The sequence below is a fragment of the Carassius gibelio genome, chromosome A17 (assembly GCF_023724105.1).
Source record: "Carassius gibelio isolate Cgi1373 ecotype wild population from Czech Republic chromosome A17, carGib1.2-hapl.c, whole genome shotgun sequence".
Lineage (NCBI taxonomy): Eukaryota > Metazoa > Chordata > Actinopteri > Cypriniformes > Cyprinidae > Carassius > Carassius gibelio.
The window spans coordinates 965,086-1,109,264 of NC_068387.1; the positions used below are offsets into that span (position 1 = coordinate 965,086).

At 38.6% G+C, this 144,179-nt stretch overlaps 1 protein-coding gene and 1 long non-coding RNA gene across 2 annotated transcripts; one reads left to right on the forward strand and one right to left on the reverse strand.

The window, feature by feature from the left end:
• Nucleotides 1-12,106: 12,106 nt before the first annotated feature.
• On the reverse strand, nt 12,107-115,344 carry LOC128031484 (potassium channel subfamily K member 5). Its single transcript, XM_052619781.1, has 5 exons — nt 114,846-115,344; nt 58,297-58,408; nt 57,796-57,962; nt 57,468-57,636; nt 12,107-13,913 (listed from the first exon to the last, which is right to left on the reverse strand). The coding sequence occupies exons 1-5, from the start codon at nt 115,029-115,031 to the stop codon at nt 12,991-12,993; spliced, it is 1,557 nt and encodes a 518-aa protein (XP_052475741.1). The 5' UTR covers nt 115,032-115,344; the 3' UTR covers nt 12,107-12,990.
• On the forward strand, nt 81,665-97,485 carry LOC128031500 (uncharacterized). The gene is made up of 3 exons (XR_008188102.1): nt 81,665-82,909; nt 94,243-95,453; nt 97,432-97,485. It is a non-coding gene; the product is annotated as an uncharacterized LOC128031500 (long non-coding RNA).
• Nucleotides 115,345-144,179: the final 28,835 nt, after the last annotated feature.

Below are 144,179 nucleotides of genomic sequence, written 5' to 3' on the forward strand. Positions count from 1 at the left end.
CAGATCTCTACTATCACTACCACTGGCAAACCACACATCACGCAATGTAGGCAGCGCAATCTTAACAACTTGCACACTTTGCCTATATCTGCTAATACACTATTTTCTTTTTCTATTGTTCTTTGGAATTGCCAGTCTGCTGTAAACAAAGCCGATTTCATTACTTCTATTATTAGTTATTCAAAGCTCAATATCATGGCCCTAACAGAGACCTGGATCAAACCAGAGGACACTGCTTCACCTGCAGCACTCTACTGATAACTCTGCAGAACAACATCTCATGAAGCACGTTTAGTCCAATGAAGCAATAACGTTATAATATGGATTAAATTCCTTTTTACGTTTCAGTTCTTCAGTGACAGAACTGTTTACGTCCGTTACGGAATAACTCACGGTTGGAAACTGCGTCTTCGTAGTAAAAAGACAGCATGGTTTTGCAGCGTACAGTGTCACAAACAGAATGAGACAATCCACCAGAAAAAAGAATGAATGAAAGATAGTTTATTTGAATTTGCCGCTCCCTCATGACTTGCTCTGACGCACCTGTCAGCTGATGGAGGCGGAATTTACAGCGATCGCCTTTTCCTTTGTTTTATTTTTCAACAGTTCTTATATATGTGAGAGTGTGTTTTATGTTGAATGTGAATGTATTTGCATGATTACCATCTGTTTGCCAAGCAAGATATTTTATTTAACAGAATTCACCTACAAAAAACGACCCGTTTGGAGTACATCCCTCTACATAATTCCTGCAGTAATGACGTCACTAAAACACTTTTTTGACTTACCTCCGCCCAAATGAATTCACAAAAAGGGGGGGTGTGGCCTTGTTGTGCTCCAACGTAGAAGAAGGAAGAGCTGCATTTGTTTTTGTCGCCATGTCGTTGAAACGCTGTTATTTTCATCTCGGAGTCCAATCATCTTTGTTTGGCCTTCCCAGGGACGCTGTACTTGGAGATTTATGGTTACAATTTATGTTTAATTTGGTTCCCGAAAATTATAATCCACATGTAAATCTATGTGCAGCACATTTTGCTGAGGACAGCTTGCTGAGGAGAACTTCCTCAATCTCAATCAGTTTAATGCCGGATTCGCACAAAGATTATTCCTGAAAGATGGAGCAGTTCCCTCTTTGTCTGGAGAAGGCGTTGTTTATGGACCACAACTGGTAAGTGTATTTAATTATTTAAGTTGGTGTGTTTAACGGTTTCTGTAACTTATTACACAAAGGGCAACGCTGTTTAACTTTGTTAACTAGGGCTGTGGAAAAAAACGAATGCGATTTTCATGCACATCTCGTCAGTAATTATTATAAGTACATCTCCCGCACATGCTCCTGCCCACTTGCTTCTCAAAGCTAGTCCAATCGCATTTTGAGGGGGGCCGCGCGCGCTCAGCTGTTGTCGAATCAAAACACAGGAGCCGCTGGCACAATCAGAACTCGTTACGTATTTCTGAAGGAGGGACTTTATAGAACAAAGAAGTCATCAGCTCGTTTTTATGACAGTGAAAACAGCAGTACACATATAGGTGAATTGTGTAAAAAATACTGCGTTTTTTTACACGTGAAACATGAACACATGTTATATTGCACACTGTAAACACAATCAAAGCTTCAAAAAAGTGCGTAAAATGGGACCTACAATCACCTTCTGTTTTTTAAAGTGATAAAATATAACTTAATTCACACCATATTTCTGATATTATCGATCAATCTTATCAGATTAACTTTGATCGTTCACTTTTATTTTATATCCGTGAGTGCAGTACACCTGCAAAGCATTAGCATTAGTTAGCTTGTCATTAGCGTTTTCATTCGAACCTATCGCTGTTTTCTTTTCTCCTCTCCTCTCTCTCGCTCCAGTTTTTTACAAGTTCATCAAACAACCGCAGTAAGAATATTTCATCAAGCACGGTGAGTAATGGCTTCTCCTGCTATTGTTATTTGCACCTCTTGCCACATGTACAGTTTATCTGAGGAAATCACATGTGATAAATGCAGGAAAATAGTTAGGCTGACAGAGAAGATTTCAGAATTAGAGACACGCATCCAAACTTTAATTGAGGACAGTAAGAATGTTAGGGCACTAGATACGTCTTTGGATGCGTCTAGCTCAGGGATTCCTCTACATTGTTCGGCTCCGGAAACAGAGCCCCTGCAGCAGGGCAAGTGGGTGACGGTGAGGCAATGTAGTCGTGGGTCAAAACACCGCTCTTCTGTTACGATCAAAACATTAAACAGGTTGTCCCCACTCTGTGATGCACCCACTGAGAAACCTGATGAAAGTGCTCTAGTTATTGGTGATTCTATTGTACGGAACGTGAATATAGAGACACCAGCCACCATAGTCAAATTTTTACTGGGAGCCAGAGCGCCTGACATCTTGGCAAATTTAAAAGTGCTGGCTAATGCTAAACGTAAATACAGTAAGATTGTTATTCATGCCGGCGCTAATGATGTCGGAGATCACTAAAAATAACATTAAAGAGGTGTGTGAACTTGCAAGCACGATGTCAGAAACTGTAATATGCTCTGGTTCCCTTCCCTGCTTACCGTGGTGACGAGATGCATAGCAGATTGTCATCACTCAATGGCTGGATGTCTAAGTGGTGCCCCCAGAATAACATAGGTTTCACAGACAATTGGATGAGCTTTTGCGACAGACCTGACCTGTTGAAAAGAGATGGTCTTCATCCCTCCTGGGGTGGCGCCACTCATCTCTCTAGAAATATGGCAAATAGTCTTAGTGTTTATACTTGACTAACTGGGGCCCAGGTCAGGAAGCAGACAGACTGGCTAAACCGACCGTCTGTTAGCTGCCTCACATCACAGAGGTCAGTTAATTCTCAGCACATAGAGACTCTCTCAGATCCCTTTCTACGAAGAACACTTTTTGTAAATAATATGATCACTGATCATAATATAGATGTACTCTGTTTGACAGAAACCTGGCTAAAACCTGATGATTACATTATTTTAAATGAGTCCACCCCCCAAGATTACTGTTATAAACATGAGCCGTGTCTAAAAGGCAAAGGGGGAGGAGTTGCTTCAATATATAACAACGTTTTTCAGGATTTCTCAGAGGGCAGGCTTCAAGTATAACTTGTTTGAAGTAATGGTGCTACATATAACATTGTCCAGAGAAACAAATGTTAATGATAAATCCCCTGTTATGTTTGTACTGGCTACTGTATACAGGCCACCAAGGCACGATACAGACTTTATTAAAGAGTTTGGTGATTTTACATCCGAGTTAGTTCTGGCTGTAGATAAAGTTTTAATAATTGGTGATTTTAATATCCATGTCGATAATGAAAAAGATGCATTGGGATCAGCATTTATAGACATTCTGAACTCTATTGGTGTTAGACAACACGTTTCAGGACCTACTCATTTTCGAAATCATACTCTAGATTTAATACTGTCACATGGAATTGATGTTGATAGTGTTGGAATTATTCAGCCAAGTGATGATATCTCAGATCAATATTTAGTTCTGTGCAAACTTCATATAGCCAAAATTGTAAATTGTACTTCTTGTTACAAGTATGGAAGAACCATCACTTCTACCACAAAAGACTGCTTTTTAAGTTATCTTCCTGATGTATCCAAATTCCTTAGCATATCCAAAACCTCAGAACAACTTGATGATGTAACAGAAACTATGGACTCTCTCTTTTCTAGCACTTTAAATAAAGTTGCTCCTTTACGCTTAAGGAATGTTAAGGAAAAGAGTTTGACACCATGGTATAATGAGCATACTCGCACCCTAAAGAGAGCAGCCCGAAAAATGGAGCGCAGCTGGAGGAAAACAAAACTAGAGGTATTTTGTATGGCTTGGCGGGAAAGTAACCTATCCTACAGAAAAGCATTAAAAACTGCTAGATCCGATTACTTTTCTTCTCTTTTAGAATGAAGATGTATCATATCGATCACAAGTGCAGTGTGGAGTACCTCAAGACTCAGTACTAGGGCCGCTACTCTTCACGCTTTATATTTCCATTAATGCCAACAAAGTGTCTATGCAAAAAAATGTTGTGGTCAATAGAGTCAAATGCAGCACTAAGACCCAATAGCACTAATAGAGAGATACAACCACGATCAGATGATAAGAGCAGGTCATTTGTAACTATAAGGAAAGCAGTCTCAGTACTATAATACGGTCTAAATCCTGACTGGAAATCCTCACATATACCATTATTTTCTAAGAAGGAATATAATTGTGAGGATACTACCTTTACTAGTATCTTGGACAGAAAAGGGAGATTCGAGATCGGTCTATAACTAACTAGTTCTTTGGGGTCAAGTTGTGGTTATTTGATTATAGGCTTAATAACAGCCAGTTTGAAGGTTTTGGGAACATATCCTAATGACAATGAGGAATTAAAAACAGTCAGAAGAGGATCTATGACTTCTGGAAGCACCTCTTTTAGGAGCTTAGATGGAATATGGTCTAACATACATGTTGCTGGTTTAGATGATTTAACAAGTTTATACAATTGTTCCTCTCCTATAGTAGAGAAAGAGTGGAACTGTTCCTCAAGGGGTCTAAAGTGCACTCTCTGATGTGATACTGTAGCTGACGACTGAATGGTTACAATTTAATCTCTAATAGTATCAATTTTAGATGTAAAGTAGTTCATAAAGTCATTACTGCAGTGATGTTGGTAAATGTCAACCCTTGTTGAGGCTTTATTTTTCATTAATTTAGCCACTGTATTGAATAAATACCTGGGGTTATGTTTGTTTTCTTCTAAAAGAGAAGAAAAGTAATCGGGTCTAGCAGTTTTTAATGCTTTTCTGTAGGATAGGTTACTTTCCCGCCAAGCTATACGAAATACCTCTAGTTTTGTTATTTTTTGGGCTGTTCTCTTTAGGGTGTGAGTGTGCTCATTATACCATGGTGTCAGACTCTTTTGCTTAACCTTCCCCTAAGCAGCAACTGTATTTAAAATTCTAGAAAAGAGAGAGTTGTACATGTCCAATTTCTAATCCTTTATGTACCCTGGTGGAAGGCCTGAATTGCCTTCTCTTCATTCTCTTTGTGCTGGCCTTCAGGAAGCAGAAACATTTCCCAGACAGCAAAAGAGAGAACAGACCAATGTTAGGATGGCTCAGGTCTTTCATTATCTTGCTGCCCTTGTTCCAGTTTGTAAAAAAAAAGAAAAGAAATACAACACCCAGCCCTAGCTCAGCTGATCGCACCACCCTCTGGAGAGCTCATCTGTCTTTGTGCAGTTCCCAAACCAGGCTGTAATGTTTCCCATCAAGATGCTCTTAGTGGTGCAGGTTTAAAAGTTCCTGAGCACCTTAGAGGGCAGTTTAAAGTCCTTTAAGCATATGTGGTGGAACAAAGACCGATGTGGTTTCTTCACCAGGGTGTTAATGTGACAGGACCATGTCAGGTTATTAACATATTATGATGTGCTAAACATGTAAGCAACAATGTCAGCCTCTTAGCCTGCACCCCAATGCCCTCGTCCTGAACGCCCCTCAACTTACACGTGTCAGTGTTTATGAACAGATTAAATGAAACGGGACAAATTTACTCTTGACAAACTATGTATCATTATAAAGATCTAAGCCTCAAGCAGCGATGACAGATCGCTGTTTTTCAATGGAAAGCTTATAAAGACTGTATTTGCTACATGTGTAAGCAGTACACATTAAAACATGAACATTTGAAACGCAGTACATACCAGATCCGTTGTAATAATGAGTCATAAACACATCCACAGCTGTAAATCCCAGTTTAGTTAGAAAGTTAAGGGTCAACTGAACGACATCTCATGGAGCACGTTTATTCCAACGAAGCAATAAAGTTGTAATATGGATCATAATTCCTTTGTTTACGTTTCAGTAAAATGTACAAATGTTTGGCTCGGTAATGCAAGTGAACTGGTTCAAGAAGGTCCGGTTACATCGATGTGATTAGTTCGCAAACAATACGTCACTCCAGAAAAATGCAGAGCCTCCAAAGCTCTCTCAAGCACCACCAGCTGGTTGTTTTCAGAAGAACACTAGGCATTACGCTAAAAATGCTCTGGTGGACTAAATCATTTGTTGTTAGGCATATAGCCTATTAGTTTCTTACTTGCCAAACCTGAGCATTGAGTCCAACGGATTTCACACTATTGCTAGATAAATAATTTGCGTAGCTGTAGTTCATGGTCGGGGAATGTGCTAATTTGTGAATGCATGTGCATTTACGAATTATTGGAATTCATTAACTTACACTTTTAACTATCAAATCTGACCTTTACAAAGTATTTGTGAATACAGAGGAGAGTTTGTTTTTCATGTAAATTACTCCGAATTTACTCCTGGCCAGTGATGCTGACCTGAACAGTTAACCTTCCTCAGAGAAGAACCAAGATGACTTGGGGGGCCCAGGCAAAATTATTAGATGAAGCCCTTCTAAAAGATTATTTTGTTAATATATATTCGTTAACTAAATATAAATTAACACAACATACAAAAATTTGTTAAAACCTGTTAGCCTGCACCTGGACGCTGGCAAACTACCTCAGTCACTTCAGCTTGGGTGATGTACGAATCTACCTCCAAACCCTTGGCCTCTGCTTCCTCAATGGATGACATGTTGGTGGGGTTGAGGAGATCCTCAAAGTATTCCACCCACCATCAGACGATATCCCCAGATGAGGTCAACAGCTGCCCACCTCCAATGTAAATGATGTTGGCACGCTGGCTGGCTTGTGGGACTCTTGAAGCAGCTGACGGGTACCGGCAGGCCAAGCGGCTTGCAGCCCGGTGGTTATGGAGGCAAAAACTCGAGTCTGGGAGGAGTTTGGTGATACCATGGAGAAAGACTATTGGTTGGCTTCGAAGTACATACATACAGAGGATTGAAATTGTGTTACTCTCAGACCCTTGGTGCATACAGATAACACTAACAATTGGACATTAAATACAGATGATAAAATGAAAAGTACGACTATACAAATATACAAAAAGGTAATGTAAAAAGAAAGATAAGTAAAGCAGCACAAGGCACATGGCAGATGGAGTGAAAACCAGTGAAGTAAACAGTGCAGATAAAATGATTGTAGTGCAATAAAGCGTATTCAGTCTGATTAAAGTGTCAAAAATCTCAGAGAGCAGTTCTTAATTTAGACTGACAGCTGAGGTAGTTGAATGAGGTCAGTTAACTGCTGAATGAGGCAGTGAGCAGACCAATGCTGCAAAAAGTGTCTGGTGGAGGTCCCAGTATGTTAGTGGGAGTTGGGGGGGGGGGTTGTTGGGGGATGAGGTTCAGATTGATGAATGAGACTGTCCTTCAGTCTGCTGGTCCTGATCACCTGTGATGCAGATGGCTTTATGGGTGAGGCAGGCTCCATAAGTGTCCTGGAGGGAGGGGAAAGAGACATCAACAATCTTTTCAGCTGCTCTCTCTATGCATTGAAAGGTCTTCCAGCAGGATGCGTTGCAGCCGCCATACAGTGATGAAGCTAGTCAGGATGCTCTCGATGGTGCCTCTGTAGAAGGTGAACATGATGGTGGCCGGGACTATGGCTCTTCTCACTTTGTGGAGGAAGTAGAGATGCTGCTGTGCTTTCTTGGCCAGTGCCGCAGTATTGTAAGTCCAGGAGATGACCTCTGTGATGTGCACACCCAGGAAATTAATGCTGCACACTCTCTCAACAGTCAGAGGAGCATGCTGAGTGTGCACTCTCCTGAAGTCAACAACAATCTCCTTTGTCTTCTCCACATTCAGAGAGAGATTTCTGTCACTGCACAACACAGGCCAGGTGGCTCACCTCGCTCCTGTAGTTTGTCTCATCTCTGTTGCTCGACTGTTACCACAGTCATGTCATCCACAGACTTAATAAAGAGGTTGGACTTGTGCTAAGGTGTGCAGTCGTGGGTCAACTGAGTGAAGATGAGGGTGCTCAGCACACATCCTTGTGGGTCCCCTGTGTTCAGTGTTATGGTGCTGGATGTGTTGCTGCCGACCCGTACTGCCTGAGGTCTTCCAGTCAGAAAGTGTAACAGCCAGTTGCACAGTGAAGTGTTGAGCCCCAGCTGGACCAATTTGTTAATGAGCTGTTGAGGGAGGTTTGTGTTGAATGGTGAACTGAAGTCTTCTGATGTATGAGTCCTTTTCCTCTAGATGTGTGAGTGCTGAGTGGAGGGTAGTGGCTGTGGCATCATCGTCCTAGTGTTTGGAACTGGAATTAATCCGGGAGGCGGGGGGGGGGGACTTGATGTGGTGCATGACTAGCCATTCAAAGCACTTCATGGAATGGGGTAAGTGCAACAGGACGGTAGTCATTTTGGCAGGAAAGAGACAGCTTCTTCGGGAATGGAAAGGTGGTGGTAGCTTTGAAGCATGTGTGAACAACAGCCTGATTAAGTAAGATGTTGAAAACATCAGTGTAGACATCAGTGAGTTCCAATGCACTGTCTCTCAGTACACACCCAAGAATGCTGTCAGGACCCTGAGCTTTGCGTGTGTTAAACCTGCTGAAGGATCTCTTCACGATGTCTCGGGTCAGCATCATCTCTTGGTCACTGGGAGGAAGTGTGGTCTTCTGTGCAGTGGTGCTGTTTTGTGCATCAAAGCAAGTGAAGAGGGCGTTCAGCTCATTCAGCAGGTAGATGGTGCTGATGGGGCTTAACAAGAACAATATGACATATGTAACCAAATCCCTTGACATGTCTGTATGCCTTGACCCCAACCTCAGTCAATTCCTTGTAAAGTTAATTCAAATTCTTGAATTTATTTTGCTTGACAATCCTCATAACGCTGCAGTTCTCTCTGTGGGTTGTGCATCTTTTTCTTCCACACTTTTTCCTTCTACTCAATTTTCTGTTAACAATCTAGTCAATGATTGTCTTCTGGATAACTGTCAGATCAGCAGTCTTCCCCATGATTGTGTAGCCTAGTGAACCAAACTGAGAGACCATTTTGAAGGCTCAGGAAACATTTTCATGTATTCAGGTGCATGTCACCATATTCTAATTTGTTCAGTGAATTTGTGCATTTTGTTTATTGTGAGCCAAAATCATCACAATTAAAAGAACCAAAAACTTAAACTACTTCAGTCTGTGTGCATTTAAGTTATTTAATACATGAGTTTCACAATTTTAGTTGAATTACTGAAATAAATGACATTTTCTATGAATCTCTAATTTATTGAGATGCACCTGTACAATTGAATTTAGTTTGCTTAATTGCATTCTTGTCTATCAGTGTAAAGCAGCTTTGAAACGATCTGTATTGTATAAAGCTCTAAATAAATAAAGGTGAATTGACTTTGAATCATTGTGAATGATTTATCATTCATCATTTATGCTTTCGGCACAGAATAAAATTTTTCTACTTTCAAATTAAAGGAATTATTTTCCTATTCAAATAAAACAAGCCATATCACCCTGGAGCCCAAGACCGGTTTCCCACTGAAGCTAAGCAGGCCTGAGCCTGGTCAGTACCTGGATGGAAGACCTCCTGAGAAAACTAGGTTGCTGCTGGAAGAGCTGCTTCTGAGGCCAGCAGGGGGTGCTCACCCTGTGGTCTGTTTGGTGGGGACACTATACTGTCAACAAGCACCGTCCTTCGGATGAGACGTTAAACCGAGGTCCAAAAGAGTAGAGGTGTGACCTCGGCATCCTGGCTAAATTCACCCATTGGCCTCTGACCATCATGGCCTCATAACAATCCCCATATCCGCTGATTGGCTTCATCACTCCGTCTACTCTCCACCAGTAAGATGGTGTGTGGTGGGCGTTCTGGCGCACTATATATTCAATACCTAGAAAATAAATAAATATTAAACTTTAAAAGCAATTAGACCTAAACCTGAACACCTACAAAACTTTTAGCCAATTTAATTACCATCTACACAATAGTGGAAAAACAAAACAAAAACAAAAGTACTGTGATTTAAACTAGAACATGTAACTTTTTGCTGTGAATTCTAAACAATAAATACCTGTTATTCTTGTTCTGTAAAATTTTTAAACAAAGGAATATACTGTGTAAAGCTACTTATTAGCACTTATTGCACTTTTAAGGATAGTTGATTTGAGACATCAAATATTTTCAAGTATTGAGAAATGTGTTCTAGTGATTTTAAACTGTGACAAGCTTTCCCCCTGCTGGTGAAATGATAGGGTTGTGTGACATTTGTTCCAATGAGGAATGTAAGCGTGGGTTGTAGGGTAACACTGCATGACTGATGCAGCTTCAGTGCCAACTCCGCAGTGCAAAGATCAATTTTGTTATTGGTTTAATTTGATTGATATTATTCTAACTGGATTTACTCAATAATGTTTGGCATCGATGACATGACAGTACAATTTTACACCTTTAGTTGCACTTTAACATTTCATTGAGGGACAATTTATCATTCCATGTAAAATGGTAACTACTTTTTTTTTTACCACTCTGCTTGTGAACCTTTCTCAAGCAAGGCAGTTTTACAATTCAGCAGAAAAGTTTTATGACCTCATATTACAATGCTGGCATGTTTCTGATGGAACTGGCGTGAGACAATGCAATTATTTGCAGCTTTACCAAAATAACTTGTGTAATTACAAATTTTAACAAAATGAGTTACCAAAAAACTAACTCTTAGTTTTTAGTGAGAAAATAATAGTGTGTTTAAAAGGCTAAAGTTGGTTGAGTGTCACTTGGACTGGATAATTTTAAGCTGTTGTTGTTCTCTTGTTGATCTGATTGCTTCTATTGTTCTCATTTGTAAGTCGCACTGGATAAAAGCGTCTGCTAAATTATTAAATGTAAATGTAAGCAACACTGACCTCTGGGCTCAAAGTGTATTTATAGTGAGCTCACAAGGAGTTAATGTTATTCAATAGGCCTTACGTGAACAAAATACTAGTAGCCTCACACTGTATTCTTGGCATGCAAGCTCTAATCGGAGCCTTTTCAGCAAATGAGTAATGAGATAAAAGAGGCCAGCACTTATCCCGTATTGAAATACAGTGATCGATTCCTTAAGTACTGTATCACATAAATAAATGTGACATCCCTATTGTCCAATCCTTTCCTTATAATCACCATCAAGTCTAAATAAGTGGCCTTTGTGGTTTAGAAATAGAATTCAAACAGAGAACAATTGTGTGCTTGTAATGACATGGAACAAATGTTTATAACTTCAGAAGGCCATAAAAAAAAGAGAGAAGAGAGAAGACTAAGGTTCATCATGCAAAATAGACATGTTTTCAGCATCATTACTGCTTATGTGAAATTAAGAATATATTTAGCTTCAAATAAGGCCAAGTATCTTTCTGAAACCACTGCTCAAAGATGAGAGAGAGCGAGAGAAAAAAACTAATGGCAGGAATCCTACTTGTTTATTTCAAAAGAAAAATGCTTATTCATCCCAACATTCAAGTCCATGCAGTGATCATATGAACAGATTAAAACAACACTATAAAAATACAGCATTACAAAGTACAGGATATTTAAAACGAAGAAAACTATCAAATCCTCTACCTTTCACATAGTTTAGGAAAAATGCTTATGCTTATTTTATGAAAATGGGACGAAAGTTTGCAGCATGAACAAAACACAAAACCACGACATGACAGGTTAACCTAAGGTCAGTTAAGCTTGGCCAGTAATATAAATTCTAGTTTTAATCATTTGAGACATATTAGCTCATAGCTAATTAAACAGAGACTACAGGCGAATACAAAGAAAACAAATACTAATGGTGGCAGTTGATGAAAACCATTTTCAAATGTTCACCTAAGAAACACATTGTTCTCTCAAGAGAATTAAAGCGATCTCAGAAGAAGTGTAATCGGGAGAATGGGGGTGGGCCTTTATTTATTTTATTTTTCAAAGTTTGAGCTTGTGAAAACCCTGTTTGCACGCAATTGAGAATGACACCAAAAGTTAAACTGAAATGTAACATTCAACTAATTGTAGCACAAACCAATAACAGGCTCACAACAAAGAGCCTTATATCTGGTTAAGAGTACACAGGAGAATGATTGAACAAAAGACAACACTAAAGCTCCTTAGATGAAAGGTAAATTGGTGCAAAAAGTATTTACGTGATGCACACACAAATTAATATTAGAGACATCCATTAGCAAATAAGAGTGCACATATAAATTCAATCAACTTTTATTAAAATAAGAAAAAAAGAAATTCCAAAAGATTATTAAGGAATCGCTCTTAAAATACAAAATTACATCTGCAAAACGAAACTGACTCAGGATGCATCTCTACACACAAGGGGCATTCAGTATCATGATGCAAGAGGATCATGTGAGAAAACAAAGCTCAGTGAAGGCAACCACAACTAGGAATTTTATTTTTTAATCCCTTGGGGCATTATAATGGTTATTTTGTATGTTGGTTTTATGTCAACATGGAACCAGCATAATGTCAACACATGAGTCAGACACCAAAACAGTCATTATTATGTTAGGAAAACTAACTGCAATAATTTCCTGTTATCTTGGTTGATTTCCTGTAATCTCGGGTCTATTCAACTACTGTCTTCTTGAATTGACAGGGACACAGAGCAAGGCCCATAGGGTATTTCAGTGTGGATTATCAGTGTGGATGTATTGTCAGTTATAGGAGTTAACACATTTTAGGAACATACAAACAATGCCTGCATCAATAAAAGACTTGGAATTAAAATCAGTGTTAAACAGTCAAACCATGGCATAACTTTTAAAACAAATCCCAAGATAAGACCTAAAAGGTCGACATGGTTACCCAATAGAAAACCTTGGGCTAAAATGGAAGACAATAAAAATAGGTTCAGCATCCAATAAGGATTAAGCTTTGACAGTTTTATTTCCTCTTTCTTATCTAAAAAATATTCCACCAATATGGTGGGGAAAAACATGCAGAGAACATGCATTTTTAGTGATTTAGGTCATATTGACTATTAAACCCTGCAGTTTAGACACATCTGATGTATCATTTCTGGTTTCCATGAAATACATTTTTTTACAGAAGTTTTTGAAAGGAGACAGAATCAAATGTCAGTGTTGTCCTCTTTGGAATACTCTTCCACCAGCTGTTGGTCATGGTCCGATCCTTCTGTGGTGAATACAGAGGTCTCTGATTCCGTGAACTGTCCCTTTTTGAAATCTGTCTCATAAGCAGTTGAGAACTTAGCTATAAAGTCATTATCATTATCCTCCAAGTTGTTTATTAGCAAATTCTCTTCATCAATGAAGGTAATGTTGGGATTGGGAAACATGAGGGTTTGGTAACTTTTGGAGTCCCATGTGATCCGGCCATCATTGCAGCCTCTAGGTTCAAGACCTTTATGGTCCTCTCCTGCCTCCTTGTCCAACTGATTCTCATACAACCTTATACAGTCTAGGTCGGTGTCTTTTTCTCCTTCCCCATGCCTTTCATTCATGAGGCATCGTTCTTCTTGGTAGGCCCTTGGAAGGTAGCTCTTGGATTTGGAGAGAGCTACAGTAACTCTGTCACTGAAGCTATAGTGGCGCTTCTGTCGAGGTGAACGGTCTAGACTGAGAATGGAATTTCCATTAATGCAAAGACTATCACTGCAGCTCTTTGAGCGGTTTATCGTTTTATTCTTGCTGCCAGTGATAAAGCTGACATGTTGAGCTTCTCCTTCCTTCTCTGTACCTATCTGCTTGATTAAGTCATTATAACATTCTTTTCTCTTGGACAAGAAGCTAAATATGTTGGCATCATTAGGAGTTGGTGGCAGATGTAGGGTCTTGTGATTTTCCTTGATGCGCTGCAACTCATCCAGAGAAAGTTTGCGCCTTTTACGGCGCTTCTTTAGAGCCTTGTGAGCCTCCACAACCATGCGCACCTTCCAGTTGAAAAACAAAGAGAGCCATGCAAGACCAAGATAAATCCACACCTCTACAAAGTACCTATACAAAGTAGGGTAGTCAGCACTGGGGTCAACACCTAAAATAAAAAAAATAAAAAATACAAAGAAAATAGTTTACAAATGTATATTTAAAATATACAGTTGACATTTATGATTAACTCTACCATCCCTATATGCCTTTCTCATGATTTCAAAATGACTCCTCTCTACATTTCACTAAAACAACTTAGACTGAATTTCCCAAAAGTAACTAGAACAGGGGTCGGTAACCTTTCCGACATGATGTGCCATTTTTTATTTTTCTGGGAAACCACTTTGCCAACACATTCTTTCTCTCAACATGGCCATATTAGAGAATATATATATATATATATATATATATATATATATATATATATATATATATATATATATATATATTAGTGGTGGGCCATTATCGCGTTAACGTGCCGTGACGAGACTCTTATCGGGCGATAAACAAATATCGCCGTTAATCTATTCTCAAAGTTGGGTTGGGAGCTGGGTCTATACTAAGCAAGCTATGATGACTTTAAGCTTGATATTTTATATAACCGACTGGCTGAGGCCAGCCTAACGGACAGCGACACTGAACCGAGCTCTCTTCTGCGAAGTTCTCCTCGAAGTCCCTCCTGCACCCGAACGAACAAATACAAATCGCAGTTTGAAACAAACAACAAGATGTGAAAGAGCCCGATTCAGTACTCGCGCTGTTCTGGTGTTCAGGGTTCACGCAGAGAAAGGCGTCTCGAGGCGCAAAAAATAAGCGTTTTCAACTGTTTTGATCAAAACACTTGAACATCGAATTTGCTTATTTTTGCTCTAGTGCCGACAAATACATACGAAATATGTCAAAATATCCACTTGGGAAATTATGCTCGAAAAAACAGTCAGTTATTTCTTAAGTGAAAGTAAACAGTTGAGGGAAAAAAATGGGATGTGTATTATATTGGATGCGTTCATCGTCTCTTAAAGGGACCGCGCCTAATTTAGCGACTGGCTGCTGTAATGTTAATCCAAGAAAATGAAAATCACACACTGCTCTTGACTGAATTACTTAGTTTTAACAGTCAAACCAAAAATTATTCAGACACCAGATATATTTTTTTGACATATATAGCAAAACTGTAATAATGTGAGAAATGTTGAAGGTGTCTGAATAAATGTAGGTTTCATTGTATATTTAATTTTTACATTGAAGACTATCCAGTGTTTTTTTTTTACATTTAATTATTTAGTTTCTGTACCTTGACACCTACAAACTGAAAAAAAAAAAACTTAAACATTGTGTAAATAGCACAAATAAATAAAAATAAACGAACATACAAATTAGACAGTTTCAAACAAGGCCCACTGGTACAACCTTCACCGGGTCCCCGCTTGTGCAATGTGGAATTAGTTTACAGCTTTTTCAAGCAGTTTGTGATGCATTTTGGAAACAGGAGATGTACATTTCTAATGCACCATCTAGCTTGATAAACCCCTTCTCAAAGACTTACTGTTTGTCAATTTTATTTGGGTAACACACATATTCTGAATGCCGTCGGCAGAATTCAAATGAGCCATTTCAATATAGATTAATCTAGATTAATTTCAAGATCACAGTGAGATTAATCTAGATTAAAATTGCCCATATATATATATATATATATATATATATATATATATATATATATATATATATATATATATATATATATATATATATATACACACATAATAGTACAGACCAAATGTTTGGAAACATTACTATTTTTAATGTTTTTGAAAGAAGTTTCTTCTGCTAATCAAGCCTGCATTTATTTGATCAAAAATACAGAAAAAAACAGTAATATTGTGAAATATTATTACAACTTAAAATAATAGTTTTCTATTTGAATATACTTAAAAAAAATAATAATAATATTCATGTGATGCAAAGCTGAATTTTCAGCATCATTACTCCAGCCTTCAGTGTCACATGTAACTGAAACAGTCTATCATGTAACAGTCTATCACATGATCATTTAGAAATCATTCTAATATTCTGATTTATTATGAGTGTTGGAACAGTTCTGCTGTCTAATATATTTGATGAATAAAAGGTTAAAAAGAACTGCATTTATTAAAGAAGAAAAAAAAAAAAAAAAAGCAATTGGGAGTTTTCTTTTTGTTTTCTGTAGTTTGTCTTGCTGAAATGTCCACCTTGTTTCATCTTCATCATCCTGGTACTGTAGGTCAGTGGTCCCCAACCCCCGGGCCGCGGGCCGGTACCGGTCCGTGTGTCATTTGGTACCGGGCCGCACAAGAAGGAATAAATAATTTACATTAAAGCTGCAGTTGGTAACTTTTGGCGCTCGTGTCTGGCGGAAGAATATTGTAGCCGGAGCTACTTCTCTCTGTTTACATCTATGGAGTCACGCAGGTACTGTGCTACTCTGCAGCATTGCCGACCCCAACCAGACTAAAATAGTCCTAATATAAACACATATTATAAGGGTACCGTAGTGATTAAGGAAAATCACTTTGGAAAATGGATTCATGATGTACTTACTCATTATATATATTTTTTACATTTTCAACACAAAACAAGACTGTGGCACAGCCCTGCGCTGACTGGACCAAACGAACCGTGAGCGGTGGATTTTTGCAAAACAAATAACAGAAGTGGAGGTAGAAGTGCGCTAAGCCATAACAATCTTTAATTTTGCAAAAAGGCCGGATGCTCTGTGTTATTTTCATGGATTTTATATTCGTTTTTGTGGTGCTCTTATTTTTTAGGCATGTTTAAACGTCACCATAGTGACCATAATCAGTGAAAAAAGTGGGTTAAGGGGCAGAGAGGATGTTATTCATGTTATGTTGTTGGCACGATGTTACGAGGATGCTGCTAATAAAGTTTTATACGAATACACAGTGGATTCATGTTTATTATTATATTTACAATATACCACAGTTTTTATGCCAGTCGTATCATTTTATTTTATATTTATCCATCACACCTTAAAGCCCGGTCCGTGAAACTTTTGTCTGACATTAAACCGGTCCTTGGTGCTAAAAAGGTTGGGGACCACTGCTGTAGGTGATGGGACTGAACCAGTTAATATTAATTCCCATGGGGGCAGGATGGCTTTCTAATTACTGATGGATTTCTGCTGGTGTGTTGGCTTTTTCATGCCTTTTTACACCTCCCTTTCTTCATGTGTTAAATACTTTTTTCATCCTTCCATTCTATTACACATAACTTAATTTCCGAACTTATTGGTTTTGTTTTTCTGTATGGATTACTTGGGTTGTTACTGACATTTGGTGAAAATTTCAAGTCAACAGCACATTTAGAAATATATTTACTGAGAAAAATGGTGATGTGTTTGTAAGGATTGAAAGAACCTTGAGATACTTTGATCTCTTGAGAAACAGACAATACAAACATACACACAGTGTTGGGGAAAGTTACTTTTAAAAGTAATGCATTACAATATTGCGTTACTCCCCAAAAAAGTAACTAATTACGTTACTTAGTTACTTTTTATGGAAAGTAATGCATTACGTTACTTTTGCGTTACTTTTTTATATGAGCAGGGCTTGATTGTTTTTAATATAAGAAGTTCTATTTATAGCAAATGTAAAAGCCCTTTCACACCAAAAAGTGTAAAGAATAAACCTCAGGCTGAAGGAAAAGTAAATTCACGTCTGTACAGTAGCACACAGGAGAAGAAGATTCAACACTCTTCAGCAATAAAAAACAATGAAGCACAATTGTTAGTTTATCTAAAGTCATTTTTGCTTATTAGTATGGTTGTACTGGATCATCAAAAGACAGCAGCAAAGTTAATAAAATGGGATTAGATACATTTGTGTTATTTAACATTTAATTATTGCAGGTTTGTGTCATATTTTAAGTTTGTATTTCACTGTTTTGATTCATTTTGATGAATACTAACTCTAAATTATTTTGTCAGTAGGATGAATTAATACACATTCACATTTAGTCTATAACTATATCATGTTCTCACAGTGCACACAACGCCTCTGTACTTCTGATTTGTCTCAGTATGGGGACTTGTCAGTCAATAAATGGAAAAACAAACAAACTGTTTTTTTTTTGAAAAAGTAACTCAGATATTTTCTTGTAAATTAAAAAGTAATGCGTTACTTTACTAGTTACTTGAAAAAAGTAATCTGATTACGTAACTCGAGTTACTTGTAATGCGTTACCCCCAACACTGCATACACAGGCATCTTCGAGACACCCCACAGAGTGGAGGTGTAGGAGACCCCCTTCCCTTCTGGCCATTTGTTACATTTTAAATCCTTCACCCAAACTTCCTTCTACTCAATCAGCTCAAAATGATTACATGAAAATGTCAATGCAAGTGAACTAACAGTCATGTCTGGTATCATTTGAAATGTCTCAGTGCAACTGGTACAATAGTCTCAATCTTACAAAAGTAGATTAAAAGATTATACAGATCATAAGAGTTAAGAGATATTTTGCCTACTGTAATAGGAGTGCCCCTTCCCAGGGTACTCCATGTAAATTACCCCCTGTTCACATTGAGTTGTAAAATCACCCAGGCTTGGGACCGGTCTCCATCTCAGCGGATGGTTGTCTTGGTCTGAGGTATTTAAACCATTGCAGCAAAAGGATCAGGGCGATTTCTGTAGCCAGAAAGCCCGTAGTGTGTTGTGTGTCTCTTCATTTCATACTATGTATTTTCTAAGGTCAGGTATGCTTATTTTACTTTTAGATTCATCTTTAAGAATTTTATGTTTGGTATTGATATGATTTGATATGATATGTTTGAATTGGATATGTAATCGGCAGAACACATATTTAGTAGATCACGTTGAATCCTTGCCATCGACATGAGCACCTGAATGAATGAGCTGATATAAAATAAAGAGTTTAACTAGAATAATCAAATGTCAAAACGTACTCGGTTACGAACGTAACCTCGGTTCCCTAAGATACAGAACGAGAACTGCGTATGGGGAAAAGCTCCTTTTTTCCTCGATACTGAAGCCTTTTTTCAATAACGCAGTGCAACTGCACTGCCATTGGTTTAATCTGTAAACTTTTTTAAACCAATGACAGCGCTGCGTAGCTGCGCGAGCCTGTGGCGATGCAGCACGCCAAAGCCCGCCAAAATGGGCGGGGCGAATGGCTATATAAGCAGGCAATCGCCAGAGGAAATCAGGTCATACGACTGAAGCGACGACACTGAACCCGCAGCCTCGTGGCACGGCATAAAACGCAGTACTCGTTCCGTATCTCAGGGAACCGAGGTTACATTCGTAACAGAGTACGTTCCCTTTCTATACTTCAGTCATACTGCGTATGGGGAACGAATTCAACCGCGCCGTGCCACGGTAGGGAACGACAAGACTTAACTTGAACACCCTGAGGTCCAGAGAATAAGTGAGAGGGCCGGAGCCATCGAACCCTTGATGCTACACTGCTAAGAGGGAGCTAGCTCCCTGGAGGTGGTATGATGACAGAGTCTGCTAGAGGCCGTCGTATCAAACTGAAAGAACCCGAGCATGCAAGGTCGGGATATCCAAGTTATAGAATCTGACAAAAGTGGATGGCGAGGACCAGCCGGCCGCCTCACAGATGTCCTTGATAGAGACACCACTAGACCAGGCCCATGAAGAGGCCATCCCTCTAGTAGAGTGGGCTCTAACTCCTATGGGGCACTCAAGGCCCATAGAGGAGCAACATAGAGCGATAGCTTCAACTATCCAACGCGAGAGGCGTTGCTTTGAGACCGAAGACCCTTTGGTGCGGCCACCAAAGCAGACAAAAAGCTGGTCAGATTGCCTGAACGGCTGCGACTGCTCAATGTAAATCCTCAAAGCCCTCACTGGGCAGAGTAAATCCAGCTCTCACTCACCTGACAACGGAGGCAAAGCTGAGAGGGAAATTACCTGTGCTCTGAATGGCGTCGAGAGCACTTTAGGTACGTAGCCATGCCTGGGTTTTAAAATGATGAGTCATTGGGCCCAAACTCAAGGCATGCAGGGCTCACCGAGAGGGCCTGCAAATCGCCAACACGCTTGACCGATGCTAGAGCAAGTAGCAGAGCGGTTTTGAGCGTTAGGGGCCGAAGGTCAGCTGACCGCAGCGGTTCAAAGGGAGGTCCTTTGAGTGCTCCAAGGACCATGTGAAGGTCCCAAGTGGGAACGGTGAGAGGACGTGGGGGCTTCAACTGCCTAGCACCTCTCAGGAAACGCACAATGAGGCTGTTTCGACCCACTGATTGGCCAGCAATAGGAGCATGAAATGCTGCAATGGCTGCTACGTAAACCTTGAGTGTGGAAGGGGTGAGACCCTTTTCTAGACGCTCCTGGAGAAATGACAGTATCGAAGATACATCACACTCAACAGGGTCTTTGTTTTGTGCTAAGCACCAGTCAACAAAGACTGACCATTTTTGGGCATAGAGGCGTCTTGTAGACGGGGCTCTTGCCTGAGCAATGGTGTGTAGCACGTCCCCGGGGAGGCTCAGAGGTTCCCATCGAGGGACCATACATGCAGAGCCCAGAGTTCTGGCTGTGGATGCCAGATTGTCCTGTTCGCCTGAGAGAGGAGGTCCCGCCTCAGGGGGATCGGCCATGGGGCTTTCATGGAAAGCCTGAAAAGCTCCGTGGACCAAACTTGGGTCCTCCAGAGTGGGGCCACTAGGAGGACTCTGTGTCTGTCTTCCCTGACTCGTCTGATGACCTGAGGGATCAGAGCGATCGGGGGAAAAGCATAAAGAAGGAGGATGGGCCAGTTGGGCTGCTAGACAGGCCTGGTTGACCCTGAAGCGAAAGCGGCCGTGCCGCCAAGCATGAGGTGGGACCCGGAGTTTCAGCCAGTACTGCAAGGGCCGCATTCGTAAGAGGCCGAGCTGTAAAACTGGGGAGGAGGAAGCCATCAGCCCTAGCATCCTCTGAAAGAACTTCAGAGGGAAACAGGCTTTGTTCTTGACAGAGGCCGCGAGCTGCTGAAGTACCAGAGCGCGCTCTGGTGATATGACCGCCCTCATATTGACTGAGTCGAAAACTGCTCCCAGGAACGTAATACGTTGGTTGGGGAGCAGTGAGCTTTTGGTGAAATTGACCCTGAGTCCTAGGCACTGTAAGTGGCTCAGGAGCACGGATCTGTTGTGGTCTAGCTCGGTTCGAGACTGGGATAGAATGAGCCAGTTTATCGAGTTATCGTTCAGAATGTGGATTCCCATCTGTCTCAGAGGGGAAAGCGCCTCGTTCATGCACTTCGTGAAAGTGCGGGGAGCTAGAGACAGCCCAAAGGGAAGGACTGTATATTGGTAAGCCACACCCTCGAACGCGAATCTCAAGAATCGTCTGTGATGGGGGGCTATCTGGATGTGAAAGTAAGCATCTTTCAGTTCCAGCGAGAAGAACCAGTCCTCGGGGCAAATCTGCGTGAGGATCTGCTTCAGTGTCAACATCTTGAACTTCCGTTTCATGAGGGAAAGGTTCAGGTGTCTGAGGTCTAAGATGGGAGACCGCCATCTTTCTTGGGGACAAGGAAATAACGGCTGTAGAACCCCGATCCGCTTTCTGAGGGAGGAACTATCTCTATGGCTCCCTTCCTTAACAGCGTCATCACTTCGGTGCGGAGGACCTGAGCGTCGTCCGGCTCTACCGAGGTGGGAATCACTCCGCGAAAACGCGGGGGTCTTCGGGCGAACTGCAGTGAGTAGCCGTGTTTTATTATCCCCAACACCCACTTGGACACTCTGGGGATGGCCTGCCATGCCTCGGCCCGCGTGATAAGGGGCTGGATAGTGTCGGATGGCAGACAGCTGATTAGGGGCCTGAACACTGACGAGTGTGGAAGAGGAAAACTGCTCTCTTTTTGAAAATGTGAAATATTTATTGTGTTCGCCATAACAACGGCGCTTTGCGTGGACGCAACAACGGTGGGCCCAGGTCGCACAGCAGACAGGCGAGAGAGCTTCTGGGGCGGTCCAGCCGCGGCGGGACTTTGCCCCTTCCTCTTTCTTCCCCAACGATCAGGAGGATTTAGAGGGCGTCGTGTCCAGCGCAATCCTTTGCCGGGGGCCCTGACGTCTAGGCGGTTTCGCGCGCCTAGTGGGGCGAGCTGGGTGCTGCTCCTTAGGGGGCGTCGCCTGGGGGGTAGAAGGGGCAGGTTTGCTTTGGTGCTGTGTCAGCGCAGTCCTGGGGCGACTCGGGGCAGAGGTGGAGCGCTTGGGCAGGAAGTGTCGCATGGCTTGGGACGACTTCTGTGCTGCAGTGAAGCGTTCTGTAAATCCTTCTACAGCTGGTCTCGATGGCGCATGGAGAGACTGGGGCATCGAGAAAGGCCACTTTGTCGCTCTCCTTAATCTCTGTTAGGTTGAGCCAGAGGTGGCGCTCCAGCACAACCAGGTTGGCCATGGATCGTCCGATGGCCTGGGCCGTGGCTTTCTTTTTTTTTTTTTCAAATCAGTGGCGCTGCGGAGGTCGCGAAAGGCAGGTTCACTAGAGCTAGACTCATCCAGGGAAAGGAGAAGCTTTGCCTGGAACACCTGCAATATGGCCATGGTGTGCAGAGATGAAGCGGCTTGGCCCGCAGAAGTGTAGGCCCTGCCAGCCATGGCAGAGGTCGTCCTGCAGGGCTTGGAAGGAAGGGCTCTCTTATTTTTCCACCCCACAGCCACGGGGGGACAGAGGTGAGCAGCCACGGCCTCGTCCAGGGGCGGCAATTGCTCATAGCCCTTCTCCTGAGAGCCATCTACTGAGCTGAGAGCTGCAGAGGAAGTGCGTAGGCGGGCCAAGTAGGGGGCACGCCATGACTTTGTCAGCTCATCATGAACCTCAGGGAAGAACGGGGCAGATCGCTGGCGGGGGGCCTGGCGGCGTCCTGGCAGGTACCACTCGTCCAGCCTAGTGCGTGTCGGCTCTTCAGGGGGGGCCCACTCCAGATGGAGTTCCTCAACGGCCTTGGAGAGGATGCGGAGAAGCTCGGCATCCATCCCAGCTCTGGCGTCGATGGGCTCCAGCGACGGCAAGTGGGCGGGGTCAGAATCGCCGGCCCAGTCCTCCGTTTCAGAAGCCACGAGTGACATGGAGTCGTCAAGCGGCTCGTCCTCCGAAAGAGACGAGGTCGCTCGCTTCAGCCGAGGGACGCTGCTCTGGGCGTGAGAAGAGGACAGGGGACGGCTCTCTCATTAGAGAGGGTGAGGCACGCGGGCGCTGAGCCGGCGTGAGCTCACCCAAATCCGGGCGCTGAGCCCCTCTTCCCCGCTGTCTTTTCCTGGCCGGCTCCCGGGAGGAAAAAGATGGGAGGGCGCGAGGGGCGGGATTGCTTTCATTAAAGAAAGCAATCCGCGAGCGCAGAGAGGCGAGACTCATGCTCTCACAAAAGCAGCATGAAGTCTCAGTGAGTGCAGCCTCAGCATGGGGTTTACCCAGGCAGAAAACACACTCACCATGGCCGTCGTCATCATGCAGAGGGGCTCTGCATGTGCCACAGCTGTGGCGCGGCATGGCCCCTGCCGTTAAAACGGCGTTAGAAACGCTCTTTTTGAGCGGTGAAAAACCGCTGGAAAAAGCTCTTTTACGATCGCCGGATGGCGGCAGGAGATCGCTGAGAAGCGTCCGGAAGCGGGCGGCCCGAGAGCGGCGCTGAGAGCGGCTGTCTGTGAGAACGCCGGCACTGCAGGCGGTCGGCGGTCTCAGCTGGTCCGCTGCGGTGCCTCTTCGACGGCGAGAGCTCGTTCCAGGCGAAGGCGTTCAGCAGAGATCCAGCGAAGTGAAGTCGTCACTGAAGGAGTAATAACTGATTTCCTCTGGCGATTGCCTGCTTATATAGCCATTCGCCCCGCCCATTTTGGCGGGCTTTGGCGCGCTGCATCGCCACAGGCTCGCGCAGCTACGCAGCACTGTCATTGGTTTAAAAAAGTTTACAGATTAAACCAATGGCAGTGCAGTTGCACTGCGTTATTGAAAAAAGGCTTCAGTATCGAGGAAAAAAGGAGCTTTTCCCCATACGCAGTATGAGTGAAGTATCGAAAGGGAACAATAGATCTACTAATTAGAAACAGACGTACAACAAATTTGCCTTTTCAACCTAAATTCGAGATCAAACTAAAATGGAGTCAGATTAGATAATGAAATGGAGTCAGAATAGAATTGGATTTAAATTGAATAACTCTACGTGCTGAAAGACCGAACACGCAGGAAACCCTCATCCAGCACCGGATACCTTCCTTGGGCCAAGTGCCTGGACCTTACATGTTCAATACTTATTTTTCCTGCTGTATAATTATATTTACATAGGCTTAAATCTTACATCTCCGGTTTCTTACATCTCCGTCATCTCTCTAAAATCAAGCCTTTCCTCACTTTTCAAGACTTTGAGAAAGTAATTCATGTTTTATATCATTATGTTTAGATTACTGTAACTCCCTGTATTGTGGAATGAATACCACTACCTTGCCCCTTCTCCAGTTGGTCCAAAATGCATCAACAAGACTCTTAATAGGCCTACATAAATTTACTCATATAACTCCTGTCTTAGTTTCTCTGCATTGGCTGCCTGTGCGTTTTAGAGTTGAGTAAAAAATTCTTGTTTGTCTTTAAAGGGATAGTTCACCCAAAAATCATAATTATGTCTTTAATAACTCACCCTCATGTCGTTCCAAACCAGTAAGACCTCCATTTATCTTCGGAACACAGTTTAAGATATTTTAGATTTAGTCCGAGAGCTCTCAGTCCCTCCATTGAAACTGTGTGTACGGTATACTGTCCATGTCCAGAAAGGTAAGAAAAACATCATCAAAGTAGTCCATCAGAGGGTCAGTTAGAATATTTTGAAGCATCGAAAATACATATTGGTCCAAAAATATCAAAAACTATGACTTTATTCAGCATTGTCTCCTCTTCCGTGTCTGTTGTGAGAGAGTTCAAATTAAAGCAGTTTGTCACATCCGGTTTTCGAAAGAATCATTCGATGTAACCGGATCTTTTTGACCAGTTCACCTAATCAAACGGAATCGTTTAAAACGGTTCGCGTCTCCAATACGCATTAATCCACAAATGACTTAAGCTGTTAACTTTTTAAATTTGGCTGACACTCTCTCTGAGTTAAAACAAACCAATATCCCGTAGTAATTCATGTACTCAGACAGTACACTGACTGAACTGATGTGAAGAGAGAGATGAAAACCGAGCCGAGCTGTTTTGCGCTCAACGTAATGTCATCATTGGCGATGATTGCAAGCCTTCGGTTTACCTGGGCTCATAACATTAGCACAGAATCAGTTCAGAATCAATCACCCAAAGAATCAGTTCGGTTCAGACGCTCTGTGTGTCGGTCTGCTTCACGCTGAATCACACATGCACAGTATCATCAGCTCGTCGGTTCTCGGCATTTAGCAATTATCTGGCTCGGTTCATCTTCAGTTCTCTCTTCTCAGTGTACTGTTTGAGTACATTAATTACTCAAGGATATTGGTTTGTTTTAACTCGGAGGAAGTGTCAGCCACATTAAAAAAGTTAACAGCTCAAGTCATTTGTGGATTAATGCGTATTGGAGATGCGAACAGTTTAAAACGATTCAGTTCGATTTGTGAAATGGTTCAAAAAGATCCGGTTACATCGAATGATTCGTTCGCGAATCAGATATGACAAACTGCTTTGTTTTGAACTCTCTCTCACAACAGATACGGAAGAGAAGACACTGCTGAATAAAGTCATAGTTTTTGCTATTTTTGGACCAAAATGTATTTTCGATGCTTCAAAATATTCTAATGGACCTTCTGATTATGTTTGTCTTACCTTTCTGGACATGAACAGTATACCGTACACACAGTTTCAATGGAGGGACTGAGAGCTCTCGGACTAAATCTAAAATATCTTAAACTGTGTTATGAAGATAAATGGAGGTCTTACTGGTTTGGAACAACATGAGGGTGAGTTATTAATAACATAATTATGATTTTTGGGTGAACTATCCCTTTTAAGTCTTTAAACACCTTAGCTCCCTCATATTTATCTGAACTGCTTTCCTTACATAACCCCTATCGAGCACTTACATCTAATAATCTTAGATTGCTCACTGTTCCTAGAGTTAAATTAAAGAAAAGGGGTAGAAGTGCATTCTCTGTTGTAGGCCCTAAACTTTGGAATAGCCTATCAGTTCATGTTAGATCTGCTGCTACTTTACAGGTTTTTAAATCTTTACTCAAAGCACATTACTTCTCCATTGCTTTCAATGTCCCTTGATGTTTCATAGATTTTTAATCACAATTCTGGTCTTATTATATTTTGTTATATATTTAAAATGTGTATATCATTTTGTTTTTTAGCTGGGATTTTATTTATTTGCCATTTTGATGTTCTATTTACAAGTTATTTTAGTTTGACGCGAGTGCACTCCTCTCTGGCTATTGATGTACACTACCACTGCTGTATTTTCTATTTGGATCAGAATGTGATGGTCTCTCATGAATGGAAGAAAGTCCTTCAGTGCTAAGCAAACACAAGCTCCACAACCACGCACACACACACACACACACACACAAGCTCCTTGCCCATTTAGCATGCCTAGGCCTGTCTGTGAACATGCAAAAGAGCATGCTTTAAACCTGCCAGTCTATTACATTCCTGGAGATGATTTTAGACACACACACAATGTTCACACGCTTATCAGCACAGAGGCCAGCATATAAATTGCCTAGAAATGGAAGCTGTTCAGCTTGGTAGGCTGCTTGGAAACTGGCCAGTTCAGCCCCATATATGCCACAGCCTCTGTGGGAATACTAATGAGCTCTGCACCCAACAAGGCAGGGGTGGAGCTAGACTCATCTGTAATGGGCTTCAACCAGGCACCCAGGACAGAGGCACTCGTGGACATCATATCCTCCTCCCCCACAGCCAAATGAAACCAGATCCCATGCTTCAGATGGAGGACAGAAACTGTCCTTGGCATAGGAGAGTGGAGGTGCTGTCTAGCCAAAACGATGTGGGCATTGGGCCTATGTTAGCTGATCAGCTGAGCCTCCTAGGTAGCCATCTGTGATCTCTCCGCCCGCAACTCAATGGAGGCTGGCGGGGGAGATGCAGAAGCCAATGGGCCACCGTTTGGCAGGTTCAAGCAGATATGGCAAACCAATCCTTCCAAAGCCACCTCAGCATGGCTTTGGCCCAGACACAGCACACATTCCATGTGTGCAACCTACACACTCTAAGAGGCCACCACACATGCAGCATCCGCAATACATTTTCTGATTTCTTCTTTCTCCAGAACCCAGGAGGCAGAGGTGTCATGTCCATTCAGATTTTTGAGCCAATGGATTTTGAATGCAGCCTCCAAAAAAATTATGCCATGGGCGTAGATTATGCGAGGGACGTGTCCTCCTTTTAATATCACAGAAATTTGTCCCCCCACTTTCTCAGTCAAGTGTGTTCACATAGAGGTTTTCAGGAGCTGGTGTGATTAAATATAGATTCAAACTCAAAGAGACAGGATAGTCTGTGCATGACCTGATATTTTATTCAGACCCAGAAGGCGAGAAGAACAACACGGAGTGCTAAACACTCCAGCAGTGTTTCATTCATATTCAAAGCCGGAGGGTGTTCTCACGCAGAAAGTCATAACAGGAAATTCCTAATATGGACAAAAGCATCCAGCTATCGCTGTATGAAAACAATGTTTTCACAGAAAAACAGAAACTTTTGGAAACAAAAGACATTAAACATACAATTGCGTCGATATATGGTTTTTAGTCATCTCCAGTAGGTGATATTAAAGTATATGAACAATGAAGTGCTAACTGACATAGCACTTATTAAAAAATTCAGCTTTGATCACAGGAATAAATTACATTTTAAAATATATTCAAATAGAAAATAGTCATTTTAAATAGTAAAACGTATTTCACAATATCACTGCTTTTGCAGTACTTTGGATCAAATAAATGCAGGCTTGGTGAGCAGAAGAGACTTCTTTAAAAACATTAAAACAATATTTCTGTTAAAAAACTGTTGACTGGTAGGCTATACAGATTACAGAAATGTTATATTGTAATATATGTAAAACAGTCGCATGTTCGTGAAATTACCGCCAGGTGGCGCAAAGGGACGGATTGTGAAATGAATGTAATTGTAAAATGAGATAAAAGGAAGAAGTAAAACAACAATAACATTATGATATAACATTGTAACGTCTTTAAAAAAAATATTCAAACATTTACAGTGAGTTAATTTAAAAACGTAAGATAGTCTTAGGCTACAGTCTACTCATCAAAAATTAAAAGAAGACCTTTACACAAAGGATCATATGCATGCTATTGTTATTAAACAGTAAATGAATATAAGGCCCATGTATGTATATATATATATATATATATATATATATATAAGGATAAAAAGCTAAATGTTTTCATTTCATTTTCATTCATAAACCATTCTTGGTTTAAAAAAAATCTTCAGGTTCCATATGCAGAGCGAAATGAGAACGGTCCAGCATTTAGCAATAATTATTATTAACTCTGTTTTTATTCTTGATTTGATACTCAAGATCTTGATACTAAAACTTTGCATTTTTGAATTATGCCTTATGTGTGACCAAAAATGGAGTATTTTCTGTTTCAGTTGTTTGACCGTGCTGGTGCCTCATGATGATATTCACTGGAAACAGCAGTCGTTCACCAGACATTCAGCATTAGCAGCGGTCAACTTACTCCATATATTGTTAAATATGATTTTTTTTCCATCGATACTTAAACACGCGTAAACGACAAAGCATATTTTACCTCATGAATAATAGTTAAGCTTCAAATGGGCAACATCACGAATATGGAAACAGATTTCTCCTGAGTGAGCGAATGAGAAAGCCCAACCTTACCTTTATGCTTAACCTTTAAATTATTATTATTTGTTTGTTTATAGCTAAGCCTATATTATATACTGCAATTATATTTATCCATTAGAATTCTGTTTTTAATTCTTGTTTTGTTCTGATATATTTGTTAAATTTAAAGGATTTGTTGTAAAGTGAAGGGAACTAAATATATCCTGTTTGTACACCATAACATTATTAGGCCAGACGTTATTATTTCTAAATGTAATAAAATGCAATTTATACATGAATTATATAATATATATTAAAAAAAAAAAACATGCAGCAAACGAAAATAGGTGATTAATCCGTTAAAATGAAACCTATACACAACTCATATTTTTTTTTCTCTCCCAAACTTAATTTATTTTTTAGCGTGTTTAAAAATAATAAAGAAAACATCCATCAAATGAAAAAAGGCAATTAATCCGTTAAAATGTGTTATTCTGGGTTAATAGTAATTATAAGTATTATATACTTCAGAGCAGAGCCTGCATGGGCCTAATATAGGCTATCCAGTTTTTTTTTTTTTTCATTGCATCTGAAAATGACATTTTAAAAAGTCAAAGTATTTTTTTTTTTAACAAGGGAACTTAAAGTTGTGAACTAAAATATAATTTCAACCATACAGCATGTAAATAAATAAAATGCATACTTTTCATAACCTTTCATTCTTCATAAAATGCATAACGTTTCTGGTGTTTAGATTTGTACTTCAATATAATGAGCTCCAAGTTTAAGAATAGACCTAGACTAGTCTCTCTCTCTCTCTCTATTTAACAGCCTTTGCTCAATGAAATACGTCTTCTTTCCATTAGAATTAATGTTTTCCTGCCTTGCTAAATGTTGTGCTCATGATCAATAAGTTGTATTTGCCTCAATCTGATTTAGTAAAGTCAAACCGCAGACAGTGAAACTGCTTCAGTTAGCGGAGTCCCGCGCGCTGTGAGGCGGGAACAGAGGATTCCGCTTGGTATTAAAGCCTTCCTCAAACATCCACGACCACAAATAACAATGATTTTCATAAAATAATGATTAATTATTAATTGATAATTTGTTATTATCATTATGGTCTTGTGAAAATAATAATATGGGCTGCGAGAAAATTATGAATACAAAGAGTAGTGCTGCTGAGTGCAGGCATGTTTCAGCTCAGTAACACACCGTTCCTCAGAGCCAAAACACAGACCGAATTCTGTTCAGCTGGAGGGGGTTGGGTTTTTGGGGGTAGTTATGTATGGCTTGTGGGGGTCGAGATAAAGGTGTGAATCTCTTGCTCTTTCATATGGACAGTGTCTTATGAGGCTTTCAAAGTTGCTGAACCGGTTTATATAGGACTGTTGTTTTGGTTATAGACAAAAAAATGGTCTGACCCCACGTAAGATTTTTCTAGTTCTAGTCGTTCATTTGTTATACTCAACTAATCAGAGGTTTATATAAAATTTACATAATCTAGTCTTAATATATTCCGTGCTCAAGCACATGCATTAAGTTTGCCACAAAGCACATGCAGAAGTAGCCTAATAATTGTGAAAAATGAGACATTTTAATTATTTATTAATAAACAGATGTTTTCTAGTCATTTAAATGCAGCTTTTAAAAGCAAGTAGGACTGTAAGTAGGGATAAACCAATTTTATCAATTAACTTGAATTTTTAATTTACATCGGTTTGTTTGAATGAAAATCTGTTTTCTTTTTAACATCCACTGAAGCACCACTCAGTTCTCCCCTAGTTAAGAGTGGCTCAACCCTCCCCGGGATTCTGACAGAGACATGCCGCAGAGCAAAAGATGAGCTGAGCGGTGTGATTCTGACTGGAGCCTCCATCACGAGTACAATTCATGCCAACAGCCCGTTATATAACTGCATATTCAGCAAGAAATCATGTTAAACATATTTAGCTATGGCTTGATCAGGTTACAATGACTGCAAGATTCGAGCAGGATGTTAAAGGCAAAGGAGTTTGTCCGCTTCTTTTACTGATTATTTTCGGGTTAAAGCATGATTTAAACAGATACAGCACATTCACACGCAATCGCTTTAGCAATAATGCATTCAAACAAATTTAATCTTACAGTGCTACTACATTATGAGTAGGCTATTTGATTTTGAAATCTTGAAGAAATTAATCAATCTGTTTAGATAAAATAACGCACAAAAATGTACTGTTATTTTCCTCACAAACAAAATTTGCACAGCAGAAAGCAGCGATTAAAGATTGAATGCTTACAATGTTATTTGTTTGGCATGTGATAGGGAAAAAAGTTTACACACAATAGCCTATCACTTTGAAACTCTCCTATTATTTTATTATTATTATTATTATTATTATTATTATTTTATAGGCTACGTTATGAACATAACATTTCGAACATACTGAAATACTTAATGTGAAGGCGAAGCAGTGTTTCTAGTATCAGTGTGCGCGGAGCTGATGCTCTGAGCGCGGAAGGAAGTTGTTGCTGCTCTAACTACTCCCACAGACTCTGCTGCTGTAAATAATATGATGATATGACCATACAGTCAATACAGATATTTAATAAAAACATAACAAGAAGGGCTGTAATATAATCAATTAAAAAACGTACGCCAGGTCTACACCGGTGAGTGGCATGATCTGACAAAAGACAACAGAACCCAGTGATGGACACACTGGACACAATCCCCATCAGTGAACTGATGCTCTTTCTGTTTACGACAAAATGTACTGATACTGTGTTCATATGATTTGACACTATAGTGTGATGTCATCAGGTTTAGACACACTTTTAGCACAGCGGGGCACAGATGACAACTCTCGCATCCGGTGTAGACACAGACAGTGTCTGCTGTATTTACAAATAAGTTATATAAGAAAAAATAAAACCTAAACAAGCGGCATAAAAGTTTGAAAAGTTAAGAAGTTTAAAAAAAAGTGATTAACATATTACTAGCATTATAAGCAAGAGACTACCATGTCGTTAACATGATTAGCAAAGTTGCTAACATGTTTCTAGCATGTTGTTAGCATGATCTTAGCAGGATTGGCATGATGCTAGCATTTTTCTAGCATGATTAGCATGCGACTAGCATGTTGCTAGCATTTTTCTAGCATGATTAGCATGTGGCTAGTATGTTTCTAGCATGATTAGCATGTGGTTACCATATCACTAGCATTTTGCTAGCATGATTAGCATGTTACTAGCATGTTTCTACCATGATTAGCATGTGGCTAGCATGTTGCTAGCATTTTTGTAACATGATTAGCATGTTGCTAACATTTCGCTAACATTTTGCTAGCATGATTAACAAGTTGCAAGCATGTTTGTAGCATGATTAGCATGTTGCTAGCATGTTTGTAGCATGATTAGCATGTTGCTAGCATGTCACTAGCATTTTTTAGCATGATAAGCATTTTGCTAACATGATAAGCATGTTGCTAGCATTTTTCTAGCATGATTAGCATGTTGCTAGCATGTTTGTAGCATGATTAACATGTTGTTAACATGTTTGTAGCATGATTAGCATGTTGCTAACATGATTGCCATGTTGCTAGTATGTCACTAGCATGTTTTTAGGATGATTAGTATACAACTAGCATGTTGCTAGCATGATTAACATCAATCAATCAATCACCTTTATTTATATAGTGCTTTAAACAAAATACATTGCGTCAAAGCACTGAACAACATTCATTTGGAAAACAGTGTCTCAATAATGCAAAATGATAGTTAAAGGCAGTTCATCATTGAATTCAGTTATGTCATCTCTGTTCAGTTGAAATAGTGTCTGTTTTTACTTGCAATCATGTCAATGATATCGCTGTAGATGAAGTGACCCCAACTAAGCAAGCCAGAGGCGACAGCGGCAAGGAACTGCAAGGAATTAACATGCGACTAGCATGTCGCTAGCATGATTAGCAAAGTTACTAGCATGTTGCTAACATGACTAGCATGTGTCTAGCATGTGGCTAGCATGACTAGCAAGTGACTAGCATGTCATTAGCATGATTAGCAAGTGACTAACATGTTTCTATGCTAATCCAGGTAAAACCAGTTGATTCAGTTAGAAACCAGCTAAGACCAGCCAAAACTACTTTAAAACCATGTTAAAAGCATGTTTCTGACATGATTATCAAGTTACTAACATGTTGTTAACATGTTTCTATGATAATCTAGCTAAAACCAGTTGATTCAGTAAAGAAAACCAGCTAAAACCAGCTAAGACCAGCTAAGGCCAGCTTGACAGTGGCCAAAACCACTTTAAACCATGTTAGAAGTATGTTTCTAGTCTGATTTCCAAGTTACTAGCATGTTATTAACATGTTTCTATGATAATCTAGTTAAAACCAGTTGATTCAGTAAAGAAAACCACCTAAAACCATCTAAGACCAGCTAAGGCCAGCGTGACAGTGGCCGAAACCACTTTAAAACCATATTAAAGGCATGTTTCTAGTCTGATTAACTAGCATGTTTTTAGCATGTTTATATGTGAATCTGGCCAAAACCAGCTAAAACCAGTGGAATCAGTAAAAACCAGCTAAAACCCAGCTACGACCAGCGTGAGAGTGGTCAAAACCACTTAAAAACCAGTTTGGGAGACTAGCCAAAACAACTGATCAGCTTAGGCTGGTTTTAGCTGTATTCTCAGTAGAGAGTTTTTAAGGTTTGCTATGGTAGTAGACAGCTTAAATATATTATAAGCCTTATTTTTCCAACGTTTGTACCCCCTCAATGAAAGTCTATGGGATTTAAGGTGGATTTGGTAGTCTGGTTTACGAAAACCATAAGCCGGATCAGTTAGAAAAGATATAGCAACCCGAGTCAGACCAGTCTGAAGGTCTGACCCTAGTTTGGTGGTTCTAGCTTGAAAGCTCTAGGAGGAGACAGTGTTTAAAATTTGGCTCAGAAGAATAATAATAACTAGAAAAAAAAGTTTGTTGAGACAAACTTTAAGTTGGCTTGAGAAAGCCTGACCAGAAAGTTTGAAGAAGTTTAAAGAAGTTAGAAGTTTATAGTTTAAAGTTAGATTGATAGATTAGTTGAAAGAAAGATATATTAGTTAGAAAGAATGACAGATTGATTAGTTAGAAAGAAGGATATAGATTAGCTAAAATGAAAGCATGATTAGCAAGTTACTAGCATGTTGTTAGCATGATTAGCATGTTGTTAACATGTTTCTACCATGATTAGCATGTTGCTAGCATTTTGCTAGCATGTTTCTAGCATGACTAACATGCGACTAGCATGTTGCTAGCATTATTTTAGCATAATTACCATGTTGCTAGCATGTTTCTAGCATGACTAGCATGCGACTAGCATGTTGCTAGCATGATTTTAGCATAATTAACATGTTGCTAGCATGTTTCTAGCATGCGACTAGCATGTTGCTAGCATGATTTTAGCATTATTAGCATGTTGTTAACATGTTTCTAGCATGATTAGCATGTTGCTAGCATGTTGCTAGCATGATTAACATGTTACCATGTTGATAGCATGTTTCTAGCATGACTAGCATGCGACTAGCATGTTGCTAGCATGTTGTTAGCATTTTTCTAACATGACTAGCATGCGGCAAGCATGTTTCTAGCATGATTAGCATGTTGCTAACATGTTTCTAGCTTGATTACCATATTGCTAGCATGTCGTTAACATAACATTACATTACATAACATAACATTTAGAACATACTGAAATACTTAATGTGAAGGCGAAGCAGTGTTTCTAGTATCAGTGTGCGCGGAGCTGATGCTCTGAGCGCGGAAGGAAGTTGTTGCTGCTCTAACTACTCCCACAGACTCTGCTGCTGTAAATAATATGATGATATGACCATACAGTCAATACAGATATTTAATAAAAACATAACAAGAAGGGCTGTAATATAATCAATTAAAAAACGTACGCCAGGTCTACACCGGTGAGTGGCATGATCTGACAAAAGACAACAGAACCCAGTGATGGACACACTGGACACAATCCCCATCAGTGAACTGATGCTCTTTCTGTTTACGACAAAATGTACTGATACTGTGTTCATATGATTTGACACTATAGTGTGATGTCATCAGGTTTAGACACACTTTTAGCGCAGCGGGGCACAGATGACAACTCTCGCATCCGGTGTAGACACAGACAGTGTCTGCTGTATTTACAAATAAGTTATATAAGAAAAAATAAAACCTAAACAAGCGGCATAAAAGTTTGAAAAGTTAAGAAGTTTAAAAAAAAAGTGATTAACATATTACTAGCATTATAAGCAAGAGACTACAATGTCGTTAACATGATTAGCAAAGTTGCTAACATGTTTCTAGCATGTTGTTAGCATGATCTTAGCAGGATTGGCATGATGCTAGCATTTTTCTAGCATGATTAGCATGCGACTAGCATGTTGCTAGCATTTTTCTAGCATGATTAGCATGTGGCTAGTATGTTTCTAGCATGATTAGCATGTGGTTACCATATCACTAGCATTTTGCTAGCATGATTAGCATGTTACTAGCATGTTTCTACCATGATTAGCATGTGGCTAGCATGTTGCTAGCATTTTTGTAACATGATTAGCATGTTGCTAACATTTCGCTAACATTTTGCTAGCATGATTAACAAGTTGCAAGCATGTTTGTAGCATGATTAGCATGTTGCTAGCATGTTTGTAGCATGATTAGCATGTTGCTAGCATGTCACTAGCATTTTTTAGCATGATAAGCATTTTGCTAACATGATAAGCATGTTGCTAGCATTTTTCTAGCATGATTAGCATGTTTGTAGCATGATTAACATGTTGTTAACATGTTTGTAGCATGATTAGCATGTTGCTAACATGATTGCCATGTTGCTAGTATGTCACTAGCATGTTTTTAGGATGATTAGTATACAACTAGCATGTTGCTAGCATGATTAACATCAATCAATCAATCACCTTTATTTATATAGTGCTTTAAACAAAATACATTGCGTCAAAGCACTGAACAACATTCATTTGGAAAACAGTGTCTCAATAATGCAAAATGATAGTTAAAGGCAGTTCATCATTGAATTCAGTTATGTCATCTCTGTTCAGTTGAAATAGTGTCTGTTTTTACTTGCAATCATGTCAATGATATCGCTGTAGATGAAGTGACCCCAACTAAGCAAGCCAGAGGCGACAGCGGCAAGGAACTGCAAGGAATTAACATGCGACTAGCATGTCGCTAGCATGATTAGCAAAGTTACTAGCATGTTGCTAACATGACTAGCATGTGTCTAGCATGTGGCTAGCATGACTAGCAAGTGACTAGCATGTCATTAGCATGATTAGCAAGTGACTAACATGTTTCTATGCTAATCCAGGTAAAAACAGTTGATTCAGTTAGAAACCAGCTAAGACCAGCAAAAACTACTTTAAAACCATGTTAAAAGCATGTTTCTGACATGATTATCAAGTTACTAACATGTTGTTAACATGTTTCTATGATAATCTAGCTAAAACCAGTTGATTCAGTAAAGAAAACCAGCTAAAACCAGCTAAGACCAGCTAAGGCCAGCTTGACAGTGGCCAAAACCACTTTAAACCATGTTAGAAGTATGTTTCTAGTCTGATTACCAAGTTACTATTCATGTTATTAACATGTTTCTATGATAATCTAGTTAAAACCAGTTGATTCAGTAAAGAAAACCACCTAAAACCATCTAAGACCAGCTAAGGCCAGCGTGACAGTGGCCGAAACCACTTTAAAACCATATTAAAGGCATGTTTCTAGTCTGATTAACTAGCATGTTGTTAGCATGTTTATATGTGAATCTGGCCAAAACCAGCTAAAACCAGTGGAATCAGTAAAAACCAGCTAAAACCCAGCTACGACCAGCGTGAGAGTGGTCAAAACCACTTAAAAACCAGTTTGGGAGACTAGCCAAAACAACTGATCAGCTTAGGCTGGTTTTAGCTGTATTCTCAGTAGAGAGTTTTTAAGGTTTGCTATGGTAGTAGACAGCTTAAATATATTATAAGCCTTATTTTTCCAACGTTTGTACCCCCTCAATGAAAGTCTATGGGATTTAAGGTGGATTTGGTAGTCTGGTTTACGAAAACCATAAGCCGGATCAGTTAGAAAAGATATAGCAACCCGAGTCAGACCAGTCTGAAGGTCTGACCCTAGTTTGGTGGTTCTAGCTTGAAAGCTCTAGGAGGAGACAGTGTTTAAAATTTGGCTCAGAAGAATAATAATAACTAGAAAAAAAAGTTTGTTGAGACAAACTTTAAGTTGGCTTGAGAAAGCCTGACCAGAAAGTTTGAAGAAGTTTAAAGAAGTTAGAAGTTTATAGTTTAAAGTTAGATTGATAGATTAGTTGAAAGAAAGATATATTAGTTAGAAAGAATGACAGATTGATTAGTTAGAAAGAAGGATATAGATTAGCTAAAATGAAAGCATGATTAGCAAGTTACTAGCATGTTGTTAGCATGATTAGCATGTTGTTAACATGTTTCTACCATGATTAGCATGTTGCTAGCATTTTGCTAGCATGTTTCTAGCATGACTAACATGCGACTAGCATGTTGCTAGCATTATTTTAGCATAATTACCATGTTGCTAGCATGTTTCTAGCATGACTAGCATGCGACTAGCATGTTGCTAGCATGATTTTAGCATAATTAACATGTTGCTAGCATGTTTCTAGCATGCGACTAGCATGTTGCTAGCATGATTTTAGCATTATTAGCATGTTGTTAACATGTTTCTAGCATGATTAGCATGTTGCTAGCATGTTGCTAGCATGATTAACATGTTACCATGTTGATAGCATGTTTCTAGCATGACTAGCATGCGACTAGCATGTTGCTAGCATGTTGTTAGCATTTTTCTAACATGACTAGCATGCGGCAAGCATGTTTCTAGCATGATTAGCATGTTGCTAACATGTTTCTAGCTTGATTACCATATTGCTAGCATGTCGTTAACATGTTTCTAGCATGATTAGCATGCGACTAGCATGTTGCTAGCATTATTTTACCATGATTAGCATGTTACTAACATGTTTCTAGCTTGATTAGCATATTGCTAGCATGTCACTAACATGTTTCTAACATGATTAACATGTTTCTAGCATGAGACTAGCATGTTGCTAATATGATTAGCATGTTGCTAGGATGTTTCTAGCATGACTAGCATGATTAGCATGTTGTTAGCATGTTTCTAACATGATTAGCATGGGACTAGCATGTTGCTAGCATTATTTTACCATGATTAGCATGTTACTAGCATGTTTCTAGCTTGATTAGCATATTGCTAGCATGTCGCTAACATGTTTCTCACATGATTAACATGTTTCTAGCATGAGACTAGCATGTTGGTAGCATGACTAGCATGTTGGTAGCATGACTAGCATGCGACTCGCATGTTTCTAGCATGATTTACCATAGTTTACCACGATTTACCATAGTTTACCATGATTTACCATAGTTTACCATTATTTACCACGATTTACCATAGTTTACCATGATTTACTAAAGTATACCAAAATGTACCATGTTCATGTATGATTTACTGATTCTAGCATGATTTATCATAGTTTACCATGATTTACCATAGTTTACCATGATTTACAACGATTCACCATAGTTTACCATGATTTACTATAGTCAGTGATGGGAATAACGGCGTTATAAATAACGGCGTTACTAACGGCATTACTTTTTCCAGTAACGAGTAATCTAATTGATTACTCTTCTCATCTTAATAACGCCGTTACCGTTACTGCCAAAAAATGCGGCGCGTTACTATAACTGATGATGAAGCTGTTTTTTTTTTCATCAGACCAACTAGATCTCTGAGCGAGAGGCAAATACTTTTTTTTACTGTTCTTCCTTGGTTAGTGGGCAGAGCACGAGACAAGCGCATAAATGCTGACGATTGGCTGAGGTAGAGTAAAATTTCATTGTAAGCCAATCAGAGGTAGAGTTGGGCGGGTTTTCGAAAGCACGCATAGTGATGGGAATTCGGCTCTTTTGACTCAGCTCACTGAAAAGAGCCGGCTCTTTGGCTCACAAACGGCTCTTTAAATGACTTTGACTATAATATTTCAATTTTTATTACATAATTATTTAATTTCTATAGGCTAAATTTGAAAAAATAGAGTTGGCTCTTCAGATATGCGAGCCAGCTCCCGAAGTTCAACTAAAAAAGCCGGCTCTGGCTTATTCGCGAATCGCGAACGACTCATCAAAAGCTCATTCGCGAACGAGTCGATCCATCATCACTAACGCTCATTCGCGAACGACCCATCATCGGACAGGACAGGACACACAACGAACAACACAAGCCAGTCAGTCAACGAGAGACAGGTATGGCGACGAGCCCAAATAATCCAAAAGTAGCCTTCTCTAAATGGAAGTATATACATTACTTTTTCCTTCAAGAAATTAAAGAAACAATAAAAGGAAATATCAAAAGTTCCCAAAAATCTATTGTGTTATTTGCATTGATCCACTATATAAACATAATATCTACATACATGCCATTTGATTGGAGGCTAGTCTCACTTTGTCCCACAGCAACTTTTTTTTTTAGATGTGTGTACAATGTTTCATGTTTCTGTTAATAATGTATTGTATTAAGTGTCCATTTCATTATAATATTCAGATTTATCATAAATAATTGAACATGCACATGTATTTTAAGTTCCTTTAAAGAGGGGTAGAGGTGGGGTCACGTTTGAGCATTTAAAATTTAATTTTACTTGAAAGTAACGCAATAGTTACTTTCTTAAGTAACTGAGTTACTAATTTAGTTACTTTTTGGAAGAAGTAACTAGTAACTGTAACTAATTACTTTTTAAAAGTAACTTGCCCAACACTGACTATAGTATACCATGATTTACCATGTTCAAGTATGATTTACTGATTCTAGCCTATTACTAGCAAGATTTACCATAGTTTAGCATGATTTACCATAGTTTACCATGATTTACCATAGTTTACCATTATTTACTATAGTATACCATGATTTACCATAGTTTAGCATGATTTACCATGATTTACTATAGTTTAGCATGATTTACCATGATTTACCATAGTTTACCATTATTTACTATAGTATACCATGATTTACCATGTTCAAGTATGATTTACTATGATTCTAGCATGATTTACCATAGTTTACCATTATTTACCACGATTTACCATAGTTTACCATGATTTACTATAGTATACCACGATTTACCATGTTCAAGTATGATTTACTGATTCTAGCATGATTTAACATAGTTTACCATGATTTACCATAGTTTACCATGATTTACCACGATTTACCATGTTCAAGTATGATTTACTGATTCTGGCATGATTTATCATAGTTTACCATGATTTATGATCTAAGATAATTAGATAGATAGATAGATAGATAGATAGATAGATAGAAATAGTCAGATAGATAGATAGATAGATAGATAGATAGATAGATAGATAGATAGATAGATAGATAGATAGATAGATAGATTAGATGAGTTTGAATGAGTTTAAATTGATTAGCATCAAAGCTTGATTGAGTCTAATGGGATTTGGAGCTTGGGTCATCTGAACATCCTGTCAATGAAAGTCTATGGGCATTTTTATGATTTTTAATATTAATTTTTAAGAAAACCATAACTCAAACCAGTCTGAAAAGATATAGCACACCGAGTCAGAACAGTATGAAGGTCTGACCCGAGATTGGAGTTTGTAGCTTAAACAGTCTAGGAGGAGTAGGTGTCCAAAAATTTTCCGGCCAGAAAAAGAAGAAGAAGAAGAAGAAGAAGAAGAACTAGAAAAAAAAGTTTGTTGAGACAAACTTTAAGTTGGCTTGAGAAAGCCTGACCAGAAAGTTTGAAGAAGTTTAAAGAAGTTAGAAGTTTATAGTTTAAAGTTAAATTGATAGATTAGTTGAAAGAAAGATATATTAGTTAGAAAGAATGACAGATTGATTAGTTAGAAAGAATGATATAGATTAGCTCAAATGAAAGAATGATAGATTAGCTTGACAGAAAGAATGCATGCGACTAACATGTTTCTAGCATGATTAGCAAGTTACTAGCATGTTGTTAACATGACTAGCATGTTGCTGCCATGTTTTTAGCATGACTAGCATGTTACTAGCATGTTTCTAGCATGATTAACATGCGGATAGCATGTTTTTAGCATGACTAGCATGTCGCTACCATGTTTCTAGTATGTTTCTAGCATGATTAACATGCTGCTAGCATGTTGCTAGCATGTTTATAGTATGATAAGCAAGTTACTTGCATGTGGTTAGCATTACTAACATGTTGCTAGCATGTTTCTAGAATGACTAGCATGCGACTAGCATGTTGTTAGCATTTTTCTAGCATGATTAGCATTTGACTAGCACGTTGCTAACCTGTTTCTAACATGATTAGCATGTTGTTAACATGTTTCTAGCATGATTAGCATGCGACTAGCATGTTGCTAACATAATAATAATAATAATTCTTTACATTTATATAACGCTTTTCTAGACACTCAAAGCGCTTTACATAGACAGGGGGTATCTCCTCATCCACCACCAGTGTGCAGCATCCACCTGGATGATGCGACGGCAGCCATATTGCACCAGAACGCCCACCACACACCAGCTTACTGGTGGAGAGGAGACAATGAATGTGATGAAGCCAATCAGTAGATATGGGGATTGTTAGGAGGCCATGATGGTCAGAGACCAATGGGCGAATTTAACCAGGATGCCGAGGTCACACCTCTACTCTTTCCGAAAGACATCCTGGGATTTTTAATGACCACAGAGAGTCAGGACCTTGGTTTAACGTTTCATCCGAAGGACGGTGCTTGTTGACAGTATAGTGTCCCCATCACTACACTGGGGCGCTAGGACCCACACAGACCACAGGGTGAGCACCCCCTGCTGGCCTCACTAGCACCTCTTCCAGCAGCAACCTAGTTTTCTCAGGAGGTCTCCCATCCAGGTACTGACCAGGCTCAGCCCTGCTTAGCTTCAGTGGGCAACCGGCTCCAGGGTGATATGGCTGCCGGCTACATGATTTTAGCATAATTAGCATGTCGCTAGCATTTCTCTAGCATGATTAGCATGTCCACTAGCATGTTTCTAGCATGATTAGCATTTGCTAGCATGTTTCTAGCATGATTAGCATGCGATTGGCATGTTGCTTGTATGTTGCTAGCATGATTAGCATGCAACTATCATGTGGCTAGCATTTTTCTAGCATGATTAGCATGCGACTAGCATGTTGCTAGCATGATTTTAGCACGATTAACATGTTGCTAGCATGTTTCTTGCATGATTAGCATGTCGCTAGCATGATTTTAGCATGATTAACATGTTGCTAGCATGTCACTAGCATGTCTCTAGCATGATTAGCATGTTGCTAGCATGTCTCTAGCATGATTATGATGCGACTAACATGTTGCTAGCATGATTAGCATGTTGCTAGCATGTTTCTAGCATAACTAGCATGCGACTAGCATGTTGCTAGCATGATTTTTACCATGATTACCATGTTGCTAGCATGTTGCTAGCTTGTTTCTAGCATGTGACTAGCAAGTTGCTTGTTTGATTAGCATGTTGCTAGCATGATTTTAGCATGAATAACATGTTGTTAACATGTTTCTAGCATGACTAGCATGCAACTAGCATGTTGCTAGCATGATTATAGTATGATTAACATGTTGCTAGCATGTTTCTAACATGATTAGCATGTTCTTAGCATTTTTATAGCATGACTAGCATACATTTAACATGTTGCTAGCATGTTTCTAGCATGATAAGCATGTTGCTAGCATGTTTCTAGCATGACTAGCATGCGACTAGCATGTTGCTAGCATGATTTTAACATGATTAGCATGTTGCTAGCAGGTCTCTACCATGTCTCTAGCATGATTAACATGTCGCTAGCATGTTTCTAGAATGATTAGCATGCGACTAACATGTTGCTAACATGATTTTAGCATGATTAGCATGTTGCTAGCATGATTTTATCATTACTAGCATTTTGCTAGCATGTTTCTAGCATGGTTACCATTTGACTAGCATGTTTCTAGCACGACTAGCATGCGACTAGCATGTTGCTAGCATTATAATCATGTTGCTAGCATGTTCCTAGCATGTGACTAGCATGTTGATAGCATGATTTTACCATGATTAGCATGTTGCTAGCATGTTGCTAGCTTGTTTATAGCATGACTAGCATGCGTCTAACAAGTTTGCTAGTTTTATTAACAAGTTGCTAGCATGATTTTAGCATGATTAGCATGTTGCTACCATGTTTCTACCATTACTAGCATGCGACTAGCATGTTGCTAGCATTATTTTAACATGATTAGCATGTTGCTAGCATGTCACTAGAATGTCTCTAGCATTATTAGTATGTTGCTACCATGTTTCTAGCATGATTAACATGCGACTAGCATTTTTCTAGCATGACTAGCATGCGACTAGCATGTTGCTAGCATTATTTTTGTATGATTAGCATGTTGCTAGCATGATAAGCATGTTGTTAGCATGTTTCTAGCATGACTAGCATGCGTCTAGCATGTTGCTAGCAAGTTTCTAGCATGATTAGCATGTTGTTAGCATTGTTTCTAGCATGACTAACATGCGACTAGCATGTTGCTAGCATGATTTTAGCATGATTAGCATATTATTAGGATAGATAGATAGATAGATAGATAGATAGATAGATAGATAGATAGATAGATAGATAGATAGATAGATAGAAATAGTCAGATAGATAGATAGATAGAAATAGATCGACAGATAGACAGATAGACAGACAGATAGATAGATAGATAGATAGATAGATAGATTAGATGAGTTTGAATGAGTTTAAATTGATTAGCATCAAAGCTTGATGGAGTCTAATGGGATTTGGAGCTTGGGTCATCTGAACATCATTTCAATGAAAGTCTATGGGCATTTTTATGATTTTTAATATTAATTTTTCAGAAAACCGTAACTCAAACCAGTCTGAAAAGATATAGCACACAGAGTCAGAACACAATGAAGGTCTGACCCGAGTTTGGAGTATGTAGCTTGAACGGTCTAGGAGGACCGTTTTTTTTTCAAGCCAACTTAATTAAAATATAGGCATAATATATGAAAATATTGACATTGCATATTAATCCATGTAGCCTACCACCCTAAAATAGGCTACCACTTTTAATGCTCCGATGCAAAGTAAACAACAATTTCTTTTGAATAATATAACACATAATTCATAGAATATAAATAACACTGCACACTTTTTAATGTATCAAATCTAAAATATGGTTTAATACCTTGTAATGAAAATATAAGCACAGGCTCAGGCACAGACTTGAAATTTATCCTGCTTGAATTCGTTCTAAGAAATGCACACAACTTCATAAGTACCAAACTTTTCTATTCTAGTGAATATTACATATTAAATGTATAAAATATTTAAAATATTTTAACTATAGTGTTTTTCTTTCATTTTCCGTGACTGAAGCTACAAATTTAACCAAAGTACAGCCGCTCCCTATATGCAGAGTACGCAATCTGCATAGGGCACCAACTCACAGAGGAGGCACCATCACAGTTGCTCAAAAAAAACAAAACAAAAAAAAACATGGACCATTCTCCCATCCGCGCTCGCGACCGCTCGCACCTCACATTTGCGGCTGAATGTTCATAATTGATGGATGGACATCTATGCCCGGGTAAAGGACATCAGCAATCAGACAGAGAGAAAAGAAAACTAAAGTAAAAAAAAACATTGGACATTTGAGAGTCTCGATTTCAGGGACCGTCTCTAAAGTCACAAGCGATATTGGTATACACTTTTCTAACGTCAGTAGCATTTGAGGAGAATGACTTACAGTCATAACAACAACTAAAATTTTTCATCTAGGTGTCAGCTATAATGCACAATTGAATTGAATGTTTGATATTTATTAAAATAAACTGTAAATCATATGTAAATTATGCTAATTTTACACATGGGCTCAAATGCAAATTTATAGCTCAACAGCATTTGAGGAGAAAGACTTGCAGTCATAAAACTACAATATCTTTAAGATTTTGTACTGTTCAAAAGCTAAGAAGCAAAGCTAGAAGCTTAAAGCAAAATGTAATGGTGTCCCAAGTATTTAAACTGGCCTGTTGGCCACACTTCAAATGTTTTCCTGACCAATCAGATATTGTTTTGGCTCGGAGGTATCATAATTCATATGTTTTCTTATCAAGCACGGGGTCTGAATTTTCCTGCTCTTGCAGTGTCTAATTTTGGACATGATTCCTATAACAAGAATATGATACATTTGACAAAAAGCTGATGGTCATGACTGTTTCAAGCTAACAGATTCAAACACGTACACACTAAACATGAATATGTATCCTTAAGCGAATCCAATAGTTATTAAAAGACATACTCAATAAGTGATTATAACATGATAGTCAAATGTGTGGGTTCCATATTGTAACACTAATGAGCTGATGGTATTTCAGCCATCTGTTCCATATTAATGAATCCTGACTCTGACACATTCTGCCCTCAAAAACCAGAACGTGAGTAAATAAGGACCTTCCTTTTACAACATAATTCACCATTTTGGGCGCCGTGATGTCGGCCACATCCTGCCGTGGGTGACAGTTATTACACCTATTGAGACTGTCCAGGGATACCCGTGAGCAGCCTCAAAGGAGAAACGAAACACATTCCACACACACACACAAAAACAAACCTTTCTTAAGGTTCTTTATCTTTGTCATTTTATTAATATGTATTTTGAGTGTTTGTGTATTGCATAAAAATGGTTAATCCTGTGTAAATGGTTAAAGTTGCTGACTTATAAATTGGAAATGTGTCTCCTAATTTTAATGTTCTCATATAGAACCATGGGTTGTAACCCTACTCCTGACCAGGTCGTAAAACTTTATGATCCCACTGGGAAACAGGACAGGAAAAAGCTAGTTCACCGGTACCTTTTTCTCAATGTATCCTAAACTATTTCCTTTTGTTTTAATGTATCCTAAACATATTAAGTATTTCTTTTTGGTACATTAGATGTTTTCCATAATCAAAAATTGGAGTATCCACAATTTTATTGTGTGTTAATTTTTAAATGTGTGTAATTCTGCATTTGAATGTAACTTCGTGTTTCTATCAGTTATATATTACATTACATTACATTTAGCTGACGCTTTTATCCAAAGCGACTTACAATTGCTATATATGTCAGAGGTCACATGCCTCTGGAGCAACTAGGGGTTAAGTGTTGTAACGGATATGCAGATCATCGATTCATGGGTTAAATTCAGGCATAAAAAATGAAACCCGTTTTGCACTAAATGCCTGGCCTGGCGCCAGCCTGGCTGGACTTAAATTATTTACGATACCCGTGCGAGCCTCAAAGGAGAAATGAAAACCCCCAACCAAATTCCTGAACACAAAAAGAAACCTTTCTTAGAAGTTCCTTTCATCATTTTATTAATAATATGTATTTTAAATATGTTTATGGATTGCATAAAATGGTTAATCCTTGTTTTGTGAAGAGTATAAGTTGCTAGCTTATACTTTAGGAAATGTCTCTCCTCACTTTAACTTTCTCAAAGAGAGCCATGTTTCTGCAACCCCCACCCCTGCAGGTCGTAAAACTTTATGACCACCCTGGACAACAGGACAGGAGAGAAGCCAAATCACTGGTTTCTTTTCCCAATGCATTCTAAACTTACCTTTTTGTTTTTATGTTTTCTAAATGTATTACGTATTTCTTTTTGGTACATCAGAGGTTTCCATATAAATTGGGACTATCTGCAGTGTTATCATGTGTTAATCAAATCTTTAAATGTGTGCAATTCTGCATTTGAATGTAACTTCACGTTTTGATCATTTATATATATTATTTTTGGTATCTGTGTAATCGTCATGCTTTGACAGACCCATTTATCTAGAGCAAAGTAATGAAAAATTTATTTAATCTGGAATTACTTGCTAGAATATCCCTGATGAAATCGGACAACCCCTAAATCACTAGGGGGTTTGTCTCCACAGAGACAAAGAAACTTTTCCCCCGCTTCAGATCGCGGACGTTCATTGGGTGCTTACGCAAAAAGAGGCGTGAACCATCCCAAGCCATAAGAACCGACCGGACAAGATCCGCCCTTCTTTTCTCTTCTTCTCGTTCTTCGTTCTCACACACGCTGCGACCAGCCGCGCTCATTTCGCCTTCCCCCTCAGCACAGGGACTCCTTCGGAAACTTTCGTTTTTGTTGTTTGTTGTCTTTTCTTTACTAAGTTTATTCGACTATTTGCCTCTCCACACAAGGAAGACGAATTCTGGAACATTGTTTGTTGAACCTTTCAAATACCGCGCGAAGATGAATGGACACCCCTTTGCCACAAAGGACCACGTGACCCCACGCTCACGCCAAGATCCAGAGCAGCTCAAACGCGCATCCCTGCGCGCGTCGGTCTCCAGCCCACACACATTGGACACTTTGCAAGTATCACTTTTCTATGGAGATTTAAATGCTGCTTTAAAGTGTTGCTATGATCTGATTGTTGTTGGCTTCCGAAAAGGTTACTGACTGATTTTCATACCTGAGCTCATTCTGTGATCTCTCACTCTTTCTCCATTTTCTCTCTCTCTCTCTCTCGCTCGCTCGCTCTCTTTCTCTCTCTCTCTCTCTCTCTCTCTCTCTCTTTTATTTGGATTCCGTTATGTCTTGTATAAAGGTTACTGTCTGTATTGTCGTACGCATATTTACTCTGTGTGATTTGTAGTTTCGATGTATCACTAGTTGAATTATTAAAAACCCTATATTCATGATTGGCTTGGACTCCACCCCACTCACATTACGAGTCACTGAAAGGTCTGATCTTTAGCTACAAGCTTTAAATTTAGAAACTAAATTTATCATAAGGATAGGATAATGTTTTCATGGCCAGAAAATATTTTTCCTTGAATTATAAGAAGTGATAACTTTTATTGAAAATTGATAGGTCAAGGTTGATAGGTTTGATAGGTTGATAGGTTTGATTTGCAGTAATTTACAGTAAAAGATATCACAATAATTGATATGAAGAATGGAATATTGACATATTAATGATTAAGTTACAGTGCCCTGTAATTTGTTATTGGTATAGACAATTGAGCTATTTTTCATAATCAATAAAAATTAATGTAACTGTCATCTGAGATATATATTAATCATATTCCTGATTAATTATTCAAATTCCCTATATATCATTTGAGTTAATTATTATGTAAAACTCATTGTTGTTACAGTGTCTTTCTCAGGGACACATTGGTGCCTCACAGTGGATTCGAACCCAGGTCTCTCACACCAAAGGCATGTGTCTTATCCACTGTGCCAACACCACCCAACATATATTTGTTCATGTACTGTTTGGTGTTTTTTGGAATTGTCATGTTGTGACCTGTATAAAAAGGGTTTGTAAAAATGTATTAATCTTGAATTGCGAACTTTCTACAATACCACTGCTGAGATCTGACAAGCCCTAAGTTATTAGGGTGGGTGTTTCCACAGAGACAAAGGAACTTTTTCCCCGCTTCAGATCGCGGACGTTCATTGGTTGTTCACGCGAACAGAGGCGTGAACCATCTCAAGCCATATGAGCTGACCGAAGAAGGTCCGCCCTCTTACTTTCTTCCCTTCTGCTTCGACCCTCGTCGCTTCCGCTAGTCCCTCTGAGCGGCCTCGGGCCGCTCTAATATCGCCGTCCCTCTCAGCCGGGAGGGATTCTCATGGATCCTTCGGAAGTTTTCGTTTCCGTTGTTTTATTTCTTTTCTTTACTAAGTTTATTCAACTATTCGCCTCTCCACACAAGGAAGACGAATTCTGGAAGACTGTTTGTTAAACCTTTCAAATACCGCGTGATTCCGCAGCAGCCCCGGGCCTGAAGACAAAGGACCATGCTGATCCAGCACACGCACGCTGGTTTCAAAAGACCAGCGCACAAAGCGTCACAAAAAGACCACGCTCACGCACGCTGGACCATGCAAGTATCTTTCTCTATGGAGATTTAAATGCTGCTTAAAGTTTGTCTATGATTTGAGTCGTTGTTGGCATCCAAGGGTTACTGTTTGTGAGTTTGCATAACTAACCTCATTCTGTGACCATGCTCTCTCTCTCTCACCTCCCTCCTCTCTCATTCATTCTCTCTCTTTCTCTCGTTCTCTCTCTCTCTCCCTCATTTGGATTCCGCTATGTCTTGTACAAAGTTTACTGTCTGTATTGTCGTACGCATATTTACTCTGTGTGATTTGTAGTTTGATGTATCATTAGTTCAATTATTAAAAACCCATATATTCATGATTGCCTCCGAACCCCTCACATTACGAGTCAATGAAGTGTCTGATCTTAGCTACATGCTGTTTATTATTAGTAACTAAATTGATCATAATAACAGGATAATGTTTTCATGGCCAGAGAATATTTTTCCTTGAATTCTAAGAAGTGATAACTTTATTGAAAATTGATAAGTTAATCTTACGGCCGTTTGCTGGACAAACCACTGTTTGATTTGCAGTAATTTACAGTAACCGATATCACTATAATTGATATGAAGAATGGAATATTGACATATTAATGAGTGAATTACAGTGCCCTATAATGAGTTATTGATAAAGGCAATTGAGCTATTTTTCATCTTTCAATAAAATTTAGTGTAACTGTCATATGAGACATATATTAATCATATTCCTGATTAATTATTCAAATCACCTATATATCATTTGAGTTAATTATTATGTACAACCCAGTGCGGCTACAATATAAATGAATATGGAGTGAAGCAATGGACTGATATTCATTTATAAATCTTTTTGAGTTCATTTTGGTCCTAATATATGTAGAAAAGACTTCTGTGCCATTCTCTTGACAAAGATTTCTGTGGAGGCCAGAGGTTAAAAGGCCCCCCTTTAGGAATTTCGGTCTGGTTCTGTTAGGTGGCGGAAGTCAATCCAAGGATCTTGTGTAGTAATCTCATGGGTTTACATGTGATGTCCGGTGTTGCATCTCAATTACTTGCCCCAAATTTGACAATCTCTTCTCTGAATTGAAATAGTCAATACTTGTTCTAATGGTGTTAATGTTGAAAGCTGTTCTGTGAAAGAGTTGGTTGGTTAACTTGTTTCTGACTTGTAGCACTAGGACTGATTAGTAGTTGCAAAGTTAAACAATGAGTGGTGAGCAATCATTAAAATTGCATAGGAGCATTTTCTGGTGTGCGGACTCATATTTGCAAAAAGGGCCCAAATGCACATGAATCTATCTGCCGGGCTCTGAATGCGAAATCCTTTTGTGGACGTGTTCTTCACGAATAAATGTCCAGAAACATGGCAGCTAAACTCTTAAAATTCATATCATGTTAGTATAATGGTCTTCTCATTTTAATAGTATGTATATAACAGTCTCAGTCATAGTTATTAACATTCAGCATTGGAGTTTGACCTACTCGCACAGTGCGCTGAAGAGATATCTCCTTAGTACTACAATGAAGTGCTTGACTCAAAACCAAATGCATCTTATATCAGGTAAATAATATATCCACGATATATATACACCGGTTTAAATTATTTGAAAATCACTTGTACCCTACCTGTTCGAAAAAATCCAAATTTTCTGCCTGTGTCAGTTTGAGTCGTGGTAAAGTTTTAAATCCTTGCCGCCAAGATGCTCCTCTGTCGTTCACGGATTATGGAAAGTGAAACATAAATCTAGAGGGGTGGTTGGATTTATTACCGCACTTTAAAATATCAATTTGAAGCTTCTTTCTTTTCAGATTCTTACAGCTTCATCATGATAGGCTGTATATTAACTTATGAAAGTGAAAGAAAAGTGAAAGTGAATAAAGTGAATTTATTGGGATAAAACCGGTAATTATATGTGAAATCAGACATTTGAGCTCCCCCATATAGTCAAAATGGCCTAATAACACCCCACAAATATTCGACTGTTAGATTGGTAGTCGAATCAGGCTCCTCGAATCGAAGCACTGATTCATCGAATATTCGGGGTCACCCCAGGAAGTTTGTTACACAATCTTAGGTGAGGACCAAGTGAGTGCATCCTACGTAAAACCAGTGCTTTACCTATTGAAAGTCAACATATCGAGCCTGAATGATGATGACACTGAACTAACAAAAACAATGAAGACAACCATTCGCAAATACCTCACTGACAAATATCAGGATCCCAAGGATGACCTGCGGTTCAAAACCCAGTAAACTGACAGAGTAAATACAAGCCAGAGCAGCAGTATCCAGTATCCAGCTGCTGCAGCATTGTAGCAGCCTTTATCTACCTCCACATCACAGAGCCCTGATGCAGAACAAACACAACCCAAGAAAGCAAGAAAACACTTGCCAGGTTTTTTAAAAACTCAGGTGCTGTAAGTGCATATGCAGCTGCAGGATCAGCTTCCTTATCTCTAAAAGAGGGGAATCGAAGGGCTACTTGTCCACAACAATATAAAGGGAATGGAAAGGTTACTTGTCCATACCAAATGGAGAACATTACGTGGATCCTCTGGAATGGTGGAGAGTTCATGAGGTAAACTTTATAAGACTTGACAATATGCAGAAAGTGCATTCCCAGCAACAAGTGCTCTCTCAGAAAGAGCCTTCCGCATTGGTGGCAATATTGTCACCTGGCTGCCATAGGGCAACTCTCAAGCCAGATAAAGTCAATCAACAGGTTTTCCTCTCTAAAGATTTGTGATTATGATCAGTCATACTAGGCTTGTCGTGATAGACAGTGTTGATGAAGATACCGATGTTAAGCCACAACACCAGTTACATTACTTGCCCACCGTGGCACCAACCCCCACTGTCATTTTGATTTTTTGTAGTAATACAAATCATTTAATTCAGTAAAAGAACAGATACTACAATTAAAAACTGAACACGGCAGCTCAATGTAGCGTGCCGAACGACAGTCGCATCAAATTTCAGATTTATTTTATCCAGTGAGGAGAGCTGACTGACAAAAAGAGTGAGGTGAGAAAGACAAGACAATGACGGCTGATTTAAAACGAAATGCAGAAGCACCTTTTTGGCAATATTTTGGATTTTGAAAACCCTCCTGACTTTTGTCGTTTATCTAAGGTGATTTTGGAAGTTTTTTTTTAACATTTGTTTCTTATTTAATTGGTTCCAAATTTTTTGCTGATTATTTATTTATTTAAACGGTGTCATTTATTTACTTTATTTGACATCAAGGTGTGTGCCGTGCCTCCAAGCTTTCCTACTCTTTTTGTTAATAAACATTTTACGTTTCATATTTGGTTATATATTTTACATGTATACTTTTTTCCAGTTTTGTATACCTATATAAACTTTATCTAAGTTATTTGTTATTTTTGTAACAGAGTGAAATATCTGTGATTTTATATCTGTTATTCTGCAATGAAAGAATGGAAAGGTGTACTGTCAATGTCAATTTTATTTATATAGCACTATTAAACACAACCACTGGTTGACCAATGTGCTAAACAACTATAAAATCATTTCAATAAGACAAAACATAATACAATAAAAACAATAAAACAATACAGTAGAAAATTCGCCTTTTTAAAATGCTAAATCAAAAAGGTACGTTTTCAACGTAGATTTAAAAACGGATAGTGAAGGTGCAGATCTAATACAAAGGGGTAATGCATTCCACAATCTAGGGGCAGCTACCGAGAAAGCGCGGTCCCCCCTACATTTCAGCCTCGACTTGAGGATGCATAATAATCTCTGGTTGGACGACCGGAGAGACAAGAGGGGTCGGTGTTCAGTCAATAAATCAGAAAGATAAGTAGGGGCAAGACCATTTAATGATTTAAACACTAAAAGTAGAATTTTAAAATTAACTCGATAGCGCACGGGTAGCCAGTGTAGAGAGTGTAAAACCGGTGTAATATGCTCCCATTTTTTGGAGCGCGATAAAAGCCTAGCAGCTGCATTTTGAACTATCTGCAAGCGAAATAGGGCTGACTGACTAATCCCTAGATACAGCGAATTGCAGTAGTCCAATCTAGATGTAATAAAAGCATGAATAATTTTTTCGAAATTTCTTGTAGATAAAATGGGTTTAACTTTTGCTAGTAGTCGAAGCTGAAAGAAACATGATTTAACCACTGAATTTATCTGTTTGTCAAACTTTAGACCATCATCGAAGATAACACCCAGATTTTTTACCCAAGGCTTCACAGATAGATTTTTATCGCCTAGGGTTACTTTAGGCGCAGTTAAAGAATTTGATGGACCAAACACAATTATTTCTGTTTTACTCTCATTAAAATTTAAAAAATTTAAAGACAACCAGGCTTTCACATCAGACAGGCAAGACATAAGTGCTTCCAAACCATTTGAGCTCTGTTTTAAGGGCGAATAGATTTGAGTATCGTCTGCGTAGCAATGAAATGACAGGCCATGCTTTCTAAAAATAGAACCCAAAGGGAGCATATACAATGAAAAAAGAATAGGAGCTAAAATGGAGCCCTGGGGAACACCACAGGACAAGGTAGCTTCCTCAGAAAAATGTTCACCAATGTTAACTCTGAAACTTCGATTTGACAGATAAGAGTTAAACCATTCAAGAGCACTTCCTTTTATGCCTACACAGTGTTCCAAACGAGCTAGCAGGATGGCATGGTCCACAGTGTCAAAAGCAGCACTCAAGTCTAGGAGCGGAGCACTAGCACAGCATGAGTCACCAGTTAATAAAATATCATTTAAAACCTTCAGAAGTGCAGTCTCAGTTGAGTGGTGTTTTCTAAAACCTGATTGAAAAACGTCAAGGATCTTATTTTCATCCAGAAAGCTTTGTAGATGTTGCAGAACTACTTTTTCTAAGATCTCTGAAATAAAAGACAAATTAGAAATGGGTCTGTAGTTGGCTAAAACAGAAGGATCTAAGTTCGGCCTTTTAAGCAAGGGATAAACTGTGGCATGTTTTAACACATCAGGTACAATACTACTTTCCAAACATTGATTTATCATGGTCACAAAATAAGGACCCACAGCATCAAAAACTTGTTTGAAGAAATATGATGGAAGAGCATCAATAGAGGAGCCAGACGGCTTTAACTGACACACTATTTCTTGAAGATATATAGGTTCAAACTGGTTCAACTCAGCAGAACCAAAAGTAGTAATTGAAGGATCAAACGCAGGTGGGACTATCCCTAACCTGATATCATTGATTTTATTTATAAAATATCTAAGAAAGTCATCACACATAGTTTTTGACGCATCTGGGTGCTCACGAATAGTTGGATTAACAACAGCGTTAAAAATAGTAAAAAGTGTTTTAGGTCTATGGTAATTCTTTTCAATGATTGCCGCAAAGTACCTGGATTTAGCTGCTCTCACTGACTTCTGAAATTTTGATAGTGAGTCACTTAAAATTTCAAATGAAATTTGGAGCCGGTCCTTTTTCCACTTTCGCTCCGCTCTCCTACAACACTGCCTCAGAGAACGTATGTTTTCATCGATCCAAGGCTCAGATCTAGGTTTAAGTTTTGTGGATGTTACAGGAGCAACTGAGTCTAAGACAGTCTGGACAGGAGGTCCTCTGCACTCAAGTCACATTTACTGACATCTACTGATTTAAAAGCGTCACAGAAAGCTAATGAAAAGGCTTTGCTGGTGGTAGAGGTGATTAATCGAGATTTACGGGTACATTGAGTGACTTTTGGAATATTAGAAAACCAAGGAACAGAAAACAAGACAGATTTATGATCAGAAAACACATTGTCAGACACCTCAGGATCCGACAGAGAAAAGCCATATGATAGCACCAGATCAAGTGTATGTCCCATTTTATGAGTGGGGACATTCACATGTTGTTCTAGATCAAATGCATTTAGTAGAACAACAAATTCTTTAGCTAATGAATCCACTGTGCAGCATACATGTACATTAAAATCACCAAGGATCAACAATTTGTCATATTTTGGTATAAATTCCCCCAGGAAGTCTGCAAACTCATTTAAAAAGTTTGTGTTCTGCTTTTTCGGGGGGCGGTATTTCAGAGCAACCAAAAGTGGGAAATTCATGTCCAGTATAAACAGCTGCAGCTCAAAACTCTGATAGTCATTTATCATAATTTGGTGGCAAGAAAATGTTTCTTTAAAAATAGTAACCAAGCCTCCACCACGACCAGATTTACGAGGTGAATTTAAGAACAAACATTTTGGAGGTAAAAGTTCCGAGAAAGGGCTAAGATCCCCAGTAGTAAGCCAAGATTCTGTAATGAACAAGAAGTCCAATTTCCGCGAAGAGAAGAAGTCATTTATAATAACAGTTTTATTTACCACTGATCTGACATTTAACAATGCCATTGTAAGCCGACGCGAATTTTCAGACAAAACCTCAGATCGCGGTGTCCGGGGAAAAGCACGAAGATGGTGCAAGCACACTCCCCCACGGTGGACTCAGGGCGAGCCGTAGACAGGAAGCACAGCATCCACAGCCAGAGTCAGTGGAATATTCCAATTTTGCACTGGATCCAGGGAGCGCGAGCGAATGAAGAAATCGCCGGCCAAACCCTTTCCATGATGAAGAGCCTGAAAAGACCGCGACTCGCGCTGTTGTTGCAGGAAGTGCTTCAGCTTAACGGCAAGACCACCCCGACATCCGCGCCATTTCCGACGCCTCCTCGCCGGTAGGGAACTTGGCCAACGACGAAGGTAGCCAGGTATTGACTTCAGAAACGGAGGTGAGTGATATGAGCCATATCGTGCTTGAGATAATAGTTCGTTTGCGCTAGGTTGTAGGCTTAACAGCGCTAATTTGTCATAGACAAATGATGACAAGGCGTACTGTATAAAATAAGAAATAAAACTAAATAAAACAAACAAACTGTGGATTTCACCACGAGACCGACGGCACACCACAGACACCGGCGCCATCTTCCCTCCCAATGTACTGTAGAGATACTACAAGCCATTATAGTGCGCTATATATGCTTACCTGTATGGCATATAAGAAGAAGCTGGCATGAAGAAGCAAGTCAGTTCTGGGGTAGTGGGAGCACATGTTTCTTGGAGGCTACCTTAGAAAACTTGGAATCATTGAGAAACCGTAGGGTTTTAAGCTCAATGTTAAGAAATATTCATTTACCATGCATCTTAGGGTGAATTGGGAAGCCTATTGGTTCAAAAAGGATTTTGTGGTGGATTGGATTTGTTTGTTTTGTTTTTGAGAGAAGTTGTTCAACGTACTCAATGTTTTTCTTCATGGAAACCAATTTCAACGCACTCAATGTTTTTTTTTTATTTTTATGTTGCATAGTTTCATCTTTTTCTCAGGACAAAACTTCAGCTCAGATAAGAACCTTTATTGGATTTAGCAATGTGAAATCAAAGACACTGTTTCTCTGGTCCTTCATTTGGATATTTGTTATAAAGTGCCACAGAACTGGGGGAATCAAGTTCATTAAACAATAATTGATCTATGTGATAAACTCTCGTTAGTAACTAAATCGAAGAACAAAAAGAGGAAAGTTACATTTTATATTAGGAATAGCCTGCCCTATAGAATGGTGTATTTTAATTTGTTTTATTAATAAAAGTTATATGTTTTATAACTACGTAAGCTGAAGTGAGTTTGACTTTGTATTTTGTTGTTGCATTCAAACAATTGACGCAGAACTGACGCTAGTTCAAAAGTGGGGTAAAATGCACACGGCGCTTTTAAGGTATTTAAAAGCAAAGGAAAGCGGAAAAAAAGGGAATGTCCCCGCGGTGATACCGGTATTATCGGTGTTGTCTCACACCGATTAACTTGTGGGAAAATTTCCTCACTGTCACAACTCAAAGTCATACTTTGCACGCTTTTATAAAGAGATGTAAGTTGTAAAAAGGTGAAAGGTATGTTCTAAAACTGCTATTGCTAAGTTTACAAGAGTCAGGATTCAGAAATATTTTTGCACATTTGGTTGATTTGTTTTGGGTCTCACATTTCACTTTTTACCATTTTAATTATTTAAAAAAATAATAATAATTTTTATAGTGTTATAGTGTTGTGTTTACTTTTTGAAGCCAATGTTTATTTTGATGTTTGTGTGTTAATGTTTATCTATGACTGCATTTTTAACTAGACCAAGTTAATATTTTTATTCAAACATTTCTTTTAACCTTTTTAAAATAAGCTATTTTCATTTAAACTTTTTTCAACCTTGTATGCATATCTTTGTTTATTATATACTTTGTTAGATGCTATTACCTAAAAAAAGAAAGCTGTCTGAGTGTTGACTGGTTTAAAAATAAATCTAGCATTGGCAACAATGTTCATTTTGTGATAAGTCGTTGATTGTAACTGAATGCAAGTCTTGTTGAATGTTCTATAGTTAACCACTTCTATTTTTGTTGCTTTGTAGGACTGCATTTTTAAATGGAGGCATTAGTTTGTCTCTAAGGCTCAGTATGTCAAAATATTCTATAAAAAAAACAACATGAAAAATAATTATGATAAAATTGTGAAATAATTGTTTACTGAATTTTTTTTAAATATATTTTTCCATATTTCCCAACCCAATTTATACGTAGTATGCTAAATGCTGTTACATAATAATGAAGATGATGATGATGATAAATTAAATATGTATAATAATCTAATTATTATTGTTATTATTGGTGTATGGGATAATAATAGGTGCTAAAAATAAGCATACGAGATAACAACAGTGATGCCTTGTCTGCCACTAATAAGCTTAAACAGTAGATAAGTATTTTGGCTTTTTTTATCCAACATAAGGGGCTAAATTCATTTTATCAGGTGATTTATGATAAAAAGCTGTTTTGAACTCAGTCACCCACCTGCTACAAGATCACCAAATCCAATTGTTGTCAAAGTGACAAAAGAAAAATACAAGCCCTCGATATAGGTCCAGCCTTCTTGAGACATGAATACAAATGGGGGAATCACCAAATGCACCAACACACCCCATAACAGAAAGACAGCTGTGCAGGTGAACTGTGTTCTCCGCTTTAAGAAGAAACACACACAAACACACACACACATACACAATTAATAACCTTATAATATGAAAATTAGAAAAATGCAGTTAAGAGGTTTCACAGCTGATATTATAATGAAATTAAGATTTCAAATGTAATGTTTTTTTTTATTATTATTATTCCTTACCAATGTTACCCCTTTCTTAGTAAGATATTGCCCAAGATGTTTAGCTCTTCCACCAAAAAACTTTCCAAGTTCACTAATCCAAGTAAAACACAGCGGCACTCCAAAAAGACCATAAAAAATACAGAACACCCTCCCTGAAGGTGTTTTGGGAGCAATATTTCCATAACCTGTGAAAAAAAAAATGTTTTGGTGAAAACATTCAGCTTACGATAAATACAATTTATCTCATTACAGTCTGAACACAATGTGTTCTATCATTTAGACATGAAATTCATATATTTATCTGAGTATTAAAAAGAATAAAATAATATATAGTGAAAAACAATGCTTAAAAGTTCTTTGTGAAAAATAAAATAAATAATAATAATAATATTTGTAATGACTGTAGCATAAATATTCATCAATTCCCTGATTATTTTTAGCTAATTAAATTATTGTTTCACAGATTCAGTGAACAGATCCACTTGATTTTCACAATGAGTAAATAGATCAGATCCTTACCAATAGTTGTAATAACTGTAGCAGCAAAAATGACAGCATTGGGCCAATTCCAGTTGTTAAAGGTTTTGTCTCCTGTGATGGTGATGCCTTGGCCTGCAGCATCAGACACCACCTATTTCAAAAGAAAGAAAAAAACTGTTAGCGCAGTCATATATTAAATTCAAATAAACTTCTATCCTGTCATGCCAGTAATGTTATCAACACCTCCCTGAGTATACTTAGCCAGACATAGTCCGTAATCTCTGGGAGATCATAATCATTCATTTCTGGGACATGAGTGAGCCATCCCTCGATTAAAAAGTTTTTGGTTATGAATCTGATCTCATATCATGCAAAACTATCAGAGATATAGTGAAAAAGGCTTAATATTTTTCTAAACACTTGTTCAATAACAGACAAAAGGATCTGGTGAGTTATTAAACCGATAAACACTCAAATAAATTATGACTGATTCTTCTTGATGAAACAGCTGCTCATGAAACCTAGGCAAATATAACTGATGATGGTAAGGGCTGTTACATTTCCGACACACCCTAAGCAGTTTCAAGGTTTCCGGCAGAGGGTGTACATGGGTGCTGCTGCAATTGGATCTCTTTCTGGAAGGTACATGTTTTTTAAACAACATTTGAGTTACAGTTCTTATTGCTTGACATGTGTGATTTCCTTTAGGATGAGATAAACATTTACATGCTTAAGTGAACAGGTGGGCTGAGTCTTTTATAGATGTTGGCATTACAGAAGGTCATGTGCAATGCAATAAAATAGCTTCTCCTTGTAAACGATACCATGAAAAATTCGAGTATTTGGGAGATCACGTGACCCTTCGGCAGCAATGAACACACAGTCCTTCACTCTGCTCATTTTGTCAGAATTTGTGTATTTCCTGTCAGTAAATTTTGAACCACTCTTTACCTACAAACGACCAACAATTCTATAAAAGAGCTAAAAGCAAAAGCTGAAAAGCTAACCAATGCAGCAAAGCAGACACGGGACTGGATAGATTCTGTTCAAGCAGCTGCACGTGAGTATATGAGGCTAAACTTAAGAAATCAACTCACAAATAAAATGACAGACACTGAAGATAGGAGAAGGAGAAATAACGTACAACTGGTGGGGTTGCAGGAAGGAGCCAGGACTCTGATGCAGCTGGCTTTTCTAGAGCTAATCTTTCATAGTGAATCCATTCACTGAAAGGCCGTGACATAGAGATTGACCCAGCACATTGCATTTATGACGGAAGGAAAAACTCAGATAAGCTGCGTACTCTCATCTTCCATGTACTAAGATACTAAGAAAAACTCTGTCTACAGCCATTACTCACCTATCCGGCGGTAATTAAACTAAGTCACAAAGGTGAGCAGATGATGTTTGACAAAAGGTGGATGATTTTTAGGGCTCTCCCCAAATAGTCGACTAAACGTTAGTCGATATGAAGAGGGCTTGGTCGAATACATTTTCATTAGGTGGTTAGTCGCAAAAAAAAAAAAAAATTCACGTGAAAAAATTACCCAATCAGGGGCTCCGCAGACATCAAAGCAACGAGAGATCAACGAGATCTCGTGCCTCGCGGTATACCAAAGCGCACTTGATGAGGTAGAGCATGCAAGAGAAGGATGAACAAAAAATGTACTTGGCAGATAAAACAAAGGTTGATTCGGGACCATTGGCATGGTGGCAAAAAAATTAACATCGATATCCAAAGCTCGCTAAAGCAGCTAAACGCCTCCACTGTATCCCTTCCACATCCACTCCATCAGGGCGCAACTTTTCAAAGGCCGGCTTCATTGTGAACAAGTCGAGAAGCTCCCTTCTTCCCAACAATGTAGACAAGCTGATGTTCCTCTCACATAATATGAAAAAAATAAAATCGAATTGAAAGTTTAGGTAAGAATGCTTAATATCCTTTTTGTAGTGTTTCTGTTTGCTATCTGTTAGGCTATATATAAAAAAACGGGTATTTTTATAACGGTTGGGCTATACAAATAAGTAAGTACATATTATTTTTTATTTATTCATTTTCATATAATGCAGAAGTTGTTTTTTATTCTGTAAGAAAAATTAGTCTGATGTTTGCAATATGCTGTTTCAGGTCAAGACTCGTCGTCTTAATGGCAGCTTGAGGCTTTGCTCTGATATTTAGGGCCCGAGCACCGAGGTGCGAGGACCCTCTTGTATCTGCTTTGTTTATTAGGGCCCGAGCACCGATGGTGTGAGGACCCTTTTGGAATTGCTCCGTTTATTATTAGGGCTCAAGTCTGGAGGGCGAGAGCCCTATTGTTTTCCTTAGGATTATTATTATTATTATTTTTTTTTTTTTTTCTTTATTCTTCTAATTTTTTTCCAAGGTTTCGGGGGCTTTTGGGGTCCTTAACATGCTCAAAAACTCTTGAAAATTGGCACACACCTTGGAACCTGCGGCCATTAGGGCCCGGCTGAGTCTGATACATGGGCGTGGCACAGGGGCTCTACAGCGCCCCCTGTAGTACTGAGGGCCATATATCATGCATACTTGCACGTATACATATGAAACTTGGTACATATATATATATATATATATATATATATATATATATATATATATATATATATATATATATATATATATATATATATATAACTCAAACCAAACAACCGCCCAACAGGAAGTTGGCTATTTAGGGTTTTATGAAAAACACATGCTCTGGAATTTGATATACTCCTCTGAGGAACTCCACCCGTTCACCACAAAACTCGGTGAACACGATCTCAAGACATTGGGGATGCTAAATTGCGAAGAGATTTTTGATATCTCGAACGGTTTGCTCATGGCGAGGCGTTAAAATTATGGCGAGAAATGACAAACAGGAAATGTCTAATAACATCCACATACATTTCCTGAATTTGATCAAACTTAATTGGTTTGTTCGTTGTATGATACTGATCGTATATATGTGACTATTAGGAGTCAAAGTTATAGTGCCACCAACTGGCAGCAGGAAGTGAATCATTTTCAAAACGCTTTGAATTCAGCATCTTATTTTTACTTGATTTGCTTCAAACTTCATCAGAATAATGACAAAACAAGGCCGAAGAAAATCTGTTGTGGGGATATTTATATCTAATATAGTGTTGCCATTGCAACGTGTCAAACTTGAATGTTCTGTTCTGGTGATTTTTAGGCAGATAACAAGCTCAGATTTACATGAAACTCGTAACAGATATAAGTATTAAAGATAGCTAGACCATGGCAACAGCTTTTAAAAGGGCGTGGAAGAGGCACTCTATAGCGCCACCTTTTGTCAAAAGTGGGGGGGTTAATTTTAGCTACAGACACCAAACTTGGTACATAAATTGTTCTTATCAAGACGGACAACTTTCTAATTCACAGTCATAAGCTACGACCAACAGGAAGTTGGCTATTTTGACTTGAATATGGATTTGTGGGAAAATTATTTTGTGAATTAATGAATACTCCTCACAGGGGAAGTACACTATACACACCAAACTTTGTCTACATGAAGAAAAAACATTGAGGAACTTAAATTGCGAATGGATTTTGGATAGCTTGAACGGTTTTGTTGTGGTGATTTTTTGAAATAACAGTAAAAAGTGAAACATTAATCGTCTTGTATTTTTAAACTACAGCTTCCAAACCTTTAAAAAACATTTTTCATTTAGAAAACCGGTGATTCTGAGGAAATATGCATAGTTTCATGACTTTACAGCATTGTATGATTAAAAGAAAATTAAAAAAACTGTCAGACATCTGATCTCACTCTGTCACTCTGTGTGAGGAATGTATGTGTGCTCACTGTGTGTGTGTGTGTGTGTGTGAGTGGGGGAGGGGTATGAGCTGAGTGGCAGACAGACAGACAGACAGAGAGACTTAAATATCTCTTTAATCACCAGAAAAAAATTGTTTAAATTTTAAATTGTTATTTTTTTTTGTTGTTGTTGCTAATTGTGCTGTTTTCATTACAGCTTAAGAAATCTCTTAGGCCTTATCCTTTTCTGACAGTTTCAGGGATTAAAAAAAAAAATCTAAAAATACTTGTGCTGCAAATAATAATTTCAAACTCACTTGATACTGACCTCTGACACCCTGTGACATGACATTTATTTGAATTTACATAATCTCATGGATGTAACAGTAAAACTGTTCATCTCACAGATGAAGACTAAGCTGTGATGCAAGCAGAACTATTTCACAAATGCTTATAGGTCAATTAAATCATAACAAAACACTTTTAAATTATTTAAGGATTTGGTAACACTTTAAAATAATGTCTCAATTGTTAACATTAGTAAATGCATTGGTAACACTTCATAATAGCTGCACTCCTTAACTAAGCATTAGTAAATAGTCAGTTCATGCTTTATATAGCCTTCTCCCAAAATGTATATTTTAGTAAGCATTTTATAAATACAGCTATAATTAAATTGTTCATGGTTTATATGCACATTTATTTTGAGGAGATTAAAGGCTGTAATCCTCCTAAAAATAATAATAATAATAATAATAATAATAATAAAAATAAACAAACAAAGAACTCAGAAATATTTATTTCAAGATGCAATGAAAGAAAACTGTACACTTGAATTTATATATATATATATATATATATATATATATATATATATATATATACAATTGCATAAGTTTATTTATTTATATTTTTTATCAAGTGTCCAGCTAATAATAATAATAATATGCATTTTATTTAGTTTTAGCTACAGACACCAAACTTGGTACATAAATTGTTCTTATCAAGACGGACAACTTTATAATTCACAGTCATAAGCTACAACCAACAGGTCCGCTATTTTGTTTTTAATATGGATTTTTGGGCATATTCTTTTGTGATTTAATGCATACTCAGAGGAAAAGTTCACTATACACACCAAACTTTGTCTACATATTGCAAAAACATTGAGGAACTTAAATTGCGAACGGATTTTGGTTAGCTTGAACGGTTTTGTTGTGGTGATTTTTTGAAATGACAGTAAAAAGGGAATCATTAATTGGCTTGTATTTTTAAATTGCAGCTTCCAAACATTTCAAAGCATTTTATCATACAGAGATCAAATCATTCTGAGGAAATATGCATAGTTTCACAACTTTACAACACTGTATGGACAACAGAAAATTAAAAAAACTGTCAGACTTCTCAACTGACATGATCTCACTCTGGCCACTCTGTCTGTGTGAGGGAAGGTAGGGGGAGAGGGAGAGGGAGGGGGAGTGTGAAGGGGTTGGTGACTGACTGAATTTTTGGTGACTGACAGTGTGTGTGGATTGTCGGGAGGGGAGGGGCTATCTGGCAGAGAGAGAGACAGAGAGAGAGAGAGAGACCTAATCATCTCTTTAATCATCAGGGGGAAAAAAATCTGTATTTTAAATGTTTGTTTTTGTTGTTGCTAATGGTGGTGTTTTTTTCCCTTTCATTACAACTAAAGAAATATATTAGGCCTTATCCTTTTCTGACAGTTTTAGGGATTTAAAAACATCCTAAGAATCCTTATTTGTGCTGCAAATAATAATTTCAAACTCATTTGATACTGACCTATGACATCCTGTGACATGACATGACATTTATCTGAGTTTAAGAGTTATGCATCTACATCCGTCTGCATGGACTCTTGTCTGTAGGTGTTCTAAACTTGCTTACTCCTATTATCAATGGCAATGGCATTGGAAAGCCAGTACATTATATATAATGTATAAATAATAAAAAGATCCTTAAAAAAGTATGAAAATACAATGATTGAACTTTATAGATGTGCTCAAAAACAAAACATTTATAGCTGTATTTATTAACTGCTTAATAATGCCTATTAAAAGAGTGCTATTATGTTGTTTCACACTATCAACTTTAGTTAGTCTGTAATGTTGCTGTTTCAGCATAAAAAAGTTCTGCAAAGATTCAAAGCTCAAAGTCCAAATAGGAGAAATTGTATTTAACAAAAATCACATTTTAAAAACTACAACGAACAACTTGTTTGGACTACAACAAATATTTTCCAGGACTTCTGATATCACAAATACGGACGAATGGGATGTAAATTGCAGAGATGGGACCAAGTCACACATGTGCAAGTCTCAAGTAAGTCTCAAGTCTTAACCTTCAAGTCTCAAGTAAGTCCCAAGTATTTTTTTCTTGGGCAAGTCAAGTCAAGTCAAGTCACAAGCTATGTCAAGTCAAGTCCAAGTCAAGTCACCTTAATATTGTTATTTTACCTGCAGAATCTGATCTTAATAAAGTTAAAAGACAAGATAAGTAACTGTCAGTAAATTAAAATAATTTGGATTTGCATTGTAAATACTCATGTTCAGTAAAATACATCATGGAATCAAACAAAATTGTAACTTCCTAAAATTTATTTATTTTTCACTTCTGCCAACAGTGTTTGAAATGTTTTACATTTTCAACATTGAGTCCATAAAACAAATAACAGCTAAACATTTAACAGACTCCTCTCTGAACACCTCTCTCTCTCTCTCTCTCTCTCTCTCTCTCTCTCTCTCTCTCTCTCAAACACAGTTTACATATAACATTAAACTGTTACTTTTCTTCTCTCTCTTTCTCTCTCTCAGAGTATAGAATATAAATATGACGTATTTTCAGTTGTTTCATACTTTTTTTGTTATGTACAGTACAGACCAAAAGTTTGGACACACCTTCTCATTCAAAGAGTTTTCTTTATTTTCATGACTATGCAAATTGTAGATTCACACTGAAGGCATCAAAACTATGAATTAACACATGTGGAATTATATATGGAATTATATACATAACAAAAAAGTGTGAAACAACCAAAAATATGTCATATTCTAGATTCTTCAAAGTAGCCACCTTTTGCTTTGATTACTGCTTTGCACACTCTTGACATTCTCTTGATGAGCTTCAAGAGGTAGTCACCTGAAATGGTCTTCCAACAGTCTTGAAGGAGTTCTCCGAGAGATGCTTAGCTCTTGTTGGCCCTTTTGCCTTCTGTATGCGGTCCAGCTCACCCCTAAACCATCTCGATTGGGTTCAGGTCCGGTGACTGTGGAGGCCAGGTCATCTGGCGCAGCACCCCATCACTCTCCTTCTTGGTCAAATAGCCCTTGATGCCTTCAGTGTGACTCTACAATTTTCATATTCATGAAAATAAAGACAACTCTTTGAATGAGAAGGTGTGTCCAAACTTTTGGTCTGTACTGTACATAACAAAAAAGTATGAAACAACTTAAAATACGTCATATTTATTTTCTGTACTGTATATATATATATATATATATATATATATATATATGCACTTCTCATGATTGGGTAATCGCGGCAGCTACATTAGTTTTTCTGATTAATTGTTTTGCTCTATGAGAAAGACAAGGTAACAAAATATTCGGGGCTTATGCCCCCTTAGCCCAGCCCTAGCGCCGCCCCTGGAATGCGTTTTTTTGACGGCCTGCTAGCGGATCATTAGGGGCCGTTCACATCACGTCTTTTGCGCGCGCAAGTTCGTTATTTCCAATGTAGGCGCGCGGTATGCGCGCTCATAATGGAAGCAACGCACGCGCGTCGCACCGCATCGAGTTAAAAACATCTAAACTTTTCAGAATGCCGCAAGCACACCGCAGGTCATGTGACAATAACTAACCAATCAGCTTCATCCTTTCCCGAATCAACGTTGAAAGCTCAGCTAAGATGAAGGAACAGCTGTTCATAGCTGTATATGGATTGCCATTTTGAAACGAATTCAGTAGCAGAGCTACTGCGAGCGATTTTTAGTGCTGCAAATCCATTTATCCTTTGCTGAAATTTCCGCGTCTTCAATGAGAGAGAGCGTGTCATGGATGCTTAGCAACGACAGATGCCCCAGGAGCACTTCTGTCCGAGCGCTTTGGAAACAAGGATAAAGCGGCGCGACTAGCGTTTTCCACGCGTTTTTTGAAGTTTTCTATTGAAGACAAAAGCGATGACCCTCGGTACCTCTCAGGCTGACATGTTGATGTGATGTGATATCTGATTTAAGTGGGCGTGGTGTGTGTAAAGTAGAGAGGGCATGACTGATGATAGTGTCCTGATCCAGTCACGACGCTATTCTCAGCCTGCGCTCCAGCTGAGTAATCAACTTTATTTAAAAAAATAATTTATATATTTTATATTCAAACTGAAAACATGATGTGATTAACACTCAAGTCATTCAAGTCATCGTGTCTCAAGTCAAGTCAAGTCCCGAGTCTTTAACTTCCAAGTCCGAGTCAAATCTCAAGTCCTAAAAATAGCGACTCGAGTCGACTCGAGTCCAAGTCACCAAGTCACAAGTCCCCATGTCTGGTAAATTGATTAAGCTGCACTAGAGAAGGCAATGAGTGTGATATACGTAGTTGACCATGAAGACTGGAAAAGAAAAAAACTCCTTATATTTAGGTGTGAAGAATTATTAGGCATTTTTCCTTTACTGATAAAATGAGCCAAAAACAAAGGTTTAACTCAGACTGAAAATCTAAAATTATTAGATCCCCATGAGAAATATTCAAAATAAGTACAGTACAGTAATTGCAGAGTTAAGACAAGACCACTGGACAGCAAAATGCTTACTGGGTCACAGGGGTCAGAAAAAAACAAGTGGAGAAGAACAGAAACACATTAACTGGAAAATAATTAAGAATTAAAGTGAAGAATTAGGTGTAAAACTATCAGGGAGCATTTAGTCTACAGTACCACCATTTTTCAGAGCTGCAACTTTCCTGGAGTCTCCAGAATTACAAGGTGTCAGCTTCTGAGAGACTTAAAAGATCCCAAAAATGACTTAATTAGAATAGCATGAAGTATTGTGAAATACTATATATTAAGACTTTATATATAGGCTTTATGAAGAGATGGGTTCTGAGTGACTCTTGTATGACGCTTTGAGGAATATATCTTCCAGAATCTGGCATTAGATTTAGGAGCTTATTTTTATTCCATCTCCTATCCTGAAAAGTCTGTCTTGCAGAATTGACAAAAAATTAATCTTCACATTAATTCTTAATTCTTTTGCAATTCTTTTTGTCATTTTTTCACCGTTTTTTTTTCTTCTTCTGCCCCCGTGACCCAGTCACCTATTTTTGTCCAATGGTCAAGTTTTAACCTAATTATTGTTAATTATCTTAAAATAATTATTGTTCATGTTAACATAGTTAATGTTTATGAATTAAATATTATTGTAATGTGTAACTAATGTTATATAGATTGTTCTGTGAATGTGATTTCAAAGTCTAGATGATTTGGATTAACCCTTTAACTGCCGTATCCCTTAAAACCTGACTGCCAGAGGGCTATTGTGAATGCATGTGCCCACTGGGCACAATTTACCTGATGCCACAGGGGTGGCGTTGCACTGATGGCTTGAGCCCGCCATCGCTGCTTGCAGCTATATTAAGGGCTCAAGCCTGGAGGGCGAGAGCCCTATTGTTTTCCTTTTAGGGATTTTTTTTAGGGCCCGAGCCAATGGGCGCAGGGCCCTATTGTTCCCCTAAGGATTCTTCTTCTTATTATTTAAATTTTTTAGGAACATTCCAGGGGGTTTTTGGGGGCCTTAACATACTCAAAAACTCTTGAAAATTGGCACACACATTGGAACCTGCGGCCATCAGGACGCCGCAGAGACTGGGACCTGGGCGTGGCACAGGGGCTCAACAGCGCCCCCTGGAACACAGTCAGAAACCTTGAACCATAGCTCACACATACTTGCATGTATTTATATGAAACTCAGTACACTTATAGATCTCATTAGGCCGAACAACTTTCACACTCTATGTCATAGGCTCTGCCCAACAGGAAGTCAGCTATTCAGGGCTGTTTAAAAAAAGCATGCTCTGGAATTTGAAATACTCCTTTGAGGTTTTCCACCCGTTCGCCACAAAACTTGGTGAACATGATCTCAAGTCACTGAGGATTAAAAATTGCAAGGGGATTTTTGATATCTCGAACGGTTCTCCCGTGGTGAGGCGTTGAAATTAAGGCAAAAAATTAGAAACAGGAAGTGCCTAATAACATCCACATACATTTCCTGAGTTTCATCAAACTTCATCGGTTTGTTCATTGTAATATGTTGCTTGCATATATGTAACTATAAGGTGTCAAAGTTACAGCGCCACCAACTGGCAGCAGGAAGTGAATCATTTTCAAAATGCTTTTAATTCAGCATCTTATTTTTACTTGATTTGCTTCAAACTTCATCAGAATGATGACAAAACACAGCCGATGAAATCTATTGTGGGTATACTGATATCTAATATAGTGTTGCCATGGCAACGTGTCAAACTTGAATATTCTGTTATGGTGATTTTGAGGCAGACAACAAACTCAGATTTACATTAAACTCAGAACACATATCAGTATTAATGATATCTAGACAATGGCAAAAGCTTTTAAAAGGACGTGAAGGAGGCACTCTATAGCGCCACCTTTTGTCAAAAGTGGGGGGGTTAGTTTTAGCTATACAGACACCAAACTTGGTACATAAATTGTTCTTATCAAGACGGACAACTTTCTAATTCACAGTCATAAGCTATGACCAACAGGAAGTCAGCTATTTTGATTTGAATATGCATTTTTGGGCAAATTCGGCTGTGAATTAATGCATACTCCTCACAGGGGAAGTGCACTATACACACCAAACTTTGTCTAAATGTTGAAAAAACATTGAGAAACTTAAATTGTGAATGGATTTTGGATAGCTTGAACGGTTTTGTCGTGGTGATTTTTTGAAATAACATTAAAAAGGGAAACATTAATTGTCTTGTATTTTTAAATTGCAGCATCCAAACATTTCAAAACAATTTTTCATTTAGAGAACATGCGATTCTGAGGAAATATGCATAGTTCCACGACTTTACAACACTGTATGATTAAAAGAAAATTAGAAAAACTGTCAGACATCTGATCTCACTCTCTGGCATTCTCTCTGTGTGAGGGAAAGGAGGGGGAGGGGTGCTTGAGGGCCTGCCTGACAGAGAGAGAGAGAGAGAGAGAGAGAGAGAGAGAGTTTACATCTTTTTAATCACCAGAAGAAAAAAAAAAACAGTAATTATGTATTGTTGATTTTTTTCATCATTACAGCTTGAGAAATCTACCATTTTCTGTCAGTTTTAGGGACGAAAAAAACCTAGTACAATTTTTAGGGCTCAGACAAAATTATTTTAATTAGGTTAAGAATTATGTTAATTGCAAAATACATTTAAAAAATGCATAAACGTTGACATGTATATATTGTTTTATTCTGATAATAATTTTAAACTTATTTGATACTGACCTTTGACAGACATTCTGTGACATGACATGACCTGAATTTACACAATCTTGCTGATTTAACAGTAAAACAGTTCAGCTCATGGAAAAATACTAAGCTGTAATGCAGGCAAAAATATTTTACAAATGCTTATAAATCAATAAAATCATTAAAAATGCTTTTTCACAAAGTGCATAATAATAAGGCACGTTGATATTCTGATGACATTTTTTTTTCCAAGCACATTTTACCAATTTCAAATCACATCAATCTTAATAAATTCTATAGATTTGGTATTTCATGATTTATGAGTGATATATATAATTGTCCTTGAAGGCTGGAAGTGAAAAGCTCATATTCAGGAGTGCTAAATTTTTAGGCATGTCTTCTTGTCTTGCATTGGTCATAGAGCTCATTGTAGCGATGCTTCAGGTGTTTAAATATATTTGTTATACATTATACAGGATCACTGTTTGCAGAGTGTATACAGTTTCACTGTTTGCAGAGTGTATACAGTATGTGTATGTGGTGCAGACGCAGCAGCGAGAGCATGTTATTGTAACGCAAAAACACATTAAAATAATGCGCGAGCATGAATCTCTCCGCTTGCATGCACATTTCCTTTACTTTGTCACAAAACCAGACACGCATCCTCTGATATATGCTGCTTTTGCTCGGAGAGCGTGCGCGCACTTAAAACCCGTTTCCTCTGCTCAAACTGTGTCCTGTGGACTCACAACTCTCTCTATGCTCATGAGCTAGATATTCATTCTTTACACACCTTTCTACTTCCAACCTTTTCTGTTCACATCTTTTACTGTGTGCAGTGTGAATGCTCTGATCCATTAACATGAACTCTGAAAAAAATATGCATTACAGATAGAGCTTGTGAACCTGGCCTTGCATAGGCATATGCACAGTCTGTCCTGTTCTCGTGCTCCATTTAGGAACGCTTCATTCGGACTGGTTCAGATAGCAACACCAAACGTGCAGTGTGTAATACCTATCATGGCCACCACCAGATGGAGCTATAGGATTACTTTTAAATAATTGTTTTAGAAACGTGTATACAGCATTTAAATCATTTATAAAAATCTTTCTAAGTAAAATAATATGTATTTTAAAAAGCTAATGAATTTTACTGGTAATATAGTTTTATATAATTATTTCAGAAATGTTTATAGATCAATAAAAGTATTTAAAAAAATGGTTATAGATCATGAAAAGTGTTTTGCAACAATTTATAATAATCTCTCTTTGGTTTACATTAGTTAACATGAACTAACAACGAACAATCTATTTTTCAGATCATTTATTAATCTTTTTTTATGTTAGTTATTCCTATCATTAAAAATATTATTGTTTGTTATTTCACAGTACATAAACTAATCTTAAAATAAAAATGTAATTAAAAAAATATTATTAATAATGTATTAAAATATTTTAACTAAGCTTTAATTAACATTTATAGAAACACTTATATTGAAAGAGACTGAAATGGAAGTAATTTTTACTTTTAAAAAATCGCTTGTAAAACACAGTTAACAAATGCAGTAAGCAGATGAAAGGACAGAACAACAAAGATATATAGTGGCCCCTATTGGCAACAGGAAGTGTCATATTTTCCGCTGCAACAAACTACTCCTAGAATTTTTTTTACATTTAATGTCTTTTTTGTGTTCAGTCTATCTTTTTTTAAGTTTTTGTTAAAGGTCGTGTCCATAGCGCCATGACAAAATTGATGTCTCGCCATAGGAAGAGAAGTTGTTGTAACTCAGGCATAAAATATTCGATCTTCCCCAAACTTCAAATTGCTCCGTTTATTATTATTATTATTATTAGGGCCCGAGCACCGATGGTGCGAGGACCCTCTTGGAATTGCTCCGTTTCTTATTATTAGGGCCCGAGCACCGATGGTGCGAGGACCCTCTTGGAATTGCTCCGTTTATTATTATTATTATTAGGGACCAAGCACCGAAGGTGCGAGGCACCTATTGTTTTTGTTGGCGTTCTTATTATTAGGGGCCAAGCACCGAAGGTGCGAAGGCACCTATTGTGTTTGTTGGCGTTATTAGGGGCCAAGCACCGAAGGTGCGTAGGCACCTATTGTTTTTGTTGGCGTTCTTCTTCTTATTATTATTCTTCCAATTGGGAGTCTATGGCAGCCCATAGAACCGAATGCGGGAAAGTTGTTTTGGTATGACATTCTGATAGAGGACAGTGCCAACATTAAGTACACCAATTTTGGTGTGTCTAAGACATTCCCTCTAGCGCCACCAACTGTCCAAAATTTCACTTTAATTTTGTTAATACATTTTTAACCATAAGGCCAATCAACAAAATTCTTTTTTTCCTGTGATTTCTGTGCTCATGCCAATTCGATTGCACCCTATGATGTCATTTTCCATCATATAAATATGGCCGCCATTTTGAATTTTTTGAAAAACCTACTTTTTCGAACTCGTCCTAGACGGTTTGTCCGATTCACACGAAAATTGAACCAGATCATCTTCAGGCAGTGCTGACCAAAAGTTATGCAAATCAAATTGATTCGTCAAACCATTTTCGATAAACGCTCAAACTAATTTTACATAACGCTTACAAAAACAGTCGTAAGGCTGTATCTCTGCAACGATTTATCGTATTCAGACCAAACCTGGTACTTGTCATAACAAGCATGACTTGAGGCTACTTTCTGCGTTTCGGCGCAGCGCCACCTACTGGTCCGGAGAAATGAAAAATTGCTAATTTTGCTTATAACTTCTGAACAGTTTGTCCAAAAATCATAAAATTGGTCTTGTTCGATTCAGGGCAATATGCCGAGTCAACTGATATCCAATTTTACCATTTCGGCCATTTTGACTGTCGGCCATTTTGAATTTTGTGCTAAAATGCTGTATTTTCAGAACGCATCAACGGATTGTTCTGAAACATGGTATGAGTCATCAGCACAATGTCCTGAAGGAGCATGAGAAGTTTCGAAACAGTGCCACCTAGTGGTGATCTTCTTTTTTTAAATGCTTATAACTTTGGGTGTGGTCCACTTATTTTCACGAGACACATCAAATTGGACTCCTGAAACCTTACCGAGTCCTACGATACCAAACATGCTAGGTTTTGCCTTACGGTTTGTGAAGCGTTGTGATTTAGCGCTTAAAAATCATTTGGCTATATCTTTGAAACCGCTTGTCTGATCGAGACGAAACCACCGTCAGAAGTTCGGAAACATAGGTCGATAGCTAAACACCAATGCCCAAATGCCAAAATATTGATAATAAGGGGTAGTAATATTCAATCAAAGTCAAGAGTCAGTCGTTTTTTACGTGCTTTTTCATATAAATGTCTATAACTCTGAAGTGAATTGAGATATTTTCACCAAAATTGACACACATATGTATGGGCTCACTCTGAGCACACTTTAAAAAAATGGTGGGACTGAGCCTCTTGGTGGCGCTATAATAGAACGAAACATGAAATTCTATATAGACTGACTTCTATATAGTTTTGTGAAATAAAATGTTATACTAAACAAATGCATTGGTGTAATATTACGAAACTCAAAATGTGCCAACAACACCATCCCCTGAAAGTACTCAAAATATTTTGAAACAGCGCCACTTAGTGGTCAAAGGTTATAAATCAATTTACATAAAGGCTAATAACTTTTGAATAACTCTGGCTATTGACATCATGCTGGTCTTTTTAGATTCCTTGGGTCAAGTCGAGAACATAGATATAAAGTTTTTCTTATTTGGCTGAACTTCCTGTCCGCCATTTTGATTAATGTTGAAAACCTACTTTTTCGAACTCCTCCTAGACCGTTTGTCTGATTTTCACCAAATTTGACGTGGATCATCTTCAGACCATCCTGGCAAAATGTTATGGATTTCGTATCGATATACGAAGCAGATCTCATTTAGCGCATCAACGAAGCTGCTGGAAGGGTGCCAAAATGCATTTGAGGCTGTATCTCTGCAAAGCTTTGACATATTTGCACCAAACTTTGTATGTGTCATCGTCACCTCACACTGAGCATTCCAAACTAATTTGGTAACAGCGCCACCTATTGGTTACATGTGATAAGCCAATAAATCCTATTACTAGTTGTTGTGTTTATTGTTTTCAAGCCATTTTGCCTAAAATAATCTTAAAACTGTCTTAATTACTCATTCCTGCCATTCGTCTGAAGCTTGCTTCTGTAGTGCTTGGCCCCGTTATTGCTGCTTGCAGCTATATTTAGGGGCCAAGCACCGAAGGTGCGAAGGCACCTATTGTGTTTGTTGGCGTTATTAGGGGCCAAGCACCGAAGGTGCGAAGGCACCTATTGTGTTTGTTGGCGTTATTATTCTTCCTCTTCTTCTTCCACCCCAAGTCTATGGTAGCCCATAGAACCGATTGCGGGAAAGTTGTATAATTTGGCACACTAATAGAGGACTGTCTGAACATTAACCGTAGCAAATTTGAAGTCTCTAACTCAAACTCTCTAGCGCCACCAATTGTCTAAACTTTCAAAAACTTGATGCTAATAACTCTTGAACCGTAAGCCACAAAATGAAAATTCTTTTTTCCTGTGATTCCTTGGCTCATGCCGAGTCGAATGGACACCGAATTTCTCAAACCGTTTCCGAATAGCTCATGAACGAATTCTTCGAAAAGCACGCAAACGTGAACGTGAGGCTATATCTCCGCAACGGTTTGGCCTATTGAGACCAATCTTGGTGGGTCTTATAACAACCATTCCCTGGGACTACCTGCAGTGTTTCGGCGCTGTGCCCCCTAGTGGTCAGGAGATATGAAAAATGCATGTTTTTGCTCATAACTTCTGAACGGTTTTGCCAAAAATCACAAAAGTGGTGTCTTTAGATTCAGTGCATCATTCCGAGTCGAATGATACCGAATTTTCCCAATTCGGCCATTTTGGGCGTCGGCCATTCTGTATCTTAAGAATGATGTTCCGTATCATTTCGCAAATAATTACAAAAATGTCCGGCTCCATGCCCTGAATGTACACAAAAAAATTGGGGGCAGCGCCACCTTGTGGTCAATAGTTATAACGATTTTTCGAAAAATGCTAATAACTTTTGCATACATTAGCCTATTGTAACAAAACTGATGTTGATAGATTCCTTGGGTCATGCCGAGAACACCGATACCCCATTTGTCAATTTTGGCAAAATTTCCTGTCCGCCATTTTGATTCATGTTGAAAATCTACTTTTTCGAACTCCTCCTAGACCGTTGCTCAGATTTTCACCAAATTTGATTTGGATCATCTTCAGACCATGCTGGCAAAAAGTTATGGAATTTGTGTCAATACACGTAACCGTTTTCAATTAGCGTACCAACGAATTTGCTGGAAAGATGCCAAACTGCATCTGAGGCTGTATCTCTGCAAAGGTTGGAGATATTTACACAAAACTTAATATGTGACATTGTCACATCACACTGACCACGCTACATCATTTTGGTCACAGCGCCACCTATTGGTCAAGAGTAATAAACCAATCAATAACCGCTAATTATTACATTTCCAATAATGCTAATAACTTTTGATTGCATTAGCCTATTATCATGAAACATGTCTCAAAATGTTCCTTGGGACATGCCGACAACATACATACCAATTATGTCATATTAAGCAAAACTTCCTGTCCGCCATTTTGATTCATGTTGAAAACCTTTTTTTAAACTCATCCTCAACCGTTTGTCTGATTTTCACCAAAATTGAATCAGATCATCTTCAGACCGTGCTGACAAAAAGTTAAGGATTTCGTGTCAATAGACGAAACCGTTTTTGTACAGCGCTGCTTCAGATGTCAGGCATCTTCACAAAATGAGTCTGAGGCTATATCTCTGCAAAGCTTTGTTGTAATTAAGCCAAACTTGTGTGTGCCATTGTCTAACATGGAGAATAGGCTCACAGACACTCACACACAGAAATGAAATGGTTCAACTATTATATGAATAATCAATAAGCATGATTACACACACACACACACAGAGAGAAGTACATGCCCACACATTTTGTTGTATGTAGATATTTGAAATAAATTATAGGTGACACACAACTCACAGAAAGACTTCTTTTCTTACATTTCTATGTCAGGTTTCATTGCATTCATATTCTGACATAATAGTAAACATTTGATATACATGTATGAATAAATTGTTGAACTTTCACTCAATGTGATCTTAAATGCTTGAACAGTAATATTAAATAATAGTAATATATATTTTTCTAGATGAATCAATCATCGAGACAATGAACTGTAATGTTTTAGTCTTTAGTGAGCCCATTAGTGGTCTTCCAGTGACATCTAGTGGTCGTAAATGCAATTTATCATACAACACTGTCTCTTTAACCTTTATAACTGTTATATGTTGTCTTAATTTCATTCCAAAGAAGCATACGCAATTTATGTATAATTTCACAGTCTAGATAATAGTACTGCACTGATTTTAAATAACCTAGATATGGCTGACAGTAAAAGAATAGAACAGAATTACAGACACACACAAACATGAAATGTTTAAACTACTATATTAATACTCAATAAGCATGCTTAAACCCACACACAGATGCACACATTTTGTTATATATATAGATAATTAAAATAAATGATGGGTGATAAAACCTATTGCAAGTCTTCTGTTTTTATGGGCTTCTATGTCATTTTTCAGGTTTCATTGCAGTCATAATCTGGCATAATTATAAACATTAGATATATCTGTATGAATAAATTGGTAAACTCTGACTCAATGTGATCTGAAATGCTTGAACAGTAATATTAAATAATAGTAATATAAATTTTTTCTAGATGAATCCCTCAACAAGCCCATAAACTGTAATGTTTTAGTCTTTAGTGAGCTCATTAGTGGTCTTCCGGTGACATCTAGTGGTTATAATTGCAATTTTTTATTCAACACTGGGTTTTGAAGCTTTATAAATATTACAGTGTTCTTTTTTACCTAATCTCTGTTAAATTTTGCATGATTGTTTAGAAAAAATACAGATCTAATGCATGTGTGATTATATTACCCCTTTTTTTTTGCAGTTTAATGCCATTCACAACAGAAATCTTTTGTTTTTTAGGCCATTTTAACTGTTATAGCACCAGCTATTTTCTGATCTTAATGAAACTTTGCATGCTTGGTGGGTCATCTTTCACATGTTATAACCAAGTTTCATAAAGTTCTGAGTTTTTGTTTCAGTTTTATAGGCTTTAGGTTACATGTGGCCACGGCCCTTTCCTAAATGACCTCTTATAGCTAACCAAAGGACAAAATGCAACATATTTTTGAAAATTATTGATCTAGAGAGTCCACAGAATATTATTGCAGTGGTTTGATCAAGACTGAACAAAAAACCAGGTGACCCAAAACATTCAAATTCGTGGACCAATTTTACGAAAAAGGCTATAACTCGGGAACAAAATGAGATATCTTCACCAAACTCAGAACTCATATGCATGAACAAAAACTTTAGTCAAATTATTATTATTTTTTCCATATCTGCCACTTGGTGGCGCTACAGGATGAAAAAAAATCAAATGGCTATAACTAAGCAACCGTTGATCCAATCAACTTGAAAATTGATATGGCCCAATGTGGCACAAGTGCTCTATGAGGAATTTCACTTATCTTAAAAAACATGGCCGCCATTGGCCAAACAACTTTAAGCACCTATTTGACAAGGTTAATGGAAGTCGATCGGAACGAAACTCGGTGGGCATGTTCGACTCATTGCCCTAAAGGTCTGTAAGTATTTTGAAAGAAATTGCCCACAACATTGTCACCTCCCACAGAACACAACAAAGCGATTTGATTACAGCGCCACCTATTTTCCAAAAATGATAATGCATAATTTTACTGGAGTTTTACTGGCTGTTTCAATTACATTCTTCCAATAATTGCTTTTCTTACTCGTTGCATTTGGTCTGATGCTCCATGCCATGCTTAGCTCCTCGCTGTGGAACTTTTATTAACGATTTTCAGCCATTTCAATTACAATCATGCAATTATTAATTTCATTATTCATTGTTGCATTTGGTCTGATGCTACATATGCTTAGCTCCTGATGTTGCCGCTGGAATGCTTGGCCCCGTGATTGCTGCTTGCAGCTATATTTATTATTATTATTCTTCCGACTGGGAGTCTATGGCAGCCCATAGAACCGAATGCGGGAAAGTTGTTTTGGTTTGACATTCTGATAGAGGACAGTGCCAACATTAAGTACACCAATTTTGGTGTGTTTAAGACATTCCCTCTAGCGCCACCAACTGTCCGAAATTTCAATGTTTGTATGCTAATAACTTTTGAACCGTAAGCCAGAAAATGGAAATTCAAAAATCGCAAGGTTTAATTTTTTCGCTATTTTCAATTATTCGAAAAACCTACTTTTTCGAACTCGTCCTAGACGGTTAGTCCGATTGCCACGAAAATTGGCTCAGATCATCTTCAGACCATGCTGGTAAAAAGTTATGGAATTCAAGTTGATTTGTCCAACTGTTGTCGAATGACACGTAAACAAATTTGACGAAAAGCACGCAAAAATGCACGTGAGGCTATATCCCGGCAACGGTTTGTCATATTGAGACCAAACTTGGTGTGTGTTATAACAAGCATGAACTGAGACTACTTGCAGTGTTTCGAAACAGCGCCACCTAGTGGTCAGGAGATATGAAAAATGCATATTTTGGCTTATAACTTCTGAATGGTTTGGCCAAAAATCACACAACTGGTCTCTTTAGATTCAGTGAGTCATGTCGAGTCAAATGATATCCAATTTTCCCATGTCGGCCATTTTAGGCGTCGGCCATTTTGAATTATGAATTTAAATGCTGTATTTTTTGAACGCAGCATCGTATTGTTTCGCAAATAATTACAAAAATATTCGGCTCCATGCCCTGAAGGTACTCAAAAAGTTTGGTGGCAGCGCCACCTTGTGGCCAATAGTTATAATGAAATATCACATAAATGCTAATAACTTTTGAATAAATTAGTCTATTAAAATTAAAATGGTCTCGCTATATTCTGTGGGTCATGCCGAGAGTAATGATACCAATAATGTGAAAATTGGCCTTACTTCCTGTCCGCCATTTTGCTTAATGTTGAAAACCTACTTTTTCGAACTCCTCCTAGACCGTTAGCCCAATTTTCATTAAATTTGACGTGAATCATCTTCAGACCATGCTGGCAAAAAGTTATGGATTTCGTGTCGATATACGTTACGGTTCTCATTTAGCGCATCAACGAATTTGCTGGAAGGGTGCCAAAATGCATTTGAGACTGTATCTCTGCAACACTTTGACATATTTGCACCGAACTTTGTATGTGTCATCGCCACCTCACACTGACCATGCCACATAAATTTGGTAACAGCGCCACCTATTGGTCAAGAGTAATAAACCATTCATTAACCATGAGTAATTACACTTTTTAAAATGCTAATAACTTTTTATTGCATTAGCCTATTTGAATGAAACTGGGCTCAAAATATTCCCTGGCTTATGCCGATAACACAGATACCAAATATACCACAGTAAGCTGAACTTCCGGTCCGCCATTTTGATTTATGTTGAAAACATACTTTTTCGAACTCCTCATCAACCATAGGTCCGATTTTCACCAAATTCGAATCAAATGATCTTCAGACTATACTGATTCAAAGTTATGGATTTTGAGTCGATAGACAAAACCGTTTTCGCATACCACATCGACGAATTTGAGGCACAATGAGAAAATGACACTTGAGGCTGTATCCCTGGAATGCTTTGGCATATTGACACCAAACTTTGTGTGTGTCATTGAAAAGTCACACAGAGTACACCAAATTGATTTTATAACAGTGTCACCTATTGGTCAAGCTTGATAAGCCAAGTAATCATGCTACTAGAGGTGGTATTGGTGTTTTTTTTTTTGCCATTTCAAATACAATAATTCCAAAATTACTGTTATTGCTCATTAATGTATTTGGTGTGATGCTTCATGTGATGCTTAGCTACTACATTTGCCGTTGGAGTGCTTGGCCCCGTAATTGCTGCTTGCAGCTATATTTAGGGGCCAAGCACCGAAGGTGCGTAGGCACCTATTGTTTTCGTTGGTGTTATTATTAGGGGCCAAGCACCGAAGGTGCGTAGGCACCTATTGTAATCGTTGGCGTTATTAGGGGCCAAGCACCGAAGGTGCGAAGGCACCTATTGTGTTTGTTGGCGTTATTATTATTCTTCCTCTTCTTCTTCCACCCCAAGTCTATGGTAGCCCATAGAACCGATTGCGGGAAAGTTGTATAATTTGGCACACTAATAGAGGACTGTCTGAACATTAACCGTAGCAAATTTGAAGTCTCTAACTCAAACTCTCTAGCGCCACCAATTGTCTAAACTTTCAAAAACTTGATGCTAATAACTCTTGAACCGTAAGCCACAAAATGAAAATTCTTTTTTCCTGTGATTCCTTGGCTCATGCCGAGTTGAATGGACACCAAAATTCAAAAATCGCAAGGTTTAGTTTTTTCGCTATCGTCAATTGTTCGTAAAACCTACTTTTTCGAACTCGTCCTAGGCCGTTGCACCGATTGTCACGAAAATTGAGTCAGATAATCTTCAGACGATGCTGGCAAAAAGTTATGGAATTCAAGTTGATTTCTCAAACCGTTTCTGAATAGCTCATGAACGAATTCTTCGAAGAGCACGCAAACGTGAACGTGAGGCTATATCTCCGCAACGGTTTGGCCTATTGAGACCAATCTTGGTGGGTCTTATAACAACCATTCCCTGGGACTACCTGCAGTGTTTCGGCGCTGTGCCCCCTAGTGGTCAGGAGATATGAAAAATGCATGTTTTTGCTCATAACTTCTGAACGGTTTTGCCAAAAATCACAAAAGTGGTGTCTTTAGATTCAGTGCATCATTCCGAGTCGAATGATACCGAATTTTCCCAATTCGGCCATTTTGGGCGTCGGCCATTTTGGATTTAGTTGTAAATTGCTGTATCTTAAGAATGAAGTTCCGTATCGTTTCGCAAATAATTACAAAAATGTCCGGCTCCATGCCCTGAATGTACACAAAAAAATTGGGGGCAGCGCCACCTTGTGGTCAATAGTTATAACGATTTTTTCGAAAAATGCTAATAACTTTTGCATACATTAGCCTATTGTAACAAAGCTGATGTTGCTAGATTCCTTGGGTCATGCCGAGAACACCGATACCCCATTTGTCAATTTTGGCAAAATTTCCTGTCCGCCATTTTGATTCATGTTGAAAACCTACTTTTTCGAACTCCTCCTAGACCGTTGCTCAGATTTTCACCAAATTTGATTTGGATCATCTTCAGACCATGCTGGCAAAAAGTTATGGAATTTGTGTCGATACACGTAACCGTTTTCAATTAGCGTACCAACGAATTTGCTGGAAAGATGCCAAACTGCATCTGAGGCTGTATCTCTGCAAAGGTTGGAGATATTTACACAAAACTTAATATGTGACATTGTCACATCACATTGACCACGCCACATCATTTTGGTCACAGCGCCACCTATTGGTCAAGAGTAATAAACCAATCAATAACCGCTAATTATTACATTTCCAATAATGCTAATAACTTTTGATTGCATTAGCCTATTATCATGAAACATGTCTCAAAATGTTCCTTGGGACATGCCGACAACATGCATACCAATTATGTCATATTAAGCAAAACTTCCTGTCCGCCATTTTGATTCATGTTGAAAACCTTTTTTTTTAAACTCATCCTCAACCGTTTGTCCGATTTTCACCAAAATTGAATCAGATCATCTTCAGACCGTGCTGACAAAAAGTTATGGATTTCGTGTCAATAGACGAAACCGTTTTTGTACAGCGCTACTTCAGATGTCAGGCATCTTCACAAAATGAGTCTGAGGCTATATCTCTGCAAAGCCCATTAGTGGTCTTCCAGTGACATCTAGTGGTCGTAAATGCAATTTATCATACAAGACTGTCTCTTTAACCTTTATAACTGTTATATGTTGTCTTAATTTCATTCCAAAGAAGCATACGCAATTTATGTATAATTTCACAGTCTAGATAATAGTACTGCACTGATTTTAAATAACCTAGATATGGCTGACAGTAAAAGAAAGGAACAGAATTACAGACACACACAAACATGAAATGTTTAAACTAGTATATTAATACTCAATAAGCATGCTTAAACCCACACACAGATGCACACATTTAGTTATATATATAGATAATTAAAATAAATGATGGGTGATAAAACCTATTGCAAGTCTTCTGTTTTTATGGGCTTCTATGTCATTTTTCAGGTTTCATTGCAATCATAATCTGGCATAATTATAAACATTAGATATATCTGTATGAATAAATTGGTAAACTTTGACTCAATGTGATCTGAAATGCTTGAACAGTAATATTAAATAATAGTAATATACATTTTTTCTAGATGAATCCCTCAACAAGCCCATAAACTGTAATGTTTTAGTCTTTAGTGAGCTCATTAGTGGTCTTCCGGTGACATCTAGTGGTTATAATTGCAATTTTTTATTCAACACTGGGTTTTGAAGCTTTATAAATATTACAGTGTTCTTTTTTACCTAATCTCTGTTAAATTTTGCATGATTGTTTAGAAAAAATACAGATCTAATGCATGTGTGATTATATTACCCCTTTTTTTGCAGTTTAATGCCATTCACAACAGAAATCTTTTGTTTTTTAGGCCATTTTAACTGTTATAGCACCAGCTATTTTCTGATCTTAATGAAACTTTGCATGCTTGGTGGGTCATCTTTCACATGTTATAACCAAGTTTCATAAAGTTTTGAGTTTTTGTTTCAGTTTTATAGGCTTTAGGTTACATGTGGCCACGGCCCTTTCCTAAATGACCTCTTATAGCTAACCAAAGGACAAAATGCAACATATTTTTGAAAATTATTGATCTAGAGAGTCCAGAGAATATTATTGCAGTGGTTTGATCAAGACTGAACAAAAAACCAGGTGACCCAAAACATTCAAATTCGTGGACCAATTTTACAAAAAAGGCTATAACTCGGGAACAAAATGAGATATCTTCACCAAACTCAGAACTCATATGCATGAACAAAAACTTTAGTCAAATTATTATTTTTTTTCCATATCTGCCACTTGGTAGCGCTACAGGATGAAAAAAAATCAAATGGCTATAACTAAGCAACCGTTGATCCAATCAACTTGAAAATTGATATGGCCCAATGTGGCACAAGTGCTCTATGAGGAATTTCACTTATCTTAAAAAACATGGCCGCCATTGGCCAAACAACTTTAAGCACCTATTTGACAAGGTTAATGGAAGTCGATCGGAACGAAACTCGGTGGGCATGTTCGACTCATTGCCCTAAAGGTCTGTAAGTATTTTGAAAGAAATTGCCCACAACATTGTCACCTCCCACAGAACACAACAAAGCGATTTGATTACAGCGCCACCTATTTTCCAAAAATGATAATGCATCATTTTACTGGAGTTTTACTGGCTGTTTCAATTACACTCTTCCAATAATTGCTTTTCTTACTCGTTGCATTTGGTCTGATGCTCCATGCCATGCTTAGCTCCTCGCTGTGGAACTTTTATTAACGATTTTCAGCCATTTCAATTACAATCATGCAATTATTAATTTCATTATTCATTGTTGCATTTGGTCTGATGCTACATATGCTTAGCTCCTGATGTTGCCGCTGGAATGCTTGGCCCCGTGATTGCTGCTTGCAGCTATATTTATTATTCTTCTTCTTCCGCCGCAAGTCTATGGCAGCCCATAGAACCGATTGCGGGAAAGTTGTATAATTTGGCACACTGATAGAGGACAGTCCCAACATTAACTATAGCAAATTTGAAGCCTCTAACTCCTACTCTCTAGCGCCACCACTTGTCCAAACTTTCAATGTTTGTATGCTAATAACTTTTGAACCGTAAGCCAGAAAATGGAAATTCTTTTTTCCTCTGAATCCTTGGCTCAAGCCAAGTCGAAGGAACCCCAAAATTCAAAAATCGCAAGGTTTAGTTTTTTCGCTATTTTCAACTATTCGATAAACTTACTTTTTCGAACTCGTCCTAGACGGTTTGTCCGATTTTCACGAAAATTGGCTCAGATCATCAACAGACCATGCTGGCAAAAAGTTATGGAATTCAAGTTGATTCGTCCAACCGTTCTCGAATGACACGTGAAAAAATATGACGAAAAGCACGCAAAAATACACGTGAGGCTATATCTCCACAACAGTTTGGCGTATTGAGACCAAACTTGGTGTGTGTTATAATAAGCATGACCTGAGACTACCTGCAGTGTTTCGACACAGCGCCACCTAGTGGTCAGGAGATATGAAAAATGCATATTTTGGCTTATAACTTCTGAATGGTTTGGCCAAAAATTACAAAACTGGTCTCTGTAGATTCAGTGCGTCATGTCGAGTCGATTGATATCCAATTTTCCCGTGTCGGCCATTTTAGGCGTCGGCCATTTTGAATTATGTTTCAAAATGCTGTATTTTTTGAACGCATCATCGTATCGTTTCGCAAATAATTACAAAAATATTTGGCTCCATGCCCTGAAGATACTCAAAAAGTTTGGTGGCAGCGCCACCTTGTGGCCAATAGTTATAATGAAATATCCCATAAATGCTAATAACTTTTGAATAAATTAGACTATTAAAATTAAAATGGCCTCCCTATATTCTGTGGGTAAAGCCGAGAGCATTGATACCAATTATGCGAATATTGGCCATACTTCCTGTCCGCCATTTTGATTAATGTTGAAAACCTACTTTTTCGAACTCCTCCTAGACCGTTAGTCCGATTTTCACCAAATTTGACGTGTATCATCTTCAGACCATGCTGGCAAAAAGTTATGGATTTCGTGTCGATATATGAAACGGTTCTCATTAAGCGCATCAACGAATTTGTTGGAAGGGTGCCAAAATGCATTTGAGGCTGTATCTCTGCAACGCTTTGACATATTTACACCAAACTTTGTACGTGTCATCACTACCTCACACTGACCATGCCACATAAATTTGGTAAAGGGAAGTCGTGGCCTAATGGTTAGAGGGTTGGACTCCCAATCGAAGGGTTGTGGGTTCTAGTCTCGGGCCGGATGGAATTGTGGGTGGGGGTAGTGCATGTACAGTTCTCTCTCCACCTTCAATACCACGACTTAGGTGCCCTTGAGCAAGGCATCGAACCCCCAACTGCTCCCCGGGCGCCGCAGCATAAATGGCTGCCCACTGCTCCGGGTGTGTGCTCACAGTGTGTGTGTGTGTGTTCACTGCTCTGTGTGTGTGCATTTCGGATGGGTTAAATGCAGAGCACAAATTCTGAGTATGGGTCACCATACTTGGCTGAATGTCACTTCACTTCACTAACAGCGCCACCTATTGGTCAAGAGTAATAAACCATTCATTACCCATGAATAATTACACTTATAAAAATGCTAATAACTTTTTAATGCATTAGCCTATTGCAACGAAACTGGTCTCAGAATATTCCCTGGTTTATGCCGAAAACATAGATACCAAATATGCCAGATTAAGCTGAACTTCCGGTCCGCCATTTTGATTTATGTTGAAAACCTACTTTTTGAACTCCTCATCAGCCGTTAGTCCAATTTTCACCAAAATTTAATCAGATGATCTTCAGACTGTGCTGACAAAAAGTTATGAATTTTGTGTCGATAGACAAAACCGTTTTTGCATACCACAGCGACGAACTTGAGGCACAATGACAAAATGACACTTGAGGCTGTATCTCTGCAATGCTTTGGCATATTGACACCAAACTTTGTTTGTGTCATTGAAAAGTCACACAGAGTACACCAAATTGACTTGATAACAGCACCACCTATTGGTCAATTTTGATAAGCCAGTAAATCATGCTACTAGAGGTTGTATTTATGATTTTTTTAGCCATTTCAATTACAATAATCCTAAAATTGCTGTTATTGCTCATTAATGCATTTGGTGTGATGCTCCATGCCATGCTTAGCTCCTACATTTGCCGTTGGAGTGCTTGGCCCCGTAATTGCTGCTTGCAGCTATATTTAGGGGCCAAGCACCGAAGGTGCGAAGGCACCTATTGTGTTCGTTGGCGTTATTATTAGGGGCCAAGCACCGAAGGTGCGTAGGCACCTATTGTTTTCGTTGGCGTTATTAGGGGCCAAGCACCGAAGGTGCGAAGGCACCTATTGTGTTTGTTGGCGTTATTATTATTAGGGGCCAAGCACCGAAGGTGCGTAGGCACCTATTGTAATCGTTGGCGTTATTATTATTCTGCTTCTTCTTCTTCTTCTTCTTCTTCTTCCGCCGCAAGTCTATGGCAGCCCATAGAACCGATTGCGGGAAAGTTGTATAATTTGGCACACTGATAGAGGACAGTCCCAACATTAACTATAGCTAATTTGAAGTCTCTAACTCCTACTCTCTAGCGCCACCACTTGTCCAAACTTTCAATGTTTGTATGCTAATAACTTTTGAACCGTAAGCCAGAAAATGGAAATTCTTTTTTCTTCTGAATCCCTGGCTCATGCCAAGTCGAATGAACCCCAAAATTCAAAAATCGCAAGGTTTAGTTTTTTCGCTATTTTCAATTATTCGAAAAACCTACTTTTTCGAACTCGTCCTAGACGGTTAGTCCGATTGCCACGAAAATTGGCTCAGATCATCTTCAGACCATGCTGGCAAAAAGTTATGGAATTCAAGTTGATTCGTCCAACTGTTGTCGAATGACACGTAAACAAATTTGACGAAAAGCACGCAAACATGCACGTGAGGCTATATCCCGGCAACGGTTTGTCATATTGAGACCAAACTTGGCGTGTGTTATAACAAGCATGAACTGAGACTACCTGCAGTGTTTCGACACAGCGCCACCTAGTGGTCAGGAGATATGAAAAATGCATATTTTGGCTTATAACTACTGAATGGTTTGGCCAAAAATCACACAACTGGTCTCTTTAGATTCAGTGAGTCATGTCGAGTCAAATGATATCCAATTTTCCTGTGTCGGCCATTTTAGGCGTCGGCCATTTTGAATTATGATTTAAAATGCTGTATTTTTTGAACGCAGCATCGTATCGTTTCGCAAATAATTACAAAAATATTCGGCTCCATGCCCTGAAGGTACTCAAAAAGTTTGGTGGCAGCGCCACCTTGTGGCCAATAGTTATAATGAAATATCACATAAATTCTAATAACTTTTGAATAAATTAGTCTATTAAAATTAAAATGATCTCGCTATATTCTGTGGGTCATGCCGAGAGTATTGATACCAATAATATGAAAATTGGCCTTACTTCCTGTCCGCCATTTTGCTTAATGTTGAAAACCTACTTTTTCAAACTCCTCCTAGACCGTTAGCCCAATTTTCACCAAATTTGACGTGCATCATCTTCAGACCATGCTGGCAAAAAGTTATGGATTTTGTGTCGATATACGTAACGGTTCTCATTTAGCGCATCAACGAATTTGCTGGAAGGGTGCCAAAATGCATTTGAGGCTGTATCTCTGCAACACTTTGACATATTTGCACCAAACTTTGTATGTGTCATCGCCACCTCACACTGACCATGCCACATAAATTTGGTAACAGCGCCACCTATTGATCAAGAGTAATAAACCATTCATTAACCATGAGTAATTACACTTTTTAAAATGCTAATAACTTTTTAATGCATTAGCCTATTTGAAGGAAACTGGGCTCAAAATATTCCCTGGCTTATGCCGATAACATAGATACCAAATATACTACGGTAAGCTGAACTTCCGGTCCGCCATTTTGATTTATGTTGAAAACATACTTTTTCGAACTCCTGATCAACCGTATGTCCGATTTTCACCAAATTCGAATCAAATGATCTTCAGGCTATACTGATTCAAAGTTATGGATTTTGAGTCGATAGACAAAACCGTTTTCGCATACCACATCGACGAATTTGAGGCACAATGAGAAAATGACACTTGAGGCTGTATCCCTGGAATGCTTTGGCATATTGACACCAAACTTTGTGTGTGTCATTGAAAAGACACACAGAGTACACCAAATTGATTTTATAACAGTGTCACCTATTGGTCAAGCTTGATAAACCAAGTAATCATGCTACTAGAGGTGGTATTGGTGTTTTTTTTTTTTTTTTGCCATTTCAAATACAATAATTCCAAAATTGCTGTTATTGCTCATTAATGTATTTGGTGTGATGCTTTATGCGATGCTTAGCTACTACATTTGCCGTTGGAGTGCTTGGCCCCGTAATTGCTGCTTGCAGCTATATTTATTATTATTATTCTTCTTCTTCCACCCCAAGTCTATGGTAGCCCATAGAACCGATTGCGGGAAAGTTGTATAATTTGGCACACTAATAGAAGACTGTCTGAACATTAACCGTAGCAAATTTGAAGTCTCTAACTCAAACTCTCTAGCGCCACCAATTGTCTAAACTTTCAAAAACTTGATGCTAATAACTCTTGAACCGTAAGCCACAAAATTAAAATTCTTTTTTCCTGTGATTCCTTGGCTCATGCCGAGTCGAATGGACACCGAAATTCAAAAATCGCAAGGCTTAGTTTTTTCGCTATCGTCAATTGTTCGTAAAACCTACTTTTTCGAACTCGTCCTAGGCCGTTGCACCGATTGTCACGAAAATTGAATCAGATAATCTTCAGACCATGCTGGCAAAAAGTTATGGAATTCAAGTTGATTTCTCAAACCGTTTCCGAATAGCTCATGAACGAATTCTTCGAAAAGCACGCAAACGTGAACGTGAGGCTATATCTCCGCAACGGTTTGGCCTATTGAGACCAATCTTGGTGGGTCTTATAACAACCATTCCCTGGGACTACCTGCAGTGTTTCGGCGCTGTGCCCCCTAGTGGTCAGGAGATATGAAAAATGCATGTTTTTGCTCATAACTTCTGAACGGTTTTGCCAAAAATCACAAAAGTGGTGTCTTTAGATTCAGTGCATCATTCCGAGTCGAATGATACCGAATTTTCCCAATTCGGCCATTTTGGGCGTCGGCCATTTTGAATTTAGTTGTAAATTGCTGTATCTTAAGAATGAAGTTCCGTATCGTTTCGCAAATAATTACAAAAATGTCCGGCTCCATGCCCTGAATGTACACAAAAAAATTGGGGGCAGCGCCACCTTGTGGTCAATAGTTATAACGATTTTTCGAAAAATGCTAATAACTTTTGCATACATTAGCCTATTGTAACAAAACTGATGTTTATAGATTCCTTGGGTCATGCCGAGAACACCGATACCCAATTTGTCAATTTTGGCAAAATTTCCTGTCCGCCATTTTGATTCATGTTGAAAACCTACTTTTTCAAACTCCTCCTAGACCGTTGCTCAGATTTTCACCAAATTTGATTTGGATCGTCTTCAGACCATGCTGGCAAAAAGTTATGGAATTTGTGTCGATACACGTAACCGTTTTCAATTAGCGTACCAACGAATTTGCTGGAAAGATGCCAAACTGCATCTGAGGCAGTATCTCTGCAAAGGTTGGAGATATTTACACAAAACTTAATATGTGACATTGTCACATCACATTGACCACGCCACATCATTTTGGTCACAGCGCCACCTATTGGTCAAGAGTAATAAACCAATCAATAACCGCTAATTATTACATTTCCAATAATGCTAATAACTTTTGATTGCATTAGCCTATTATCATGAAACATGTCTCAAAATGTTCCTTGGGACATGCCGACAACATACATACCAATTATGTCATATTAAGCAAAACTTCCTGTCCGCCATTTTGATTCATGTTGAAAACCTTTTTTTTTAAACTCATCCTCAACCGTTTGTCTGATTTTCACCAAAATTGAATCAGATCATCTTCAGACCGTGCTGACAAAAAGTTATGGATTTCGTGTCAATAGACGAAACCGTTTTTGTACAGCGCTGCTTCAGATGTCAGGCATCTTCACAAAATGAGTCTGAGGCTATAGCTCTGCAAAGCCCATTAGTGGTCTTCCAGTGACATCTAGTGGTCGTAAATGCAATTTATCATACAACACTGTCTCTTTAACCTTTATAACTGTTATATGTTGTCTTAATTTCATTCCAAAGAAGCATACACAATTTATGTATAATTTCACAGTCTAGATAATAGTACTGCACTGATTTTAAATAACATAGATATGGCTGACAGTAAAAGAATAGAACAGAATTACAGACACACACAAACATGAAATGTTTAAACTAGTATATTAATACTCAATAAGCATGCTTAAACCCACACACAGATGCACACATTTTGTTATATATATAGATAATTAAAATAAATGATGGGTGATAAAACCTATTGCAAGTCTTCTGTTTTTATGGGCTTCTATGTCATTTTTCAGGTTTCATTGCAATCATAATCTGGCATAATTATAAACATTAGATATATCTGTATGAATAAATTGGTAAACTTTGACTCAATGTGATCTGAAATGCTTGAACAGTAATATTAAATAATAGTAATCTACATTTTTTCTAGATGAATCCCTCAACAAGCCCATAAACTGTAATGTTTTAGTCTTTAGTGAGCTCATTAGTGGTCTTCAGGTGACATCTAGTGGTTATAATTGCAATTTTTTATTCAACACTGGGTTTTGAAGCTTTATAAATATTACAGTGTTCTTTTTTACCTAATATCTGTTAAATTTTGCATGATTGTTTAGAAAAAATACAGATCTAATGCATGTGTGATTATATTACCCCTTTTTTTTGCAGTTTAATGCCATTCACAACAGAAATCTTTTGTTTTTTAGGCCTGTTTAAATGTTATCTAACCAAAGGACAAAATACAACATATTTTTTCAAAGTTATTGATCTAGAGAGTCCTGAGAATATTACTGCAGTGGTTTGATCAAGACTGAACAAAAAACCAGGTGACCCAAAACATTCAAATTCGTGGACCAATTTTATGAAAAAGGCTATAACTCGGGAACAAAATGAGATATCTTCACCAAACTCAGAACTCATATGCATGAACAAAAACTTTAGTCAAATTATTATTTTTTTTCCATATCTGCCACTTGGTGGCGCTACAGGATGAAAAAAAATCAAATGGCTATAACTAAGCAACAGTTGATCCAATCAACTTGAAAATTGATATGGCCCAATGTGGCACAAGTGCTCTATGAGGAATTTCACTTATCTTAAAAAACATGGCCGCCATTGGCCAAACAACTTTAAGGACCTATTTGACAAGGTTAATGGAAGTCGATCGGAACGAAACTCGGTGGGCATGTTCGACTCATTGCCCTAAAGGTCTGTAAGTATTTTGAAAGAAATTGCCCACAACATTGTCACCTCCCACAGAACACAACAAAGCGATTTGATTACAGCGCCACATATTTTCCAAAAATGATAATGCATCATTTTACTGGAGTTTTACTGGCTGTTTCAATTACACTCTTCCAATAATTGCTTTTCTTACTCGTTGCATTTGGTCTGATGCTCCATGCCATGCTTAGCTCCTCGCTGTGGAACTTTTATTAATGATTTTCAGCCATTTCAATTACAATCATGCAATTATTAATTTCATTGTTGCATTTGGTCTGCTTAGCTCCTGATGTTGCCGCTGGAATGCTTGGCCCCGTGATTGCTGCTTGCAGCTATATTTAGGGGCCAAGCACCGAAGGTGCGAAGGCACCTATTGTGTTCGTTGGCGTTATTATTATTATTATTATTATTCTTCTTCTTCCACCCCAAGTCTATGGTAGCCCATAGAACCGATTGCGGGAAAGTTGTATAATTTGGCACACTAATAGAGGACTGTCTGAACATTAACCGTAGCAAATTTGAAGTCTCTAACTCAAACTCTCTAGCGCCACCAATTGTCTAAACTTTCAAAAACTTGATGCTAATAACTCTTGAACCGTAAGCCACAAAATGAAAATTCTTTTTTCCTGTGATTCCTTGGCTCATGCCGAGTCGAATGGACACCGAAATTCAAAAATCGCAAGGCTTAGTTTTTTCGCTATCGTCAATTGTTCGTAAAACCTACTTTTTCGAACTCGTCCTAGGCCGTTGCACCGATTGTCACGAAAATTGAATCAGATAATCTTCAGACCATGCTGGCAAAAAGTTATGGAATTCAAGTTCATTTCTCAAACCGTTTCCGAATAGCTCATGAACGAATTCTTGGAAAAGCACGCAAACGTGAACGTGAGGCTATATCTCCGCAACGGTTTGGCCTATTGAGACCAATCTTGGTGGGTCTTATAACAACCATTCCCTGGGACTACCTGCAGTGTTTCGGCGCTGTGCCCCCTAGTGGTCAGGAGATATGAAAAATGCATGTTTTTGCTCATAACTTCTGAACGGTTTTGCCAAAAATCACAAAAGTGGTGTCTTTAGATTCAGTGCATCATTCCGAGTCGAATGATACCGAATTTTCCCAATTCGGCCATTTTGGGCGTCGGCCATTTTGGATTTAGTTGTAAATTGCTGTATCTTAAGAATGAAGTTCCGTATCGTTTCGCAAATAATTACAAAAATGTCCGGCTCCATGCCCTGAATGTACACAAAAAAATTGGGGGCAGCGCCACCTTGTGGTCAATAGTTATAACGATTCTTTCGAAAAATGCTAATAACTTTTGCATACATTAGCCTATTGTAACAAAGCTGATGTTGATAGATTCCTTGGGTCATGCCGAGAACACCGATACCCCATTTGTCAATTTTGGAAAAATTTCCTGTCCGCCATTTTGATTCATGTTGAAAACCTACTTTTTCGAACTCCTCCTAGACCGTTGCTCAGATTTTCACCAAATTTGATTTGGATCATCTTCAGACCATGCTGGCAAAAAGTTATGGAATTTGTGTCGATACACGTAACCGTTTTCAATTAGCGTACCAACGAATTTGCTTGAAAGATGCCAAACTGCATCTGAGGCTGTATCTCTGCAAAGGTTGGAGATATTTACACAAAACTTAATATGTGACATTGTCACATCACATTGACCACGCCACATCATTTTGGTCACAGCGCCACCTATTGGTCAAGAGTAATAAACCAATCAATAACCGCTAATTATTACATTTCCAATAATGCTAATAACTTTTGATTGCATTAGCCTATTATCATGAAACATGTCTCAAAATGTTCCTTGGGACATGCCGACAACATACATACCAATTATGTCATATTAAGCAAAACTTCCTGTCCGCCATTTTGATTCATGTTGAAAACCTTTTTTTTTAAACTCATCCTCAACCGTTTGTCCGATTTTCACCAAAATGGAATCAGATCATCTTCAGACCGTGCTGACAAAAAGTTATGGATTTCGTGTCAATAGACAAAACCGTTTTTGTACAGCGCTGCTTCAGATGTCAGGCATCTTCACAAAATGAGTCTGAGGCTATATCTCTGCAAAGCCCATTAGTGGTCTTCCAGTGACATCTAGTGGTCGTAAATGCAATTTATCATACAACACTGTCTCTTTAACCTTTATAACTGTTATATGTTGTCTTAATTTCATTCCAAAGAAGCATACGCAATTTATGTATAATTTCACAGTCTAGATAATAGTACTGCACTGATTTTAAATAACCTAGATATGGCTGACAGTAAAAGAATAGAACAGAATTACAGACACACACAAACATGAAATGTTTAAACTAGTATATTAATACCCAATAAGCATGCTTAAACCCACACACAGATGCACACATTTTGTTATATATATAGATAATTAAAATAAATGATGGGTGATAAAACCTATTGCAAGTCTTCTGTTTTTGTGGGCTTCTATGTCATTTTTCAGGTTTCATTGCAATCATAATCTGGCATAATTATAAACATTAGATATATCTGTATGAATAAATTGGTAAACTTTGACTCAATGTGATCTGAAATGCTTGAACAGTAATATTAAATAATAGTAATATACATTTTTTCTAGATGAATCCCTCAACAAGCCCATAAACTGTAATGTTTTAGTCTTTAGTGAGCTCATTAGTGGTCTTCAGGTGACATCTAGTGGTTATAATTGCAATTTTTTATTCAACACTGGGTTTTGAAGCTTTATAAATATTACAGTGTTCTTTTTTACCTAATCTCTGTTAAATTTTGCATGATTGTTTAGAAAAAATACAGATCTAATGCATGTGTGATTATATTACCCCTTTTTTTTTTTTGCAGTTTAATGCCATTGACAACAGAAATCTTTTGTTTTTCAGGCCTGTTTAAATGTTATCTAACCAAAGGACAAAATACAACATATTTTTTCAAAGTTATTGATCTAGAGAGTCCTGAGAATATTACTGCAGTGGTTTGATCAAGACTGAACAAAAAACCAGGTGACCCAAAACATTCAAATTCGTGGACCAATTTTACGAAAAAGGCTATAACTCGGGAACAAAATGAGATATCTTCACCAAACTCAGAACTCATATGCATGAACAAAAACTTTAGTCAAATTATATTTTTTTCCATATCTGCCACTTGGTGGCGCTACAGGATGAAAAAAAAACTAAAATGGCTATTACTAAGCAACCGCTGATCCAATCAACTTGAAAATTGGTATGGCCCAATGTGGCATAAGTGTCTATGAGGAATTTCACTTATCTTAAAAAACATGGCCGCCATTGGCCAAACAACTTTAAGCACCTATTTGACAAGGTTAATGGAAGTCGATCGGAATGAAACTCGGTGGGCATGTTCGACTCATTGCCCTAAAGGTCTGTAAGTATTTTGAAAGAAATTGACCACAACATTGTCACCTCCCACAGAACACAACAAAGCGATTTGATTACAGCGCCACCTATTTTCCAAAAATGATAATGCATCATTTTACTGGAGTTTTACTGGCTGTTTCAATTACACTCTTCCAATAATTGCTTTTCTTACTTGTTGCATTTGGTCTGATGCTCCATGCCATGCTTAGCTCCTCGCTGTGGAACTTTTATTAACGATTTTCAGCCATTTCAATTACAATCATGCAATTATTAATTTCATTATTCATTGTTGCATTTGGTCTGATGCTACATATGCTTAGCTCCTGATGTTGCCGCTGGAATGCTTGGCCCCGTGATTGCTGCTTGCAGCTATATTTCTTCTTCTTCTTCTTCTTCCGCCGCAAGTCTATGGCAGCCCATAGAACCGTTTGCGGGAAAGTTGTATAATTTGGCACACTGATAGAGGACAGTCCCAACATTAACTATAGCAAATTTGAAGCCTCTAACTCCTACTCTCTAGCGCCACCACTTGTCCAAACTTTCAATGTTTGTATGCTAATAACTTTTGAACCGTAAGCCAGAAAATGGAAATTCTTTTTTCCTCTGAATCCTTGGCTCAGGCCAAGTCGAATGAACCCTAAAATTCAAAAATCGCAAGGTTTAGTTTTTTCGCTATTTTCAATTATTCGAAAAACCTACTTTTTCGAACTCGTCCTAGACGGTTAGTCCGATTGCCACGAAAATTGGCTCAGATCATCTTCAGACCATGCTGGCAAAAAGTTATGGAATTCAAGTTGATTCGTCCAACTGTTGTCGAATGACACGTAAACAAATTTGACGAAAAGCACGCAAACATGCACGTGAGGCTATATCCCGGCAACGGTTTGTCATATTGAGACCAAACTTGGCGTGTGTTATAACAAGCATGAACTGAGACTACCTGCTGTGTTTCGACACAGCGCCACCTAGTGGTCAGGAGATATGAAAAATGCATATTTTGGCTTATAACTACTGAATGGTTTGGCCAAAAATCACACAACTGGTCTCTTTAGATTCAGTGAGTCATGTCGAGTCGAATGATATCCAATTTTCCTGTGTCGGCCATTTTAGGCGTCGGCCATTTTGAATTATGTTTCAAAATGCTGTATTTTTTGAACGCAGCATCGTATCGTTTCGCAAATAATTACAAAAATATTCGGCTCCATGCCCTGAAGGTACTCAAAAAGTTTGGTGGCAGCGCCACCTTGTGGCCAATAGTTATAATGAAATATCACATAAACGCTAATAACTTTTGAATAAATTAGTCTATTAAAATTAAAATGGTCTCGCTATATTCTGTGGGTCATGCCGAGAGTATTGATACCAATAATGTGAAAATTGGCCTTACTTCCTGTCCGCCATTTTGCTTAATGTTGAAAACCTACTTTTTCGAACTCCTCCTAGACCGTTAGCCCAATTTTCACCAAATTTGACGTGAATCATCTTCAGACCATGCTGGCAAAAAGTTATGGATTTTGTGTCGATATACGTAACGGTTCTCATTTAGCGCATCAACGAATTTGCTGGAAGGGTGCCAAAATGCATTTGAGGCTGTATCTCTGCAACACTTTGACATATTTGCACCAAACTTTGTATGTGTCATCGCCACCTCACACTGACCATGCCACATAAATTTGGTAACAGCGCCACCTATTGGTCAAGAGTAATAAACCATTCATTAACCATGAGTAATTACACTTTTTAAAATGCTAATAACTTTTTAGTCCATTAGCCTATTGCAACGAAACTGGGCTCAAAATATTCCCTGGCTTATGCCGATAACATAGATACCAAATATGCCAGTGTTTACTGAAGTTCCGGTCCACCATTTTGATTTATGTGGAAAACCTACTTTTTCGAACTCCTCATGAACCGTATGTCCAATTTTCACCAAATTCGAATCAGATGATCTTCAGACTATGCTGACACGAAGTTATGGATTTTGTGTCGATAGACAAAACCGTTTTTGCATACCAAAGCGACGAAGTTGAAACACAATGACAAAATGACACTTGAGGCTGCATCTCTGGAATGCTGTGGCATATTAACACCAAACTTTGTGTGTGTCATTGAAAAGTCAAACAGAGTACACCAAATTGATTTCATAACAGTGCCACCTATTGGTCAAACTTTATAAGCCAAGTAATCATGCTACTAGAGGTGGTATTATGATTTTTTTTTTGCCATTTCAATTACAATAATTCCAAAATTACTGTTATTGCTCATTAATGTATTTGGTGTGATGTTTCATGCCATGCTTAGCTCCTACATTTGCCGTTGGAGTGCTTGGCCCCGTAATTGCTGCTTGCAGCTATATTTCTTCTTCTTCTTCTTCCGCCGCAAGTCTATGGCAGCCCATAGAACCGTTTGCGGGAAAGTTGTATAATTTGGCACACTGATAGAGGACAGTCCCAACATTAACTATAGCAAATTTGAAGCCTCTAACTCCTACTCTCTAGCGCCACCACTTGTCCAAACTTTCAATGTTTGTATGCTAATAACTTTTGAACCGTAAGCCAGAAAATGGAAATTCTTTTTTCCTCTGAATCCTTGGCTCAAGCCAAGTCGAATGAACCCTAAAATTCAAAAATCGCAAGGTTTAGTTTTTTCGCTATTTTCAACTTTTCGAAAAACTTACTTTTTCGAACTCGTCCTAGACGGTTTGTCCGATTTTCACGAAAATTGGCTCAGATCATCATCAGACCATGCTGGCAAAAAGTTATGGAATTCAAGTTGATTCGTCCAACCGTTCTCGAATGCCACGTGAAAAAATTTGACGAAAAGCACGCAAAAATACACGTGAGGCTATATCTCCGCAACGGTTTGGCGTATTGAGACCAAACTTGGTGTGTGTTATAATAAGCATGACCTGAGACTACCTGCAGTGTTTCGACACAGCGCCACCTAGTGGTCAGGAGATATGAAAAATGCATATTTTGGCTTATAACTTCTGAATGGTTTGGCCAAAAATTACAAAACTGGTCTCTGTAGATTCAGTGCGTCATGTCGAGTCGATTGATATCCAATTTTCCCGTGTCGGCCATTTTAGGCGTCGGCCATTTTGAATTATGTTTCAAAATGCTGTATTTTTTGAACGCATCATCGTATCGTTTCGCAAATAATTACAAAAATATTCGGCTCCATGCCCTGAAGATACTCAAAAAGTTTGGTGGCAGCGCCACCTTGTGGCCAATAGTTATAATGAAATATCACATAAATGCTAATAACTTTTGAATTAATTAGACATATTAAAAATAAAATGGCCTCCCTATATTCTGTGGGTAAAGCCGAGAGCATTGATACCAATTATGCGAATATTGGCCATACTTCCTGTCCGCCATTTTGATTAATGTTGAAAACCTACTTTTTCGAACTCCTCCTAGACCGTTAGTCCGATTTTCACCAAATTTGACGTGTATCATCTTCAGACCATGCTGGCAAAAAGTTATGGATTTCGTGTCGATATATGAAACGGTTCTCATTAAGCGCATCAACGAATTTGTTGGAAGGGTGCCAAAATGCATTTGAGGCTGTATCTCTGCAACGCTTTGACATATTTACACCAAACTTTGTACGTGTCATCGCTACCTCACACTGACCATGCCACATAAATTTGGTAACAGCGCCACCTATTGGTCAAGAGTAATAAACCATTCATTACCCATGAATAATTACACTTATAAAAATGCTAATAACTTTTTAATGCATTAGCCTATTGCAACGAAACTGGTCTCAAAATATTCCCTGGTTTATGCCGAAAACATAGATACCAAATATGCCAGATTAAGCTGAACTTCCGGTCCGCCATTTTGATTTATGTTGAAAACCTACTTTTTGAACTCCTCATCAGCCGTTAGTCCAATTTTCACCAAAATTTAATCAGATGATCTTCAGACTGTGCTGACAAAAAGTTATGAATTTTGTGTCGATAGACAAAACCGTTTTTGCATACCACAGCGACGAACTTGAGGCACAATGACAAAATGACACTTGAGGCTGTATCTCTGCAATGCTTTGGCATATTGACACCAAACTTTGTTTGTGTCATTGAAAAGTCACACAGAGTACACCAAATTGACTTGATAACAGCACCACCTATTGGTCAATTTTGATAAGCCAGTAAATCATGCTACTAGAGGTTGTATTTATGATTTTTTTAGCCATTTCAATTACAATAATCCTAAAATTGCTGTTATTGCTCATTAATGCATTTGGTGTGATGCTCGATGCTATGCTTAGCTCCTACATTTGCCGTTGGAGTGCTTGGCCCCGTAATTGCTGCTTGCAGCTATATTTATTATTATTATTATTCCGCTTCTCCAAAATGAATCGCATTTTTGAGGGCCTAAACATGCTCAAAAAGTCATGAAACTTTGCACACACCTCAGAACTGGCGAAAATTTACGTCTGATATAGGATTCAGAAGAGGGTGTGGCAAAATGGCTCGACAGCGCCACCTATAGACATTCAGCGGTGTGCGCCTCGAGCTATGTTTCACGTACATGCACGAAAATTGGCACACACACATGTAACACGCCAATACCTACAAAAAAGACTCTTGGAGCAAAATTCTAAACCCAACAGGAAGTCGGTTATTTATAATATTATGAGCAAATTTTATGCAATTTTTGTCATTTCCATGCGTTGTATTTTAACGAACTCCTCCTAGAGATTTATTCAGATCAACACCAAATTTGGTATGCTTAACCTAAAGGCCTTTGCGAAGTTAAATTGCGAAGATTTTGAGTTTTCGTTGAAGGGTGTGTCCGTGGTGGCCTGGCGAATTTCGATGATTCGCCGTGAAAAATGAAGTTGCTATAACTCAGACATACAATGTCCAATCAGCCCCAAACTTCACATATTTGATAAAACTCCGGACCTGAACAGATTGACATGCCCATATTCAGTTATAGCTATAGCGCCACCTATTGGATACAAGAAGTGGCATATTTTACACTGCGACGAACTACTACAATTTTTATGACATCAGTGTCTTTTTTGTGGTCAGTCTAATCTAAAGGCCTGTGTGATGTTAAGTTGTGAAGATCTTGAGTTTTAGTCAAAGGGCGTGTCCATGGCGCGGTGACTAGGGATGCACCGATACCGATACCGGCGTGTAAGGGGTTAATCAAAGGCGCCGAGTGCCCACGCCCAGGCCCCGCCCCGGCTGCAGGTCAGAGTGGGGAGAAGGCGAGGCGAGACAACATGTCAGCTGTGTGGAACTATTTCAAAGTCAATGAAGACGACAAAACAAAGGCGGACTGCAAATTGTGCTCAGCGAAATTGTCCAGAGGAGGCTCAAAAGGTAGCGCATTTAACACAAGTAATTTAATCAAGCACCTAAAATCCCAACATGACAATGAGTACAAAGAGTTTACCCATGCTTCTACACCCACACAACCCACGCTGCAGCAAACTCTTGCAAGACGAGAGAAAATGTCCAGAGACAGTCCATGTGCTGTGAAAATAACACAGGCAATTATCGAGTACATTGCATTGAGTGACCAGCCACTCTCGGAGGTAGAAAATGTGGGATTCCTGCGTCTCCTCCATGTTTTGGAGCCCAGATATGATGTCCCAAGCCGCCGCTACATGAGAGCTGCCTAAACTACACGACTCCATGAAACAACACATCCACGGCCTACTGCAAGCCTCCTCTGCGTTAAGTTTCACCACGGATATTTGGACAAGCAGTGTTAGCCCCGTGTCGCTAATTAGCCTAACCTCCCAGTGGATAGACGAGAGTTTCACGCCGCAACGAGCCATATTACATGCGAAACAATTCCGCGGCTCGCACACCAGCCAGGCTATAGCGCATGTGTTTGAGGAAATGCTCCAGACATGGGGTATACCTAAAACATCAGTAAATGTTGTGCTTCGTGACAATGCCAAAAACATGATTAAAGCCATGAATGACGCAGGGCTCCCAAGTCTGCCATGTGTCGCGCACACGCTCCAACTGGCTGTTCACGAGGGCTTATTAGCATAGAGGAGCATAGCTGATGCTATAGCAGTGGGGCGGAAAATAGTTGGGCACTTTAAACATTCCGCCTTAGCCTACTCCCGCCTCGAGGACATTCAGGGACAGCTCAACCAGCCAATAAAGAGACTGCAGCAGGACGTACAAACACGCTGGAACAGCACGTATTACATGCTCCAGTCCCTCATTGAGCAAAAGCGAGTGCTGGGGGTGTATGTGTCCGAGCATGAACTCCCTGGCTATCTCACCGCTCACCAATGGGCTCTTATGGAGAAGACTGTGGCCATCCTTGCCCCCTTTGAGGAACTAACTAAAAAAGTGAGCAGCTACGAAGCACTAGCCTCTGATGTCATCCCAGCTGTGACTGTGCTAGTGAGACTTCTAAACAGAGAAACAGACGAGGACAACGGTGTCAAGACAATGAAAGCAACCTTACTGGAAGCTGTCAAGAAGCGCTTCAGTGACGTCGAGACCAATCCACTGTACTTCATCTCCACCATACTTGACCCAAGGTAAAGTCTGTGTGCTATTATGATAAACTACAGTACTAAATGTAAGATTAATTTCCATCTGAAATATTATATTTTTGTACTAAATTCACAATATAAAAAATACAACTAAAATACACAAATACAAATGTATGCAATATATATATAATATGAAATGTATTTCCCTTATTACTACCAGAAAGCCAAATGGCTGGCATTTATGACAGTGGTTTAGGGGAAACTAAAATCTGTCCTATTTTTCCACATATTAATACATTCATGAATTTTGTTCAGGTATAAAGATCGCTTCTTCTCCAACAACACTGCTCCGGAGGCCAAGCTGCACCTGAAGCAGGAGCTGCAGATGATGTCCAGAGCTGAGGCAGAGGAGAGTCGGGCAGAAGCTGCAGAACCTCCTGCTAAACTGTTCCTCAAGGCCCAGGCCAGCACTAGCAGCAGTCTGGACACTGTATTTGAAGAAATCGCTAAGGAGCAGCCCCAGGCAGCACAGCCGCTGGCAGCAGGTGCTGCCATTGAGCTCGACACATACCTCGGATGTGGCCCCAAGCCCTCGTGAAGACAGTCCTCTGAAGTACTGGGGTGTCAACAAAATTAGGTTCCACACTTTGGCTAAAATGGCCCAGAAATACCTCTCAGCCCCATGTAGCAGTGTGGAAAGTGAAAGGCTTTTTAGCTCAGTGTCACACATTATAGATGAAAACAGAAACAGGCTGACTGCTGATAATGCAGAAAAGCTACTTTTCTTAAAAAAAAACCACTCACTTTTTCTAAATAGGCTCCATTAAGTGAGTCGCTTAGACTTGATGTTAATACCTACCTCAGTTGCACTATCTGCCGCAGTTCTATGTTTGGTGGATGTTGTTAGTTTATTCAAATATTGTGCACTAAATAGCAAAGATGTTTATTAATGCCCCGTGTTGTCCAAAGTGGCAGAGTTTACAACGAACTGAAAAAAATACTTGAGTTGCACTGTCACGGTTTAATTTTTTTTTTTATAATTATTTATTCTGTAATATTTTGCATACAACATGCTTTTCATTTTAAATAAATGTTCTTAATTCCAAACTAGTCCCTTGTTTTTTTTTGTTAAATTTATATGACTAAAGCTGTTACCTGTGAATTGAAATCATGTTTTTTTTTATTAAGTACTCGGTATCGGTATCGGCGAGTACTGAAATGCAAGTACTCGTACTCGTACTCCAAAAAAGTGGTATCGGTGCATCCCTAGCGGTAACGAAGTTTGATGTCTCGCCATGGGAATAAAAGATTGCTGTATTATTATTATTCCGCTTCTTTTTTTCTTCTCCCGAATGAATCGCATTTTTGAGGGCTTTAACATGCTCAAAAAGTCATGAAACTTTGCACATGCGTCAAACCTGGTGAAAATTTTCGTCTGATATAGGATTCAGAAGAGGGTGTGACAAAATGGCTCGACAGCGCCACCTATACTAAGAATGTTAATTTAGTTTTGGAATTTTGCCCCAGTCCTGTACACTCGTCCGCTGACTGGTAAATAATAATGATTTATTTTTTATTTTTTAATTATTATTTTTTGGGGCTAATTTATAGCTGTTTGATCTCTATGCTTTTGGCTCATCGGGACTTTTGGGGGGGACATGTCTTGGGTTGACGTGGATTGGTCACATATTAAAGGGGGGGAGGGGGGGTGAAATTCTCGTTTTCACTCAATATCCTGTTAATCTTGAGTACCTATAGAGTAGTACTGCATCCTTCATAACTCCAAAAAGTCTTTAGTTTTATTATATTCATAAGAGAAAGATAGTCTGTACCGATTTTTCCTGGAAAAACACGACAGGCTGGAGGAGTGACGTGTGGGCGGAGCTAAAGAATCACGAGCGCGAGTAAGCTTTTGCGTTGAGAGCGTCTGGAAGCTGTGACACAGATCCAGAGGCTAAAATTTAACAAGAGCAGCATCAGCAAACGACGTCTCTATGTGGTATGTACTAAAACTGTATATATTTGCTTAGCGGTTTTGGAAAATGACTAAGTTCCACTTTATGTCGTCTTTTTTTAAGCTGTACATGTGGAAAGTGCAGTTTGATGACAACATTGCATGTTGTTTACTTGATGTGCTTACGCGCCGATAGCTAAGTTAACAACACAGAGATATTTGAAGCAGTTTTACTCACCGCCTGCGGTTCCAACACACGATCGTGACCGTTTTTCGTTGGGACTGCATTATCCTTAAGAAATAAACAATGTGCAAACCCGGCGTCAAACTGGGCCTTGTTTGTAAAACAAGCATCTTCGAAATGCAGGGAACAAACAAAAACACTTGCACAACTCCGTTGATGCTCTGTAAAAATAAACTCCATCCACTGGTCCCTTAATGCCGTTTTTTTTTTTGGTAATCTGTGCAGGGTTGTCTTGCCCTGGCAACCAAAAAAACACTTCTGTGACATTTCGAGACGCTCTCGCTCTGATCAGTGAGTCTGTGCTCAGCCTCTCAGTGCGCTGCTATACGCGAGCGCGCGCTCTTCCGGCAGAAGTGTCCTTAGGACCCATATAAGGAAATTCTGCTCCATCTAACGTCACACAGAGCCATACTCGAAAAAAACTTTCCGAAACATGTGACAAACCGGAAGGAGTATTTTTGGAAAAAAATACTCCTTCAAACGTACAAATAATTTTTTAAACTTTGTCCATGTTTAGTATGGGAATCCAACTCTTTAACAGTGTAAAAAAACTCAGTATGCATGAAATAGCATTTCACCCCCCCTTTAACATTTGTTTCTTTTGTTTGTGCAGACCTACACTCTCAGTAATGTGCAGTCTGCTTTGGATTTTGTACATAGTTGTTAGTTGTTCTTTTCACTTGTTTTTTTTTTCTATGCTCTTCAACAGACATCAATACATTTATTTATTTAGCTTTCTTTTAAAATGATTATGCATCTAGGTGGATTGGTATCTAGGATTATAAATTATGAATTATAAATGATAAATTATTTGAATGCTTGGCGAAAGAGATGTGTTTTTAATCTAGATTTAAACAGAGAGAGTGTGTCTGAACCCCAAACATTATCAGGAAGGCTATTCCAGAGCCAAATGCGAAAAAGCTCTACATCCTTTAGTGGACTTTGCTATCCAAGGAACTACCAAAAGTCCAACGTGATGGATTGTAGCATGATATAAGGCTAGTTAGGTACACTGGAGCTAAACTATTTAGTGCCTTATAGGTACGTAATAATTATTTGTAACTGATATAAAACTTAACAGGTAGACAGTGCAGAGACTGTGGAATTGGGGTGATATGATCATATTTTCTTGATCTGGTAAAGAATCTAGCCGCTGCATTTTGGACTACCTGTAGCTTGTTTATTGAAGATGCAGGACAACCACCTAGCAGTGCATTACAATACTCCAGCCTTAAAGGGGGGGTGAAATGCTTGTTTTCACTCAATAACTGTTAATCTTGAGTACCCATACAGTAGTACTGAATCCTTCATAACTCCAAAAAGTGTTTAGTTTTATTATATTTATAAGAGAAAGATAGTATGTACCGTTTTTTCCCGGAAAAACACGAGCCCCTGGAGGCGTGACGTGTGGGCGGAGCTAAAGAATCACAAGCGCGAGTAGGCTTTTGCGTTGAGAGCGTGTGGAAGCTGTGACATTACCGTGAGGGAAAAACCATCATCCAAAACAAACCATGGCTAACAGTCAGATTCAGCCATATATTTATGAATCAGAATCAGATCCAGAGGCTAAAATGTAAGTGACCAGTCAGTTATAAGTGATCAGTCTTTAAGAGAAGGACTACGTGAGAACCACTATGGATGATAAGTTCGCTCTGCCGCCTTGTTATTATTTTGTCTTTAAATAATTTGTAATGGCAAGAAAGAGTTAATCTCTCATGTTTGAGAAGAGAGCGATGCCGTGTAGCAGCCATTAAATGTGTGGGACACCAACTCCATTTCTCTTTCATTTCATGGATTTAATGAGTTTAACGGAGTCAAAGCGGACCACTTCAACGACTACAGGCTCTAATCCTCCTGCGCTCGCGCGTGTGGTGTGTTTAAGGTGTACATGTGGAAAGTGCAGTTTGATGACAACATCGCATGTTGTTTACTTGATGTGCTTACGCGATAGCTAAGTTAACAACACAGAGATATTTGAAGCAGTTTTACTCACCGCCTGTGGTTCCAACACACGATCGTGACCCCTTTTTTCGTTGGGACTGCATTATCCTTAAGAAATAAACGATATGCAAATCCGGCGTCAAACTGGGCCTTGTTTGTTAAACAAGCATCTTCGAAATGCAGGGAACAAACAAAACACTTGCACAACTCCGTTGATGCTCTGTAAAAATAAACTCCATCAACTGGTCCCTTAATGCTGGTTTTTTTTGTGCAGGGTTGTCTTGCCCTGGCAACCAAAAACACACTTCTTTTGTGACATTCCCCGCTCTCGCTCTGATACTTAATAAATCTACTTTGATGTTATTAATTAGTTCACATTAAACAGGAAGTAACAGCAACAACTCGGCCACGTTGCCCCTGAAACCCCCACGCGCAATTAATACATGGTAGGTTGTTACCCTAAGCGGAACCAATAATTCCTGCCATTGTTTCTTACCAGGACTCTAAAAATCACAGGACAAACGTTACACGGGAACAATACACATAGTTTACAGGTATTTCATTCACTCTCTGATCAATAATTAAAATAAACTCTTGTATCACCAAACAGTCTCGGTGTGTGTTTGTGCGTATGTGTGCGTATTATCGTCCATGTTGAACGTGCGGTCACGTCACAAGACCCAGAAGTCTTTTTTTCTCGTGCATAATTAATATTACACTTTAATTAAGCAAAAACACATTTTGTGGAATTTTTGGTAGAATACTCGATTACAAAAATATTCGATAGCTACAGCCCTAAAATATATATTTATATATTTTTATATATATATATATATATATATATATATATATATATATATATATATATATATATATATTTATAAATATATATATATATATATATATATATATATATATATATATATATATATATATATATATATATATATATAATTTGTATGTTTGTTTATTTTTATTTATTTGTGTCTTTTCAAGTTTGTAGGTGTCAAGGTACAGAAACTAAATAATTAAATGTAAAAAAGCACTGTATAGTCTTCAATATAAAAATGAAATATACAATGAAACCTACATTTATTCAGACACCTTCAACATTTCTCACATTATTACAGTTTTGCTATATATATAAAAAAATATATCTGGTGTCTGAATAATTTTTGGTTTGACTGATAATACCACAAAGTAGTCAAGAGAAGTGAGTGATTTTCATTTTCATTTTCTTGGATTAACATTACAGCAGCCAGTAGCTAAATTAGGCGCGGTCACTTTGAGAGACGATGAATGCATCCAATATAATACACATCCCATTTTTCCTCAACGGTTTACTTTCACTTAAGAAATAACTGACACTTTTTTTTAGCATAATTTCCAAGGTGGATATTTTGACATATTTAGTATGTATTTGTCGGCACTAGAGCAAAAATAAGCAAATTTGATGTTCAAGTGTTTTGATCAAAACACTTGAAAATGCTTATTTTTAGCGTCTCGAGACGCCTTTCTCTGCGTGAGCCCTGAACACAAGAACACCGCGAGTACTGAATCGGGCTCTTTCACATCTTGTTGTTTGTTTCAAACTGCGATTTGTATTTGTTCGTTCCGGTGCAGGAGGGACTTTGAGGAGAACTTCGCAGAAGAGAGCTCGGTTCAGTGTCGCTGCCCGTTAGGCTGGCCTCAGCCAGTCAGTTATATAAAATATCAAGGTGAAAGTCATCATAGCTCGCTTAGTATAGACCCAGCTCCCAACCCAACTTTGAGAATAGATTAACGGCGATATTTTTTTTATCGCCCGATAAGAGTCTCGCGTTAACGCAGCACGTTAACGGCGATAACGGCCCACCACTAATATATATATATATATATATATATATATATATATATATATATATATATATATATATTAGCATTGTAAGTCTTATCACAGAACAGTAACAATCTTTCATATAGACATTGCTTTAAACTCAAATATAAACAACGCATTATTCATGCATTTTACTTCTAGGTTTGTATAATAAGCTGCTCAAGCAAGCGGCAAAACATTTAAACACAAGAGTTTGCCTACTTTTCTTGTCAAAATATTTCAAATTAAAAAACCACAGACAGAAACAGTCTCGTGCATTTTGCATTTAAATCGTTATCACAAGCAATCCCACGGGTCTAAATGAACTTTCTTTGTGCTCTTTTTCTTGTTTTAAACCTAGCCAAAAACCCATGTGGCTGCATTTCCATGTCAATCCATGTTCATTTTTCCCACGAACAATGCGCTTTCACTTTAATTCAGCACCTGCAGCATAGCTAAAATAGACTCAGCACGTTAACAATCACTGTACTGTTACAGACAACGCAACGCACCTCACCGCATCTCGTGCAGCTGAAATCTGTTAATACGCACTGCAGACGGACTTATGTGAAACATGCGTTATAATGTAACACCAGAGCACTGCTGTGTGTACCCTCACCATGCCTCGAAGTCCCTGCTTAGAAATTTGGGCTGTGCGATATGGAAAAAAAAACCCTATCACGATTTTTCTTTTTCAATTTATTTATTTTTTTTTGCCATGCATTGGTCATAGAGTAGTGTTGTCACGGTACCAAAATTACAGTATTCGGTACCGATACCAGTGAAAATCCACGGTTCTCGGTACCAATTTCAGTACCAAAGCAAAACACAAAGATATGCTAATATATATATTTTTAAAACACTTTATCACTAAAAAAAACCAATGCCATTCTTTATACTTATTTACAATTGTGTTAAAATTTTTCTACAAGTAATACAATTATGAAAAACAGTAAACAAGTTTCACTCAAATGTAATTTGTCTTTTAATGAAATTTAAACATTTTTGTTAAATAAAGGGGATTTGCTATTAAAATTAAAACATGGAAGAAATATTGTTTGATTTATTTCTTTAAATAAATAACGTTTTATTAATACTTTCAACAGTAGTAGCAGTATCACATATATTCTACTAAATAATAGTAATATTTCTAGCCTTTACTGATTTGCTGAAAACAAAACAGGCACGGTAAAAGATGAGCGCCAGCCAATGAAATTGCCATTTGCACATTAGCTCCGTCCACCACCAGAGAAACTGGCAAATCTACTGCTTGTTCGAAAAAGTTAAATTATTCTAAATTAACTTAATTATTTTGACAGAAGACAACAAAGAATATAGTTTACATGTAGCGTGTTGTCTCAGCGTGGTAAGACTCTCGCTCTCTCTTTTTGCATGTGTGAGAAACAGTGCAATCAGCAAAGCGGTGGCGAGTCCTGCGCCTTCACACAGAGTTTACAACGTGTCAAATACAGGTGCACTGTGCTTCGCCGTGTTTTGCCGTGAATACCTTTAAATGGACACTGGTTTTACTCAAATGAAACAGTAAAATGCTTGTGAAAAGACTGACAAAATCTGGTGATGTTGTTTATGTATCTATGTCCTCATTGAGTGTGTCACGCGCTTCAGTCTATGTAGTAAACAAACCGCATGTCTCTGCCATTCATTCATTCACACAGAAACGCGCAGAACATGCAGGATTCAGATTTCAACCAGCTTCTGCGGCGTAACATTTACAGATACTGGTCCATATGAAGATTTGATTTAATTAATTTATGCTAACTTTCACAAATTCTGTTACTGTCCATATGAAAATGTAAGTTTCATTTTCATGACTGGATTTTAAGATTCCATCCATGTTTTCTGTTTCGCGGAAATCATAGCGCTCTATGCATCAAGAACCGGGTTGACTGGGTCCTCGGTACCACCGGAACTTAAAGAAACCGGGTACCGTCACATTTAAAAATTTTTAGTACCGACTTGGTACCGAAATAAGGGGCTTTTGACAACACTATCATAGAGCTCACTGTAGTGGTGCCTCAGGTGTTATACATTTTTAAATTAAATTTATGCATTTATCCAAAGCGACTTACAGTGCATTCAGGCTATCAATTTTTACCAATCATGTTATATGTTTTGCCTAATATATTTATTGCCCAAGGGTCACACATTCTCCATCTGCAGTGCGTATACAGTAAGTTATGTGTACACAGTTCAGAAGCAGCAACGAGAGCGCATCATTGTAACGCGAAAGCACATTAAAATAATGCTCGAGCGCGAATCTATCCACTCGCACCAGTGATGCGCGGGTCAATGTATTAATAACCCGCACCCAACCGACGTTTTCAACTAACCCGCCCGCAACTCAGACCGCAAAAAAAAAAAAAGAAATAGCAAATATTGTACCCAACTCGCTTCCTGACCTGCATTTTTAAAAAGCAGTAAATGCTCATCGTAGCGCCATTGGGCCATAGGAACGTAGGCAAAACTAACAAGGCAAAAAAAACAAACAAAAAAACACACTTAATACTACAATTTTGTCAAGAATTCTAAAATAGTCTAGTCTGGCTATGTCTATTTTTATGTAAAATGAAAATCTTTTAAAAAGAGTTTTCTATAAAACAAAACTTAATGAAATCGTCAAAATCATGTTTTACCAAAAACAGCGACGTTGCTTCCCATGCAGTCTTCTTTGCCGCCTCCATCTCTACGTGCAGACTGAGCTCGTGCATGTTCTTCATGGCAGTTATTCAGCCAATAAAGTGTAGGACTATGTATTTCAAAAATGTGTCTAGTACTATATAAATGACAAAGGTTTAATTGGCATTTTTATTTCAAAGGACCCGACCAACCACGACCCGAATATCATTAAAAATATTTTTGGATGACTCGTAACTGCGGGCTACTGCAGACACCCGCTCATTTTGGATCAACCCGCACATCACTGACTCGCACGCAGATTTCCTTTGCTCTGTTAACAAAAGCAGAATCGCGTGCTCAGATCATAGTCTGTATAAGGGTCGGATACACGCTGCCTTACAACGTGTCTCCTCTAGCTCTCACAACTCTCTCTGTGCTCACGCCCAAGATATTAAATCTTTTTGCACCTTTCTATTTATAACCTTTTCTGTTCTCATCTTTTTACTGCATGCAGTGTGAACATTCCATTAACATCGGTTCGAAAAAAAATAAGGCTACGCATCACTGACAGAGTGTGTGAACTTGGAGTTAGGCATATGCCCAGTCTGCTCTGTTTTAACGCTCCACTTAGGCACGCTACATCCTGTTTGGTTCAGATAACATACTGCGGAGGTCAGGGCCGCGGAAAATCGTGCTATAAAGTGATTTTGAAATCACGCACACTCAAATCGCGATTATATTTTGATTTCGATTAATCGCACAGCCCTATTAGAAATGCAGACCCTATTAGTTCGGTCTGACTGCTGAGTAATTAAATACACCAGTATGGCGGTGTATTCAAAATAAACATCGTAACTAAAATATACACTGGTTTTCGGTATGAACCAGTTTACCGCCCAGCACAATTGAAACTACATAGTGTTTCACTTGATTATACATTTAGTCAGGAATTATAGTTTCGAAATAGTCGAACTAGCAAAATGTTTACACGTTGTGAAAACTAGTATATATATATATATATATATATAGCTGAATAAAGCGCTTCATTCTTTTTTTTCTGAGGAAATCCAATTCTCAAATCCTGAGGTAATCCACATCACATCTTTTTGGGGTGAATTATGTCTTCCTCTCATCACAAAGCAAACAGTAAAATAAAACTTGAACAGTCTCCCTGCGTTGATTTCTGTATGGGCGTATGCAAGCCGCGCGCTTCAGTGAAACATTATAATCTGAATAGCGCATTCAGCATGGGGGCATGGTCGCATTAGAGATAATGAAGGGAGACGTGAAAAACAGACATTGCGTTGTTTTCATATGGATTACTTTATCACAGAATATTTGCTTTCGGCAGCACTTGTTTAGTTTAAAAGTAGACATGTCAGACATTCTATATATATATATATATATATATATATATATATATATATATATTAGGGCTGTGCAAAAAATCGAATGCGATTTTCATGCACATCTCATCAGTAAAGACGCTCCTGTAATTAGAAGTATATCTCCAGCACGTGCGTTCAGATCATGGTTGCAAGGTTTTCACAACAAATCCTGCCTCTGTTTGGTGCGCACAAGAGAGCCGCGTCTCACGGACAGCAACACTGAACCGAGCTCTCCTTCAGGACGTTTGCATCCTCCTGCACCTGAACGAACAAATACCCAAAATACCCGTCTTGGAAAGTGTGTTCGAAAAAATCTGTGGTTATGTCTTAAGTGAAAGCAAAGAGTTGAGAAAGAAATTGGATGCGTCTCTTAAAGTGGCCGCGCATAATTTACTAGCTCTGCTGTCGGTGTCTTTAATGTATGAAAATGAAAGTAAATCACTCACTGCTCTTGACTGAATTACTAGTTTTAACAAGAATTTATCCAAAGTCAATCCAAAAATCAGATAGAATTGATTATATTGTTTTACTAGTGGGTGCAGGACACTAGTTCATTTATGTAAGTATGGCAAAATACAGTGATCTGTGAAATATTATACCCAAAAATTCTTCATACTGTAGATTACCAGTGAAATTGATAAAAAAAAAAAATAATTAGGGACCTGACCATTTTTTGCTTAAGTGTTTTTTCTTTAATTGCTAATGCAACCTTTTCACACCACAGACTGAACAAAATTAAGCATTCCTTGCTTGATAACTGTTCAACAAAGTATGGATAGTTGTGTAAATATTAATTTGTTCTGACACAGTTTAACCCTGAATTCTTGTCATATTTTATTACCAATTTCTAAACAACAGCAAATAAACTGTGATAATGTGAGAAATGTTGAAGGTGTCTGAATACATTTTGGTTTGTTTGTCTATTTTATTTTACAGTGAAGACTATGCAGTGCTATTTTAAATTAACAAAAACAAACTTCAAAAATGTAAACATTGTGTAAATAGCACAAATAAATAAATAGAATGAACATACAGTACAAATTAAACAATGTTAAACAGGGCCCACTATACAACCTGCACCGGGGCCCCTCTAACCCCAGCTACAAGACAATGCACTGTGTACTGTAAGAAATAGAACAAGGCATGTGGTTTAAAAGATGGCAAGTAAAATAAAAAGCAAATTTGTATGCAATACAGATTCATTATTTTTCATTATTCTCCAGTTATTACTATACTGTAAATAATTTGTGCGACCAAATCATGTTTTGCGCCAGTAACTGAAAAAGTTAGTAGCGCAAGTGCCACCAGTGGAAAAAGTTAGTGTAGTTCCCTGTTTACAACTAGGCCTGTCATGATAGTCGATAAATCAATTAATTGCGCGATAAAAAAATGAGCTCGATAATATTTTCGCCCGCGATGATTTCTTTATTCAATTTTTATTGAAAAGAAATGTAGCATGTCATGATGGGGGGTTAGTCTGGAGCGCAGCCTGTGGACAACCTGGCAGAAAACACCCTCTCTGATGGCACAGATGTCCCGGTAATAAAGAGATAACGACTCACTAGAGTGGCCAGCTTTGGGAAGTGCCTTTCACTTGCTTGTGGATGTTTGCGTCTCAAGTGATACAGCATTGCACTTGTACTACTGCTTTATTTTAATACCGCATAGCATATTTTGCTCCGTTGCCCTTTCTCTTGAAATGGGCCTACATTTCACTCGTTTCATTTGGCTTGCTCAGCTAAATATGTCTGTAGGTGCGTGGTTGCGCATGTCAATGTGCCCAGTGAATTAACACACACACTTTCCAAAGCGCTCGAACCTGAGCACAAAAAAAGACGTGGTATGTGAACAGCCCCTTCATCAGTCAGAATGTTTACTTTTGGTTAATGGTTAAACGGTCAATATGAGCATCCCTAACTGGCATATAAACATAATATAACATAGAAAATGTATACATTTTAAGCCACACTAAGTCAACATGTTGGTATTTCCTCCTATGAAACTGCCATAAAATAAAATAGTTTATTGATCTTTGAAACGATGTACCTGCGTTTTTATGCCATTATCATTATATTAGTTGAAACTAGGGCTGAGATAAACGATTATTTTTTAAACGATTAATCTAGCGATTAATGCTAGATTTATGCTAGCTTTGACAGCTGCCAAAAAAAAAAAGATCAATGCAGAAAAACCCCTGGATTGATTATATAACGTTGGACAGAATGTTGCTCCGGCCATCTCGTATATTCAGCGCATATAAGGTAAACGTTTTGCAAACGTTTTTTAGAGAGATAAAAACAGGTCGACGAATCGATGCGCATATTTTGCATCAACGTATTTTTTGCGTCGACGTCATCGATGACCTCGACGCGTTGTCCCAGCCTTAGTTGAAACTGGTCTTATAATGACAATATTATTGTTTATCGCAATAATTTCTTTGACAATTTATCATCCAGCAAAATTTGTTATCGTGACAGCCCTATTTACAACACTGTTCCAGAACAGTTTAACCCAAAGTCATTATAATCCATATATGTTCCCATTGGATGCAACAAATGCCTCATTTATAATGTGTGTTAATGTTTTTGTCTAGTCGCTCTGGCCTAGCTGGTCACACGCTATAGGTATTTGGCCAATCACAACACACTGGATAGCTGACCAATCAGAACACATCTCACTTTTCAGAACAATGAGCTTTGTAAAAATCAACGTGTTTCAGAAAGATGGGGCATAGAGGAGAAACAATATTGTACATTACGTGAAAAAAATAATGTGTTTTTTTTTTTTTACCTTAAACTGCATAAACACTTTATTATACCAACTACACAAAACAATGTTCTTTTTAGCAGCATCATATGACCCCTTTAAAAGCCCATCTTATTAACAATGAAACATAAAAACAAGAAAAGCACAATCTTTCACAAAACCTTAGCTTTTTCTACAGTAAGGCTGACATTTGTATGAAACTGCACAAATTTCATATTAATACACATTATAATCCCCCTTACTTGCCTTTGATCTTAATTTGACCACAGAATGTTTCCATAATGATTCTACGTTCTTAATGGAATTGTTTCAAATGCTTTAAAACAGTGCTACTTAACATTTTTAAAAGAGATTAGAGATTAGTTTAATTGTTTAAAAACAAAACGGTCCAAACATAAGGCTTGTTGCTTCATAAATCATAAAACCACAACTGTGAAAACCACTGAAATACAAAATTACAGACATGTGAAAAGTTGAAACTGTGCTGATGCAAAAAAAAAAAAAAAAAAAAAAAAATTCCATTGCACAACCCTATAATCATTTCTGGTAACCGTGTAATAATTTTGTGGCTTATTTAATTCATTCATTTTTGTGAGTTATGCATTCAGAAGGTGCTGCTTCTGTAACAGTCATGTCCTGGGGCTGCCCTGGTCATGTTTTAGAGTAATTTGGCATACAATTTCCTCAGCTGACAGCCCGGACACAGTGAAAACCCTTCACACCACAAAGTTATCTTTCATCCCACTCTGTCCCTCATGCTTCACAACAAATGAGAACAAAAGAAGTGAAAGTGAATGCGACCACAGTTTGAAAAGGGTCATTTCACTTGGGGCAACCCAAATCCACCAAATGTCAGTTATATTAGGGGGATGGAACAGGAGACCCATACTTGCATACTTGTTTCTACATGCTTTTTTTCTGGTTTCAAGCAATGAAATGACCCTAAAAGACACATGTACCATCTCCTTGCATTCATAAGTGGATGAAATATTTGTAGGATACATATCTTGAGTAGTATGCCTACAAATTAAAATATAAAATCTATATAATTGTTTAAAAGAACAGGTGCAATAAACAGGAGAGCAAAAACCTAACTCTGTCACCCAGTGCAAGTAGTATATGTTCACAGTTTATAAATGTCGTCCCTATACTTACAATTAGTATACCTCAACCCTATGCAATGCACAGGTTTCTGACAGAGGGCTACAACTTAAATCTGTTAAAACACAGGTATGCATTTAGCTTTCTGTTTACACTCCAACATGAAGACGAGTTGCAACAAGTAAATTCCGCACATTTATTAGAACTGACGTCACTGAAACAATGCAATCCTACCTTTAGAATGCGGTCCAGGTCAACCTTTGTAAGACATGGGAATTGTTTCAATATTTTTTCCTTTTCTTCTTTATAATTATTTACTGCGGTCTCCCAATTCGGTTCCTCGATGACTTGAAATATTGCTGCACCGATGGACAGGTAAAAAATGATAGCCGAAGTCAGAAGGGGACCCTTGTCCACCATAATGATCTCAATTAATGTGGAGTGGTTAAAAAAAAAAAAAAACCTAAAGAAAACTACTCTGACAGCTCCCGCATTCTCACTATTAATTTAGCGTGAGCTCAAATTTACAGCGTCATAGAGCACAGTTTCTGGTTCGGAATGAACTTAAGACTAATGAAATATAATTGTAAACTTTGTGAAACTGTATATCTAGCAGATCCTTTCAGCATGTCTTTTAATAATTATTATTTTTCAAAAAGTCGTCAGGAGAGTTTGCAGGTCCACGTGCGCCACTCGCATTGCTAGTGCAGTGGTCTGATGAAACACAGCGTGATAGGAGGAAGTTGGACAAGATCCACCCACTATAGTCCCAGCTCTATCAGTCTCTTTCATAACATTATACTTTGTTTCAGTACCACATTTTCTTCCACATTTTTCAACGACAAAAACTAACTAAATGAGATCATTGTATAATTATTAAAAACTCAAACATATATCTATGACCTCCTCTATTAGTTTTTACATCCATGTTTGTCATGAAGTACAATTTTCAAGTGAAAAGGAACATAAGATTTCTGTGTACAAAAACTCATTTGGAATGAAAGGATATTTATTTTCCACCCATTTCTCTCCACCATTAAACTCCTAATGTTCTCCCTATTTTGTGAAATTGGAGAGTAAAAAACACAAGTAAAACTGATCACTTATGTTTAACTTAAAGAGCCAGTAAGATGAAAATTCTAAGCTTCCTATCACTGTTTATAAGTCCTGTACAACAGGTTTAAATCCATCCAAGGTTAAAAAACATTGTCATTTTTTCAAAATATCATTTTAAAATTACCTCAATTCTCAGAGATCCCCAAACGGTTCGCGCGAAGCTGTTCAAACCATTCAGTTTCCTTAAACCCCACCTTTCGGTAGCATACTGTGTTCTGATTGGTCAAGTGACATAGTCAGTTTTGATTGGTTGTTCCGCACACAACTTCACAGTAAACAATGTGTTAGTATCTTTTTGGGGCTTCCTCTCAACAGTAAAATAAAAACTTGAAGAACAGTCTCGCTTCTTTTTCTTCTTTGTGGGTGTATTCAAGCCGTGCGCTTCAGTTTGATTCTGAATAGTGCGTTAAGCGCGGGGGCGTGGTCACATTAGATATAATAAAGGGAGACGTGAAAAACGGACATCGCGTTGTTTTCATATGGATTACTTTATCACAGAATATTTTCGGCAGCACTTGTTTAGTTTTGCTCTTATCTGTACGATTAAATCTGAAAGTGTAATTTAAGTTCTTTTCGGGGTTATCAGGGGAAAATGACTCATAACACACTGTCTCCTCGACATGATGCCATCACACCAACTGCTAACCAGATCGTCTGTGTGGGGGGTGGGGCAGGTCAGAGTTTTGTTTCTCCCAACACGGTAGGAGATTATTATGCAAAGTATTCTAGTGACGTACATAGAGATGGGCAAAAGATTTGAAATCTAAAACGACTCGTTTCAGCTGTTGGGATGTTTATTGTAGCAGCACGGACTGTAGAGTGAGTGACACCAGTCATGTTATGTTGTCTTGCAGCTGATAGTGCTGACCGGTTTGTTGTGTTTAATAAAGTTAAGTGTACGCAACTATATTGGCGTTAACCGTCCATTCTATTTATATAATAGAATAGAATGAAACATGGTGGCAGCGGTGCTGTGAGAAAAGTAAAAGCACAGAGATTAGACACAACGAAAGTCACAGGCTGAGTATGGAAGAACGAGCGGGGAGTTCACGAGCAGCGCGGATGGAGAACGCGTTGGGACTTAGACCGCCACAGGCACTTTGCCTGGACTCATCTAATCTAGCAAAATCATGGAGATTGTGGAAAGAAGAGTTCACGCTGTATATGGATCTTACCCTCGCGGACGCTGACGAAGCCGTGAAACTGAAAGTTTTCAGTTATATCATCGGGGACACTGGAAGAGAGTTGTGTGAGACCCTGATACCCACCTCGTCACCAGATCGCACAGTAAGCAGATTAATAAATGCACTAGATGACCACTGCAATCCAAAAGTGAACGAGACAGTTGAAAGGTACCGTTTTTTTGTCAGAAATCAGGGCTCTGATGAGAATATCGACAAATATGTAACAGACTTAAGAATGCTCGCTAGCACGTGCAATTTCGGTCAGATCAAAGACTCTCTGATCCGCGATAGGATTGTGTGCGGCATTTCCAGCTCTGTTTTGAGAGAGAGACTGTTAAGGGAGCAAGATTTGACTTTGGAAAAATGTGTGCAAATCTGCAGGGCAACCCAGCTGTCGCGGGAAAACAACAGAACGATTGAAGGACGAGTGACAGAGGAAGTACATGCTGTAAAACATGCTGTGAGAAAAGAGAAACACACGAGCACCGTGAACTGCAAATTTTGCGGGAAAACGCATGAAAGAAACAAACTGAAATGTCCTGCATATGGAAAAAAGTGCAAAAAGTGTGAAAAAGATAATCATTTTGCCACAATGTGCAGAACAAAAATGCAGAAAGAAAAAACAGTGCATACAATTACTGAGTCAGATGAGGACAGTTATGAAGACATCTTGTGCGTAACAGCAGAGACAGTAAACACTGTGACGAAGGAGAAACAGAGACCGCCCTCAAAACTCTTTGCTGCCATGCTCCTGGGACAAGAACAGATAAAGTTTCAGTTAGATTGTGGAGCTAGCTGTAACATTATACCTGTCAACCTGTTAAATCCAGCCACACCAATAGAAAAAACTGAGCAAGTGCTGGTGATGTACAATAAAAGCACATTACAACCAATAGGGAAATGCAAAGTTAAACTGAGAAATCCCAGAAACAAGAAATTGTACCGATTAGAATTTATGGTTGTAGATGAGGGGTCTGCAGTGCCACTACTGGGCAGCAGAGCAGTACAAGCCATGAATCTGGTAAAAGTGCAATATGAAAACATCATGGCTGTGGATAGCATTGTCACTAAAGAGACTGGGAAACAGGAAATGTGGAACATGCATGATATCAGAAATGAATATGCTGATGTGTTCCAGGGAGATGGATGTCTGGAGGGTGTGTATAAGATAGAAGCAGATCCTACAGTAACACCTGTGAAACTACCAAAGAGGAGGGTCCCTGTGGCAATGATGGCGCCACTTAAAGCAGAGCTGAGTGATCTTCAACAAAGAGGTATCATCACACCAGTTGACTGTAGCACAGAGTGGATCAGCAGTCTTGTTATTGTTAAAAAGCCATCTGGAAAACTTAGAATATGCATAGATCCAAGACCACTTAACAGAGCTCTGAAAAGATGCCACTTTCCACTGCCGACAATAGACGAAATACTGCCAGATTTGTCAAGGGCAAAAGTCTTCACAGTATGTGATGTCAAAAATGGATTTTGGCATGTGACCCTGAATGATGAATCAAGCTACATGACAACATTTGCAACACCTTACGGCAGATACAGATGGCTGAGGATGCCAATGGGAATCAGCCCAGCACCAGAGGTGTTTCAAAGAAAACTCAACCAAGCTCTGGAAGGATTGCGAGGTATTTATGTCATAGCTGATGACATTCTCATCACAGGAGAGGGTGAGACATTAGAACAAGCAAACCAAGACCATGACAACAAACTGAGACGACTGTTGAACAGATGCAGAGAAAAGAATATTAAACTGAATGCAGAGAAGTTTCAACTGCGAAAGAGTGAGGTTCCATACATTGGACATTTGCTTACTGCAGACGGGCTCAGAGTGGATCCTGAAAAGGCACGAGCGGTCAGAGACATGCCACGTCCAGTAGATGTCAAGGGTGTCCAGAGGCTCCTGGGCATGGTAAACTATCTCTCAAAATTCTGTGATCACCTGTCAGATGGCTGTGAGATACTGAGGCAGCTAACACATAAGGACAGTATTTGGGAATGGTCAGATGCTCATGAGGAAGCATTTGCACGGCTCAAAGATGTTATCACCAAAGCTCCAATTCTCAAATATTACAACCCAGATGAGCCACTGACACTTCAGTGCGATGCGTCAGAGACTGGGTTAGGGGCTGCTCTACTTCAAGAGGGGGCACCAGTTGCTTATGGAAGCCGGGCATTGACTCAGACAGAGAGAGGGTATGCCCAGATAGAAAAAGAATGTCTGGCCATCGTTTTTGGTATGGAAAAATTCCATCAGTATACGTATGGGCGCAAAGTAACTGTACACTCAGACCATAAGCCACTGGAAAACATAGTAAGAAAACCCTTGTTGAACACCCCAAAACGCCTGCAAAGGATGTTACTGCGACTACAGCGTTATGACATTGAAGTTAAGTACATCCCAGGGAAGGACATGTTGCTAGCTGACACACTGAGCCGCTCATACTTACCTGAACATGCATCAGAGAGTTCAGTAGAAGTGGAGATTGAAAGTATAAACATGGTCCAGCATGTCAACATAGCAGAAGAAAGACTCCAGGCCGTCAGAGAGGAAACAAGTAAGGACAGAAAGCTACAGACTCTGATCAGATACATCCAAGAAGGTTGGCCATTGAACAAAAAGGACTTGCCCAGTGACATTGCACATTACTACTCTTTTCAAGAGGAACTCAGTTCACAGAGTGGAATTGTCTTTAGAGGGGAGAGAGTAGTAATCCCCGATGCACTCAGAAGTGATATTGTCAAGCGCATTCACTCCTCACATCTGGGCATTGAGGGATGCCTAAGAAGGGCAAGGGAATGTGTTTATTGGCTCGGGATGAATGATCAGATAAAGACATTCATAGAAAAATGTGACATCTGCAGATCTATGGATGTAAAACAGCAGAAGGAGACTCTGTGGTCTCACGAACTACCAAGTAACCCATGGTCTAAGGTAGGAACAGATATATTCACTTTAGACAATAGAAACTACCTGATCACTGTTGATTACCTCTCTAACTTTTGGGAACTGGACTACTTACCTGACACAAGATCCACCACTATTATCCGTAAGCTGAAATCCCACTTCGCAAGACACGGTATCCCAGACATGGTTATCTCGGATAACGGCCCACAATACGTGTCAGAAGATTTTAAAAGGTTCAGTAGACAGTGGGAGTTTAAACACAAGACATCTTCCCCGGCCTACCCACAAAGCAATGGGATGGCAGAATCAGCTGTAAAGACTGCAAAACGGCTGTTGAAAAAAGCAAAAGCTGATGGAAAGGATCCATACATCGCCATGCTTGATCACAGAAACACACCATCGCAAGGGATCAAAGCAAGCCCAGCACAGCGATTGTTCAGTAGGAGAACCAGAACTCTAATGCCTATGCATGACAACCTGCTACAACCAAAGATAATACACACCCGACAAGGACTGATTGGAAACAGGAACCGTCAGGCTGCATGTTATAACAGACATGCAAAAGATCTTGATCCGCTTAAACAAGGAGACAGAGTCCGTGTGCAACCTGAGGAGCATAACAAAACATGGAGAAAAGCGACAGTAATGAAATCTGTGGACTGCAGGTCTTATGACGTCCAGCTCGACTCAGGAAACATTTTGAGGAGAAATCGCCGACACCTCAGAAAGGACAAAGCCACAGAAGTAGAAAAAACAAAGACTTGTCAACCCGCAGAGGTGAACAGGGACTGTGTGACAGGCTCAAAACTTAGCACAGACAGTCCAGGGGTGACTATTACAAAGTCTGGAAGAAAAGTGATTAGACCTTACTACCTTAAAGATTATGTACAGTAATCTACTAACGCTTATCTCTATATCCAGGGGATTTAGTATGTGTTTGCTTACAGTTACAGCTTGTATTAATATGTGAGAGAGAAGAGGAAAAAAAAAAAAAAAAACTGAGAAAAGAGGATAAAGATAGCACTTTATTTTGGTATAAGACTTTTATTAATGTAAGGGAATATGTAGAAAAAAAAAAAAAAAAACATTGCAATTTCAGTAGGATAATGCAAAGACAATGTTAAGACATTAGAAATTTTATGTTGTGTAATTTTCATAATACAAAAGTTATAAGAATGTATATATGTTCTAAATTGCATTCCTTGAAGTTGTTCAAAACAGATTGTCTTTCAAGTTGTAAGATAACTAGAAAAAAAAAAAAAAGAGAAAGGATGTTGGGATGTTTATTGTAGCAGCACGGACTGTAGAGTGAGTGACACCAGTCATGTTATGTTGTCTTGCAGCTGATAGTGCTGACCGGTTTGTTGTGTTTAATAAAGTTAAGTGTACGCAACTATATTGGCGTTAACCGTCCATTCTATTTATATAATAGAATAGAATGAAACATCAGCGATTCAGAGTCGACTCCTTACTTTAGAAACCAATAACTTTATAAATCGTGTACATTTTGGTTTAATTACTTTGCACATTGTTTACACTGATTGACAGCTACATCATACACTGTAATACAGGTAATTTTTGATTTCCCATCTGTGTGGCTCTTTAGCTAGGCTATCTTAATTGACTTCCTAACTTTAGCACTCACTATTCTAATTATATTCCTTAAAAAAAAAAATCTAACTAGCTTTCTAATCTGGTTGTATTCTATCTGTTTCCTTTTCATTTATTATGCAATTAACAAAATCAAAAAAGACCTCTAACACTAGCTTGCTCTACTCTTTTTTTATTCTATCTGTTTTCTTTTTATTTGTTATATTATTTAAATGCCCTTGCTATGTGTACTGTGTTAAGGTAACTGAGACTTGTTATGGCACTTGAATATCATTGCTCTTTTGTTGATTTTGATTGCTTCCATTGCCATCATTTGTAAGTCGCATTTGGGTAAAAGCATCTGCTAAATGACTAAATGTAAATTTACAGATAACATATCTTTCATGTGGGATTAATATCTCAACTATTTTACAGTTTCAAAATGAAGTAGTTTCGATTTAACAGCTTCTCGCCTGCCTTTCTGAACAGACTAATGGCAGTTTATAGTTTAAGCATATTACAGTTTTTTCTCAAATGCTAAAACACAAAAGCCAATCCTCTAAACCAAATGACCAGTTGTCTAAACACATTTACTAAATCTAGCCATCATTTTCCATTATCATAAACACGTTTCACATGAAGACAAAATTCACAAAACACAATCCTCCATTCTCATAAATCTTAACACATTTTTTTTTTTTTTTTTTGCTAAAACACAAGTTGCAAAAGAACTCCGGTCATATTCTCAAATGAAAACTAATGTGATGCAAAATGCTTGCCACAGTCAGCAATATTTGAACACAATAAACACACCTGGCGGCATTCATTACACACAACGATTCAAAATTGAAGACAATTGTTGCTAATGCTGTGACCATATGTATAAAAGCAAGTTCAGAGTGCACAGTTGGATGGAGGCAATGGATAAGGGCAGAGTCAGGGGAAGAGGAATAGAGTTAGAGGAGGGAGAAAAGCTGGCCATGGAAGAAGAGGAGTAGGCCAACGAGGAAGAGGAGTTCAAATCAGTGGAGGAAGAGGAGCAGGCCAACAAGGAAGAGGAGTTCAAATCAGAGGAGGAAGAGGAGCAGGCCAACGAGGAAGAGGAGTTCAAATCAGAGGAGGAAGAGGAGCAGGCCAACAATGGAGAGGAGAAGGTCCAGGAGGGAGAGTAAGACAACCTCGCACCATCATTACTGACTAGATGCGAGCAACAGTCATTGACCATGTCATTGTTCATGGCATGACAATGGCTGAAGCAGGACTATGAGTCTGTCCAAACCTGAGTAGGTTCACCATGGCCACCATTATCAGGGCATTCAGACAACACAACAGGTGTTACTCTATTGGTTTCTTTGTCACAATACAATTTTACAAGCCTGTGAAAGTAGTCTATTGGTTTCAAAGCAGCTGTTACTGTATTGTAAAACATGTCAATTAACAACACCTGTTTCTTTCTTTAGAGTTGAAAGAATGCCACATAGAGGTGGGAGGGTTGCCATATTTACAGCGGCACAAGAAACCCTCATTGTGGATCTGGTTCGTGAGAACAACCTCATCAGACTCCTGGAGATCAAAGACAAAGTCATTGCTGATAATGTCAACTTTGAGAGCATTGATGTCAGCTTGGCCACAATAGACAGAGTTCTCCGGTGCCAAAGGATGTGGATGAAACCGGTCTATAGGGTTCCCTTTGAGCGCAACTCTGCGCGACACAAAGACCTACGTTACGAGTATGTGCAAGTAAGTATACATCCATGTTCACAGTACAGTTAGTGGACATATTGTGTTGCTCAGTGGCCTACATTACTTCTGCACAATACTGCGCTACCTGATTGACTGTTCTGAACACCTGTGCACTTTCATATTTTCACAGAGGATATTACAGTTGGACGTGATGGCCAGACCTCATGAGTACCTCTTCCTGGATGAGGCTGGCTTCATCCTGCAGAAACGAAGGCAAAGAGGCCGTATCATCATTGGCCAAAGAGCCATCACTGAGGTTCATGGGGGGGTAATATTACTCTTTGTGCGGCCATGGGTTTGAAGTGGCTTGTCCACCGGCATGCTGTCCTTGGGTCTTACAACACTCAACGTCTCCTTACCTTCCTAGAGGAGCTAAAAGACATCCTCCTGGACCACCAACAACACCATCTTGGGACCGCACATCACATTTATGTGATCATTTGGGGAAATGTACGCTTCCACAAAACAAACCAACCCACCAACAGTAACCACTTTTTAAACGTCTGTCTGCCACCCTACTCCCCTTTCCGGAACCCTATAGAGGAGTTCTCATCATGGAGATGGAAGGTTTATGACAGACACTATATACACTAGAGAGAACCTCCCAAGGGCTATGGAGCTGGCCTGTGTTGACATCCCAGTGGAGGCCTTCCAAGGATGGATTCGCCATTCCAGGGCATTTTTCCCGCAGTGCCTGGCAATAGACAATATAGCCTGCAATGTGGATGAGGTGATGTGGTTCGATGCAGCTCAGCAACATGATGCCGCACAGTGATGTGTATAGTGTTTACATTTTTGAAAGCTTCGAGCTGCTCTTTTGGTGTGAAAGTTTGAGTTTTGAAGTGAGAAGGTGTGGTTGTGTTTATGTAGCTTTAGAAAAGGGTGTTGTGTTTAGACATTGGGGAACATGGAGGAAACGTTTGTGAAATCTGTTTTAGCATTTGAGAAAAACTATAGCTTGAAGATTTTCATAGCAACAACAACATAACTTACTCAGATAATGACCAAATATGAGACCTGAGAAGAAAATAAAAGAAAATCTGTTTTTGTGACATTTTTATTAAATAACTGTACTCTAGAATTTATGAAGTGTCCCTATCATGTATCTTTTCAGGACATATATTCCCCCAGGTTCCCTGACTCACTATTGGCTTTTATCAGATTACCACCATGGTTAACTTTTGAAGAACACAAAAGATTTTTCTTAAAAAAACAAAAAAAAAACAGGTTTTCAGTCATCCAGAACTCATAAACGACCTCCACAGGATTACTCCAGGAAATTATTCAAGACAGGAAGATTCTATCAGAATGTGTACAGTTATTCTATATCCATGAGTGACATTAATGCACTCTTTTTTTTATTGTTTTTATTTCTTAATTTAAAAAATGCTTACGCAAACTGAATTCATAGAGTCAAGACAGCTGTGTTCTCTTATGTGATATGTTACGTGGAGGGGTAGGGATGAACAAACACAGGGTTTATTAACACAAAAGGGGAAAACAAAACCCATGAGGGGGAAAACACTGACTAGGGTAGATACAAAATAACTGTACAGGACTGAGTTAACAAGATAAACAAAGACTCAAAGCACAAGAACACTAACTGAACACTAACTCTCTCACGAGGCTGACAAGTAGAAACACATATGTGGAACAATGAACCGACAAAAGACAGAGCACACTAGGGGATCTAAATAGGAGAACTAATTAAGACACAACAGGTGGCACAGATACGGCAATCACGACAAGACTAGGATAACAAGGGGTGCGGGGCAAGGGAACGAGACAACACAAGCACATGGCCCAAAGACAAGGCCATGTGCTTGTACACAAAACACGGGTCTGTCATGATCCTGCCTCAAGACTAGAGAAAAGTCAGGACATGAAGGCAGAATCATGACAATATGTTTACATTTTTAATTTTGTCCTTATTGACATGTTTCAAATAATTTGGCTTGGTCATCACTTATGCTTATCCATGAAATTCTCAAAACTATTTTCGTGAAGGCCTAGCTAAATAAAAACTTTTGGAGAAAAAACAAACAAACAAGCAAACAATCAAAAATAAATAAGTTATATTTAATATATATACAGTACAGACCAAAAGTCTGGACACACCTTCTCATTCAAAGAGTTTTCTTTATTTTCATGACTATGTAAATTGTAGATTCACACTGGAGGCATTAAAACTATGAATTAACACGTTGAATTAAATATGGAATAATATACATAACAAAAAAGTGTGAAACAACTGAAAATTTCATATTCTAGGTTCTTCAAAGTAGCCACCCTTTGCTTTGATTACTGCTTTGCACACTCTTGGCATTCTCTTGATGAGCTTCAAGAGATAGTCACCTGAAATGGTCTTCCAACAGTCTTGAAGGAGTTCCCTGAGAGATGCTTAGCACTTGTTGGCCCTTTTGCCTTCAGTCTGCGGTCCAGCTCACCCCTAAACCATCTTGATTGGGTTCAGGTCTGGTGACTGTGGAAGCCAGGTCATCTGGCGCAGCACCCCATCACTCTCCTTCTTGGTCAAATAGCCCTTGATGCCTTCAGTGTGACTTTACAATTTTCATAATCAATAAAAATAAAGAATGAGAATGTGTGTCTAAACATTTGGTCTGTACTGTTATACACACACACAGAGACACACATTTTGCTAATGTCCATGCATGTAATTTTTACACCCTGCAAATTACATGTTTTTTAAGAATGTCACATGCTGATTATATATTGTGTTACCTTTTGAAATCATTTCATACCTTTCATACTGACAGTTTAAAACAGGTTCTGTGAGCACCAAAATGTTTGGATCTTGGAAGATATATGGTTTATATATGCTATGAATATATACTTCTTTAAGACAGCACATTTCACACATTTGTATGTTTTATGCTATATGCACCTACTGGTTTAAATGAAGTAGCTGGTCTCTTGTAGTTAGGCTTATGCATGCACATGCAAGTTTTGTTGTTTCATTCTTCAAAAACAAAACCTGTTTTAGATTATGTTTACAAAAGGTGTGTGGATGAGTCACCATTCTTCAAAAATTCTTGTACTTGCGTCAGTAGCCTAAGACTTCTCAGGAACAGCTGACTAGGTCTTAATTTCTTTTTCAGGTCTTAAAACACGTAGAAACTGTAGGTGTACAAATTATTGACAAAGTCGAAATTTTCAGATTTCAGAGGTACTTCCACGATATTTTAGGGAATATTTTATAGAAAATTTGTATTTCACGTACAGTTCCTGAATATAAGTTACTCAATATAAGTTTATAATGACCAGTAGAAGTTTATAATGACCAACATGACAGTACTTTTATCATTTCACCAGGCTACTTACCAAATTTATAAATAAATGGACATGAAACATTTATTGAGTTTTAGTAATTTTATGTGAAAAGAAAGAACATGAAGTTATGTGTGTAACACAAACGTATGAAAGAAATTTATGCTTGGCACAACAATCAATTACAGAATTTAGCTGTCACTACACATACACACACACACACACACACACACACACACACAATACATTTAACAAATTCACTGCAGAATGCTGAGTTTTACCAATCTGTGAAAAATGTCAGATGAAAGGCCTGAATCTACAGTAAGTGCTCCTTTCCAAGGCCAAACCCGAAGTCTCTATACCTCCAGCCGAGGATGCCAGAATATTCATCGAGACTGAGAGAGCAGGTCCTTCCATATCTGAACCTCCCATGGATGTTTCTCCAGAAGTGACACAACAAACGGTGCCACCAGCAGAAGGCGCACTCTGTCCTGATGAACTCTCAATATAATTTCAGGAATCAGGAAAAATAGCAGAAAAGCACAAGCAGTATGGCTCTGGGCCTGTCTTGCATCAAAGCATCTAAAACCAGAGTACAATTAGAGTTGACTAAACCAAATGAGAAACCTGGTTTAGATGTAGTTTAGTGGGCTCACAAAATTTGCTATGAACATTCTGTGTTAACTCAGGGTTTGATGAAGAGTTTATGATGAAATCTGTAGCACATGCACTTGAAAGTATGAGATCTCCAGGCAACTGCCAATGATTTAAAACATAAAGAGCCTCAGTTTCATTCACTTCCAGCAAGAGAGTCGGAGCAATTCACTTCTGTGATGAAGATTAAAAGATAGTGATAAAATATATCATGAATTTAAATGCATTTGCAAGAGAGGAAGAAACACTGCCAGAAAAATTTGAGAAGGCAACTAAAACAATATATCTGACATAATCAATGCAAGTGACTAATCTGAATTTATTTAGTCAAAAAATTCTGTTCAACACAGAGCTTAAAAGAATTGTTCATTTTCACAGCTATATATATATATATATATATATATATATATATATATATATATATATATATATATATATATATATATATATATATATTCTAAAGCTTTTATTTATACATATAAATAAATATATAACGTGAATTATAAAATGATTTGTAACGAAATAAGGATATAGGATAAATACTACATAATTCATGTAAAATAAATATAATAAATAATTAACTAAAGAAGATGGTTTGAAAAAAATTTAATCTGTGCCAATTTGTGTCATGCATAATTTGTTCAACGGATTCACATATTGATCAATAATATAATATCTACGTAATATAAGTGTGTGATTTATAAATAATAATTGATGTGAGTAGTAGCAAAAATATTTTTGGTGATCTGTTCGGAGCTCTGAGACCCCAGCTATAGAACATGAAAAATGCAATGCAATGTGTGATACAATAGTGCTTTGAAAACTGCATCGGAGCATCCGAGCCTCGGTATCAATTGCCCCATCATTACTGATTATAATCTATAGAACTTCTATTGTATTTTGTCGCGCCGCTCGTGTCCGGAGTAGATGATATAAATCTGACTGGGGAAGAAACTGATGATCTTGTAACCACAATTTTTTTTTTTTACTGTTATTAATTTATTTGCATGTCATTCATTCTTTGCCTGAAAAGATGGCAAAAAAAAAAAAAACCCCGAAAGAGGTCGTGGGTAAAGCACGCTTTAAGTGATATATGTGCATCGTCATGGCAACGATTGGTGGCCATGTCAGATTACGTCAGAGTTGTTGTAGTTTGTTGGAAACTCATTTCACACTGCTCAGACATTCCACAACCCAACAAACACAGATTAAGGATGTTCAGTTGAGTGAAAACAAACTCCAACCAATGCCGATGGGGTAATACACTGATCCAACAAACTCCAACGGATTAGTTTGTTGGTGTTTGTTGGCGTTTATCTGTGCAGTGTGAATTGGTCAGGCTCACATCAAGACTTCACGTTTATAAAAACTAATGAAACAAATTATCACAGATAGAATATCATACAGTACTTCCTGGAAAGTAAAGCTCTTTTGTTGTCTATAGAGTGTGTTTTTATTCGGGGTTGGAATGCAATGGACTCTGTATTGTGCCTAGAATCAGACATCAGGAAAGCACAGACCAACAAAGTAGTAATGTTTTTATTATTTAACAGAAGCTGTTCGGTTTCTTGGGGCTTGGTTTGATTGAAAAAAAAAATCATCAGAATTTTCATCTGACAGGTGTAAAAAGATCATTAGCATACTTTGTTGTTTTTATAAGTACAGGAATAGGAAGAAGGTAGAGCAGAGATGCCCAGCCAAAAACAAACAAACAAACAAACAAAAAAACACTGACTTTGCTGAACTTTCTTGAGTAGCCACTAATACTGGCTATGTGAAGCAGGCCTCTGGCCAGCACAGATTGTTGGGGTTTAGTTGATCCCCTTCTTTTCTCTTAAAGAAGAAGAATAAAAATAAAAATAAAAGCATGTTAAGAAAGAAAATATCTCCCATTCTTTGTTATTCACAACATAAAGTTAAATAAACATTTAAGGTTTCACAAACTGGAGTTTACTAACTTAAATCCCTGAAGAAAATAAATCTGAGACATGATGGTGCAGGCTTATGAGGCTTCATTGATGCAATGCCACAGAGGCTGCTGCCAACAGCCAGTTAATTGTGCCCTATGAATGAGAACCCATTTTCAAGATCTGAAATACTTTTGTAAAACTAAAACTTGTTGTGATCACAACATGAAATTCCTGATCCATTAGACTGGAAATATATTACTCCACCTGATTTGTCTACCTATCTTTACTGTCTTCATAGTAGTAGCCTTATTTATCAGTAATTCATGCAGTAGTTCCTCAGTTAGCCTTAATCCTTTCACACTGAGTGCTTACAACAGAAGACTGTCTGTAATTCAGAGATACCTAAGGTCTTTTTGATGTTGATATGGGATCAGTCTTTGTCCATGTGAGGTGTACCATTGCTGGATGAGGTTACATAAAGGCTTTGCCATGGAAATCTATACTAACATATGCTCACATAATATAGAAAAGATCTGAGCCTAAAATAACAGAAATCACAACCTAAATCTGTGGATCCTTTGAAGGGGAAAACAGAAGAACAGAAGGGATGGATGTTTAGAGGATAAGTGCCTGTAACTAAAGGAGACAATCATATTACAGAATTCTCAGAAACTTTCCACTTAAAAGGCCTTGATTTAATACTGAACCTTAACCCTGGCATCTTGTATAATTCCACAGATATACTGGCTTCAATGAGTTAAATTTCCTAAGTGTAACGGAGGCCAGCGAGTAGTGCTGTGCAGGTAGACCTTTAGCCTCCATGTTAGTGCGTCCGCCTCCCATGCCGAAGACCCGGGTTCGAGCCCCGCTCGGTGCGAGTGCGAGGAGCGTCAGAGAGGACCCGGGTGAGAGGTGTTACATTGGTGCCGTGACCCGGATGGGAGTGAGGTTTAGGGGGTGAGTGTAACGGAGGCCAGCGAGTAGTGGTGTGCAGGTAAACCTCACTCCCCAATCTCAAGAGACGCACTAGCGACAGACGCTAGTGGCTGTAGCCATTTAGCCTCCTTGTTAGTGGGTCCGCCTCCCATGCCGAAGACCCGGGTTCGAGCCCCGCTCGGTACGAGTGCGATGAGCGTCAGTGAGGACCCGGGTGAGAGGGGTTACATAAGCATAAAGAGCCTCCACCTTCCTTCTTAAGGGGGAAGTCATGGCCTAGTGGTTAGTTGTGGGTTCGAGTCTCAGGCTGGCAATAACACGACTTAGGTGCACCTTGGGTGGGTTAAATGCAGAGCACAAATTCTGAGTATGGGTCACCATACTTGGCTTTATGTTCGCGTCACTCACTCACTTCAAAAGCCATAGCATTTCTTTATTTATGATTCTCATGAATAGTCATTGCAATGCATCATATTTTCACTCAAACATATTTGGACACTTAAGCCACACTTAAAATCCAAGGATTAAAACAAAACAGGACAGACTGTTGTTTGTTCTCCTGGTTACGTATGGTCCTGCTTTGTCTTTGATTTGAGTTGAGCTGAGTTAAAACACTATAAGAAAGAAGTTGAACATTGGCCATATTTGTGCTTCTGCTTTGGGTTGGTGAATTGCACTGGCTGTGCCATCTAAAAGTTGTATCTGTCAGTGCTTAAGACTGGAATATAGTAAATGAGTGGGCAATATTTTTGCCAAACTCTCTTTTAAGCTCTTTGTCGAACCCGTATAAATTATCATTTAAATCAGTTGATTCACTTCCATTGATATTTTCTTTCAGCTGCTGTTTCAAACTTTCATGGCATCACCTGTGGTTCTTTCTACTTTGTAAATGCATCTAAATTCACAATGCCTTTCATAACGATCCTTTATCCCTCTGGAGTCTAAGGGTATTTCTGGGGTCTGGATAAGTTCAAGTACAAGTACAGAACATTGATTCCCGGGACTTTTGAGAACTGGAGCTTGAAGCCTAGAATTTTTATTTCTAAATTATGTGAAAATCATCTTGTTTACTCACTCACTTTTCTGCCGTTAATGAAGCGTTGATGTCAAGCCCTGGAGTCCAAATTCCAAAAGCCTTATTCAAATATCCACACTTGTGGTCTTGGCCACTTAAAAGCATGTGCGCATGACAGGAAGATCTCAAAAACGTCAAAGCACAGTGCACTTAACACACACTAAATCCGCTCCACAGCAGTATTCAAGGCTTAGTGTATCCCGTCATGCATCATGTTGTGGAAATAAATCACAAGACTTTTTGCCAAGGTCCTGAGAGGTCACTGAAACCTTTCCTATGTAAGTTGGATAAATATGAATAATAATTAGATATTACATATAATTTGGTTGTAAAACAAAGTGCTACACGTTTTATTGCTGCATAGATTAGAATATTTATTTTGTAAAACATTTGGAACGGCTTTTTAATCACTTATTTAGAAGCACCACATATTAAAATTGTCATGTTGTGGGGACTACTGAACAGACATTTAGAAGTTGATTTTAAAATGTAATGTATTTTAAATGAAAATAAATCTATGTAAACACTTGCATATTTACAATACTATAAGTGTGTCCCATCAGATAATGAAAAGCTTGGCACACACTTGTGCTCTTCATCATCACTTGAACGATTGGGCCAAATACAGGAAATACATCATAGAAGTAGTCAAGTAGTCAAGTGCAAAGACCACAAATGTGGTTATTTGAACAAGGCTTATGTGCCGGTGCTCAGCCCCATAGGGCCCCGCCCAATTTAAAACCCTGCTCACAGCCCATTATGTCTTTTAAGCTATTGAGTGTACATTGGTCTTACACGTTGTTGTGGTGCATTATGAAATTGAATGAGTGCATTCAATAGCATTAGTGCTAATTTTTTTTTCGCTATTTTCATTTTAGTCTAAATGCTATATAGTCTAGTCTTAATGCTAAAATGTCCTTGTTAGTTTTTATCATATTTAGTCAACCTTATCTTATTTAGTTTTCAAGTTTCAGTCGACTAAAAGTCTCAAAATTTTAGTCTAGTTTTAGTCCAAGAAAATGTAAAGTATTTTAGTCTAAAAAGCCTGAAGTAGACTTATTTTAGTCTAGTTTTATTCAACGAAAACTTGACATTCTAGTTATAAGATTATTATTAATTAACCTTATAGCAGTATTAATTTTGGCAAACATTTTTAATTTAGTCCTAGTCTTACTCAGATGTACATTTTAGTTATCATATTTATACAAACTTGTCCTGTTTTTGTTTATTCAATGAAATTGTAGTATTTTTCAGTCAATTAAATATTAGTCACATTTTTTGTCATTCTGTATCATAGTTAAACTGATCACCTTTTTTTCAACCTCAGAATTGTTATTGTAATGATTTTTGTCATTTGAGAAATTTATTTTTGAATTTCGGGTATTGCACTTACTCCAGTAAGCACAAATCAATAGAATGTGGACACATAGGCATACATGGTGTATTTTAACTTATCTAGTGTACTGATTTATTATAGGGTTTTTATTATATAAATCAACACCAAAGACATAAGCAATCTCTCTGTCTACATTATGAAAACAGCTAAAACAAAAAAAAATATTTAACAGTGAAATTCCTAGTAATTCCACTAATTCCATTATAACAATAGTCTATTTCTCTATTAAAACAAGAGGGACTGAGTAAGTGTATTTATTTAATGATCACAATCGCAAACAATACAGTAAGATCTGACAGGCTGAATGAGGCTTTCATTTATATTGCTAAACACCAGCTTGTTTGTTTTTCAGATCATCTGCATTGGCGCTTCCGCAATGAGGAGTGATCATGTTTGCATGGTTGCCAGATTGCTGAAAATAAGCAAGACAGAAAATTGATGAATTTAACAGTGAATCTCTGATGCTGAGATTAGAATTCTTGATATCTGGCAACGGCACGCATGAAAGCTTGAGTAGTAGAGGCTTGTAGACAACAATAACAACATTTTAACTCCTTTCTTGACGAAAATAAAAAGAAGTTTTTGTTAAAGTTTTTATCTTTTTAAATGCATTTTAGTCTCGTCTTATTTCGTAAATTAAATTGCATGTTGATATAGCCTTAGTTACCGTTTATTGACCTTATTGTCATCTCGTCTGTCATCGCGGTCTTAGTCATGGGAAAAAAGCTTGTCAACAAACATTTTTTCTCAGTCTTCATTAACAAAATGAACACCAAACAACATTCACTATGGTTTCAAACACCACTACATATGACTGTCCTCTCAAATAGTGTACTTTATGGGCACAAATTTGGACACATCAACAGTATCTTACAAGGGCTACAACAGTAACCTTTGTTGGTCTCCTAGGTTACTGATTATTAACACCCGAGGCTCATTTAGTTCCTTATTTGCCTTATATATAAATATATAGGGTGCTTCTCAATATCCCTCCTCGTTTCCTCATTCCTCCGTCCTCCATCCTCGATCCTCCATCCTCCATCATATGACCTGGAAACCAATCGAGCTGTAGGACATCTCAATTCTCTAATTGCACCGCAAGGAGGTGAGGATCGAGGAGTGATGAGACTTCCGGAGGACCTATGAGTGAGGATACACAACTGTATCCTTTGCGGAAGTGCTTTTCTTTGAAAAACCTCATGCACGTATAAATGCTCATCCCCATACACATCTGTTGTAAAAAAAAATGATTTACATTTCACATTTGTAGTTTAAATAAACCATACATGTCATATTTCAAACAGGTCATCTTGCTTTATTAATATTTATTATGAATGTCTTAAATAACAAACTTGAACAACATAAAGGCAGACCCCTTTAGCACAGCTGATGACACTTTGAAGTGACACTAAAGGGAGCGAGGATATATAATTTAATTAGATTCAATTCCTCCTTCCTATCATCTTTTCAAAGATTGACTGCGAAACATATCCTCTACTTCATTTATCTGACCACACCATGACAACTGAACATAAAGTAAAAAGTGCCATTTATTGCCATGGTGGAATGGAATCCGCTTCAATTGTTTGTCAAAGGCAGCATAACAATAAAGTCTATTCCACTTTTTTATGAGCTCTCTAAAAATAATCTGACACTTGTAAAACTTCCACTATAATATAATGAAATATTAGTGATTTTAATGGTTGCAAAATAATAATAGTCAATTAGAAAATGAACTGAAATTGTTTCAGACATATTTTCAAACAAACAAATGGCCATGGGTGTGTTTATGTCTATTTGGAATATATTTACATTTAGTCATTTAGAAAATGGACTTACAAATGAGTTTATCATATAACAGCCAATGACAATGAAGCTCTGCAGATGCAAATATTCTAGCTGGATGGTTTGGCACCTTCATTTTGACAGATTCATAGCACTCACCAAATTTCAGAACAAACAAAATCAGACTCATTCATTGCAAGCAGTGATGCAGCAGTCTCTACACTCAGGTTGTTGTTTTGAAAACCATTTTTTGACACTTACATTAGCCTATAAACTGCTAGCTTTGGTGCTGAATCTATATATGAGTTAAAAGATAATGCACTCAAGCAAGGAAGTCATTTTCCCCATTGTCTTTCTTTCACCTAGGGTCTTCATTTACACAAATAAAATATATTTCTTTATATATTCACAATCAATATATTAAATTATTTAATAAATACTGAAAATGTAAAGAATAACTGTGAAATTGTCTTAATATATTACAATATATTAAATAATATGTAAGGAATTGCAGCTTTTCATATATTGAAAACTGTAATAAATAAAATGACTGTAATGTGTGCATTTTATATCATATAGATGTACATTTAATAAAATGTTAGTGTATATAAATACAATTGTAAGATCCAATTCACTGAAAGATGGACTCCAGTGGTGTTGGCAAAGGTAAACCATACAAAAATATTCACATATATTTTTGGGATGCATTGCTGGGAACACATTAAGAAGGCAAGGAACACAACAGGAATCTTTGGTGAAAAGCTGTAGCAGCATGACCTTGTACAGAAATGGTTCCCTCCATTGAGAAGACAATGTTTTCATGCCACATCATCCTTATAAATAAATATCTTGTTAAGTGGCTAAAGTTTAACAATAATTGAAATGAATCCCTGATTTTGCTACAAAATATTCCTCATAACATATGACAAAAACAGCAAGTGTCTGTAATTATTTACCGTGAGTGTGGTCAATGACTCATGGTAGCCCCATAGGTTGGGTCGCTGACACATAGTTCAGGCCCATTTAGGGCACATTTGCTTGCCTGCATAAAGGACACGTGATCAATAATGTGGGCATTGAATTTGATATTTTAATATCACTGCTTTAAATGCACTTTAAATGTTTTCACATTAAAGGTTTTAGAATGTACTGCTGTTTTTAGTGATTGAAATATTTTGGCGGATGCTTTATATGGATTGCAAATGGCCAAAACTTGCATTTTGTTCACATTTTTTTTTTATTCTTTTGAGAGGTGATCTAAATATTTTTGGATTGGAACAGATATGACAGGCTTGTGCTGCAATTCTATGGATGTTTTGCCCACCAGATCTTCGTAAACTATGCATTGTGTGTTTTGTGAAGTCTTCTCGTTGTTGTCTCACCTGTTAATGTAGTCAAACTACATTGTGTCATGCAAAGTTCATTTCCACTGTAAAAATGGGAAGCTGTAACACAGAGGGTCCCTTTCATTATAAAAACAAGTTTTGCTACTGGCTAAAATACCATTATTTTGTTATTCCACTGACTTGAAGAGTTTTTTTAAGTGAAAAGGCCTAAACTTACACATACAGAGGTGAATCCTGTATAATGTACTGATTTTAATGATTAGAGAACTTAGCATTAATTAGAATTTTTAGCATTCATTTAGCATTTTTAATTTTAGTGTATATTATGGTGCCCATAGCTGATAACTGTGTGTGGTTGCACAAGTGTTTTTAGCAGTTATGAACATACTGTGGCCTATTATTATCATTTTATTTAACAGTTGGAGAATGTACTGTGTTACTAACATAACCTCATTTCCCTGAGATACAGGAATGAGTACTGCCTCTGCTAAGATGCTATGAGAAAAAGCCATCAATCACTCAGTGAAACCTCATGGCCATTGGTTCGTGTACAGTTTAAAAATGAACCAATGCTTCGGCAGCGGAGCAAAAAAGCCCGTCAGAATGGGCGGGGCATCTGGCTATATACAGTAGGTGGGTAACCAGAATGGGTAATACGGTCTGTTAACTGCAAGTCAGTCGCAAGGCAGTCACATGTCAAAATCATTTGCGAAACTACCACGAGGTGGCACAAAGATAATATATACATATTAAAAGCTAAATGTTTTCATTTTGGTTCATTCTTGGTTAGGTTCAGGTTCAGGTTCAGGTTCCATTTGCAGAACGAAATGAGAATGGTCCAGCATTTAGAAATAATTCGTATTAACTCTGTTATTATTCTTAATTTTTCAAACTGCTAACACTTTGCATTTTTTAATTATGCCTTAACTGTGTGACCAAAAATTTAGTATTATCTGTTTCAGCTGTTTGGATTTTTCCCAAATGAAAGAGCCCAACCTTACCTTATGCTTCACTTTAAATTATTATTTATTAATTTTTTGTTTGTTTATAGCTAAGTCTATATTATTATATACTGTAATTATATTTATCCATTAGAATTATATATTTTTAATTCTTGTTCTGATAAATAAGTTACATTTAAAGGATTTGTTGTAAAGTGAAGGGAACTAAAAATATCCTGTTGGAAAAATATAACATTATTAGGTCTGCCGTTATTATTTCTGAATGTAATAAAATGCAACTTATACATGACTTATATATTTTTTTTTCGCTCACAAACGTAATTTATTTTTAGCGTGTTTAAAAAAAATGCAGCAAACGAAAATAGGTGATTAATCGGTTAAATTGATTACTATGGGTTAAAAAAATTTACATTATATTTGTAGGACCATATTCTGGGCCTAATATAGGATTTGTTGTTAACTATTTACAAGTTTCGTGTATGTTTTTATCCATGTTTTTTTTTTTTTTTTTTCATTGCATCTGAAAATTACTTTGTGCATCACATTCACTTCATGCCCAGAATCTGCCTCCCACGTTGCTCAGCTGTGGACGATTTAAAAATGTTTGATATAAAGGTTGCTGTCCCATTTTATACTGGAATTGTTCATTGCAAAAAAAAAAAACAAAAAAAAAAAACTTTATATTGTTAGTTTTTTGCTAACATGCAATCAAGTTCTTCAGATACTATACAAGATACAAGTTAATTAGGCTAGTTAACATGCACTGTGGCTATCTGACCCTTTTTAACTTATAAACTGTTAACTTCTGTTTCAGTTTTTATAACCTATTCTTACTATGTGTTTCCAGATCAATAATATCACTACCACTTGCAAACCACGCATTACACAATGCAGACAACACAATCCTAGCAACATGCACACTTTGCCTATATCTGCTAATACACTACTTTATTTTTCTATTGGTCTCTGGTAGTGTCGTCACCGTACCAAAATTTCAGTATTCGGTACCGATACCAGTGAAAATCCATGGTTATACTTATTTACAATTGTGTTTAAAGTTTTTCTACATAACTGTAGATAACTGTACCGGCTTTGCTACCGTTCGGACGTTCTAGCTTACTGCTCTGCGCTTTGCTTCTTATTTCTGTACTTTTCACAGATTTTTCTAAGATTTTTACTTCAGCAGATCAGCACAGTGCTCAAGCAACAGATTTTTGGCACAAACGCTAAAACTAAAAGCACTGGGACTGGAATAATACTACAAAAAGAAGACGGCATTCCGGAGACGGGAAAACAACTGCCTACCAAACAGAAGAGAGAGAAAATGCCTCCTGTTGGATCTACTTGTTGCATGAACTGCTGCAAACTTCTACAAAGGATTGTGATTCTTGAAACAAAGTTACTTTCTGGACTTCCAAAACAGACGGAACACTTAGCAGACCGTCGTCATGGACCCCCTCAGCAAACATCCGGTGAGTCCCATGAATCTTCTGAATCTCAACAGTTTATACCAAGTGTAGAGGAACAAGCCGAAACTGATCACCACACTAATCGTTGGCACAAACAGGGAGCAAGACCCAATGGAACACGAGACATCAGATTGTCACGAGTTTCTCGTATTGCTGCCATAGCTTCCTCTACCCCAGATTCGACTATGACAAGGCTTGTAAATACTGGTATTCTACCACCCCCTATACATCTGGAGAACAGATTTAAAACATTAATAAATGTGGGTGAGGAATACCCAAATGTATTTAAACATGGATCTCAGCCAGCAGCAAACACCGCTACTAACAGGCGCTCAAGGACGAGCAGACAGCGGCTTTCAGCTCAGAGCGCAGCCGAGCCAAGGACTAGTGGGTGAATCTGTTATCAGAAACATCCGTAGCAGGACTACAACAACATGCTGCCTTCCTCAAGCAACGGTCTCTGATGTGAGCAAGGAACTTCAGAACATTCTGGGCTGAACACATGGCTACAAAGATCTTGTAATATAAAAGGAGTAAATTTCATCGACAACTTCAATCTTTTCTGGGGCCATAGACAATTGTTTAAACCAGATGGCCTCCACCCAAACAAACTTGGTGCAAGAGTGTTTAAGGACAATATCTTCTTCTCCCTTCGTCATCCTTCAGCAGAGTGTGTCAATCCATTCAGCACACACACACTGGGTCCGAGTCATCATGTGGTTGACATATCCCACAATGACACTGATAACACCACGCATCCAAAACAAGCACTGCTGATAGACACTATCCCTGCTGAGCCCTGCCAACAGAGCTCCTCACAAACAGACTGTGATGTATCAAAACAGCTACAAGATTCACCACCCAAGTACGACTTTCTGGAGATCAGCCAGGAAAGCCAGGAGAACACATCACAGCCACCGGAAACACCAGAGACACAGCCCATCTCACCAGACACATTATCCCCCTCTCCAGCATCTCCACTTCTGTGCTTCTCACAGAAAATGGAGGAATTGGTGTATGTTGGGACTAAACTGTCCCACTCATTCGCTGCTAGCCCGCAGATATCAACTAAAAAACGGCGGGCCCCCCAACCACCAAAGCCTGTGGGCCCTGTTCCTATGAGAGCTCTCCGACCGCTGCCACAACGCCATGGCCCAAACCCTCTATCTGCTGAAGTGGAACCAAAAACAACTGATAGCAGCTCTCAGTGATATGTGTCGGGTCCCCACTATAATAGCAGCAACATTGACAAATGCCTACTGAGCAAGCGGGAACCCAGTGTGCCTGTAGCTTTCTCTATTTCAGTTTTATCACGTGACAGAAAGTCTAAGGCCTTCTCAAGCCGAAGGGCAAACTCATCTAATCTGCGGCCTATTATGCATCAAACTAAGATTGATGTAAAGACACAAAGCACTGCCATCAAGCTAGCACTTTTAAACATTCGCTCACTAAAAAATAAATCATTTCAAATCAATGACTTTATAAACACAAACAATCTGGATTTTATGTTTCTAAATGAAACATGGCTAGAAGACAGCTGCAGTGCAACAATCCTAAATGAAGCAGCCCCTCCTAACTTCACTTACATGAGTGTTTGCAGGACTGTTAGGAGAGGTGGGGGTGTAGCTGCTCTATTTTAAAGAGTCTATCAATGCAAGCTAGTGTCATTTGGTCAGTACTTGTCTTTCGAATATCTAGGGATTGTGCTGAAAGGTGCTCCACACATTCTGTTTATTATTATTTACAGGCCTCCAAAATACTCTCCAGCCTTTGTTGAAGAGGTCACAGAAATGTTATCAATAATTTCCTCAGAGTTTGACTGTTTTGCAATTGCAGGGGATTTTAATATTCACATAGATAATGCAGAAAACAAAACTACAAAAGAAATGATAACGGTTCTAAACACCTTTGACTTGATTCAGCATGTGCATGGACCCACACACAAAGGTGGACACACTCTGGATCTAATCATCAGTAGGGGTCTAAACATTTCATCCATTGTTATTAAGGACGTAACTGTCAGGGTTTGGGTAGAGGGATGAGGCGAGGACTCAATGATGCAGAGAGAAGGGCTCTTTAATAGTAATAATAATAAAATAAACAAACAAAAACTACCCCGTAGGGGAAAACAGACAAAACTTGACTGGCAAGGCAAGGCACGATGTGCACAGACAAATATTAGACGACGAACTAGCAACCAGACTGCAAACACAAGGACAATAAATAGGGAGCTAATGAGGAGGGTAACGAGGGAACACGTGGGGAAAATTACATCAATAATCAGGTAACAAGATGGGTGGGGTCAAGACAATTGACGAGAGCACATGGCACATAGGAACAAAGACAAAAGCCATGTGCTCACAAAAACAAGCACATGGCCAGCAAACCAATCGCAAGCCATGTGCTTGAATAGGACACAAACACACAGTTAATGAGCAAGCTCATAAACTGCGTGTTCACACCAGACAGCACGCAGCCAGTAAAAACTAAGCTGCGTGCGACAGCACAAGACAAAATATAACAAGTAAGCACACAGCCGATAACTCGAGCTGTGTGCGACAATACAAGACAACACAAAACAGAACATGGAGCGCGAGTGTTCGGTCCCCGACACGAAACCGAAACTCAGCAAGACATGAGTGCCAGGATCCGAACACCACGCTCCAACATGAAACAGGACATGCAGACAAGAGCGCGCGGCTTCGAGACTGCTCGAGCCGTGCGCTCTTGTCTGCATGTCCTGTTTCATGTTGGAGTTTTCATTAACATGAAAACAATGACATGAGGAGAGTATCAGGGCTCTGTCACAAAACCATGAATACCACTAGACTGAAGTGACAGAACCCTGACACTAGCCCCCCTCAAAAGGGACGCCACCTGGCGTCCCTAACGAGGAACACCCAAAAACAAGACGGGAACAAGACAGCACAGGCATGGCAACACAAACCCGGTACACAACAGAACACACGACATGGAAATCAAGATACAGACAAAATAGGGGAGGGAGGGAAGGGAGCCCAGTCAAGCAACAGGAAAACCCAAGCAGTTATTAAAAGAGACCAGGGAGGGGTGGGAGGGTTGAACCAAGGAGACTCAGGCAGTCCAGGAGTCCCAGCAGTGGGCCAGGGTGGAGCCGGAGAGATGAGCCAGCGAGGATCTGGCCTAACAGAAACCACGACAGACCACCAGGGCGGTGCCGGAGGGACAGACCAGCGAGGCTCCGGCCTAACAGGAACCCCGGCAGACCACCAGGGCGGAGCCGGAGGGACAGACCAGCGGGGATCCGGCCTAACAGGAACCCCGGCACACCACCAGGGCGGAGCCGGAGGGACGGACCAGCGAGGATCCGGCCTAACAGGAACCCCGGCAGACCACCAGGGCGGAGCCGGAGGGACGGACCAGCGAGGATTCGGCCTAACAGGAACCCCGGCAGACCAGCAGGGTGGAACCAGACGGAGAGACCAGGAGGCTTCCAGCCAAACAGGGACCCCGACAGATAGGAAGGGCAGAGCTGACATGGCACTCATCAAGGGCAGAGCCGGCATCAGGGCAGGGAGCATAGACGGAACCGGCATCAGGGCAGGGAGCTTGGGCGGGGCCGGCATCAGGGCAGGGAGCATAGACGGAACCGGCATCAGGGCAGGGAGCTTGGGCGGAGCCGGCATCAGGGCAGGGAGCTTGGGCGGTGCCGGCAGGGCAAGGAGCTTGGGCATGACTGGGATGGCCTCCAGGCCAGCAGTGGGCTCCTGAATGGCCTCCAGGCTATGTGGGATGGAGGAAGCCTTTCTTCTCCTCCTCCTCCGTCTCCGAGAGGGGGGCGCTGCAGCCTCATCAGGCTCCTCTGGGGGCGCTGCAGCCTCATCAGGCTCCTCTGGGGGCGCTGCAGCCTCATCAGGCTCCTCTGGCAGTGGCGGGGTAGAGCCATTCCTCTTCTTACCCCTCTTCCGTCTACGAGAGTGAGGTGCTGCAGTCTCTTCGGCCACCTCTAGGGGTTCTGCAGTGTCGCAAGTCGCCTCAGGGGGTGCTGCAGCTCCTTCATCCACCACAGGTGGATCTGCAGCTTTGACGGGGACCACAGGCAGCACTGCAGCCTCCTTAGCTGGGGAACGTGCCACAAACTCCACAAATTCCCCAAACGACAGGTGGTCCAGCCCCCTCATTCTCCACCAGCTGAGAGGCTCATCAAGGGCATAATTGAAGAGGTCCTTGAGGGCCGCATCATTAAACTCCAATCCCTCTGCAGTACCACTGAACTCCAGGGCAAAATCCCTCACACCAGTCCCTTGTTGATGAAGAGAGATCAAAGTCTTAAACTGGAGCATATGCTGGTAGTGGGGGCTGGAGAGGGTGGAGGCTGGTGGACGGTGCAATCCCTTCTTCCGCTGAGTCCTCATACTGGCTAGTTCGTTCTGTCAGGGTTTGGGTAGAGGGATGAGGCGAGGACTCAATGATGCAGAGAGAAGGGCTCTTTAATAGTAATAATAATAAAATAAACAAACAAAAACTACCCCGTAGGGGAAAACAGACAAAACTTGACTGGCAAGGCAAGGCACGATGTGCACAGACAAATATTAGACGACGAACTAGCAACCAGACTGCAAACACAAGGACAATAAATAGGGAGCTAATGAGGAGGGTAACGAGGGAACACGTGGGGAAAATTACATCAATAATCAGGTAACAAGATGGGTGGGGTCAAGACAATTGACGAGAGCACATGGCACATAGGAACAAAGACAAAAGCCATGTGCTCACAAAAACAAGCACATGGCCAGCAAACCAATCGCAAGCCATGTGCTTGAATAGGACACAAACACACAGTTAATGAGCAAGCTCATAAACTGCGTGTTCACACCAGACAGCACGCAGCCAGTAAAAACTAAGCTGCGTGCGACAGCACAAGACAAAATATAACAAGTAAGCACACAGCCGATAACTCGAGCTGTGTGCAACAATACAAGACAACACAAAACAGAACATGGAGCGCGAGTGTTCGGTCCCCGACACGAAACCGAAACTCAGCAAGACATGAGTGCCAGGATCCGAACACCACGCTCCAAAATGAAACAGGACACGCAGACAACAATGTAGAACACATGAAAACAATGACATGAGGAGAGTATCAGGGCTCTGTCACAAAACCATGAATACCACTAGACTGAAGTGACAGAACCCTGACAGTAACACTATCTGATCACTTCTGTATTTTCTTTGATATATTGATCTCTGCTACCACTGAATCTAGATCTGTCTCTGTCAGAAGAAGATGCATAAATGAGAACACAAGTGTACTATTTATGGAGGCTATATCTTTAACACCAAGCATTTCTGCAGACTCTGTTGATATTCTCCTTGATTCCTTCAACTCAAAAGTTAAGAATGTTATTGATGATATTGCACCAATAATAGTCAGTAAGAAAACAAACAGACAGAAATCAGTTTGGAGAAGATCAACAGCAGTTCAGACTATGAAAAGACAATGCAGAAAAGCTGAGCGGATGTGGAGGAAGACGAAACTTGAAATTCACTATAGCATCTATAAAGACATCCTTCATGCTTTTAATGTGAAACTAGCCACAGCTAGACAGAACTTCTTCTCAAACCTTATAAACAGCAACTTAAATAACACTCGTACTCTTTTTGCCACTGTTGAGACTGACTGACAAACCCCCCCAAGTCAGATTCCCACTGATATGCTATCAGACAGCAAATGCAATGAGTTTGCTTCTTTCTTTTCTGAGAAGATCATAAATATCAGGAAGGCGATTAGCACATCGTCAAGTAATGCAGAGGTCAGACAGATTCGGCCAAAATATCAAAAAGATACTATGTCTATTTTTGAAAAAATTGATAGCAAAAATCTGGAAGACATAGTGCAGCAACTAAAATCATCAACCTGTTGTCTTGACACACTTCCCACATCTTTTTTCAAAAGTGTGCTTGACTGCTTAAAAGCAGATCTCTTAGAAGTAGTGAATGCCTCACTTCTTTCTGGGACATTTCCAAACTCCCTAAAAACTGCAGTTGTAAAGCCCCTCCTGAAAAAGACCAATCTTGATAACACAATTTTGAGCAATTTTAGACCAATATTTAATCTTCCTTTTATAGGCAAAATTATAGAAAAGGTAGTTTTTAATCAGCTGAACAAATACTTAAACTCAAATGGATACCTGAACAATTTTCAATCTGGTTTCCGA

Bases quoted from the DNA above. Each gene is read 5' to 3' on its own strand.
- LOC128031484 (XM_052619781.1), bottom strand. From the start codon at position 115,031: ATGGTGGACAAGGGTCCCCTTCTGACTTCGGCTATCATTTTTTACCTG. The intron at 57,637-57,795 runs GTAAGGAATAAT...TTCTTCTTAAAG, and splicing joins CTAAGAAAGGGGTAACATTG to CGGAGAACACAGTTCACCTG. The intron at 13,914-57,467 runs GTGGGTGACTGA...TTTTTATTTTAG, and splicing joins ATTTGGTGATCTTGTAGCAG to GTGTTGACCCCAGTGCTGAC.